This window comes from Diabrotica virgifera, chromosome 3 (genome assembly GCF_917563875.1).
Source record: "Diabrotica virgifera virgifera chromosome 3, PGI_DIABVI_V3a".
Lineage (NCBI taxonomy): Eukaryota > Metazoa > Arthropoda > Insecta > Coleoptera > Chrysomelidae > Diabrotica > Diabrotica virgifera.
Genome location: NC_065445.1, coordinates 91,284,349 through 91,428,527, shown reverse-complemented (window position 1 = coordinate 91,428,527; position 144,179 = coordinate 91,284,349). Strand labels below are relative to the sequence as shown.

Sequence of the window (144,179 nt, the reverse complement as noted above, 5' to 3'; positions counted from 1 at the left end):
GAAATACATTTTACTGTTGTCCGAAAACAGGAAAAAATGTTTATTTTATAAATAAATATTGTTTAAATTCAATATTAAAGCTGCCACCCACCTTCCTCTTAGCAGTTTGAACATTTAATTTAAGCGAAAAGCAATGCTTATTTTTCAAATTAACATTCTTTCTGTTTTCTGACAGCAGTAAAATGTATTTCGAATTAAATAAATTATATGCATTCTTCTTTTTGTCTCAATTAATTTAATTCAAAAAAATTTTGGGCATCCTGTATAAATAATTATGTTAATGTTTATATTAGTGAATAGAGAATTGTATAACCTTTCAAATGAGCTATTCTTATTTAAAAACACGACCCCTATTCTTATTTAAAAAAATCATCAATTGCGTCATCACGCCTAGATGGATGACGTCACTAGTATATGATATATAGGTACGTATGCCAAAAAATTATAATTTAAAAGTAAAAATCGACCTGATTCGTAATTTATCTCCAGAGTCGCCCATTCTCGAGAAAATGAATTTATTTCAAAAACGTCCTCACTGTACCTATAACTTCAGAGGCTTATATCTTAAAACCATGATTTTTTGGAGCAATGAGCCCATTGAGTCTTTTGTTCTACACATCAAGGACTACCAGAACCCAAAGTTTCCGAGCATTTGACAGATAGCCATTTCCCATAAGGTTTCTGCGGGGTCCTTTTTGAAGATGTAAGTAAAAGGCATGCAGAAAAATGACTCTACGCCAACATTAGTTATGCCACTTTGATTAAGAAATGCCGGATACTTTTGACCTGAAATCGACCTAATTCGTAATTTATCTCCAGAGTCGCCCATTCTCGAGAAAATGAATTTATTTCAACTCAAACGTCCTCACTGTACCTATAACTTCAGAGGCTTATATCTTAAAACCATGATTTTTTGGAGCCATGCGCCCATTGAGTCTTTTGTTCTACACATCAAGGACTACCAGAACCCAAAGTTTCAGAGCATTTGACAGATAGCCATTTCCCATAAAGTTTCTGCGGGGTCCTTTTTGAAGATGTAAAAGGCATGCAGAAAAATGACTACGCCAAATTAGTGTGACATTTTATAACATGTGATGCCATTTTGATTAAGAAATGCCGGATACTTTTTGGGAAATTTAGGTACATTTTTAATGTTTTTTGAGTCTCTTGAAAAATGTCAAAAAATGGATCTAGCAGGTTTTGATTCTAGAGGCCTCAAATCAGAAGAAGCAAGGTGACTGACGTCATCGAAAGGATACCCAGACTAAAATGGAAATAAGCTGGACACAGCCATAATGACAGATGGGCAATGTATCAGCTTTCGTTTGTGTGGGTATACCTTCCTTCCAGTCTTACCTCACATACATCTGCCAAAGGACATAGTACATAGCTTTTTTTGTGGTTTTCAGTAGGGGAGTACCATATACCCCTATGATCAAAATATACTCATGTATTTTGTTTCTTTGGCTCTTTTTATTAAGTTTCTCACCGGTGGTTTTAAGCCTTGTAATGATATCTTTTTTGTGAAGATGGCGCTTTCTGTTTTTTGAGCATTGACTATGGGTTTTTTTTACATCAGTTATCAAATAGTACTTTTCAACGCTTTCCATTTGTTTCGGACTTCTGTCCAAAGAGGCACCTTTCAGTGCGTCACAGTTTTTCGATTTCGTTCTAACGCATTAAGTTGGAAGTGACAAAAAACGTACATCCGTGATTACAGTCATTTATAACATTTATTCTAGCTGTTGATAGATGGCGCTATAATCAAACAAAAAATGATTTACGAATTATATTTAGGTACGACTATAATCTGTACAATTTATAAGAGTATACAAATCAAAGAAAATACCATTTTATAAATGCAATAAACACACCAAATTGCAAATAAAAGATACTGCAACACCCTTTTCATATTTGGCTGATTACGATTCTGATAACTGTCAGATTTAACTAAAATGTCATGTTATAAATGTTTATTATCACGGACTTACTTTTTTTCTCTCACTTGTGACGCACTGAAAAATGCCTCTGAAAAGGACCATACCTAATATTAATATATGACATATGACAGAAGCTCGAAACAAATGAGAAGCGTTGAAAAATCCTATTGCTTTCATTCTCCCAGACACCACCTGGGCAAATTTGCCTCTGATAACGATTGCAATATTGTCGGCGTATCCTAGACAGTAAAAGTCTCTTGTGGATCAATTTGATATACTAATTTTTATTATTTTTTATAAGTTTTCTGCGTAAATTCTGGACTGAGACAGGGAGATCTGTTGTCCCCATTGTTGTTTAACCTGGCCTTAGAATATTTCATGCGAAAAATTTATCCAAAAACCAAACCAGACATAACTGCTCGGGGAGCAAAAATCTTACTCACCTTTGCCGATGACGTAGATGTAGTGGCATAATCAACATTAGAAGTTAAGAATATTTTCTCAAGCTTTGAAGAAGCTGCATTAAACATCGGTCTAAAAATAAATGAGAACAAAACAAAATGCATGGTCGTTTCAAAACAAGAACGACGGCGAATAAGGCAAAACACTACGATAAGTATAAAAGATTATAACTTCGAAGTGGTTAAATAATTTAAATATCTAGGAGCAACAATCACAAATGACAACAAAATAGAGCGAGAAGTTGAAACGCGAATAATGACAGGAAACAGATCTTTCTTTGCAATGCAACATCTAATGAAGTCAAAACTTATTTCACGAGGTGTAAAAATCCAGATATATAAGACCATAATACGACAAGCAGTCGCGTATGGAAGCGAAACATGGACGCTAACAAAAAGAGAAATAAATAAATTGCTGGTGTGGGAACGTAAAATCTTTCGAATGATATATGGCCCTTGCAGAGACAGTATGACAAACGAATGGAGGCGCTGATACAATAAGGAGTTAGAGTCTGTATTCGGAAAGGAAAATCTAGTCAGATATATAAAGGCCAATAGACTCAGATGGGCAGGGCATGTGATACGCAGTAACGACAATCGCCTTATAAACAATGTGTTCTGGGAAAGGCCAGATGGAAAAAGGTCTGTAGGACGGCCTAGAAAAAGCTGGAAAGATGCAGTCAAAGAAGATCTGGAGAAAATGGGAGTGAGACAATGGGAATTAGTGGCACAGGACCGACAAACATTGAAGGCAATGGTGAACGCGGCAAAGACTCACGAAGAGTTGTAGCGCCATTGATGATGATGAGGATGTGTTTTTTGAGCATTGACTATCAGTCTCTCTTGTTTACAACCAGTTATCAACTACATTTACGGCTACTTGCATTCTCCCAGACACCACCTGGGCAAATTTGCTCCTGACGACGATTTCAATATTGTCAGCGTATCGTAGACAGTAAAAGTCTCTTCCTAGACAATTTGTTATTACATTAGTTAAAATTTATTTCTTCTGATTTAGCTAATTTTCAGTACAGCTTACCAAAACGACAAATAAATTCAGTGGAAAATTAAAAACGGTGTTTGTTTTGTGTACATAATTAGTAAAAAACCAATAAAACATTTGGGAAATATTTTAATAAAATCAAAAATATATTAAATTAAAAGACAAACATTAATTGCTTAATAAAGGCACAAAAGAGTATGTTTACATAGGTCTGAACCATTTTGGTAAAGTTCCTGTGGGTTCTGGTATTTTTCTTTCTGTGTATTCCTGAGTCATTCCCGCGCTAGTACTTGCGCCGTCGTTTACTCTTTCCGTGGCTGAACTCATCCCTGGACTTTCATCAAAATCTAAGTCATCGTTTAACTGTTGGGTACATTTTCTCATGTTTTCTCGTCTAAAACAAAAGCCAATGTATGAGGCAGACGGCCTTTAATAAAATTTCAAATTTATATTTAAGGGGATGGGTACGAAATTTCACCTTTAATGCTATTTAAATGGGATTCATTTTTTTCGAATCCTGAGAAAACTAATAAGTATTTTTTAAAAATTTAAACGTAGAATGAAAGATTACGTTATTACCGAGGGCCGAAAGTCCCTGAAAACTTCTATAATGTTTATTTTAATAAGTTACAGGGGTGAAAACTAAGAGAAAATTTAGTGTGATTTTTAATTTCAAATACATATCTCATTCAAAAGAGACTTTTTATTCATTCTAAGGGACTTTCGGCCCTCGGTAATAAAGTAATCTTTCATTCTGCGTTTAAATTTTTCAAAAATACTTATAGTATTGAATATATAACTAGACCCAATATCTAGACATCCAAAGTGAAAGTTATCCTCCAACACCAAATTGTTCTATATGGTCCACATAATGTTCAGAAAAAAGGCACACCATTTTGAGCGTCGGGTTTGGGGGGAGAGGGGGGAGAAATCGGTAAATTCGTAGTTTTTTACGTTTTTCGTCAATATTTCTAAAACTATGCGGTTTAGCATGAACAACCTTCTATACAAAAATGTTCTACATTAAATTTGAAATAAAAAAGGCCTCATACATAATCCTTCTAAAATGAACGGTTCCAAAGTTACGGAGATAGTATATTATAATTGGTCCAAAAAAAGGCCTAACCCAGACATCCAAAGTAAAAGTTTTCCTCCAACACAAAATTGTTCTATATAGTCCACATATTGTTCAGTAAAAAGTTACACCAATTTGAGCGTCCGGTTTGGGGGGGAGATGGAGGAGAAGTCGGTAAATTAGTAGTTGTTTTACGTTTTCGTCAATATTTCTAAAACTATGCTTTAGCGTACTTTATGTTCTATACACAAATTTTCTACATATAATTTAAACAAAAAAGGTCCAATACATAATTGCTATAAAATCAACGATTCCAGAGTTACGGAGGGTGAAAAGTGGAGGTTTTCGATACTTTTTATATTTTTTGGGCAATTTATAATATTATTACTGATGAAAGAAATTTTTTTGTAAATAAAATTTGCTATTTTAGTGGCCGATGGTATATTAGTGATAAGCCCTTGAAGAAACGTCAACCTCACCACCCAAAATCATCATCAATTGTTCAAATAATATAAAAAGTAACGAAAACCTCCACTTTTCACCCTCCGTAACTCTGGAACCGTTTATTTTATAACAATTATGTATCGGACCTTTTTTGTTTTAAATTTTATGTGGAACATTTTTGTATAGAACATTGTTGACGATAAAGCATAGTTTTAGAACTATTGACGAAAAACGTAAAAAAACTACTAATTTACCGACTTCTCCCCCATCTCCCCCCCCCCCCAAACCGGACGCTCAAAATGATGAACTTTTTACTGACCAATATGTGGACCATATAGAACAATTTGGTGTTGGAGAAAAACTTTTACTTTGGATGTCTGGGTTAGGCGTTTTTTTGGACCAATTACACTATACTACCTCCGTAACTTTGGAACCGTTCATTTTAGAAGGATTATGCATGGGGCCTTTTTTATTTCAAATTTATTGTAGAACATTTTTGTATAGAAGGTTGTTCATGCTAAACCGCATAGTTTTAGAAATATTGACGAAAAACGTAAAAAACTACGAATTTACCGATTTCTCCCCCCTTTCCCCCCAAACCCGACGCTCAAAATGGTATGACTTTTTTCTGAACATTATGTGGACCATATAGAACAATTTGGTGTTGGAGGATAACTTTCAATTTGAATGTCTGGGTTATGCCATTATTTGGATCAATGTTTTAATATAATAAAATAATTTTTTATCAATACTATTATCAGTTTTCTCAGGATTCGAAAAAAATGATTACATTTAAAATACATTGAAAATTTTGACAAGCGTCAAAATTTTGCATTTTGTTCCTTTCCCCTTAAAATACAACGTAAAAACTAGAAGAATTGAAGGTATAAAAATATTTTGCTCATATATCGCCGCCGCATTCGAAAAGTATAACTCCGGAAAATGCCGTTAAGAGTAGAACTTTCAATGAACGCCGCGAAGAATATTATTTTCGATTATATGAGTGTGAAAATTATAATCCCTAATAAAGTGTTAGCGAAACAATTTATTTTTTGAGGAGTATCGGCAAAAAACATCATTTCTGTTTGTGGGTCCACGAAAATTATGATTAGTAAAAAGTTCTCAGAAATAATTGTTTTCGTCGGCAAAAACAGAAACATTAATTAATCATTTGAATGAAAAGAAGGCACCAGGCACTGATCTCGTAACAGCAACAATGCTAAAACAACTTCCTAAAAAAGGTATAATGAAGTTATTGTACATATTAAATGCAATATTAAGACATAATTATTGGCCTAAATCACTAAAAATTGCCCAAGTGATGGTGATACCGAAACCTGGTAAAGCTTTAACGGATGTTTCATCATACCGCCCTATAAGTCTACTGCCCATAATGTCAAAACTTCTTGAAAAGCTATTACTTAAAAGAATTTTAAGCGACCTAGAATTCCAAAACTGGATCCCAGAACATCAATTTGGATTCCGACAAGCTCATTCTACAGTGCAACAATGCCATCGCATTGGGTACGTGTTTTCGGCTGCAATGCTATTCAAATGGGGATTCATTTTTTGCGAATCCTGAGAAAACTAATAAGTATTTTTGAAAAATTTAAACGCAGAATGAAAAATTCTGGTTTTTTCAGGATTCGAAAACAATGAACACGATGTTCGTGGTAATATTTCCAAATCTATCTTTGTCATACAACGCACTCAGTCGAATAGAATATTGTCAGCATACTGTCAGTCAGACAGTGACAATCAGTGACAATTTTAAATATTTGACATGGCATCGGGAATATTTTGAGTTGTTGATTAAATAATATTGATATATAGTGTACCTATTTGATAAATAATTAATTTAAGACGTGAACTTAATAAAAAGTTATTTATTGTGTATTATTTGTGGAAGGTCCAAGCAAAGAATACATCAGGATAATATATTCTGTGATCCAAGTATTTTGTTGTTAAAGATGTTCAAAATTGTAAGCGTTCCATAGTAGGTAACAATATATTATTAAAAAATCACTTGAACACTTTTCCTCTTGTCTCGATTGAGTATTAGTTTTTGTTGTACATATAAATTATTACAATCACTGAATACATTATATTTCTCATGTTGCTCTGGCCTTTTCAACTCTAGTCGTATTTCGGTTGTTTGATCCCATTTCGGGTTGACAACATTGAGTTCATTCAATGCTGTTTCAAAAGTTTGTTCGGAGTACATATTAAAAAGGAGAGGGGAGAGAATACATCCCTGTCGCACACCATAAATACACACATACTATACCTTATTTGCGCAGCTGCTAAACTTGCTACCGAGTTGCTAGTGAACTTGTCTTGAAGATCTCTTCTGAGAAAAGATTCTCCGCTGTTTTGGTCAGTGCCAAAATGAATTAAAGCTCCAGGTACAAATCCCAATTCTAAAAGATTTTGATCTTCAGCTAAGATACATTTTGGAGGCGTTGAATCTAAAATTAATGGTATAATTATTACAAAATATAATTGTAATTGAAAAAGAAGGCAATCGATAACAGTAGTCGCTCCGTGCATGACTGACGCGACACCTAGCGTAGTCGCCTGACATTTTTGGCGAACACAATTTGACGTTAAACATATGATACACATATGACATATTTGACGTTAATGTAATATTTATGTACCACTTTTGATACAATTTATTATACAAACAATAAGTTCGAGTGTCAAATCAAGGTCAAATTAAAAAACGCTGGACGGAAGGGCCGCCCGAGAACTTTATCGTACCGATCTATTATCGTTATGGTACTAGATACTGGAATTCTATAAAAATAACAAAGTTACTCGTTATTTTGATATTTTAGAAACACCTACTGTACTTAAAAGTATTTTATGGTTCTACGCATCATTAATTCCTGCATTTGAGAAAATGTTCGATGCCATATTTCGGGGACACACTATAGATGTGTAGATTATTGCATAAATCAATAGAATATTATAGTGATACTTTCATTTCAAATTAGTTCATTTTTCTGAGAAATTAATAGTTTACAATATTTGCATTTCATTCTATTTCGATTACGCCAGTCAATGCGCGAGATTAAGAACAAGATATTATCTCCAAATTCTATCCTACTGCATGGATTTTAATGAAATTTTGGGAGTAGCCCAATCTCCTAATTCAAAGTCTATCCTATATACTATGGCGCTTTTATCATGGGGGAAGTTCCCACCACTTCTCAGGGGTGAAATATTTTTATTTTCGAATTACATGGAGAAAAAGGAAGATTTTTAAGAAAATTTAAAAATTCATTCTATAATTTGATCACATTTTTTACAAAAACCATTCATTTTAAACCCGTTCAACATTTTGAAAGTAGAAATAACACTATATATATATATATATATTAAAAGGTATTGTAGAAGGAAAACAATGCATTTAAATTATGGTAGATGGGGAGTTAAATGTATATACTTTTCATTTTTCCTTAAAGTACATTAGTCATATATTTTTTTGCACCATATCTCGCTTAGTTTGTAAGTAACCGACATTTAACGGTGCTCGTTTTAAAGGCCTTTTCAAACACTACAAAAGGTGTTGGTAGCATTATACACCTAAAACCTACCGTTCCTGTGTTATTTCAAGTTGAATACACCAATTTGAGCATGCACCAAAAAACAAACTATTTTCACCTACCATATCTCTTTTTGTATTATAAATAGAACATTTACGAAGGAACGAATCTCTTTATTCTTTATAATCTAAAAAATGTTTTATATAGTGTTTTTAGTTCGATGCATAGTTTTTAAGGTATTCACAAAAAATCCGTCCTAAAAGGTGTCATTTTTCAATGAAAATGGCCAATTTTCAACTACGCATAACTCAAAAAGTATTGAGTTCCAAAAAAAAAGTATAGACCAGTTTTTGCTTAGAAATAGGTTCTTTAGCCACTTTCGTGCTTATTTTGACCAACAAATTTTCCACCCCCTTGAAGAAGTGGGAACCGCCCCTAGATAAAAGCGCCATAGTATATAGGGTAGATTTTGTTTCTTGAGCTATTCCCTACTTACTGTGAAAATATCAAGTACATCAATGTAGTAGGATGGAATTCGGAGGCAAATACCCTCATTGACTGCCCTACAATAATGCTCTGCTATGAACGCGTGAGAGAGGGCACACATAAGATTATAGCAAAATTTCTATTTACCGTAACTTTTCGAGTTTTTGAGCTACAGCAATGAATTTTATGTCATTGGAAAGGTAATTTTGCATTCTTTCAAAATATGTTAAAATATACAGGGCGTATCTATAAAAATTTAGATTTTTTATTAATTTCCGGTTTTTTATTAATTACCGGAAGCCATATTTTTGGTAAAATTTATTGTGATAATAGATAATAAAGTACCATATATGTTTGCAAAATTTCAAATTTTAGTTTCTATTAAGAAGTAAGTTACGGGCACTCGAATATTTTTTTATAAAAAATTCATAACTCCCCTCCTATGGGGAATTAAGATATATGACTAATGTCATTCAATTTACTGATAGGATATCAAAGATATATCAAAAAATAAAAAAATTCCTTGGAGCCATTTTTGAGAAAATCTAGTTCAAATTTATGTCAAAATGTGACCCCTTAAATATAGGCAACCCGTAACTTTTTCTGAAAAACGATAACATCCTTCTTATAGCCCCATCTTTAGACTATATAACGACTTTTTCAAATTAAACTTATCTTCAACAAGTTTTTAGATAGATAGGGAAATGTGTCGGGTGGGCGGTCGGCCATTTTGGCCGCCATTTTGAATTTGGAAATGTCAAATTCCGTATTTTTATTTACCTATCGATGAGCTTACTTTGAGTTGAATTTCATTCATTTCGGTCAAAATTTGCAAAAATGGGCCCAAAATAACCCCCCTATTTCGGCCCCCCTTTGAGAGGTTTTTTTTAAAAGCTTAGTTTCTCGACAAAATTCTCTTAAAACTTACTCATACCGAATTTCATCAAAATCGGTCCAGTAGTTTTTGCTGGGCGGTGGCGACATACGTATGTACGTACATACGTACGTACGTACATACTTCCGACATGTTTTTTTTATTTGCTTTTTAGACTCAGGGGGACTCATAACGTCGAAAAAAAGTGAAATCTGAAAAATTTTTTTTGCACGATCCTATAACTTTATCTATTATACTATACTACGTATATAGTACGATAAAGTAAAACGAATATTTGGAAGTTCTCTGAAGAAAATATCAATTTTAAGGGTTTTTCTTCACTTTTTCGTTATAGTTTAGTTGTCGGTGTTAACATTAATTAAGTGTACATCGAAAACAATTAGGCAAGTGATACTCAACCTGAGGCCCGCGGGCCGCACGCGGCCCTCTAGCGTTTTTCATGCGGCCCGAAGACTCACTAAAAGGCCTTGTAATCGATCAAATCATTTGTCAAATTTCACGTGTTTGCCAAATTATTTGATAATGTGCCATATATTTAAAAACAATCCATAATTATATACTACATTGGAATGACACTTACTTATTATATACATTAGCACTTCGAGCCAAGCAGGCTCATGGCTTGGTTTACAATCTTCCTCCATTCTTGCTTGTTCTTCGCTTTTTCTTTCCAATTGGTTGCATTGAGATACTTCAGGTCATCATTAACTTCATGGCTCCATCTGGTCCTAGGTCTTCCTTTTCTCTTTTTACCACCTATTGTAGCGCTTAACATGATTTTAGGCATTCTAACTTGGGCCATTCTTTGGACATGTCCTAACCATCTAAGTCTTTGTGATCTTACAACTGCAATTATATTAGGCTCCTTATACAATTCTTCTAATTCCTTGTTTGTTCTTCGTGTCCACTGATTGTTGATTATTTTTCCCCCAAATATCCTTCTAAGTATTTTTCTTTCCCATACTTGTAACATTGATTGCTCGGTTTTTGTCATAGTCCAAGTTTCTGAGGCATACGTAACTATTGGTCGTATCACAGTTTTATACGTTCTTAATTTAGCTGCTTTGGATATATTTTTGCTTCTGAGTATTCTATTGAGTGCATACATGCAACGATTCCCTGACATTAGTCTTTTGTGTATTTCATCCCGGATGTTTGGTTTACTAGAAAATAAGGTCCCTAAATATTCAAATCTGTCTACCTTTTCAAATTTATACATTGTTCCTTCATTCGTTGTTATCATTAAATATTGCCCTTGTTCAAATTTTTTGTCGGTCCATTCCATATACTTAGTTTTTGTTTCATTTATATAAAGTCCTTTTTCTCGAGCTGCCTTTTCTAGTCGTTCTACTACCTCTTTTAATTTTCCTTGCTTCTGGATAGAATTACTACATCATCCGCGAATGCCAAACATTGATGTTTTTTGTAATATATATGTCCTGATCTGTTAATATTAGCCTCTTTTATTATTATTTCCAATACTACATTAAATAGCAGTGATGACAACGGATCCCCTTGTCGTACTCCTTCTTGCACTTCGAAATTTTCTGTTAGTTTGTTATTTACTTTTACTTTATTTTCTGTTTTCGTAAGTGTAAGCTTTATCATTCTTATTATTTTTGGTGAAACTTCTAGATTTTTTAACGCTTTATATATTTCTTTTCTTTTTATTCTATCAAAAGCTTGCTTAAAATCTAAGAAGAGTGCCATTGTTGGTTTATTATATTCATAGCTCTCAGCTTGTATTTCTCTTAAAGTAAAGATGTTGTCTATAGTACTTCTTCCTTTTCTAAAGCCACACTGGTATTCACCTATGCTATTGTTAAGACTTCTTGCTAGCTTGTTTTTGATGTGGACTGCTAATATCTTATATATTACATTTAATAGTGCCACGCCCCTATAATTTTGACATTCTGCTTTGTCCCCCTTTTTATAAAGAGGACATATCACTGCTTGCTTCCACTCCATTGGTAGTTCTTCCTTTTCCCATATGTTTTTTAGTAATTTGTGTATTTTGTCTGTCAGCTGCGCTCCTCCATATTTTAACATTTCCGCTGTTATAGAATCACTTCCAGGACATTTATAGTTTTTTAGATTCTTAATAATAATTTCAACTTCATTTAGGGATGGTGCTATATCTTCCGTACTGTCTCTTTGCATATTCATTATTTCGTCTGTGTATCCTTCATTATCGTGATTTATGTGTTCTTCATTTCCATCATCTGTGTCTTCTTCATTGTGATTATTTGTGTACTCCCCGTTTAACAATTCATCAAAATATTGTTTCCATCGTTTTAATATTTCTTGGTCATCAAATATCATTTTTCCTTCTTTATCTTTGTAATAAATGGGCTGTGGTTTATATTCTCTTTTTTGATTTTTAATGCCTTGATATAAATTTCTAATAAGATTATTTTTGTAATTCTCTTCAATGTCTTTCAACTTATCTTCGTAAAATTTTCTCTTTTTATTTCTTAAAATTGCGCTGGTTTTTCTTCTTTGCTCTATGTAAAGTGTTTCCGCTGTTTTTGATTTCAGTCTTAGACTTTCTAATCGTAGCTTGTTCCGTTTCTCTATTTCTAGTTTGCATTCATCGTCGAACCATGCCTTTTGTTGTTTCTTGATTGACTTGTCAGTATCATCTGCTACGGCTTTTAAAGTATTTTTAATTAAGTCCCATGTTTGTTCTACATTGACATTTTCTGTAATAAGTTCCAGTTTCTTGTTAAGTGTCAACTGGTATACCTTTTTTTCTTCTTCTGTTTGTAACCTGACTAGCTTGTTCATCATGCGTTTTTCTCTGTTTCTGTTTCTATTTATAGGTATTATTTGGTTCATTTTTATTCCCACTAAAAAGTGGTCTGAATCTATATCTGGCCCTCTATATGTACGTATATGCATTATGCTTTTTTCTACATCCTTCTCTATTAAAACATGGTCTATTTGGTTTACCGTTTGACCGTCCGGCGATCTCCAAGTACCCTTGTGTATTTCCTTTCTCTGGAAGTAGGTACTTTTTATTAAAAGGTTTTTTTCTCTTGCAAAGTCGATGAGCATGTGTCCATTTTGATTCGTTGTTGGATGCAAGCTGTATTTTCCTATAGTAGGCTTAAATATGTCCTCTCTACCTATTTTGGCATTGGTATCTCCAAGGACTATTTTGAGATCATATTTGGGGATGCTTTCATATACTTGGTCCAGTAGGTTATAAAACTCTTCCTTTACCTCTATTTCTTTTTCTTCTGAAGGTGCATGAATATTTACAAATGAAATTTTTTGGAATTTTCCCTTTACTCTAAGAACACTAAGTCTATCGGATATTGCTCTGAATTCTACAATTGATGCTCTAAAGTTTTTATGTATTAAAAAGCCTGTACCCAGCATTCTATTTTGCCCTCCACTATTAAAGAATAAGTAAGACACTTACTTATCACAAGAAAAACCCAGGTTTGAATTAACAAAAAAATATAAAATAATTGTGACCTTGAAAAACACCCTGTATATTAAAATTGTCAAAATCCGTTTGCACATTTGAAAAGAGTACAAAAAACAAAGTTTAACTGACCGCTTCAATTTTTTGTGCAGACAATTTAATGACATTAATTTAGAAATTAAATCGAAATTTTTGTTGTGAGTTCTCAGAGTTCTTAAAAATTTCGAGTCATTAAATTGTCTGCGAACAAAATGAAAGTGAACTATTAAACTTAGTTTTTGTGGTCTTTTCAAATGTGCAAACGGGTTTTGAAAATTTCAATATACAGGGTGTTGTTTCAAGGTCATAATCACTTTATATTTTTTGTTAATCTGGACCTGTATTTTTGTTGTGATTAGTAGTAAGTGGGTCGTTCCAATGTAGTAACTAAGTATTGATTAGTGTTAAAATGAGAATGCATTCAATAATTTATTATTAAAAGTGCTCTAAAAACCTGCTTTGTAATCTCTGTTCTTAAAAATTTCAATATATTTCATTTCAAAATTAAAGTGATCAAATTTTCTGCGGAAAACATTAAAGCGAACCTATACACTCAGTTGTTTGTGCTCTTTTCAAATGTGCAAACGGGTTTTGAACATTTCAATATACATACAGGAGGTTGTTTCAAGGTCACAATGAATTTAAGTATAATTTTTTTAATCCGCATCTGGATTTTCCTTCTGATTAGTAGTTCTATGGTTTGGGTTCTAAATAAGACATACTTGTATTCAGACATATGGATCCAGACAAAAATGGGCAAAATCGATAAAAACAACCCGTAACTCGGTTATAAAAATCGGTGGGGCAATAAATGTAGAATATCTAGAATCGCCTCAGTGACCTCTATTCACCATTTAAGTATTTCCGTTTCTTAATGAAACGCCCTGTATACTACTCCACCTATGCGGCCCGCAAGCTGTGGCAATAGCTAGTACGTGGCCCAGGGAAAAACAAGGTTGAGTATCGCTGAATTAGGCAGTGTGAATTATAGTACCAGATTTTAACATTAGCTGGGTCTATTAAACTATTAATTTTGTGGTGACGAAAAATGGAAATAGATGACGATAGGAATAGGAATATACCACCAGATCGGGGAAGGAAAGAAAGTCAGTATGAAAATATAAATAATAAAAATAATAAGGTAAGCGAAATATTTATTTTAAAAAAATCAATCATTATTCGCCAAAGTTGTCATATTTCGCCGCTACGGGCGCTGGCATAGTTTCGTGTATCCCCACCATGGTCACGCACGGAGCGAATATCTTACTAAGAAAAAATTAAAGTAGAAATGATTATAATGAATTCTAACAAAATAATTTAACTAGAAAAAATAATTAAAAAAAATAACTTTTTATCTAGACGAAGAAAAACATTATGTTTTATTTATATACGGAATACCCGACGCAGTGTACAAAAATTGTCTGTCTTTCATGTCATCCTTATTATGTCATTTAATTTAAGATGTCCATTGGTTAAAACCACGTAAAACCTATCAGAAAAAAAGAAGTATTAAGTTGGAGAACATTCGAGATGTCATGGAACAACCCAGAAATGTCTAGTGACGTCTAGAACATTGATAGTTTATAGAACAGTTGTATTTGAAGTTTATAGTTCTCATTGTGTTAAATTATGGGCCGAATTATCCCATAAGCCTAAGGTACCCGTGTTTCTACCAGCGGGGCACTTACTGTATAACAGAAATATTAAATCATCATCATCAGTGGCGTTACAGCTCTTTATGAGCCAAAGCCTTTTTCAGAACAAACCTCCATTCGCCCCTGTCTCTGGCAACTCTTCTCCATGCTCTAATTCCAATAGATTTCAAATCATTTTCTAGGTTGTCTTGGTACCTAAGTCTAGGTCTTCCTCTTGTTCGTTGTACTATCGGCCGTCTTCGGTCAAAAACTTTTCTGACTCTAGCATCTTCCTCTCGTCTGATTACATGACCTATCCATCTAAGGCGTGCTACCTTAATGAATTTTACAACGTCTGGTTCTCCAAAACTTCTATACAACTCAAAGTTGTAACGCCTGCGCCACAAACCTTGTTCTTTTATGCCTCCATATATTCGTCTTAGTATTTTTCGCTCAAAACGTTTGAGCATTTCTTGGTCATTATGTGTAAGTGACTAAGCCATATGTTAGCACTGGTCATATTAGTGTTTTATATACAGTCAGTTTAAATTTTCTAGGCATTTTTGAGGCCATCTGTCTTCTTAAGCCATAGTAACACTTATTGGCGATCACTATTCTTCTTTTAATTTCTTCACTGACATTGTTATCTTTAGTTAGCAGCGAGCCTAAATATATGAAGGTGTCGACACCTTCCAGTTCTAGGTCATCAATTTTTATTCTTGTAGGTGTCGGGTTGCTTGACCTAGTGCAACACATATATTTGGTCTTTTGAACATTTATATTTAGTCTCATTCTCTGTGCAGATGCTCTTAATGACCGAAATGCTTCAGTCAGAGATTCTGTGGACCTACCTATGATGTCTATGTCATCTGCGTATCCGACAATACTACAATCTGCGTATACTGATTTGTTAAAGATAGTACCATTCGTAGTAATCTGGGACTCTCGAATTATTTTTTCTAATGCCAGGTTAAATAAGAGACACGATAGTCCATCACCATGTCTTAGTCCATTTTTGCAATGGAAGGGTCTTGAGAGATCGTTTTGGATTTTTACCATGCTCTCTGCACCTGTGAGTATAAGTTCAGTTAATTGGACAAGATGAAATGATATTCGAAATTCTACCATAGCAAGTAGAAGTTTATTTCTATTAACAGAGTCGTATGCGGCTTTGAAGTCAACGAATATGTGGTGGGTGTCGACGCCGAACTCTAGGGTTTTTCAAGGATCTGCCTCACGGTAAATATCTGGTCCGTTGTTAATTTATTAGGACAGAAACCGCACTGATATCCTCCCACTATTTGTTCGGCGTAGGGGAAGAGTATTTTGTACAATACGTTGGACAACACTTTATATGCCATATTGAGTAGAGTGATGCCTCTATAATTATCACACACCATCATGTCTCCCTTTTTGTGTAGAGGACACAGTACACCTAACTTCCAGTCTGTGGGTGTTTCTTTCTGTTACCAGATTGCAGTTATCAGTTTATGCATGGAAATATTAAATAGTATCATTGAAAATAATAAAACTTAAACAATCTAACATAATAAAAAAAATCGTTGATAAAATATACTCACACACATAGAAATTTAAAGATTTATCTTCCAAATATTCCCTAACGAATTGTATAACATCTTTTATGTTATCTGAAGTCGCAAAAGTTCCTTGCAGAACTACTCTATCAGGAAACTGTACTCTGATAATGGCTTTTTTGTAAATTGCTATATTTCTTAACTGCCTCTTTGACTCCTCTAACCTTCTGAGAGCTGAAGTTAGTAAAGGACCATTTTCTAAATCGTGACGTTTTCTTTTGACATCCCTAATTAGTTTTCTGGCATCGTCAATTGTTAAATCGAAGAAATCATCTGGTAGTTCATCACTTGGCACCGCTGAAGCAGTTTCTTGGGAAAACAACATAGCGTTCCTAGCTCCTAACTGTAAATACCATTTATTAATATAATTAAAAGTCATTCCCAATATATAAAATAATAGTCTGAGAGCTAGTGAACCCTCCGACTAACGGTCGTCCTGTAAGGCTAGAAATTTGTCTAGTGATAATTCATAGCACACCAAGGCTAAAAACCATGACCTGGAAGGCATCAGCCGTGCACGTGTATCTACCAGGTGAATCGAAAAGTGCAAATTTAGGGGTTAAAATAAACTTTCTCCTGTAAAGTTTAAATTTAAGTATGTGTTTGAGTAAGTCATTTAGAAGAAATGTGTACAATGACAGGCGATTCTGAAGAGCAGAAGACCTTGCCAGGCGAGGGAAAAGATTAGGGGTTTTTCCTAAAATTATCTTTCTTGCATCGAACAAAGTTTTTTTAGGTTTTTTGAATCATTCCAAACAGAAAAGGTCTTTAGTGATTTTTTTCTTAGGTTATTAGTTTTTGTTATATAAGCGATTAAAAATTTTGAAAATTGCGAAATCGGCCATTCTTAACCCTAAATCGGACATTTAACTAAAAATTTTAATGTTGCCAGGGTAGGTAGATATTCTTTAAACATTGATTGATGAAATTCCGAAGAGTTTTTTGCAATACAATATCGAAAACCCCTTTGTTTTTTAATTGCTAATCAAGCGGGCGCGACACTGTAGTATAAATGAGGACGTTTGAGTTTGCATAAATTCATTATCTCGAGAATGGGCAAATTTGAAGAGAAATCCTCAGACAGGTCGATTTTTATTTTTAAATTAGGACTTTTTGGCATATATATAATACTAGTGACGTCATCCATCTGGGCGTGATAACGTAATCGATGATTTTTTTAAATGAGAGTAGGGGTTGTGTGATTGCTCATTTGAAAGGTTATTTAATTCTCTATTCAGTAATATAAACCTTAACATAATTATTTATACAGGGTGTACACACAATTTTTTTTCTTCCTTTTGTCTAAATTAATTTAATAAAATTTTTTTTGTACACCCTGTATAAATAATTATGTTAATGTCTATATTACTGAATAGAAAATTAAATAACCTTTCAAATGAGCTATCAAACAACCCCTACTCTCATTTAAAAAAATCATCGATTACGTCATCACGCCTAGACGGATGACGTCACTAGTATTATATATATGCCAAAAAGGCCTAATTTAAAAATAAAAATCAACCTGTCTGAGGATTTCTCTTTAAATTTCCCCTTTCTCGAGATAATGAATTTATGCAAACTCAAACGTCCTCACTTATACTACAGTGTCGCGCCCGCTTGATTAGCAATTAAAAAACAAAGGGGTTTTCGATATTGTATTGCAAAAAACTCTTCGGGATTTCATCAATCAATGTTTAAAGAATATCTACCTACCTTGGCAACATTGAAATCTTTAGTTAAATGTCCGATGTAGGATTAAAAATTGCCGATTTCGCAATTTTCAAAATTTTTAATCGCTTATATAACAGAAACTATTAACTTAAGAGAAAAATCACCAAAGACCTTTTCTGTTTGGAATGATTCAAAAAACCTAAAAACTTTGTTCGACGCAAAGAAAAATAATTTTAGGAAAAACCCATAATCTTTCTACTCGCCTGGCAAGGTCTTATGCTCTTCAGAATCGCCTGTCATTGTACACATTTCTTCTAAATGACTTACTCAAACACATACTTAAATTTAAACTTTACAAGAGAAAGTTTATTTTACCCCCTAAATTTGCACTTTTCGATTCACCTGGTAGATACACGTGCACGGCTGATGCCTGCCAGGTCATGGTTTTTAGCCTTGATGTACTATGAATTATCACTAGACAAATTTCTAGCCTTACAGGACGACCGTTAGTCGGAGGGTTCACTAGCTCTTAGACTATAATAAGGATCTTTGCTTAAAAAATGTTACATTCAACACATTAGAAAAAAATAATCATCACCAAAAAGTTTTGTTATTATTTAACATTAAATTAGCAGTTTTACACCGATAAGTAAGTTTCCACTATTTAGTAGGCACACAGCGTCTTTTTTTATCAACAACTCTCTTGATGTCATGTTTACAAAGCTGCCTCTTCGCTGCAACCGTTGTATTCAATATGATTATCGTTATGTTTTGAATATTCCTCAAATATATTCAATTGGATTGAATAGACAATGATAAGGCAGAAGTCTTAATACATGTCTAAAATTTTGTTTTTTTTAATAGTTTGTATATTTTTCATTCTTCACTTCTGTCTACTGACACTTCCGGTTAGAACTTTTAAACCGCAAGTGATATAAAATCAAAAGTATACATTTCTTTTAGTACTTCTGGTTGCAACTCTGGAACCGGAAGTCCGAGGTCAAATTGATCCCCTCTAATACCATCTGTGGGTTATAAGCTCTCATTCGACACCTTATTTGCCATTATATCTATTTTAATAACAATGGGGAAGTTATATTCGCAGACAGAGAGACAGACAAGACAGGTATGAAGCTGGAAATATATATTAGTTCTTGTCTTGCTAAGGGGCGTCGAATAATTTATCGCTTGTATTATGTCGGCGACTTTAAAAGAGTACTTCCGGTTGCAACTCAGTACAACCGGAAGAGCGAGGTCAAATATCTCACCTCTAATTCCATCTTTGGGCTATAAGCTCTCATTCGACACATCAATTATCATTCTTCTTCTACGGCACTACAGCCCAAATTGAGCCTTGGCCTGCTTTATTTTTTGCTTCCACCCTTGCTTGTCTGTGGCTGCTCTTCTCCATACGCGGACTCCTAAAAGGGCTTGTGCGTCGCTGTTTACTGTGTCTTCCCAGCGCTATCTTGGCTTTCCAACCGGTCTCTTTCCCTGCATTCTAGCATTCAGTGCTCTTTTTGGTAGCCTATCCTCTCCCATTCTTATCACATGTCCGGCCCATTCCAATCTTTGTATTCTAATAAAGTCTGACAGGGGTGTTTCCTTATAAAGTTGATAAAGCTCGTTGTTGTATCGACTTCTGAAGATTCCGTTTTCCCTCACAGGTCCTAGTATTAATTCTCCTCAGTACTTTCCTTTTTTTGTTTGTTTTTGGATGTTTCATTATCATTCTATCTGCTTTAATTTTCTTCTTCATGTGTCATCCATCTCCTCTAAGAAGGTCGGCAACCATTATGGCAATTACATTCAATACAGCTGCTCTAAAGAGATTAGCAGAAGTGCAGTTAAACCAAGCTATCAAATTGTCTAACCAGGAGATGCGTCTTCTTCCATGACTCCTTCTGCCCTATATTATTCCTTGTATTCCCTATATTATTATATAGGGGCGAGTAACACTCGCCCCTCATGACATGTACCAGATATTGCAGTTTTCTAACTTCAATTATATTTAAATCCACTCTTTCTTTGCCCATTCTTCTCAACACCTCGACATTCGCGACTCTATCCACACAACTTATTCTTAATATCTTTCTGTAAGCCCATAACTTGAAGGCTTCTAATCTGTCCGAAACGTATTTCTTTAATGTCCAAGCCTCCAACCCATAAAATAATAGAAAAAAATGAAGTAAAAGTCAGACTTACTCTCAATCTTTATTATAACTTCCGACGACCGGTTTCGCTCTTTAAAATTTGTAGAGCATCTTCAGGTCAAAGGTAACAAGTTACAAAATGCTACAAATAAAAACCAGAATTAGGACATTGTCTGGTTGTAAAAGATGCTAAAGATCCATATGATCAAGCCAATGTTGAATAACATACATAAAAGTAGCGAAATAGCATACCAATGCACATGCAAGCATTCATGGGGGTGGTGGTACAAAACTTCCCTCAAACGCAACAACATGCGCAGAAGTATGCTATATATAATCATGCAATCATAACGTGTCGTACTTATATTCGGATACAAGGTGCTATCAACTCAGTTTTCATTATCATGATGTTTCTTTTAAAGTTATGTTAACGGGATATGGTGGAATAGACGGACGATGCAGCAAAGGTAAACAAATCTATGGGACTTAGGAGTTCTTGAGGGTGATGAGATAGTTGGTGTAAGTTAACCAGCAAATCTATGTCTGTTATTATGTTTGTGTAAATCAAATTAGTGAATGACTTATTTACAATTTTAATGTGTGTTGATTTTAAAGATTTTGTTTTTATTTTATTTAATTTTATTTATATTTATACATACCTATATTAAAGAATTCTATTTATTATTAATGTAAATTTATTAATAATAAATAGAATTCTTTAATATATATATAAATATAAATAAAATTAAATAAAATAAAAACAAAATCTTTAAAATCAACACACATTAAAATTGTAAATAAGTCATTCACTAATTTGATTTACACAAACATAATAACAGACATAGATTTGCTGGTTAACTTACACCAACTATCTCATCACCCTCAAGAACTCCTAAGTCCCATAGATTTGTTTACCTTTGCTGCATCGTCCGTCTATGCCACCATATCCCGTTAACATAACTTTAAAAGAAACATCATGATAATGAAAACTGAGTTGATAGCACCTTGTATCCGAATGTAAGTACGACACGTTATGATTGCATGATTATATATAGCATACTTCTGCGCATGTTGTTGCGTTTGAGGGAAGTTTTGTACCACCACCCCCATGAATGCTTGCATGTGCATTGGTATGCTATTTCGCTACTTTTATGTATGTTATTCAACATTGGCTTGATCATATGGATCTTTAGCATCTTTTACAACCAGACAATGTCCTAATTCTGGTTTTTATTTGTAGCATTTTGTAACTTGTTACCTTTGACCTGAAGATGCTCTACAAATTTTAAAGAGCGAAACCGGTCGTCGGAAGTTATAATAAAGATTGAGAGTAAGTCTGACTTTTACTTTATTTAAAATGAACTCTCACATGCAACCCATTCAAGATTTTAATAAAAAAAAAGGTAAAGTTTTCAATCCTAATAGCAACATTAATAATATTGAAAAATATTAAAAATATTACTAAAAGATTTTTAAATTGAAAACTTATGGGTCCATTTCCCTGGTAACATCTCCAAGGCTTCTAAAATTTGCAAGCCAGATGGATGCTGCAGTGAAGACAAAGGGAGGGAATTCTAAAAAGTTGCAATTCACAACCCCCGTCTGCAGCTTGGTAAATTTCCAACGGAAAATGGACCTAGTTACTCTATAGGAGTAATACTAATATAAATTTATTCCGTTAGAACTTTACCAAGCTGCAGACGAGGGTTGTGAATTGCAACTTTTTAGAATTCCCTCCCTTTGTCTTCGCTGCAGCATCCATCTGGCTTGCAAATTTTAGAACCTTGGAGGTGTTACCAGGGAAATGGACCAATAAGTTTTCAATTTAAAAATATTTTAGTAATATTTTTCAATATTATTAATGTTGCTATTAGGATTGAAAACTTTACCTTTCAATTGCCAGATGACGCTAGTCACCTAATCCATACACGTCAGTTGCAATGTGGGGATAAACTTTCATGGTTTGGTCACTTCGAGTAGAGAGCAGCAGGCCTACGCCTCTCCGATGATGACTCCAATAAAAGTCGAAAATCGTCGATTCAGAGTGCTGGACTGCGCTCCCTGTTCTAAGTAAAAAATAAGATTGTTTTGCCTTCGCATTGCAACTGAATAAAAATGGTATACATTTTTATTTTATTTTATATTAGTATTACTCCTATAGAGTAACTAGGTCCATTTCCCGTTGGAAATTTACCAAGCTGCAGACGGGGGTTGTGAATTGCAACTTTTTAGAATTCCCTCCCTTTGTCTTCACTGCAGCATCCATCTGGCTTGCATATTTTAGAAGCCTTGGAGGTGTTACCAAGAAAATGGACCAATAAGTTTTCAATTTAAAAATCTTTTAGTAATACAGTCGAACCCGCTTATTAGAGTACCGGTTATAGGAATATCCCGGTTTAAAGAATAGAAATTTGAGGTCCCGAAACGTTTCTATTTACTCCTTAATAAATTTATCCGCTTATAGGAATACGTTTTAATTAATTAATATCGCTTAATCGAATATTATTCAAGTGGACGAACAACTTTTTATTCTTATTTTCCAAAAAAATTAAAATTATGTCTGGGTTATTATATTTTTCAAACAATAAATACTTTATTACGCACCAGTTGGACCCTTTTACGAAATACAACAGGCCATAAAATACCTACTTTTACTTGTCTCACAAAACTTGTAAAAATTTCTATTGCGACCTACCTCGGTGCAGTTATAAATTTTATTGGTTAATGGTTTATTGACTTCGACAATACAATGGCAGACAAGAATAGAAATGTTCTCTTTTATTGATAACCGCCCTGTCCATAAACCCGACATGAGTTTGAATATTTTAACAATCCGTTTTTTGCCTGCCAATGTGCCAATTCATCAAAACACAGAATTCGACAAAATAAAGGACGAATATTTTTAAGAGTTGTTTCTTTTGACGATAATTTATCGGTTTTCGAAGATACTGAAGATTTAGAACAAAACAATGAAACCACCCAACTCAATATTAAAGCCAAAGATGAGGCAAAAGATGAAGATTTTTTCGATTTTGTGGATATTCCATCCAATTTGGCAAGTCCTAACCGTTTGTAATAGTATAAGAAGATTTATGGAGGGCCAATTCAATGTAATTTTTTCTAATTTGTATAACTTAAAGATTTTTCAAAAAAAAATGAGAAGTAATTTTGGCGTATGCATTTTAAATAAGATAATATATACATGTTTACATATTGCACACATTTCATGGTTATTAATGGATTTATGCACAGAAAATGTAATTTGGTTTTTTAATAAAATAAGTTACACTGCTGTATCATTGACATAAAAGGACCTAAAACCATATAAATATAATGTAAATGTAGGTACATACATATTATGTACTATTATTATGTAGGTCTATTCAGTAGGTACACTTATTTCTACCAGTCATCAATGATCGGGTATTAGAATATCCCGGTTATAGGAATATTTTGCTTAGCACGAAGGCTATTCCAATAAGCGGGTTCGACTGTATTTTTAATATTTTTAATATTATTAATGTTGCTATTAGGATTGAAAACTTTATCTTTCAATTGCCAGATGACGCTAGTCACCTAATCCATACACGTCAGTTGCAATGTGGGGATAAACTTTCAAGGTTTGGTCACTTCGAGCAGAGAGCAGCAGGCCTACGCCTCTCTGATGATGACTCCAATAAGAGTCGAAAATCGTCGATTCAGAATGCTGGACTGCGCTCCCTGTTCTAAGTGAAAAATAAGATTGTTTTGCCTTCGCATTGCAACTGAATAAAAATGGTATACATTTTTATTTTACCATAAAATAATACTGAGAACAGGTAGCATCTAAGAAGTTTTATCTTCAAAGAAATTTTAATATCCCTGCTACAGAATACTTTTTTCAGTTTGTTGAAAACATTTCTTTTAATAACGGAGGAATTATATTCGCAGACAGATAGATGGACGGACAGACAGGCATGAAACTGAAAGTATAAATTTGTTCTTGTCTTGCTGAGGTACAATGAATAATAATCACTTATACTATTTCTTGGACTTTAAAACAGTACTTCCGGTTGCAACTCCCTACAACCGGAAGACTGAGGTCAAATTTCTCACCTTTAAACTCCTTGGGTTACAAGCTTTCATTTGACACCTCATTTGTATTGTACCCTATAAGGTGTAATGACGGGGGAGTTGTGTTTACAAAGTCTCTGGGACAGACAGAAGGTTTTAACATTTTTTCAAAATGGGTGAAAACAATTATTAGATAACCAGTATTTTATTTTATGTCCTGTACAGGTGTTCTTTCATCCTGGGACGCAATACCATTGATTATAAACTACTCATAGATAGCTCACCTCGTGGTAACCGAAAGACGTATCAACAACTAGATGGCGCTACTCGAAAACCGTATCGAGATTTCTCATTCTCTTTCTGACTTGCGAGGAGGTAGGAGTAGTGTCAGGGCCGAACTTACCCTATAGGTGTGTGTTGTGACAAGTTATAGCGGAATTTTATTAAAAAAGACTCACATTTTAGATAAAATGGCCTCTGTAACGCATAAGTGTGTTTACGCGGGATGTTTTGAGAGAAACGATGGAACAAATAATAATATATCTTTCTTGATAAAATGTATTCTTGATAAAAATTTGCATGTCCTAAAACTCAAAATGAAAGAATCAGATGTCAAATATTATGAGTCGTATACCAAGTTTGTTAAAAAATATTAATTCTTCTCAAGAGTAATATACCTTCATTTTTAAAGCAGTTTCATATAAATATGAACGTAGTTTTTAATTGTTCTCGACTTTTAATAATAAAATGTTTCGATATTGTCAACAATGAAAAGAATTAACATTCAAATATACTTATTTACTTTGTTAAACGCTTTTCTTTACTTCAATAGTTTACATCAAATCTTTAGACGTTAATTTGACTGACTTTTCTTCAATGCAAATGAATGAAAATTTGCAGACATATGCATTCGCTGGAACAATACACGAATAGTCAATAAAAAAAATGTTTATGTTTATTAATTGTTTAAATAAAAAAAAAACGATTTTAATGGAAAATTCTCTTGTTTTTTACAATGTAGAAACTTAAAACTTTTACGGATTGTAGCTAATGATATGAACGATACATAATTTCCCTTTTTACGTTAATTGTTTACGTTATGCTTCAGAAATAAACAATAAAGTTTCAAATTTTGAACGCTCATATATTTGTTTATATATAAATCGGCATTTATTCGTGTCAAATTTCAATACGATACGAAACAAAACTTCAACCAAAACTCGAATTAAAAAAATTCGTGTTTTTATCGTAGTCTTAGAAAAACCCCCGGTAGAGACGTTCTGTGCTACAATTAACATTAGAATTCGTTTTGTCGTATTAATTAATTAAACGCTTTTCTTTAGTTCAATCGTTTGGGTCAAATCTTTGGACGTTAATTTGACTGCCTTTTATTCAATGCAAATGACTAAAAATTTGCAGATATATGCATTCGCGGGAACAATACACGAATAGTCAATAAAATTTTTTATTGTTTATTAATTGTTTAAATAAAAAAAAAACGATTTTAACGGAAAATGCTTAAATTCTCTTGTTTTTTACAATGAAGAAACTTGAAACTTTTACAGATTGTAGCTAATTATATGAACTATACATAATTTCACTTTTTACGTTAATTGTTTACGTTATACTTCATAAATAAACAATAAAGTTTCAAATTTTTTGCCGATTCCAACTACTTTTCATGTTTGTACATCATATGTTTTATACATATTTTAAAAAACATGACGATATATTTTAATGTTTGAAATGTGTAAGACTAAAAAGTAAAAAATAAAAAAATGTGAAAAAACTATTTTTAAGAAACGCTTTTCTTTAGTTACGAGTGACTAAAATTAAACATATTATAAAAAAATCAACTAAAAAGCAAAAAAATAGAAAGAATTGAAAAAATCTAACACATTCGTTAAAGGAAAGCGTGGTGCGAAAACCGTTTATTCGATGAAGACGCGCCACGCTTTTATTTGACGAATGTGTTAGATTTTTTCAATTTTTTTTATTTTTTGCTTTTTAGTTGATTTTTTTATAATATGTTTAATTTTAGTCACTCGTAACTAAAGAAAAGAGTTTCTTAAAAATATTTTTTTCACATTTTTTTATTTTTTTTTAAATATGATCTAATTAGTGATGTTTAAACTTTCTAATCCTGTCTGTTTAAATTCAGCTTTTACCGATTGTTCCTTCGACGGTAGCGCTCTCTCGCGGTTTGAAACTTGTACTTGTCTGATAAAATTGGTGTCTGTGAAATATACAAAACGAGAAAAATAGATATTTATCTAGAAAAACACAAATTATGAACTGAAATGTTATTGTAACCTGATTACTGAACGAATACACAGAATTAATAGTAAAAGTAATTATGTTTTTTTATTTTATTCATTATAACTTTAATATTTAATATATAAATTCGTGCGACTGGATGACTGCTTACGTAAGAGGCCAGATTTTTGCAATCTTGCAGTGTGCAAGAGAAAACAACCTGAGGGCATTCGAACTGCAGCGGGTTAACATATGCACAGATAGCCAAGCAGCCATTGGGGCTCTTATAAGCCCTAAGGTGAACTCTAGGCTGGTGTGGGAATGTCGACAAGAACTTGATAGACTGGCACAACATAACAGTGTTATACTGGTATGGGTTCCAGGTCATCGGGGCATATACGGCAATGAAAGAGCTGATGCACTTGCCAAGAGAGCATCAGCTACAAAATACCTGGGTCCAGAGCCGGCCGTGGGAGTGCCAAAAAGCACCGTCCGTGAACGAAAAAAAGCCTGGATTCGAAGCCAACACAACTCACACTGGGAGAGTGTACCCGGTCACACACATGGCAAGATGTATATCGGACGGACATGTGCTAGTAGAGCTGAGTTACTGCTGAAAACAAGCAGGAATCAGCTCAGAGTCATAACAGGTTTCCTCACTGGACATGCGCCAGTTAAGGGTCACCTGCATACAATGGGGCTGTTTCATGGAGACTTGAGCTGCAGACTCTGTAACAGAGAACCTGAAACAGTCAACCATATTTTGCATGACTGTGAGGCATTGGATCGGAGGCGGCAAACACTTTTCGGAGACATCGAAATGACTCCAAATTTATATGGCACCCACCCACTAGACCTGTACAAGCTGGTACAGGGTTCCAGAATTCTGGAATGGGTTTCATAAACGAATGGAAGATGTACAATAAGCCAAGTGGCTGCAGTACAACCGGTTCACAACAAACGGCTTCCAGGAGGAAAAAAAAAAAAAAAAAAAGAGGCCATTGAGAAAAAAAAGAAGTTTATGTGAAATTTAGAGGTTACCTCTGTTTTTATTGGCTGTGAGTTTCGTCGGTAGCGCTCTCTCGCGGTTTGAAACTTGTACTTTTCTGATAAAATTGTTCAAATTCAATGCACAAAACTGCCACTAACAGCGCTGGCAAAAACTATTAAATCCCCTCTACTCATCGGCTCACAGCGAATATGTTGGAAATTCCCTGTCATTTTATCAAGATATGTACATACTTACATTATTCATTTTTAACGTTGGGAATTTATGGTATTTTGTCAAAGAAAAATAATAATCGATTGTATTTGGTACTCACCATTACGTAATTCCAGAAAGTCCTCAAAAAATTTTTAAATGTAAAAAGTATGCGATCGAACAGTAGATCATATTGATTTTAGTTCACCTTATACAATTTCTTCTTTTGCACAGAATATAATTGACTTATATATTGCCATTTCTAGATAAATTGTCAATTTTTTGTAGTACGATGTTACTGTCAGAACAAAACTTATATCCTCTTCTTTTTGTCGAAGTTCCTTCTCCAATCGAAGGTTGGCCATCATCACAGCTATCCGTACCTTATTGGTGGCTGCTCTGAAAAGATCTACTGAGCTGCAACTATACCACTCTTAAGGTTTTCAGCTAGGAAATTCTTCTTCTACCTGGATCTTTTATAAGTACCTTGCACTATCAGCCTTAATATCTCATATTTCGCACCTCTGGTAATGTGGCCTAAATATTCCTGCTTTCTTGTTTTGATGTTCTTTATCACCTCCTTTCACCTGGATTTGGGATGCTAATTAGGGGGTGATTTTCACGAGTTTTTAACAAAAAAAAAATAGGGGCCAAATTTATTTTGATCTTGCTTACTTTTGATGCTAGAAACTCAATAAAAATAATTGATGGATTCGACCGTTACTTCAAACTAAATATCATTAGACAAATAGCAGTAAACAATGGCTATAACGAACAAACAGTTAACAACATTTTAAACCAAAAACTCCATAAGAAAGCCTTGAAATTAGTGTATCCACCACCACAGAAAGAACCCAGTACCTTCTGCTCTCTCACATATACTGGCAAAATAACAACAAAAATAGCCAGATACATAAAAAAGAAAGGAATAACACCAGCTTTCAGAACTAACAACAACTTAAGCAAACATATTAAAAACAATAAAAGCCGAAAGAGAAAGCAACTACAGAGTGGTGTGTACAAACTAACTTGTGGTGACTCTCCGAAAACTTACATCGGTCAAACTGGCAGAACTTTTGACAAACGGATAGCAGAACACAAAAGGGCTTTCAACAATAGAAAAACAGACACTTCTACATACGCACTTCACCTTCTAGATCATAATCATTCTTTCGATGAAGAGTTTCAAATTCTACATATTCAAAATAAAGGCCTTAAGCTATCACTTTTAGAATCAATGGAAATTAATAAATTGAAAAATACAGATATAATTCTGAATGACCAACTCGAGACAAACAGCTCCCCACTCCTCAACCTCTTCAGTTAAAGACTTAAAAAGGCAAACACATTGTAAAATATATCACTTGAGAAAGGCACTTTGCCGAAACAGCTGTAGTAATAACATAGTTGTAATAAATTTTGTGGAAGTATAGAAAACAAACGTTTTTCAGTGTTTTATTGTCAATAAAAATAATAAAAATAAACCTTTTTTAAACGCTTTAAAAAAGTTGTAATGAGTTTTCCCCGAAAAGTGCTTCATTTTTTTATTATTTCACGTTGAAATATTCAACATGGAATTTGACGAATAAGAACCTATTTTTCAATAATTCGAAAAGTATTGACTTAGTGAAAAAACTCTATAGAACAGAAGTTGCTTAGAATTAGTGATGTTAGGCACTTCTGAACTTATCTTGAACATGTATTTTTTCACTCCCGAGAAGGGGTGATACTGAACCATAGGGCAAAAGCACACATCGGTACATCATTTTTTTTTCTTTGACATCTTAGCTAGGCACACGCCAAATTTCATGTCAATCCAAGTGATTCTTTAAAATTAGGAGGTTTTGCAATGTTTTACAGTGAGTGAATGGACTAAATCCGGAAATAAATTCTGTATATTAGCTTGAAATATTGTAGTTTGCATCAATTCTGGAAATTAATTTGTTTGAAAAGTTACAAAAAAGTAATTTACATGACATGTAATTTATAACTGCTAATTTTGTATATTTGCTAATTCTGTATATTAGCTTGAAATATTTTAGTTTGCATCAATTCTGGAAATTAATTTGTTTGAAAAGTTACAAAAAAGTTATTTACATGTATTTTATATTTTGTTATTCTTTTGTAGTGTATTAATTATGTATTATGTATAAATAAATAATTTTTCGAAAACTTCTACTGTTTTCATTAATCAATTTTTAGCGTTTGTTCTGAAGTAAAATCGGAATTCCATAATAGAGATTATAAGCTCGTTAAAATTATTTGTGAAAATGCTGAATGTCACCCTTATATTGTCGTCTATTGCACTAGACAATGGCCGGAGCAGGCAACGCAAATTTATTTTTCAATCTTGGCAAAGATTTCAATTAATGTCGCCACCATACAGTCAGGTAGTACTTAGGATTGAGGGGCAAAGAGGTGTAAGTGGGCGGAGTTTAACACTGAATTCGTTTTTACCTTAGAGTGAGGTATCTATGGGTAGTTTATAATCAATGGCAATACATAATTCATGATAAAATTAAGCATTTTCTAGAAACTAATAATTAAATCAAATAAAATAAACAAAATAAACTTACAAATACAAAGTCCTCCTTTCGATCATCATCTTCTCTGTCACATTCTTCGAATTTAGGGGAGCACTCATCCACTTCCATTTTTTGTTGTTCACAAATGTAACCTTTGTTTTGAGTATTAGATACTTTTGATTGCTTTTCAGGAACATCTTTATGCCCCTCAAGTAATTTGGGAGGAAATTCATTACTCTTTCTTTTCTCTCTAGCCAATTGAATAAGATCGACATTCTGTTTTTTCTGAACTTTCTCTACATTGGTTGGTTGGCCATCTGTTTTATCTGAATTATCCTGATTATTTATAGAATCTACATTTGGTTCTGTAGGCTGGTATTTTCTTATATAAGGTTTTTCTTCTACAGGTTTTGAAGGTATAATGGATGAAACATTGGCTTGTTGTTTTAGGTCTTCAGGATCCTTATCAATAACTCTTATCATAGCTCTTCCTCCCGTTAATCCTAAACTTTTTAAAGTTACACTATTAAGTTCTTGGCCATACATTTCTCTTCTGGTGTAAATAACTACTGGACTTCTATTATCACCAAGACACTCTGGGCACATTTTGGTAAGTATGTTAATTAAAGTCTCACTAGGATTGAAATTACCAATTAACCTACTTCCATTTTCTAAGTTTACTGCCAAAGTGACTTCAGTGTCTAACCTTGCTTTAGTTGCACTAACAAGTTCTAGTTGAGCATTATTAGGCAATCCAGAAAATCTAAACGTTGATGTTGTATCTAATATTTTATTGTGGTGTTTTAAGTCATAGTCTTCTGGTTTTAAGTTTTGCTTCTTACACACCTCTTCCAAAATCTAAAATATAGCATAGGAAGAACCTTATTAATATAACATAAAAATGTGAAAAATTATAAAAAATTGCAAAATGCAGACAATAAACAAATGCTGAGGTCAAGCAGATGTATAGCCGATGTAGATGAAAGGAAAAACAGAAAAGTCCGAATTGTGTCAACCGCCATGTTTCGTTCAATCGGGAGTTCCAACCACTCCATCAACAACTTTCCACCCCCCTGTTACTGCTTCGTTCACATTCACACTTATAATAATTTATCTGGTACCAGCCACAATAATCCTTTTGTCATCTTCAGCCAGCTAACCACTTTTATCTATTCATAATTCCATACAAATTACTGATATCACAATCCACAGACATCCACATATACAAATTTTTATCTACACACAACCCACCATCATATTTCTACATATGGCTATGCTCACCGTACCTTTTCAATCTGTCATTACCAAAATATAACACTTACTCTTTAGTAAAACCAATTAAAGTCTAATTCTCTTTCTAGGTCTCGTTCATGTTCCTTTCCCACTAATTCCCTCACAGACATCTCATACCCCCAGCCCCTACTGTCATCATCCTATTACGGTTTTGGTTTTTGGACCCTTAGGGATCCGGGCAGCCTGCGAAGCCTTTAAGAATTAGTCGCCTAAGTTTGAGCTTGTGCTTTCTTAATGATTCATCCCCCAGATTATTTAAGACATTTTTACACCTTAGTCACCCCTATTGTGATCTCTTACACACTTACCCACATAAATTCCAACAGCTACCAATAAGTTAATTAAATTCGATAACTTTAATCAACACAAAATTGCTTTTTAAATCTTAGATCTCTCGATAATAAGGTTTTTTTACTGAATTTAGTTATTGAAGACGAAACTTTTGTGTAATGTGGTTTGCCTAACTGCACTTACAGTATACGAGAATACATTTTAATTATAACAACTAGCATAATGAATTCTAAATGATAATTTTCACAATGGAGTGTGTTGTTACATCATTTCTAATTTTAACATGCTGTACACCCTAGTCTTAAATATGACAGGTTAATTTTTAACTTCCTGTGGAACTGTCATTTCTGTCTTGTCATCGTTCAGAGGTCCTATCCATCTCATTGTCACTTGCCGTCATACATTCATCATGTAAACAAGTCAAATCCACATCTCAGATGTTACCTGGGGCAGATTAGCTTAATATTTTAAACATCCATACTTTATGTAGCTTTTTAAACCAATGTTTCCTAGACGGAATTCTTTTACTGGGCTTTGACCCTAATATTTTTGTTAAATACTATCTTGGTGGTTAGCATGTACATTGCACATGAGTATAACTGATAATTTTTTAGCCCTAGTTAAAGTTTCAATATCTTTGTATTATTTTATCAGGTTATATTCATTTTTAGTAAGCACTGATGATGACTGGTAAACCAGTCGAAAACTAGTTATGTGATTTTGATGTGGCCCTTTTGAGGGTTTTTAAATATACCTTTTATACAGGATTTTACTGTTTTTTTTAGATAATAATATATGGTCAGATTTAAGAACAATGGAGCTACCCACCGACACAACTATTATGGAAAAGCGTTCGACATGGAAGTGAGTTGTGCAGCCAAGACCCACCCTAGGTTGTAGTGCTACGAGAAGACAATAAATTAATAACTTCATTGTCTTTACAAAGAATCGCTTATTATATCCAAACGACTAGGGTACCTCAGGTGAGGTACCCTGATTTTGTAACTCACAATCCCTAAGTTATTATGCTCAGTATTTTGGTGCTCTTGCCATTAAGCCACCAAGTCATTTATGGGGAAGGTAGTGAAGGAGAATCTCACTCTATTAAATCATAAAATTGAGAGTTTCAAATCATAGCACATCTTAATTTTTAAGTTTTTCAAATTCAGAAAATTAGAGAAAAAAAACCCAAAACATATCAGAATGGAGAAAAATCTTAAAGCAGGCCAAGACCCCAAAAGGGTTGTCGAGCAAGTGATGATGATGATAATAATTATGAAAGGCAAGTTTATTGAAAACAATTTTGCTTTTATCCATTTTTGTTATAGATATGATACTTTTTGAGATATTCAAGATAAAAGATTAACACTTGCCTGCGTTACGAGACAAATAGACCTTGTATTACACTAACAGTTGGCTGCATCGACTATGTTGTAATGCACTGTGGCAAAGGTTCACTACAGGACATACAGTGAGCACCACCGTACTAGACACATGGGTATGTAGCTAATTGCTATGCTTATGGGCTAATCTGCTCCGTACTCAGATGTGACCTTCGTCCCTGTCATGTTACTGTCACGAAACTATTCCAAAAAATTGTTTTTCCATACAAAAAATACATTAATTAAGACCAAGAATATTACAATACTTTAAAACTTTCACAACTTTAACAAAATGACAACTATAAACGTCAAAATTAGATCAGCTGTATTTAATACAACTGATCGATTGTTTGTCAACTTTCTATATTAATGTTCAGTTTTTATACATTTTCTGACGTTCTAAACGTCACTAGACATAAAAATAAACATCGCAACAACTGAAGGGTCCAGGACTGTAATAGCTCAATGTTCCTATGTTTCTAGTGTGGTGGCGCTTACTGTATATGTACAATATGTACGGTTCACTACAACTAGACCTGGATCCCGCGTACCAAAAAAAATTTGATTAATAGCAAGCTGAAAATTTGTTAACAACTTAACAGTGTCTAGTCGGACAAACTTTGATGTATGGGAACACTGGAACAGGGGAAGTTTTAATTGTGGAACAGGTTAAAAATTTGGAACGTCAGACTACAAAAACGTTCCATGTATTTTGTCGGACAGAACTTCCAATTGATTTGTTACCATTTCATTAAACTCTCATGCAAAAATCAGACTGACGTTTATCACCAACTGGGCATTCTAATGAGTGGAACACGAAGAACATGTCAAATGACAGGAATCATGTTGGTTAGTAATAGCAGTCTGATTTTTGCATGAGAGTTTAATGAAAGGGTAACAAATCAATTGGATATTCTGTCCGACAAAATACATGGGACGTTTTTGGAATCTGACGTTCCAAATTTTTAAACTGTTCCACAATTAAAACTTCCCCTGTTCCAGTGTTCCCGTACATCAAAGTTTGTCCGACTAGACACCGTTAAGCTATTAACAAATTTTCAGCTTGCTATTAATCAACTTTTTTTTAGTACGTAGGATCCAGGTCTAAACGTAGGTTTTTAAATATCTCTAAATGCAGCCAAGGGCTTAAAAATAAGGGTCTGTAACATTGTTGTTCCCTTGTAAATTTTTTTCCTGATTTTTCCTAGAGTATATCGAAATTTTTTTTGGTTGACAATTTTTTCTGAATACTTTTCTACAAAAATCTAAGTTCCAATTCACTATGACAAACCTTAAATGGGCTCTGTCTATGCTACAACTCCTTAACAATAATTCTTGTTAAGGATTGAAAAGACATTTTTCTAAAGATACAAATAATTTTCAATTTACCAAATGTGAACTTCCGTAGCTCAGTGGCAAGATATTGGCAACATAAGCCAGAGCACACAAGTTTAAATCTCGGCACCAACAATATTTTCATTTCTAAAAATGATACAAGCCATTCACTGTGCTTCAAAGGGCACTTAAATCTGTCAATACCCCTGGGCTAGTCTACATCAATACTAGATACTTGAAACAGGTTTAAAGATGCAATATAAAAAAGCTGGGTCTAAATGAAGACTGGTCTTTATAAGACCATGCAGAAATCTGTACTCCTCTTGACGGCCAGATGTGTATGAAAATGTTTGGGAGATACTCCAGCTTACCAAGTCACCTAGGGCTGGAAAGAGTCCCACCAGAGCTCAATCCTTTTGATAGCGTAGGTAAATCTGCCATGGGAATACTAACAGATTTCTTTATTTTTCAAGATTACTAAATGTCGTCAGTGGCAATACATTTTCTGATTAAAATCCGGCCTTAAGAATATTAACATTTATTTGAAGGTTTCTAAAACTGAATTAGTTCTAGGAGGATTTTAAGAATATATTTAACAGGATGAACAAATGCTTGAGAAGCAAAGTAAAATCTAAAGAACTACACTAAATTGTGTTTTATCAAAAATGAAAAATCCACCAATTTGCCATATAAGCACTGTTTGAAATTTGATCACCCAATTCTTACCTGTAAAATTGTTGTATTTGGTGTACATTTTACTGTCTGTCTTCTTCCATTCAAGGCTAATACACAAACACTAGCCCCAGACATATTTTATATTTCGGAAATATTAATATGAGCTTAAAATGTATAAAAAAAGGGGATTGTTATTTCTATTTACAAATTAAACGTCAAATTTATACCTAACCTATATTCTGATGACAGTGATAGTGATGACACCTCTTTTTTCCTTGTCTAAGGATGACACACATAAAATTCTAGAGCTAGATAACACAAGGTAAAAAGACCAACGTTGCGAACTTGTGATTGTGAAGACAGTAGAAGAAAAATGTTTGATTATTAAATTAACCTCTAAAATAGGAAAAAAAACAATTTTAGTTTAAAAACAGGATTTAATATGTTTGGAAATACAATTAAATTAAATTTAATACGTAGTTTGCGAAGTTTTTCAGTGGTAGCTGAAGACTCTCTTGTTAATGCAACTGTTTTATCTACCAGTGCACCTGCCAATAAAAATAGTGAACTAACAAAAATTCAGAAAGCGAAACCAAGAATAGTGGATTTAGCAGAAGTTTCAAAAGTGTTACGACCAGGAGCATTATCGTCAATGTATATAAATAAATCCGAAATCTTACAACAGTTAGTGAAGTTAAAAGTAAAATTGTATGAAATAGAGAAAGATCCTGAAGCTACTAAGTTTATATTAAGTCAAAGGTTTGAAGATATAAAAGATAAGATTATATTCCTTAAAGAATTAGGATTAGAAATTGAAGATATTGGTAACACGATAACAAAGAATCCTCTGATTCTAAAGGAAAACATAGAAGACCTTCAAGTCAGGTTAAATTATTTACAGTATAAAAAATTTACAAGTGAAATGATCTTAAGGATAGTTAGTGCGAATCCTCATTGGTTGAGTCATAGGTAAAAGTTATAAGTTTAATTTTTGAAGTGCATACTTCTTATTGCTTGGTTTGGAATTTTGACGGGACTAAAATCATATTTGGTTCGTGACACAAGTGATAATCTTGTGATATATTGTAATATACATAATAGGTTTGTTCTAGCAAACAATCAAACTAGTCAGAAACCGTCAGCAAACAGTTGGTCAGTGAGAGAACATAATACAGTCACCAGTGCTATCCCCTCTACTCGCAGTGTTCCACTATTCGCTGATGGTTTCAAACTGTTTGAAACTGATGCTAGAACAAACCTTATATCTATACCTACTATTTTAACACCTTGGCTGCATTATGAGACAAATAGACCTAGGATTACACAAATGGTTGGCTCCTACAACTGTGTAGTAATGCACTGTGGCAGAAGTTCGCTACAGAGCAAATATGTCCCGTAACACACTCAGTGTAAGTTTATAAAAATCTCTAAATGCAGCCAAGGTGTTAACTCTTTTAGTAAACTAACTTCTGATCCTGAATTATCTATTGGTTGACTGGTTCTGAGGTGATTTCAAGTATAGATCCCGAATTTTAAATTAATGGCTTTCTTCGGGTGGTTTCAGCCATATAGGGGTGATTTGTTTAATTTTCTCAAAAAAAAAATAGTGTGATACATGTTTTGGGCATCATTAACTTGTAGGGTCCGAGAAGTTAGCTACAGATATAAGGATATGAAGGCATGACAGTGTTGCCATGTGTTCTTAGAATAAATCGGATGAAAGCATGTGATATATTTTTATTAATTTATTTATTAAGATGGAAAACATTAACTATGTAGATAAAATACCGAGAAAAATTTTTAAATTTCTCCAATTATGTCGAAATACCAAGATTTTAGTATCAATAATAAAGTTAAAAAGTGTAAAATAAGTAAAATTCTGCTGCTTTAAGATTTTACTATATACTTTGTGTAGTATTTATATTTTACTATATACTATATAGTTTATTATTATCCATATAAAAATACGATTTGTATAAATAATAAAGTTAAACAGTGAAAAACTTTCACGTGGTACAATAGTTAGGCATTTTAATATTTTAAAAAGGCACACAATAAAAGCAAAAATAACGTAAGTACTGATACTAAAAAGTTACTAAAAGTGAACACTTTTCAGTATTTAAATAAGAGCATATCAGTATCCAGATACATTCATTCCAAATAATAAAATAATAAAAAGAAAGTCATAAAATTTATATCTGCGGAACATCTGTGCAATCTGGCAAACGCAAATTTAAATGTTCTGATTCTATTGCCAAATCTATCCAGTAATATATCAGGGCAATTGCCACAAAAAAAATTTCTAATAACTAACTGCAATTAATTTCAAAACATATAACAAATATTTATTCGTTCGTGTTTAACATAAATTAAAAAATAGCAAAATCCATAAAATAATACAAAAAAGGTAGTTTTCAAAGCTTTCTCTGTATATTTGAAGCGTGCAACATATTTTTATTTATTTATTTATTTATTAACGGGGTACCACCCAATTTAATATATACACAAAATATTATAATTATCTAGTGATACAATAAATATAAAGATATAGTAAATATGTATGACAAAAATTGGCGATGTAGCTATATAGAAAAAACAAATATTAAAATAATACAAAGTAAATAACAAATATAAATCACATAAGATTACAAATTTTTTTTTAAACACTGTCTACAAACATTTTCCGAAGCGCACAGCAACAAATCCAGGTCTATTCTATTTCCATTTAGAATGATTCTACTCAGCGGAGAATGCCTACCAAAGTTGCAGCGATGAAATTTAATTGCAAAATTTTGGGATGTTCTAGTAACTCTAGAGGGAACATTAAAGTCAATTAGAGACAGTAAATCATTGCAATTAATTTTTGAATTCAGTATTTTATGAAGAAACAAAACATCAGCATACATCCGTCTGGAAGATAGCCTAGGAAGGTTTAATTTATTTCTAATTTCTGAGTAGGAATGGTCACTTAAAGGTTTGTGTAATTTAAAACTCAAGTACCTAATGAATTTACTTTGGACTTTTTCAAGCTTGGCTATATGGACTTCATAAGTGGGTGACCAAACAACTGAGCAATACTCAAGAACAGATCTAACTAGGGAAATGTAAATCAGTCTGATGGAACTAATGTTATGCAAACATCTAGAAGTTCTAATAATGAAGCCTAACATTTTAAATACCTGGTTATTCACATAATCAAAATGAGCTCAAAAATTTAGTTTAGAATTTAATTGAACACCTAGATCTCTTACAGTTGATACAGCCTTCAGTGGTTCTTCAGCTAATTTGTGATTATAAAAGAGGTTGTTAATTCTTCTACAGAAACTAATGAAGTGACATTTTCCAACATTAATGCTCATTTGGTTCCAATTGCACCATGCCATAATTTTGTTAATATCATCTTGAAGTTTTTCACAATCTAAGACGGATTCGATAATTCTATAGATTTTTAAATCATCAGCAAATAGCAGAAATTTAGAGTTAATTTGAGATTTAATGTCATTAACAAATATATTAAAAAGGAAAGGCCCTAAGTGGCTTCCTTGTGGAACACCAGATGTTACGGAAATTTCACTAGATTGAAAGTGTTTAATTTTAACAAGTTGTATTCTGCTAGTTAGGTAACTACATAACCAGTTATACAGATTGCCCGTAAATCCAATAGCTTTAAGCTTGTTACACAACAATTTATGATTCACAGTGTCAAAAGCTTTGGAGAAATCTGTATAAATAGCATCCACCTGTAGTCTCCTTTCCAAAGCATCAGATATGTATTGCGTGAAAAGTAAAAGATTTGTAGAAGTTGATCTACCTGAAAGAAAACCATGTTGCTCTTCAATTAGTACATTGCATATTATACATTGTAATCACATGGCACCACTGTCAAACTTAAATTCAATGTTTTGTGAAAATCTTATGTGGCCAACTTCTCGGACCCTCCAACTTAATGATGTCCCATGTTTTTATGGTGAAACTAAGTTTTTGGAATTAAACCGGAATTTGATATTACTCACTGCGTTGGGGGTGGTTTCAACCCTATAGAGCAGAGGTTTCCATGTGCCCTGTAGGCATGCCGCGGAATTTTACCGTCTTTTTTACTAGTATTTACTTTTTGAATTCATCGCGATAATAACTTTAACTGACTATTTTTCATTAAATAAATATTTTGCACACTATAATAGATAGAGATAGGTAGACCACATAGGTACTGTAGTAGTACCCATTAGTTCCATTTTATTGGAAGTGGATGTTTTGATTCCTGTTTTGTTAACTTTTAAGAATATTTAGTAGTGACTAAAAAATTAATCGAGAAACTGATCTACATTACTAAAGATTTTTTATGAATACTATTAATTTATTTTCTGAAGTACAGGCCATTACTTTGTTTACAAATTTGCATACTAACCTATGAAATGTTATTCCTGAAGATTTTTTATCAATATTGCTTCTGCTACTGCAACTATGTTGAGAACAAGAAACCATTTTCATACGTCTTTGGTTTGTAGTATTGGTATATACCAATAACGTACGATGTAGATATATTAATATTATGTGACACATGACAGAAGCTCGAAACAAATGACTGTGAATGAAAAGCCCTATTCACTGTCGTGAACATTATGCTGTACTTACTATATACCCAAGTGTGCCGTGGCTGAATGAGTTTGTAATTTAGTGTGCCTCAAACTAAAAAAGGTTGGGAACCACTGCTATAGATGTTGCTTTGTTCAGTTTTTGTACTGAAAATAAAGTGGCACATGTTTTTATTTATTTATTCAGTGTCACGTGTAAAAAGTGGGTTAAGTGCAAATTTGTGAATTTTGAGCTAAGGGCATCGACTTGGCATTAGACATTAGCCCATTAGACACAAAAAGAGAGAAAAAGTTAGCTTCCTGATGCCCTTAGTTCAAAATTCACAAATTTGCACTTAACACACTTTTCACAGGTGACACTGTATTTATAAGCACAACAGGCTGTTAAGACATAGGGCATTTTTATAAAACAATAATAAAATTAACTACCTAATCACAATTATTTTAAACAAAACTCAAACTTCAGTATATTCTTAAGCCCCACTTTTGTTACTTAAATAAAGGAGTTAAAATCATAATTTCTGAGATTTCTTTGTCTGTAATTAGGTTACGCAAATAGGTTTTCGTAAGATTTTTTCTTAGATTTGACATTGACAGATGAGACATATGTGTCCCATTGGTATTGTTAACTGGGACATATATCCCACTGGTAGCCTATGAAAAATAGATCCAAGTGTTGTTGTCTCTGTCTCATAGTTTTTGTTGCTGTTGTCATCAGTCTCAAAACGGTCCTGTTCACTTTCAATATCTGAAAGCTTATTGGCTAAAGATTGAACTTCCTTTTCAGAAAGCCCTCGTTTCGACATCATGCAAAAAAACAAAATGAGTTAACTTATGTCCCGCTTAAAAATACCACTGGGACATGATTGCCCCACTAGGGTTATTCCTAGAAAATCAGGAATATTTCTATCAAAATACTATACCATATTATTAGAATATAGTGTACCACTGATATAAATGCAGAAAAATATTCACTTACTGTTCAAAAATCTTGATGAAAATGGTGAAAAGCCAATATAAACGCATTAAATCGTCAAAAACTTATGAAAATAAATCTGTCTGACTTCTGAAGTCACCCAGTGTTGTCAATTCAGTTTTATTTTTTGCTTTTGCACTAATAATACCACTAAAGCAAAACTATGTTTAAATCAGGACGTATTTGAGCCAGTAAATATTTTTAATCTTATAGTGGGACATATGTATCCCGAGGGGGCCGAAAGGGTTAAAAAGTTCTTAACTACCATAATATGGTATTTCTCCATTCACTTCTATTTTGTGCTTTTATTTTCCAGTCCCTCACCTTCTCCTCACATGTTTAAGGTGTTCCTCCACTTTATTAAAATCCACCTCATTCAGGTCTACCTCTTCTTTTGGGACCAATTAATTTTCTGGTCATTACTAGTTTAGGCATTCTACATGTTTTTATACTAAAACTAAATACAGATTCCAAATTTTCAATTCATGACAGGTTTGTTAAGTTTTTCCGAAAAATATAGTGAGACATTTTTCTATGGTAAAATTAGATATTGATTCAGGATTGTCTATGATTGCCTAGGTTCGGGATGGTTTAAACTCTATAGGTGTTGATGAAATAAAAAATCAAATTATTAAAACTAAAAATGAATTAAATAAATAAATAAAAATAAATGTAATAATTTTAATTTACTTCTAATAAAGTAAAATTAATTAAATTACATAAAATTAAATAAAATGAATTAAGTTAAATAAAACTAAATACAATTAATTATTATTGAAATCCCGACACCAATAGGTAGAAGGGAATTTGATTATATATATATATATATATATATATATATATATATATATATATATATATATATATATATATATATATATATACAATTAATTAACCTTTAACTACCCGTGCATCTATTTATAACATAAGTACACGCGTGGCATACTTTATACACCACTTAAAAATAGCGGTTTTGTTTATTTTTTTTTAAACACTTTATTGTTTGTTATAAACCTTATTCAGCATCAGCAAATGCTTTGAGTTCCTTCACAGTACATAAGTCAATTGGGATTTCTAACTGGAATATGATCCCTTGAAAAATAAAATTACTAATAAAAATTTTTTTTAAATGTGATTTTTTACATAAAAAAGTATTGTTTATAAATAAACATATATATTGTGCCATAACAACTAAAAAACAATTGAAAAATGTACTTACATTACTTACTTATTTATTTATTTATTGTTAATAAACGGGGCAAGCCCATTGACAAAAAATATACAATTAAGCAACATTTATAAACATAACAAAAAAAACTAAATAAAATACAAAATCATAAAATCTGTCTCATGAGGCAACCGATTAGCATGAACAAGAAGTCTAACCAGACCTATATTCACAGAATAATTAGTACGGCGAAAAGGAATATGAAATAGTGTATTCTCACGAAGGACACAGGAAGGAATGTGGAAACAAACCAATTGAAGCAGTTCAGGTAAATGTACCATTCCGTTAATTAATTTAAAAATGAAGATGAGATCGAAATTAACTCGTCTAGTAGACAAAGGATCAAGTTCTAAGTATCTCATCATATCAGAATATGAATAAGGTATGTGTAATTTAAAGGCACAGTGCATAAAGAACCGTCTTTGCACTCTCTCCAACTTTTGAACAGAGGATTGGACAAAGGGAGACCAGATTATAGTGGAATTTTCAAGTTGAGATCGGACCAGAGAACAGTATAAAATTCTCAGCGAAGAAATGTTATGAAAATCCCTTGTATGCCTCTTAATTAACCCTTGCTGCCTAAAAGCCTTATTACAAATAAAATCAATATGCAAATTAAAGGATAAGTCTCTCTGAAAAATGACACCAAGATCCTTGACGCTAGTGACTCTCTCAATCAAAAAACCATCCAAATTGTAATCAAAATCTACCATTTCCACTGATTGATGAAACTGGATATCCAGACACTTGTCACGATTAATGACTAATCTGTTTTTATCACACCAATTCGCAAATAAGTCGAGAGATTTCTGTAGCCTAGCACAATCAGAGTAATCCCGAACAGAACAAAACAACTTTATGTCATCGGCATATGCCAACACTTCGCAGTCAGTCAATGATTTAATAGCATCGTCAATAAAAACTGCAAACAATAAAGGTCCCAAGTGGGACCCCTGAGGTACTCCTGAGAGTGGAAAATACTCATTAGAAGTGAAACCATTCAGTTTGACACATAAAGACCTGTCCCGCAAGTAAGTTTTCAACCAGCAAAGAAGTTTACCGCTCACACCAAAACATTCCAATTTATGCAATAAAAGGCAATGATCTACCTTATCGAACGCTTTGGACAGATCAGTATAAATGGAATCCACCTGTAGACCATCCACGAAAGCATTTACAATATGATCCGTGTAAAGAAGAAGGTTGGTCGAAATAGAACGGCCAGGCAGAAAACCATGTTGAGCAGTAGGGGAAGTATACCTGAGACGGCATACTGGCTGAGATGGCATATCACGCGTTTTTCGTAAACTATTCCAAATTTGGTGCATAGTGTGACAGTTTTCAGTTCCTCAAGTTAAAATTTGTCAACATTGTTGAATTTATGCATGTTAGTTTTATTTTGACAACAGTAGCCTTTGGAATGTTAATTAAGTAGGACAAAATATTTATTGACTTTTTTTGTATCACATTATAATTCGCGAGTCTTTACACCTGAGTTAAGTTTTTAAATTTTGTGATGTTCCTTTACCTTATGCCTATCACGCCTGTATCGATTTTTATCTTAAAAATGTGCTTAAGAAAAATTAGGTTAAAAAAACGGTATGATTGCAATGTTGCCTGAGATGGCATAGTAAGCAGTGGTGTCATGGTGTGGGAACGCGTGGGAACGCCGTTCCCACACTGGTTAAGAAAAGAAAAAAATATAAATAGAGAATTTAGGTTTTGTAAACAAAAATTAGCAGTGCGTTCCGGCACTGCTAATTTTGCCATGACACCACTGATAGTAAGCAGGTGGATAAGATGGCATAGGTATGCCATCTCACCCTTATGCGTTTTTACACTGCATTAATTTTGTTATATGATTGAAGTTTTTCGTTACAGTTATGGATCGTTTTAAGAGGAATTCGAACCGAAAAAATCGATTCCGTCGATATTGAGACAAGTGACGAGGAAGATGCTGCTTGCATTTTTTGCAGTGGCCTCTTTTCATTATCTCGTTCTCGAAAAACCTGACTAAGATGTGCCAAATGACTAACCTTGCCAAATTTGTGGCAAGTGGTCATATTCCGAATGTGCCGGTGTACCCAAGACTACAAAAAAAATTATTTGTGACTTATGAGTCGAGATTAGTGACTTTATTTCAAGGGTATGCCATCTTACCCACATGTATGTGGGTGAGATGGCACATGTAATACTTTACAATTTATTTTCTCAGAAAAAAACTATAATATGTACCTTGTTAAAAAATAATGTTATATTTATGTAAATGTTCCTAGCACTGACTTTGATTTTTATTACATGTCTAACTCTATCGATTATCGATTACAAAACATTTAAAAAAAAGTATGCCGTCTCAGGCATATCTCCCCTATGTAGTTGATTTTTCAAATTATTTGTCAAGAAATCAGTTACCAGGGCTTCAAAAATCTTAGGAATGGCAGAAAGAATTGTTATGGAACGATAATTACAAACAAATGACTTATCACCAGATTTGTGTATGGGTTTCACATAGGCTTTCTTAAACTGTGATGGAAATGGCTCTCTGCCAGGGATCTGTTAAAAATAAGCCATAATGGTCTACACAAAGAAAATGAAGAATTCCTTAAAAACAAGTTCGATATCATATCAGGGCCAGGGCCTTTACTAGTATCAAGATTATCCAAGCAGTCCAATACTTTAATTATTTTAACAGTAAAAGTGTGAATAAAGCAGCGATTGCTATCAGCAGGATCAACCGAGTCATCAGGGTAAGATGTGAAAGTATTATAGACAGTGCTGAAGAAGGTGGCGAAAGCATCAACAATTGACAACAATTACTACAATCGTGGCGTATTTTCTACACTACCGGAAACAACAAATAATAAACTGGTATAACGAAACTAAAGCTAATTGTAAAGCGCATTCCAGTGATAGGTTAGATAGATAAACAGGGTCAAAAATAAAATTTTTAAATATATTTGCAGTAAAATTATTATATCTGCTGTACAAAATACGCCAGCGCGTGTAGTTAAAGGTTAAAGGAAAAAAAATTAAATTAAATTAAATCAATTAAATTAAATAAAATTAATTAAATCAAATTAAATTAAATAATTCGAATCAAGTAGAAACGAATTGATTCGAATATAATCTACCCTGTAAGAAGTATTCACTTTTGTCGGCACTCCACAAGTGCCAGCCTCTTTTTTTGCATTTAGATTAAACTCTAATTTTTAGTACTCAAGATATTGACAACAAACTAGGATTTTTTCAAAGTAACTTTTCATTAACTGGAAATGAAGTTAGACTATTAGCAACCAAAAGTCCAAAGCTTATTACATATCCCCTGGAGAAGGTTAAGTTAGCTCATTTTGTTTTAAAGGAAGAAATGGGTTTTAAAGCTGCAGAAATTAAGAAAATGGTTCTCGATAGACCACAATTATTGAAGAGTGGTAAGCAATTTCAGTTTTAAAATTATTCCTATACTTTGTTTCACGTTAAGAATATAATGTTACGCTTACGGAGATCAGTGTTGAGTGTTGCCAAACCTCTCGCGCACGGGAGGATACTCGACTGCTGATATACGATTCTTTCTAGCCAGTACGGCGTGGCATCAGCGCGCTTCTATCGTCCATAAGAAATACATGTGACTTTCTCTGCAATGTTCTAATCTTAACGTGAAATGCTCTACAGTGATGTTCTGTCAAGCTGTTTTAAAAGCAGGAGATACCTTCGTCAAATGCATTCATTTTTTTCGAATCCTGAAAAAACTAATAAGTATTTTTAAAAACTTTAAACGCAGAATGAAAGATTACATTATTACCGAGGGCCGAAAGTCCCTGAAAACGTCTATTATGTTTATTTTAATGAGTTACAGGGGTGAAAAAAGAAGAGAAAATTTAGTGCGATTTTTAATTTCAAATAGTATATTCAAAAGAAACTTTTTGTTTATTTTAAGGGACTTTCGGCCCTCGGTAATAATGTAATCTTTCATTCTGCGTTTAAATTTTTCAAAAATATTGATTAGTTTTCTCAGGATTCGAAAAAATGAATGCATTTAAATAGCATTGGACCAGAATAATTCTGCGCCTACCCCCTTAAGTAAAATATAATTGCATTTAAATATTTTTTTCTAAAATCGGTAGATCCAAGGGGCATTTCAGTGGGTCGGTATCAAATTCTAATTCAAAAGATCTACGGAAAAATCGGTAAACAGAACATCACTAATAATTCCTGTTCATGGGCGCCCATACACATGGGCAGGGGGGGCCGTGGCCCCCCTGGCTTTTCGGGTGCTGTAAACTATATATGGTTATCCAAAATATACAAAATATAATGTGCAACATCTTCACGTCTGCCCCCCCCTGAAATTTTTTATATGGGCGCCCGTGTTCCTGTTACCAACATATACTTACTTTTTTACTGTTACAAGTTTTTTAGGTTGTACATGTATTGTTCTTTTGTTTTTAGCTCAAGATAAACTTCTTAGTACATTTGAATACCTACACAACACTATGAAAATACCTTTGGAAATTATAACAATATTTCCAGAAGTCCTTAATTGCAGGGTAAAGAGACTGAAGGAGAGACATCTATTTTTAGCTAGATTAAAGAGAGATCTGTATAATCCCAAGGAGCCAAACTACGTAGCATTAAAAACCTTAGTTTCTGGCACTGATAGTTATTTCTGTACTGAAGTTGCACAATCTTCAGTACAAGTTTATAATGAGTTTTTAAAAAGTTTGTAAATGAAAATACCAAATGTTAAATTTATTTGATTTTAATAAAATCTATTATTTTATCTCGGCTAGATTTAAAAATCATGATATTTCATATACAGAGTGGGTTTTATGTATGGAACGTCTCAATTATCTTTATAGGTTTTAGTTTGTAAGGGTCTTGTGATGACATTGTTAAAAATGTAATGAACTTTCTTATTTCAAATGGGACACTCTATATATTTTTTATGTTTTGAAGTCCCTAAGAAATACTGATTATTTTTCATGTACCCCTATACCTAAATGCCGTAATCTCTGAGTTATTGCTGCATTTATTTAGAAAAAATTGTTAAACAAATTATAAATATCAATTTTTTTGAAAATAGACCAAAAAAGGTCTTTGGTAATTTTTCTCTAAAGTAATAATAATAATATCGTATGGCATTTTTGCCGGGGAGATCCTTTCGGACAGTTCCGGCGCCATTTACATCTTTAACCCTGTTTTAAGCAACTAGTGCCGATGTACACTAGCCCAGGGGGACCGACGGTTGTACGTGCTCTCCGAGGCACGGTGAGACGGCTCGTGTCATTATTGGAAATGAAAATGGTTTGTCTTTGGCAGGGCTCGAACCCACTTGCACTGGCGTATGAGGTCAGCGATTATGCCGTTACTCCACGGCCGCTCACTTCTCTAAAGTTGATCGTTTTGACGTAAAAATGGCAATTTTCAAGGCTCAATTAACACAAATACCAAATATAATTTTTGAAATCACGAACTGCCTAAATTCAAGTTAAAACCTTGTTCTATCAGCTCCCTTTAAGCATTTTTGTCATTTTTATTCTAAAACATTGTTTTTTAATTGTAAATGAAGCGCCTATGAGACGATCGTGCTGCGTAAACAATTAAAAACCAATGTTTTAGAATAAAACATGCCAAAAACTCTTATGGAGAGCTGATAGAACAAGGTTTGAACTTTAATTTAGACACTTCGTAATTTCAAAATTTGTTTTTGTTACTTGTGTTAAGCCTTGAAAATCGTCATTTTTCGTTTTTATTCAGTTTTAAATTGTTTATAACTCGAAAAGGATCAACTTTAGAGAAAAATCACAAGAGACGTTTTTAAAATAATGTCTGCCAGGACCGAAAAAATTGATTTTTATAATTTGTTTTAAAATTTTTTTAAAAAGAAATCTGGCAATAACTCCGAAATTGGAGGAATTTAGATAAAAGGAATATTAGATGAAAAAATAATAAGTATTTTTTGGACTTCAAAACGCAAAAAATATACAGGGTATTTCATTTGAAATAAGAAAGTTTATTAGATTTCCAGAAAAACGGAAGATCTGACAACAATGTAGATACCACCATTATATCGGCCACATTAGAAGACCCTTATTAAGAAAATCTGTAAAAAGCGTGCAAGCTGTTTCCGAGATAATTGAGGCGTTCCATGCATAACATTCACTCTGTATAACACATCCATTTTTTTAAGCTACTTTTTGTTACTTTTTTACTATTTTGGAAAGTCATAACAATTTAAAAAATCTCATGTATTAACGTATAGTGCGTTCGGGGAAGGAGTGTCCAAAAGCATTTTTTTAAATTTCAATAATAAATCTTTTTTGATAAAAAAATTGCTTGGTCAAAAGCCGCATAAAATGAAATAAAATTAAGTTTTTCAAAACTTGCTTCATTTTATAGCTATGAAAATCAGGAATTTATGCTCAAGTTAGTAAATGTAGTAATAATTTGCGTCTGTCTAAAACTGATTACAGAGAAAGCATTAGAATACAATTCCTTTGTTTGATTGACTTGAAGAAGGCATTTGACAGTGAATGTCAGTGAAGGCTCAAAGAGATAATATATCTAATATGTACAATAAAGAGATAATGCATATCTTGTATAATAAAGATATATTATAAAAACAATTGAAAATATTTTGTAACGAGGTCGTTGCGTTGTTGCTCCAGTTAACTAAATCAGTCGAAGAAAAGAGTTCGCTTTTTAAGACATTTTTATTTGGAATCAAAACATACAAAAGATAAGATATTTAGCCTTAAGGGCACCCAAAGTCCAACAATAGAATTTTTTTAAGTTTTTTGGGTTATGATTGAAAATTATTCTCTGAAATCTTCTCTTTCCAACGGTATATAACACATTATAGTATAAAATTTCCATGGTTACAAAACTATTTGTTTTCTGAACGTCTGCACTAAACTTACCGTGTACCGGTAGCTTTATAGCCTATTAGAGTGTTTTACGTCTTTGCGATTTCGCGAATATGTACTAGGTTTTTAACTTTTGATGTCAAATATCTCTGGTTCCTTAGATGATCGAAGGTCCAAATTTTTACAGTAGTTGTAGATAGATAATATCTAGTCCCTCGTAAAGTTTTATTAAAAAATGTACAAAAACAAGTAAAACAAAAAATTAAATCTAAACTTTTTTGGGTTTTTTTTGTAAGAGTATTTTAAAAAAATTTAAAATAAATGTTTCTTTTACTCTATCTTTACAAAAATCTACGCGGGACTAAACAATACATGTAGTTTCAAAATAAAACAAAAATTAGGTCTCTAAGTGCTTTGGTTACAGAGCTATGTGACGTAATGTTAACATTGTCGTTAAATGGGACTTTGGGTGCCCTTAATTACTCGTTAATTTCGTTAATAAAATATATTACTCTGGGCTAATTAGCAAAATACAAGGAAAAGTTATTTACCAGCAATTTTATTGCTGGAATCGAATCTTATTATTGTATGTATTAATAATGTAGGTATGCAAAGTCCGTAGATAGTGTGCTACTTTTTTTATAAACAAAATGGCGCCCGAAAATCGTGTTTTTTTCAATTTTTGCTGTATAACTCCAAAGATTTTAACTTTACACCAAAAACACCCAAATAAAAATTCACCGCAATTAAATTCTGCATAGAGACGTGTTTTTCCCGATTCACTTCGACGAAAACTTTCCCCGTAAAAAGCGGTTTTTTCCAACAAAATCTTTAATGTTTAACTAAAATTTTAGATAAGTAATTGTTAATCAATAATTAAATAACTTGGTAATGTAAAAGCCCTTTTTGTATAGATTTTAATTCCAGAAGCCGATGGAAATTGAATGAACAGTTTAGCAACAATTGAATTGTTAATTAAAAATTTACGGTCGCTATAATAACGACAATAATTATGATGCATAAGAATAACTATGATTTTTTCATAAAAAGACACTATACCTATCTAATGTACTTTACAGAATTGAAATTGGACTATTTAAGCGGCCTCAGGAATATTTTAAAATTATAAACAATTTTTTGGCTTATAAACAAATAGAATATCTCGGGAAATATTAAACTAAATTAAATTGTAAAAACGGCATTCGAAAAACAGCGACAGGGAGCTTCTTTTAAAAGAAAAAATGTTTAATTATGATGAGCAGTTCCTGAGATACAACCGATCAAAGTTGACCAGAATTTACGGCAAAGATATAAACAATAGGATCATAATTTTCAAACCATCACCTTTTTATTTTTGTCCTCTTTCTCCACACCAATTTTTATATCCTTAAAATGCTCATAACATATATTATTATAATAGAAACTATCGATAGTACGTGTGAAAATTATCAAAATAGCAAAATTCCAATCAAAAATTAGGTTGGAGAAACTGTAGTTTCAAAGTTCAAAATCGGTATACGTTAAAAAAATGCATTTTATCGGCTTCCCATGGAGCAATTTCCTTCATTCTTTTTTTGTTACCAAGTAACTCGAGTAGGTCCATCGAACTAACGCATTATTAAATGTCAGACTTGCTTTTGTTTTGTTATAATAGATTAATTTATTTATAAGAACAGAAGACTACATATTTTTTCCAGTTGTAGGCTTTTTTTACATAAACTTACTACAAATGTACCTTTTAAAGTTAAAAACATAAATATTCTCATTTGAAAGCTGTATAATTATTTAAACAAATTAAAATTTTGTGTTATAATAAATAAATTAATTAATTATAACAAAACAAAAGCAAGTCTGACATTTAATAATGCGTTAGTTCGATGGCTCTACTCGAGTTACTTGGGAACAAAAAAAGAATGAAGGAAATTGCTCCATGGGAAGCCGAGAAAATGCATTTTTTTAACGTATACCGATTTTGAACTTTGAGGGTTACATTTTCTCCAACCTAATTTTTGATTGGAATTTTGCTATTTTTGGCAATTTTCACACGTATTATCGATAGTTTTTATTATAATAATATATGTTATGAGTATTTTAAGGATATGAAAATTGGTGTGGAGAGAAAGAGGAAAACAATAAAAAGGTGATGGTTTGAAAATTATGATCCTATTGTTTATATATTTGCCGTGAATTCCGGTCAACTTTGACCGGTTGTATCTCAGGAGCTATTCATCATAATTAAACATTTTTTCTTTTAAAAGAAGCTCCCTGTCGCTGTTTTTCGAATGCCGTTTTTACAATTTAATTTAGTTTAATATTTCCCGAGATATTCTATTTGTTTATAGGCCAAAAAATTGTTTATAATTTTAAAATATTCCTGAGGCCGCTTAAATAGTCCAATTTCAATTCTGTAAAGTACATTAGATAGGTATAGTGTCTTTTTATGAAAAAGTCATAGTTATTCTTATGCATCATAATTATTGTCGTTATTATAGCGACCGTAAATTTTTAATTAACAATTCAATCGTTGCTAAACTGTTCATTTAATTTCCATCGGATTCTGGAATTATAATCTATACACAAAGGGCTTTTACATTACCAAGTTATTTAATTATTGATTAACAATTACTTATCTAAAATTTTAGTTGAAAATTAAAGATTTTGTTGGAAAAACCCGCTTTTTACGGGGAAAGTTTTCGTCAAAGTGAATCGGGAAAAACACGTCTCTATGCAGAATTTAATTGCGAAGAATTTTTATTTGGGTGTTTTTGGTGTAAAGTTAAAATCTTTGGAGTTATAGAGCAAAAATTGAAAAAAACACGATTTTCGGGCGCCATTTTGTTTATAAAAAAAGTAGCACACTATCTGCGGACTTTGCATACCTATATTATTAATACATACAATAATAAGATTGCTATTCTCCGATAATCAGCCCAGACTATATTTATAATCTACGCATCGAGCTTTCTGCTCGGGCCGATGTGACGATATTTTGTACATGAATGAATGATTTTGACGATCGCGTGAAATAGGAATTGCTTTTATTAATACGACATGAATGTATAAGGAAAGGGAAGAATGGGGATCTCGCTCAGCTCGCCTGATGAAAAGAAATATTAGGGATATACGATCACCGCTCGTATAAGGATAGGTAAGAAAAAAACTGTCGGATTCGCTCAGCTCGCCAAAACGACAGCAGAAAATGGTCGGGAAATACTACCTACATAAACTCACCTCTTATACCTCGCTGTTGTTTATTATTCTTCGATCAACGCTCCAAGAATAATAATCAACTAGGCTTTTCGATCCGACTTTTATATCGTCCAAGACGGTACAAAAAACGGTTTTTCGAAAATTTGTTGTCTGGCAATAGACACAAGAGCCCGCAGGGCTCGAGTGGCTATTGCCCAATGACAACAAATTTGAGTAAAAATGATGCATTATTTTCTTATTTATTCTCACTGTCGTGTGATATTCGTAAGATTATTTTTTAATACGTATATTATGGATATTTTCTTAAATGTGACAGTTCGTCGGGTTAGTGCTTATTTGTTCCATACCACATTTTCTACTTTTTAGGGTTAGAAGCTGTAATGAAACATTGACAACATAATAATGTATGTAATTTGGCCCTGATAATTCTAACAGCCAAGACTTTTCTGTAATACCTTTGTAACTTTGTGCCATATGATTATTTTATGGGTTATTTCAGTGCTTAAGTGTTCCACATGCAAAGGCCAATAGGAAGCCAGTATTTCACACGCGCATTCGGTGCTTGTTTGTGCCATGTCAGTGTTATACAGTGAGTTGAGGTTAACGTGTCTTACTTTTTTCTTCACTTTACTTTTTTTTCCTGTTAAATCACATAAGTATAGAGAAATTTTTACAAGAGAATATACTTTTGGTTTTCTTCTACCAAAAAAGGATAGATGTGATACCCGCGAGAAATACAAATTAATTGAAAATAAAACTGAAAAAAATAAAAAACATTATGATTTTCACATAAAAAATAAAATCGAAGGAAAAATAGAAAGAGACTTTGATAGAAATGCCTACAAATTTGATCAGTCTACTATTACTGCTGTTTTATGCTTTGATATGCAAAATGTTTTTGCTCTAGCAAAAGCTGAGGTGTCAATTTTTTTTTATAAAAAAAGTTTTCAGTATATAATTTAACTGTTCATACTGCTCCACAGATAAAATTACCTACTGTGCTCTATGGCATGAAGCCATTTCAGGCCGTAATTGTAATCACATTGCCAGTGCTCTTGTAAAACTATTAAACAAAATTTCAGAAACAAATCCTAATGTAAATAAGTTTATATTATGGTCGGATTTTTGTGTCCCCAAAAACCGCAATTCACACATGGCCTTAGCTATAAAGTATTTCGTACGTATCATATCAATATTCGCGTTAATACAGTTTTTTCAGAACAAAAATTTGCAGAGCCCGGACATAGTTTAGTTCAAGAAATCGACTCTGTTCGCAGTAAAATAAAAAAGTATTTGAAACATAGGGAAATATACAGCCCTGTTTCACTCTTAAGACACCTCGTAAATATACCCTCCGATAAAGCACCTCTCAAGGTGCTGCAACTAAAAAAGAAGATTTTTTAAATTTTCAAAGAGTAAGCCAAACTCTAAATTTTAAAGATCTGCCTTTTACTAAAGTTAAACAAATTAACTATAAAAAAGATGACCCCTTGCATATTAGTTTTAAATGTGATTTTAATAAAAATAATGACAATGTTACTTGTATTAGACTTAATAAACATGAGACACGCGGCTCTGCTAAAAAACAGGGCAAAACGATCATAATAATATAATATATTATTATTAACTTTTCCATGGTAAAGGTTATTAGTTATTACCGAAAAACCTACAGTCGATGCTAAAAAAATAAAGCATATCGAGTCTATGTGTGCCTACATACCTGAGGTTGACAAAATATTGTAGAGAACAATATTTTCTTCACTAAATAAATAATTTTATTTCTTCAAACTGCAATTATTTGTTTCAATTGCGTTATGAGTAGGTACCTACCGCGAAAAATATTAAACTTATATTTACTGTTTGTTTCACATAAGTACACATGTTTTGATTATTAATACATTTTAAAAGCAAAAAGAAATTTCCTTTTTGATGTATTTACCCTTGTATGAAAAAAAAGGTGCAGTAATAATAATATAAGGTTCATTCTTTTAATTACAATAATTATTCATTTATTTCAGTTACATGACGTGTACCTACCGCGAAGAATGTAAAACTTTTACTTTTTGTTTCACATAAACATGTTTTAATTCTTAATAAATTTTGAAAACAGTTTTCTTTTTGATGTACCCTTGTATTTTTTTAAAGGTGCAGTAATATAAGATTAGAAATAATGTAATAAACTGTGATCTAACTGTAGAATGATACATAAGATATATAGAAACGCAAACTAAAATATATTTTACTTAAAACGTTATAAAATAATTCAGTTTTGTACTTCATTGCATATGGAACAAATGTACAAATTCCTGTACTAATTTTACTTTTTGTTCCATATGCAAAGGTTTTTATTTTTTTTTTCAAATTTAAAAAGAGTCAGTAAAAATTTGAAGTCATAATCCAGCACACCATTTTAAATATTTTTTTTAGAATTAACATCATTTTCAAATTTTCATGAGTTTTAAAATAAACGAGTAAATATTACCAAAATATTTAAATGTAAATATCTCAAAATGAGAATTTGGCATATGGAACAAATAAGTACTAGCCCGACGAGTTGTCAAAACTAGGAAACTGGTTGCCATTAAACAGAAACAATCTACTTAAAAAAATTCCATCGGTAATTTTCTACAGTAGATAATTCTCAGTATAATTTTAATCTGATTGGACAGAATTAAACACGTGATCAAATATCTTATACGATTGGAAGTTAAAATCATTAAAAAATAATCGTCACAATTTATCAGAACAATAAAATGGGGTCAGCAGAATAGATGGCCAACTTCGGAATCTATAGATACAGGCAATGTAATAAGATAGGGGGATTCACTAATGCCTGGTTGCACCAACAAATCTTAAGCTCCAGCTCAGCTTATAGATAGGGTTTGTCTATCTTAGAACATCTTAACTGATAAGTTTAAGATGCAATCCACGTGAAAATCCATTGTGGCAAGCTGAAAATTGATTTAAGACTCAATGGCTCAACACGTATGTTTCGTAAGCTGAGCTTAAGGCACGGCTTAAGCCTAAGATTTGTTGGTGCAACCAGGCATAAGTCCTATACAATGCTATACATTATATACAGGATGTTTCATAATAATCGTCCATATAGTAACTGGAGAAACCTTAGCACAAAATACGAAGATTGAACCCAAAACACTTATATAAAATGTGGTTCCTTACTGAGTTATAGGGTGTTTTATCTAAAAATTTCTCAAATTCTACGCCACTGGTGCAATTACTATTTTAGTGCCATTTTTAGATTCTCCAATACTTTCTACGTAAATAATATACTCCTCATTGGTAACGATAAAGTCATTAGTTTTCGAGATATTTGAAGTTAAATATGAAACGGCACAGTTATTTTGATTATTTTATGATATGATTCATATGATTAAAATTTAAAAATTATTTGTACCCAGTACTTTAAAACTATTTGGCGTATCCTTATCATACTTGGCAGAAAGTGTAGGTACTGTACACCCTACTAAATTAAGATAAATAAACGTTTCTAGCTACTACCAGAGGCGTACGACAGGGGAGAGTGGCTGGTTGACCCTTCCCAAATTCTACGCCACTGATGAAATTGCTATTTTAGTATAATTTTTTGATTTTTCAATACTTTTTATGTAAATAATATACTCTTCATTCGTAACGATAAAATGATTAGTTTTCGAGATATTTGAAACTAAAAATGAAGCGACACAATACATTAATCAAAATAACCGTGTCGTTTCATTTTTAACTTCAAAGATCTCGAAAACTAATGACTTTATCGTTACTAATGAAGAGTATATTATTTTCATAGAAAGTATTGGAGAATCCAAAAATTGAACTAAAATAGCAATTCCGCCAGTGGCATAGAATTTGGAAAGGGTGAACCATTCACTTTCTTCCGTCGTAAGCCTCTGGTAATAGACAGAAACGTTTGTTTAACATAATTTAGTAGTTTCTACAGTACCTATACTTCCTGCCAAATACGAAAAGGATACGTCGAATAGTTTTAAAATGCTGAGCAAAAATACTTTTTAAATTTTGAGATAAAACACTCTGTAACTCAGTAAGGAACCACATTTTATTTAAGTGTTTTAGGTTAAATCTTCGTATTTTGTGCTAAGGTTTCTCCAGTTACTATATGGACAATTATTAATGAAGCACCCTGTATAAATGCTATACAATATAATCATAGATGAAGTCCTAAAAAGCATCAATGAAGGAAGAGGGATACAGAATGGGGAAGAATGAAATTCTCTGTGACTTAGACGATGCAATATTGATAGCCAAAAATAAAGATGACATTCAAAGACTAGTTCACAGATTTAATATAAGAGCAAAAGAATATAACATGACGATTTCAACTCAGAAATCTAGAGCAATAGTAATCAGTAAATATCCAATAGGTAAGATGTAAACTGCTGCTTCTTCTTCATGTACCACGTCCTTTCAGAACCTTGGTTGCTATCATAGCTATCTTAAGTTTATTCCCTGCCAGTCCTGCCACCCTAAATAGTATGCTTGTATCAATACCATACCAATCTAGCAAGTTCTTCTTCGTCTTGAATTGCATTTGCCTGCTATTTTCCCTTGCATAATATTTTGTAGCAGTCTATATTTGGGACCTCTCATTACATGTCCAAAATACTCCAGCTTTCTCTTCTTATGCTTTTTATAATGTCAGTAGTCTTGCTGAGACATCTTAGTATTGTGGAGTTTCGAATCTTCTCCGCACAAGACACTTTTAAAATTCTTCTATAGCACCACATTTCGAAAGCCTCGAGGCGATTTAGATCGATTTTATTTACATTCCAAGACTACACCATAAAGTAAGACCGAAAATACGTTGCAGCGAAGTAGGCGGATCCTCAATGCAAATTTTAGGTCTCTTACATAATACCTTCGACACCCTTCTAAAAGGGGCTCTGGACTGCTCTGTTCTGGATCTAATTTCACCGTGCGTTACAATTTAACTGATATCCAAGATTAACAATTTGATTAACTTGCTCAAGTTTGGTATTATTTACATAAGTATACAGACCATTTTATATTCTGTTGTCTACTTATGCAGCTCTCAACGACACTATCAAGTGATGTTTGCAGATCTTCTTGAGTAGAAGCTAGGAGTACTGTGTTGTCCGCATATCGCAAAATTTTATTGATGACCTCACCGTTTACAATTATTCCTTCTTGTTTTTCGGAAAGTGTATCTCTGAAGATGTTTTCGGAGTAAACATTGAAAAGCAGTGGCGACACTGTTTTTCAGAAGTTATAGCCTTTTAAAAGGCATGCCTGTTGTATTCCTCTTTTCATAATAAGATCCTGTGATTCCAAATCGTCTACTAAAACTGATAGGTCTGGATCCCGCGCATGAAAAAAAAGTTGATTAATAGCAAGCTGAAAATTTGTTAATAGCTTAAGGGTGTCTAGTCGGAAAACTTTGATATTTGGGAACACTGGAACAGGGGAAGTTTTAATTGTGGAACAGGTTAAAAATTTGGAACGGTCAGACCACGAAAACGTCACATGTATTTTGTCCGACAGAACAGACTTAAACTCTCCGAACAGAGATTAAACTCTCATGCAAAAATCAGAATGCTATTTATCACCAAATGGACGTTTTAATGAGTGGAACATGTAGAATATGTCAAATGACAGGAACTATGACAGGTGATAAATAGCAGTCTGATTTTGGCATGAGAGTTTAATCTCTGTTCGGAGAGTTTAAGTCTGTTCTGTCGGACAAAATAAATGTGCCGTTTTCGTGGTCTGACCGTTCCAAATTTTTAACATGTTCCACAATTAAAACTGCCCCTGTTACAGTGTTCCCAGATATCGCAAAGTTTATCCGACTAGACAACCTTAAGCTATTAACAAATTTTCACCTTTGCTATTAATCAACTTTTTTTTCATACGCGGGATCCAGACCTATGATGTGGTTTACTTGCTCGCACACAATGAATGTTCATAACCAAAAGTCCTTATTTACAGTTGAGTCCGGGAATCTTTACCCGTGCGTCATCATTTAAAGTTTTAAAGCATACGAAATAAGTCGGAAATTGAAATTTACTAAACGCAACAGCAAGTGACAGTAAGTGACTTGCTGTTGCATTTAGTAAATTTCAATTTCCGACTTATTTCGTATGCTTTAAATGATGACGCACGGGTAAAGATTCCCGGACTCAACTGTACTTGACTAGGTACTCTTCAAACAATTCAGAATCGCTAAATTAGAAATGTTTGGAAATGAAATCGGATCGCTATATCGGTCAGAAAACTGAAGCTTAGGTAAAGCTGAAGAAAAAGATTGAACATTTCAAAAATTTAGTGAAAGAAAATTGCAAAATAAATAAGTAATGAAAAAAGTGTTGGTTTGGTGTATATTCTATATTTTGTGTATTTTACATTTTTAAACTTCACAAGCGAGTCCTGTACCAAGGAGGTACAAAAATAATAGAAGAGATAACAACATTATTCAAAAAAATTGTAAACAACATGGCAGTACCAGAGGAATGGAGAGAGAGTATAACAATACCCATCTACAAGAAAGGCGTAAAGACAGATCCTACGAACTACCGAGGAATTACACTACTCAATTCTACATCAAAACTATTGACAAAAATTCTATCCCAAAAAATATATAAGAAAGCCGGTGTATCGGAAGAACAACAGGGTTTTCGCCCAAACAGATCTACAATAGACGCTATTTTCATAATGCGACAATTAGTTGAGAAATCAATAGAATTCGACAAGCCCATGTTCACATGCTTTGTAGATCTGAAACAAGCATTCGACAGAGTACGATTAAAAGACGTGCTCACTATCCTTGAAAAGAAAAACATAGGTCAGAGGTATAGACACATAATCAAAGAGCTCAATAGATCCAACAAAACACGAATTAAAACCACACACGGGCTCACGGAAGAAATCAAAATCAATGCAGGCATTAGACAAGGGGACAGCCTCAGTCCATGCCTATTTAATTTAATAATGGATGAAGTTATAGGTAGTGTTAACATAATGAATCAGGGATACAAAATGGGTAACCGAACCATGAGAATACTTTGCTACGCAGATGATGCAATCTTAATAGCCGAAAACGAAGATGACTTACAACGCCTACTACAAAAATTCAAAATAACCGCCGAAAAGTATAACCTGACACTATCCAAAGAGAAAACCCAATCGATGGTAATATCCAGGAACCCAATTAGATGTAAGATGTAAGTTAGTAGTGGACGACCATATAATCGAACAGGTAATGGATTGCAGATACTTAGGTGTGGAAATATCTAGCGACAGGCATCTGTGGCAAGAATCAAAACAGCAGGCAATGGAAGCAGCGAGAATATCTGGTTTCCTGAGGGATATAATCTGGCGGAATAAATATATGAGCACCGAAAGCAAAGTCCGCATTTATAAGACATGTGTTAGACCCGTACTGACATACGCAGCTGAGACAAGGGCCGAGACAACGAAGACCAAACAGATAATGAGAACAACAGAGATGAAAACCCTAAGATCCATAAGAGGTATCACACTCAGAGATAGAGTACGAAACGAAGACACATTGAGAGAGCTAGGCGTTCAGGACGTAGTGAGATGGACAAGAGCGCGACGACGCATGTGGAGGGACCACGTAGATCGGATGGACCCTGAACGTATGGCGCATTGGGCGAAAACACAGAAGCCCAACACCAAGCGACCCATAGGAAGACCCAAAAAACGATGGTACGAGAGTTGGAGCTCCGGATCGCAGCAAAGACTGTAACAGAAGAAACAGGACATAGTCCTATTACAAGAAGAAGAAGAAGACAAGCGACTCCATAATTTGTTTTAACGTTTAGATTATTATTTAATTCCTGTTTTCCATTTTTTTTTATTTATTTACATTGAATATTAATGTTTTGTGGTATAATCCACTTCTGCAATAATTATGTGATATGTTATTTGATTTAAAAATGGATTCAGGATTTTTATTTTATCGTACTATATACGTATAGTACATATAGTATAATAGATAAAGTTATAGGATCGTGCAAAAAAAAATTTTCAGATTTCACTTTTTTTCAACATTTTGAGTCCCCCTGAGTCTAAAAAGCAAATAAAAAACATGTCGGAAGTTATACGTACGTACGTACGTATGTACGTGTACGTACGTATGTCGCCACCACCCAGCAAAAACTACCGGACCGATTTTGATGAAATTCGGTATGAGTAAGTTTAAGAGAATTTTGTCGAGAAACTAAGCTTTTAAAAAAACCTCTCAAAGGGGGGCCGAAATAGGGGGGTTATTTAGGGTCCATTTTTGCAAATTTTGACCGAAATGAATGAAATTCAACTCAAAGTAAGCTCATCGATAGGTAAATAAAAATACGAAATTTGACATTGCCAAATTCAAAATGGCGGCCAACATGGCCGACCGCCCACCCGACACATTTCCCTACCTATTCTCCTTTTCATGAACATTTTTCAGTGCGTCACAAATTATAGAAAAAAAGGTAAGTCCGTGATAATACACATTTATGACATTTATTCTAACGTGACATTTTAGTTAAATCTGACAGTTGTCAAATTTTATTTTCAATTGGGAATAAAACCAAATCAATTGTGTATATTGCATTTATAAAATGGTATTTTCTTTCATTTGTATAGTCTTATAAATTGTACAGATTATATTGATAATATTATTATTTTATTTAATAAATAATTCTTTTTTGATTATGGCGCCATCTATCGACAACTAGAATAGTCACCGAACTAGAATAATTACCAAAGTATTCACAGACCTGCCTTTTTTTCTGTCACATACAATTTATTGCGTTAGAGAGAAATCGAAAAACTGTGACGCACTGAAAGATGATCATGAGAAAAAGAATATCTAAAAACTTGTTTAAGATAAGTTTAATTTGAAAAAGTCGTTATATAGCCTAAAGATGGGGCTATAAGAAGAATATTATCGTTTTTCAGAAAATATTTAAGGGGTCAAAATTTGACATAAATTTGAACTAGATTTTCTCAAAAATGGCTCCAAGGAATTTTTTTATTTTTTGATATATTTTTGAAATCCTATCGGTAAATTGAATGACTTTGGTCAGATTTCTTAACTCCCCATAGAAGGGGAGTTATGACTTTTTTATAAAAAAATATTCGAGTGCCCGTAACTTCCTTCTTAATAGAAACTAAAATTTGAAATTTTGCAGACATATATGGTATAGTATTTTTACTACAAAACCGATATTACGTAGGTCAAAATTTTTGACGTAAGAGAACTGTCAAAACATTAGAATGTGACTTTTCATTACTGTCATGTTTATTATAAACATGGCAATAATGAAAAGTCACATTCTAATGTTTTGACAGTTCTCTTACGTCAAAAATTTTGACCTACGTAATATCGCTTTTGTAGTAAAAATACTATACTTTATTATCTATTATCACAATAAATTTCACCAAAAATATGGCTTCCGGTTGAACCGGAAATGAATAAAAAATCTTATTTTTTATACGCCCTGTATATTTTTACATATTTTGAAAGAATGCAAAAATTACCTTTCCAATGACATAAAATTCATTGTTGTAGCTCAAAAACTCGAAAAGTTACGGTAAATAGAAATTTTGCTATAATCTTATGTGTGTCCTCTCTCACGCGATCATAGCAGAGCATTATTGTAGGGCAGTCAATGAGGGTATTTGGCTTCGAATTCCATCCTACTACATTAATGTACTTGATATTTTCACAGTAAGTAGGGAATAGCTCAAGAAACAAAATCTACCCTATATACTATGGCGCTTTTATCTTGGGGCGGTTCCCACTTCTTCAAGGGGGTGGAAAATCTGTTGGTCAAAATAAGCACGGAAGTGGCTAAAGAACCTATTTCTAAACAAAAACTGGTCTATACTTTTTTTTGATAACTCAATACTTTGTGAGTTATGCGTAGTTGAAAATTGGCCATTTTCATTGAAAAATGACACCTTTTCGGACGGATTTTTTGTGAATACCTTAAAAACTATGCATCGAACTAAAAACACTATATAAAACATTTTTTAGATTATAAATAATAAAGAGATTCGTTCCTTCGTAAATGTTCTATTTATAATACAAAAAGAGATATGGTAGGTGAAAATAGTTTGTTTTTTGGTGCATGCTCAAATTGGTGTATTCAACTTGAAATGACAGAGGAACAGGAACGGTAGGTTTTAGGTGTATAATGCTACCAACACCTTTTGTAGTGTTTGAAAAGGTCTTTAGAACGAGCACCGTTAAATGTCGGTTACATACAAACTAAGCGAGATATGGTACAAAAAAAATATATGACTAATGTACTTTAAGGAAAAATTAAAAGTATATACATTTAACTGCCCATCCACCATAATTTAAATGCAATATTTTTCTTTTGCAATAGCTTTTAATATAGTGTTATTTCTACTTTCAAAAAGTTGAACGGGTTTAAAATGAATGGTTTTTGTAAAAAATGTGATCAAATTATAGAATGAATTTTTAAATTTTCTTAAAAATCTCCATGTAATTCGAAAATAAAATATTTCACCCCTGAGAAGTGGTGGGAACCGCCCCCATGATAAAAGCGCCATAGTATATGGGATAGACTTTGAGTTAGGAGATTGGGCTACTCCCAAAATTTCATTAAAATCCATGCAGTAGGATAGAATTTGGAGATAATATCTTGTTCTTAATCTCGCGCATTGACTGACGTAATCGAAATAGAATGAAATGCAAATATTGTAAACTATTAATTTCTCAGAAAATGAACTAATTTGAAATGAAAGTATGACTGTATATTCTATTGATTTATGCAATAATCTATACATCTATAGTGTGTCCCCGAAATATGGCATCGAACATTTTCTCAAATGCAGGAATTAATGATGCGTAGAACCATAAAATACTTTCAAGTATAGAAGGTGTTTCTAAAATATCAAAATAACGAGTAATTTTGTTATTTTTATAGAACGCCTAGTACCATAACGATAATAGATCGGTACGAGAAAGTTCTCGGGCGGCCCTTCCGTCCAGCGTTTTTTATACTTTAGCAACAATGTCAAATTAGATCTCTGACTCTGACGTGAAAATGACGTACAACGGTATTTATACTAGACGGACTGTATAAGTAAAATTTCGGTATTTGAAGGTGTTAGGCAACATACAAAACAGTTCAATAAACTTTATTGTCTAATCAAATAATAATTAATTGAAAAACTTTCTTTTGCTGTGTCTTGATTATTTGTACACTTTACACATTTTCAAATTAATTTAACGATTAAGTTCCATATTTTAATTACAAAATTGAACTTTTTGCAAATAGTCCTAAGTGTCAAACTGTCAATTGTGTCAATGCGCCATCTATGTTGAGTTTATTTATGCGCAGAGCCAGCCAAAAATTTTTTCTGTCTACGTGTAGAGTGTAGAAGATGTATTTGTTCCGGTGATTTCGGAAAATAAAAGTAATTCGTGGCTCGATCAGTTTTGGAAAATTTGATGAAAAACAGTAATAATTATGTATCTTCTTTGTAAAGTACTTGTGCTTTCGTTCGTAGTTGGGGCGTTCACCGACGAGCACAATCACATTGTAAGTAGCAACATTTTTTTTGACTAATCAGAAATAAACATAATGTATAATTGTGGCAGCAAATATTATACACGTTGATTATATTCGTACATAAATTTAATATGTCGATACCAAAATATGGATATAATTCTTTAGATAAACTTACAGAAACGATTATAGGTCGAGCTAGCAAGAGTTTATTTGTTGTTTAGTTTCACTTTCATTGCTTATTGAAAGACCTTACGTTTTATTTACTATGATTAGCTGTGTCTCCTCCAACGTCTCCTCTGCAATATATAAGGTTTATACAAAAATAGTTGGTCGAGAATACATTATATTATCTTAAATGTTCATTGCACAGCTGCTTTTAAAATTTGACAGATAACTAAGAGTGATACAAAAATATAACAATCAAAGCTTTGTTACCTATAACTAGATCTGTTACTTAAGTACATAGAACAATTTTTGGGGAAGAATAGATAATCCTAATAACATGTGGTTGGAATAGTACTGCTTATTTTTAGTATGTACTAACATACTGCAAAGATTAGTGATAAATCTAAAGTATATTCATATTTGCTATGTACTATCAATATTTGAATAATAACTGTTATATTTTAATAAATAAATGTTAAATACATACACAGTTGAAAATTATTTGTATAATAATATACAGTGATGAGCATGCTAATAATCGGCAAAATAGCTCAAAAGATGGAAAACAATACAATGTGAAACAAAAAGAGGTGAAACTAGTGGAGGTGGAAATTATCGTTATAAACGTATTAATTAACATTACATTACATAGTTTCCCACCTGTAGACGTCTGTGACAGGAGTATTTTATAAAATTCTACTGTCACACTGACAGTTGTCATACTCCTCTGATACGTCTAAAGGTGGGAAACTATGTAATTTAAGACTATGGGTACATAATTCGCAAATATTTTACGTGTATCCCTACTTTTTCTGTCTTTACACGGCAAATTACGTGTAGTAAAATTCACACTGGTATGGATATGTAAACATTACTAGAACGTCATTATACTTGAAAATGTCATCATTAATTTAAAGAGATGCGTTTTGAATGTTCTTGGATAACTGTTATTTTTATAATTGCAAATTATTAATTCAGTTAATAAATGTGATAATTTTTTCACTAACTATGTATTCAGTGATTGTAATAATTTATTTGTACAACAAAAACTAATACTCAATCGAGAAAAGAGGAAAAGTGTTAAAGTGATTTTTTAATAATATATTGTTATGGAACGCTTACAACTTTAAACATATTTAACAACAAAATACTTGGATCACAGAATATATTATCCTGATGTATTCTCTGCTTGGATCTTCCACAAATAATACACAATAAATACCTTTTTATTAAGTTCACGTCTTAAATCAATTATTTATCAAATACACTATATATCAATAATATTTAATCAATAACTTAAAATATTCCCGATGCAATGTCAAATATTTAAAATTGTCACTGATTGCAGTGTCTGACTGACAATATATGCTGAGAATATTATATTCGGCTGAGTGCGTTTTAAGACAAAGATAGATTTGGAAAATATTACCATGGCATTGTGTTCATTTTTTTCGAATCCTGAAAAAACCAATAAATATTTTTGAAAAATTTAAACGCAGAATGAAAGACTAAATTATTACCGAGGGCCGAAAGTCCCTTAGAATAAATAAAAAGTTTATTTTGAATGAGATATTTGAAATTAAAAATCACACTAAATTTTCTCTTAGTTTTTCACCCCTGTAACTTATTAAAATAAACATTATAGAAGTTCTCAGGGACTTTCGGTCCTCGCTAATAACGTAATCTTTCATTCTGCGTTTAAATTTTTCAAAAATACTTATTAGTTTTCTCAGCATTCGAAAAAAATGAATCCCCATTTGAATAGCATTGCAGCCAAAAATACGTTCCGATCCTCTTAATGTTATTTTAGGCGTTTATAACGATAATTTCCACCTCCTCTAGTTTCATCTCTTTTTGTTCCTCAATGTATTGTTTTCCATCTTTTGAGCTATTTTGCCGGTTATTAGCTCGTTCATCACTGTATAAATTCGTCATATACAGAATTCTAAATACACATATGAAATATTTATTATTGTCATGATGAATATTTCAGGAACTCTGAATATTTCTTTTGTAAAGTTCTGTAGTTCATAATAGAAGTCTGAGTTTATAAATTAACTATTGATGAATTAATTTCTTTCTTGCCTGAAAAAATTCTTTGAGAGATTGTAGTTATATGATTTATGTCTTTTGTATACTTTCTCTTTTGATAGTTGTATGAATTGGATATTTATTAAGCAATTATGGTGGTCTCAGACATACTTAAATAATAAGAACTTGTTTTTTGCCAAAATAAAGAGTACCTACACTGCAATTGATAGGTGTAAACAGTAAAGAAAGTGTATGTGACTAATATACGCCCATCAGCACAAAATTCTGCCACTAAAAATTTTTGATTAAGTTTGACAATTTATAACTTTATTATTGTATACTTTTTCCAATGTGAATTTCCAACTGTCGGCTTTTTAGTCTCTTTGATGACAATGTCGACCATTGGTGTGGAAATGAAGAAAAAGGGTCAGTTCAACAAACGCATATCGATACATTTTTGGCAAAGTAACGTAAGTGACATTTTGGGTGAATCATGTTTTTTCATTAAACTAACGCTATTATTATTTAGAAGGTACTGCCAAAGTGTAGTAAGTCTATACATATTATATTTGAAATAATTCTAGGCTTACTACACTTTGGCAGTACCTTCTAAACAATAATAGCTTTTAGGCCCGGTTTTACCGACAACAAATAAATCAATGAATAGTTATTCGTTGAATAAAATTTATTAGACGTATATATTTATATTTTGTTTCAATATAATTTTGATAATTTAAAGTTATACTAGCGAATTTACTTTCTTATAAATAGGTACTTACAGTAGTATTAACTTACTAATTTATTCGAAGAGTAAGTATTTATTTGATAAAAAAAGTAAAATAAGTCTTATTTGACGTTAGTAAAATGGAGGAATGTCAGTTTAGTGGTCGAATAACTTTATTCATAGAATAAACTACTATTTTGTCATTGGTGAAACCGGCCATAAGTAGTTTAATGGAAAAACATGATTTTGTTTTAAATTTAAAAAGAAACGGTTTCTGCATACCTGTATATTTTATATATCAATTAAACAATTTTTTTAAACAAATTCAAAAGATCACCCTTTTTGCTATGGAAAATATTTTTTAGGTTTTCTGGGTCATTCTAAACAAGAAAGTTATCTTGACATTTTTCTCAAAAGTTGATATTTTTCGAGATATAGGCGATTTAAAATCGGAAAAATGCAAAAATTGTTATTTTCAAGGGTTAAAAACTCATATTATTATTATTTTTAGGGTTGCCAAGTACTTGAATTGAAGTTTTAACATTCATTTTAACGATTCTGAAGAGTAGTCTGGTCTAACTACAATTTAGACCTGTTTTTTAATATTTTTTAACTTTTTTTGGGTGATTCTAAATAAAAAAGGTATCCTGTCATTTTTCTGAGCAGTTAATAGTTTTCGAGTTATAAGCATTTTAAAATCCTGAAAAATGTGATATACGCATTTTCGAGGCTTGAAAAATATCTAAATGATTATTTTTGAGATTCAAAAGTATCTAAACTGAAGTCTAAACATTGACTCTCAACTAAATTGTCTCCAGACTACAATGTTGCTGATATTCGAAAATTTCTTAAAGTATAAGTAATATATACAAAGTTCAAAGTGCTTTAATTCATTACTGAAGAGTCCATTGAAATATGTATTAAGTACCTAGTTAATTAATTTATAGATATATTTTTTAAGAATATTTTCATATTATTTTTTTAAGAGTGTGGTTGACTAGCAATTGAATACTAACGAATACAGAATAGAGAGAATAAGAGAATATTTTCATAATAATATATAAACTTAGGAATTTTAGGAAGTATATCTGATAACCTTGATTCGAAAGCCAGGGTCTCTGATACCAAAATGAGGCATGTTTATGTTGAAAAATTATGAGTGGTAGGACCATACTCCGATTTTCAAGATTCATGCATCAGTTTGTAGGTACATGTACATTATACGGGGCTGAATGGAAGCGTTGTATTTTCTCCTCATTTTAAAAAATTCTGAAAAATTGAAGAGCTGATTTTGTTTCATAGTTCTTTCATATTATCCGGAGGCATCACTAACAATTTTGTTTTTGGAATCATCCTAATATCTCTTTTCTTGTAAGAGCTGCACAATTTTTGTAAATAAAAATACTGGTTGACTCATAATATCTTAAATGAATCGTTTATTTCAGAAAGGGGTCAAGTCACAAAAACCTGCTTTTGAGAAAAACAAAAAAAACGTGTTTACATCCAACAAAATTTTTATTTATATAAAATAAAAATTCTCACTAATAACCTGTAGTGTTTGTCAAAAAATATCGTATTTTTCAAAAATTTATCTTGTTAATTCGTTTAAGAAAAAAATAAATAATTTGTTGCACTTGGCCCCTTTCTGAAACAAAGTTGGTGTTTACATTCAACAAAATTTTTATTTATTATATAAAATAAAAATTCTTACTAATAACCTCTGTTTGTCAAAAAGTATTATATTTTTCAAAAATTTATCTTGTTAATTTGTTTAAGAAAAAAATAAATAATTTTTTGCACTTGGCCCCTTTCTGAAATAAAGTTGGTGGTTACACAATTTTTAAGCAAGGAGTCATGCGTTGCGTTGTTGCATGGCTCCTTTCTGCACTAAACGCTAATTTCTCTGCGCTGCCAAGGCAACACCAATGGCAGCAATTGATTCCTTTCTGCAACAAAAGCTGTATTTACGTTTAAATTAAAAAATTCCACCAAAAACTCATTTTGTCAAAATTAGTCACTTGACCCCTTTCTGAAATAAATGATTCAAATAGAGGTTAGATTGATAAGATTAGAATGGCCCGCATGCATCCCAGATCTCAATCCTATCTAGCATTTTTGGGATGAATTGAAAATAGCTACAGTATTTCTCATGATCATCTTTCAGTGCGTCACAGTTTTTCGATTTCTTTCTAACGCATTAAATTGTATGTGACAGAAAAAAAGGCATGTCGGTAATTACATTTCGTCGGTGACATTTTTATAACATTTATTCTAGTTATTCTAGTTGTCGATAGATGGCGCCATAATAAAAAAAATATTTTTTTTAATTAGATAATAATATTACAAATATAATCTGTATAAATTATAAGACTATACAAATCAAAGAAAATACCCTTTTATAAATGCAAGAAACACATTTGATTTGTTTTTATTCCAAATTGAAAATAAAATGTGACAACTGTCAGATTTAACTAAAATGTCATGTTAGAATAAATGTCATAAATGTGTATTATCACGGACTTACCCTTTTTCCTATCATTTGTTATGCACTGAAAAATGATAATGAAAAGGACAATATTTGCCATCATCCTAGGCCTCCAGAAAATTTGGTAAAGTTATGGCCCTGGTAGAGGAATATCGGGCTATTCCCCGGCAAGGATAACAGATCTTATTTATTCAATGCTAAATATATTGCGAGCAGTCATTGCTGCGAGAGGTGGACATACCCGATATTTAATTGTTTTGTTGTTAATTTTGTTTTGTGTTGCTAAACCTTCAAAGCAGTGTTTTTGTTTACAGCTTTTCCAAGAAAATAGATATTCAGATAATTCAAAAAACAAAATCTTAGGAATGCCTCCGAGATCATATGAAAGGAGTACCTATATGCCATCTAAGCAAAAAAAGTTTTCAAAACATTATCAATACATGTACATACAAACTGAGCAAGAATCTTGAAAATCGGTGTACAATAAACTTATAAATTGTCAAACTTATTAAAACATTTTTAGTGGCAGAATTTTGTGCAAGTGAGTGTATAATAAAAAAAGAAAATTCAATACCTATTTCTCCATGAAATGGGTACATATTGGTAAATGTCAATATAAACAACACTCTTTTATGATGAATAATAGATTAGGAAGCAAGGAATTACAATAATGAAATGTAATTATAAGTTTGGATGAAGACAAAAAGTTTACAAAAATTACATTATGTTGGGGAACCATAAGCCCATGGGAAAATATATGGATGTTGATAAAATAATACCAATTACATTCGGAACCTTAGTAGTAGTGCTTCATACTCTTCATCCCACTGTATTTAGTACTACAAATCCCCTGTAGTCTTCATTGAAAAAAAAGTTATTCTCTTACATTAGCGAATATAACAAATATTGCTTTTTAAACCCCTAAAAGATCTATAATCCATTTGGGTTAGACAAATAATAGGCCTAACATTGCATGCCAAGCTACCCAGAATTCTAATATTTAGGGGGGGAGGGGGTCAGTAATAGTGTAAAGGCTAAATCTTGATTTTAAAGGAGAACCATTTTTGGTCAATATCTCTGACATTTTTCAACATTTTCACAAAAATTGTAAGGACTGATAAGTATTGTTGAAAATGCGATTTTCTATAATTATTTTTTGATTAGGTACCTTTTTAGACCAACTTAAACCAAAGCATTACATGCCTCATTCGAGCAAGGATCAAATACATCCACATGATGTATTATAATCTGAATACAACAACTTAATGTCACATTGATCATATTGTTAAATATATGTCATTATGATCAAATGTAATTGAAAGGTTTTCACACCTTCTACAGTAGCTAATTTCAAATACATGTACACTGAACATTCACACTGAAGATGGTCAGTTTAGCTCAGAAACGTTTTGTGTTTTTTTGTGATTATCTTTTGGATATATGTATTTTGAATAATTTTTAATAAATTCATATACCTACATACAACGGAAATGTTTACTTTATAATATACTACGTTTTTGTAAAAAACTTTTTACACACTGGAATTAATTCATGGTAAGCTAGTGGAAAGAAACATTTCTTACGAAATGTTCGTTCCTTTCTTTGGGAAGTTTTATGGACAAGTCTAGTCCTAATTAGTTTGACAGTTTTGTACAAAATAAAAATTTTTCTAGACTAGACTACTACTACTAGAGTCCAGTAATTTCTACAGAGGTTGTTTCAATAGTCATCAGACAACTTTTCAGTACACTTAAATTTAAATTTACTACAATTGATTGTTGTACCTTGGAAGCTCTGAGTTATTATTAATTATAAATATGGGCCCCATTCTAACCGCCGTTTTTTGTTTTCGTAATATTCAATTTCCAATTTACGCAATCTGTTATCGGGTTTTCGCAGGAAAAAAGTGGGCTGAAATTTAATAAACTATCCTAGTCTAAAATTCTTTATTGGATTTTCGCATGAATATATTTTGTCAAAATGAACAATTTTGTAATCTTCATCTCCGATAAAATTAATTATCAGTTTTTAACTTAGAAGTATTTCTAATAAAATTAGTAACTTTACACAGGAAAAAGAAAATAAATGATTCTACCGGATTCTCATATTATAAATATGTTTACAACAAAGTATATTTATCAGTAAAGTTATATAACGGATTGGTTTTATTTAAAAATAGGAGTTAACGGTTTTTACCATGTTTGGTTTTTAGTAGTTATTTAAATATCAAATAATAACATTTACCAGTGGTAGGAGACGTGTTTCTACTACACCAGAAATAAAAATACCGGATTTCATAATTTTGGTATTTATCGGGTTTTCGCTCGAACCCCTCGTTATATTCTACCTTAAATATTGCTTTTAGCAAAAAAAATGAGAGATACCAAAATTGTTTAAAATTCAATTCTCTCCATTTTTGTAGATTAGGTACTTTTTGTTGTAAAACTAGTAATAAATGAGATAAATCAATTATCATCATCTGTTACTATTTTCGCCCTTAGCATTCCCTTAGCTCGGAAAATATTAACCAGACGAAAAAAATTAATAATAAAAGAAATTATAAGAAAATCACATTTCAACAATTTCAGTCCTTCACAGTTTTACTTGAAATGTTGAAAATGGTTAACATATTAGGCAAAAACGGTTCTTCTTTAAAATCAAGATGGCGGTTGACACTACAGCGGAATTCAGTGACAATTTTAAATTTACACTATTATTGACCCTCCCCCTGTAAAATGCTATACCGACTGGAATAATACAGATCTTGATGCCAAAGACATTCTGACACGAACAAAGCTTATTACTGATTATCTTAACATTATAAAATCCATTAGTAGGTATTTAATTTTCATTATGAAAATAAAATATTTCTTTCTTATTTGATCGTATATTGCTATTGCCTTAGTCCACCCAACTTGTAAATTTTTTTTGGGGCAACATCCATCTTGAAATTTCATAATTTCCAAAATAGATTCACTTAAGGATTAAACAACAAAATTTAATGAACCAATTAACCTCATTTTTCTATAATTGCATGAAATGGACATTGGTACTTTTTTTAAAAGCCACAAATTTAACATTATATAAAAAATGCCTATATAAAAAAACTATACCATTTCCTTTTTTCTTAGTATGAAGATAATGAAGAGGTAGTGCTATGGATGAATACTGTTGGACCCTACCATAATAGGCAAGAGACATACGCATACTTCTCTCTACCATTTTGTATTGGATCCAAAGATACTATCAGCCATTACCATGAAACACTAAGCGAGGCACTCCAAGGGGTAGAACTTGAATTCAGTGGAATAGAAATTGAATTTAAAAGTAAGTTACTAATAGCCAGGGAGATAGTGTCAAATTTGACAGGAGGATTTTAGCATGGCTGTTTTTTTTTATTTAGTTAGGTGTTCCAAAGCTTATTAACAAATTATGATGTGTCAGCCTAAAAACCGGGGCTTTTGGGCAAAGAAAGATAAAATATGAAACTAGATGGAAAAACCCTACAACTTATAATATATGTCAAATATTTATCTCCATGACTTACATCCATAGATGGCCAAGAATATCTGGCTTTCACCCAGGCGAGCCGGGTTCGATTCCCGGCGTCGGAATTTTTTTTTGTTTTTAAAATTGACATGTTGATTTGAAAAATAATTATTTTTATAATACCACGTTTTTATTATTTATACGACACAATATAAAAAAGTCTGTATGTCCTTTATACAATCGGAAACTATGCATTTGATCATGTTATGAAAACCTTAAGCAAAGTTGTTGTACATGGTTGTACCTTCATCCCTGGAGGTTCCTGAGTTGGTACGACCAATCTAAGTGAAAAGGGGGTTGCCCCCTTCCCGACATTCTTTTTTATTTTTTTGGACAAACAGTTTTTTCTTAATTTTATATGATGTAGAACCAAAAGATACATAAAACCCTAAATTTTCACTTTTCTATCACCAAACCCCATTTTTTATTAGCAATCTAAATATTTCCCTGTTCTCTATAATATATAAAAATGAATGTTTGTCTGTATGTCCTTCATAGAATCGTAAACTATGCCTTTGATTTTGATCATATGATGACCTCAAGAAAAAGTTGTTGAACATGAACCCGGGAAGGTTTCTGCGTTAATACAACCAACATAAGTAATCATTATTTACGCAGACACCACAAAAAATATTGTTTTTTATTAGAAAAAAGGGTTGTTTAGGGTTGTATCTTTTGGTTCTACATCAAATAAAATTAGAAAAAGCAGTTTGTCCAAAAAATAAAAAAGAATGTCGGGTGGCAACACCCGGCATTGATTGGTCCTACCAACTCAGCAACCTTCAGGGGTTCATGTACAACAACTTTGCTTAAGGTCATCATAATATGATCAAATGCCTTGTTTACGATTCTATAAAGGACATACAGACTTTTTATATTGTTAGTCCTGTCGCCAGTGGGGGTACAACGGCGTCCTTAATTCAGATGGACTTACCCAAGTTCTTTTTATGTATTTTGACCCGTAGAACACGAATTTTTTGGGTAACAGTTGATCCGGATGTCGATAAGATTGTTATAAACAAAGAACTCGAGGAATCACATAACAGCGCTTTTTAGCAAAACAAAACATTTTTTTTGTATTTTTTGGGTCATTCTAAGCAAAACATGTTCTTATAAGTTTTTTCAAAGGATGCATAGTTTTCGACATAAACGCGGTTAAACTTTCAAAAAATCGAAAAATGGCAATTTTTGAACCCGAATAACTTTTGACTGAAAAATAAAATAGCAATTCTGCTTACCGCATTTGAAAGTTAAAGTCAAATTCTATCGGTTTTGATTATTTTCATTGCTAAAAATTAATTTTTTTTATTGTTAAACAAAGCTATAAACACATAGTGCTTGAATGATGTTTTCAATACATTTCTCATTATAAATCGAACGAGTAGGCGCGCATACAGACAATTTCTACGTAGATAACGTACATTAAAACGCATGCATTGGGCACGGGAAACACTATGTGTTTATAGCTTTGTTTAACAATAAAAAATTTAATTTTTAGCAATGCAAATAATCAAAACCGATAGAACTGGACTTGAACTTTCAAATGCAGTAAGCAGAATTGCTATTTTATTTTTTAATCAAAAGTTATTCGGGTTCAAAAATTGCACTTTTTCGATTTTTTGAAAGTTCAACCTCGTTTATCTCGAAAACTATGAATCCTACGGAAAAACTTGTAAGATCATTTTTTGCTGAGAATCACCCAAAATGTATAAAAAATGTTTTCTTTTGCGAAAAATCGCTGTTATGTAATTCCTCAAGTTCTTTGTTTATAACAATCTTATCGACATCCGGATCAACTGTTACCCAAAAAATCCGTGTTCTACGGGTCAAAATACATAAACACAACTTTGGTAGGTCCATCTGAATTAAGGAGGCCGTTGTACCCCCCCTGGCGACAGGACTATGTGTCGTATAAATAATAAAAATCTGATTATAAAAATAATTATTTTTCAAATCAAAATGTCAATTTTAAAAACAAAAAAAAATTCCGACGCCGGGAATCGAACTTGGCTCTCCTGGGTGAAAGCCAGGAGCCAGGTATTCTTGGCCATTATGGATGTAAGTCACGGAGATAAATATTTGACATATAAGTTGTAGGGTTTCTCCATCTAGTTTCATATTTTGTCTTTTCTTGCCTAAAAGACACGGTTTTGGGCCAGCTGACACATCATTTGTTAATAAGCTTTGGTACACCTAACTAAATAAAAAAAAAACAGCCATGCTAAAATGCTCCGGTCAAATTTGACACTACCTCCCCGGCTATAACACCTTTTTATTGAATCTATCTGAATACCTATTTCGTCTGTATTTTAGTTAATATGTCTAGAGGAGATTACTGTGCTGTACAACTTGATGAAGAAAAATACAAAGCGTTTGTATATGCAGTGAAGAACCATTATTGGTACCAAATGTACATCGACGACCTGCCCATATGGGGTGTAGTTGGAGAAATGAAGGACAACAGCTACTACATTTGGACTCACAAGAAGTTTGAAATTGGTTACAATGGCAAACAAATCATCGATGTTAATCTCACATCGGAAGAAAAAGTTGAGTTGAAACCTACTACCCAGTTAAAGTTTACGTATGAAGTTATTTGGAAGAAAACAAATATTAAGTTTGAGGATAGATTTGACAAGTACTTGGACCATAATTTCTTTCAACATAGGGTAAGTAATATAGTTTATTATTTGGTATAAATACTGGGTGTTTCACACATTAATGTTAGATTTTAAATCCAATAATTTTCACTTCTTTATAACCGTAACTAATTTATGTACATGTCTAAAATATTTGCAGCTCCATGTCACTTTAATTTTATACAGGGTGTCATGATTAGCTTTGATTATTGTAGGTTATTCAATTCTCTATACAGTAATACTTATATACAGTGATGAGCGCGCTAATAACCGGCAGAATAACGCAAAAGAAAGTTGTGAGATAAAAAGAAATGAAACTAGTGGAGGTGTCTGGCTAATTGGCTCGGCCAAGGCCATCAAATTCACTCAAAAAAAAACTAGTGGAGGTGGGAGATTTAGCGATAAAAACCGATACATTTACATTCTACTTATTGTTTCCGACCTTTAGACGTATCGGACGAGTTTAGCAACTGCCACTGTCACAGTGACAGTTTTGGTTGACATACTCCTCTGATACGTCTAAAGGTGGGAAACAATAAATATAATGCAATCGTGTAAGTTTTTATAGCTAAATCTCCCACCTCCACTATTTTCATTTCTTTTTATCTCACAACTTAATATATTTTCCATCTTTTGCGTTATTTTGCCGGTTATTAGCGAGCTCATCAATGTATAACATATAATATATCTTATATATTATAATATAATATATACACACTGTCCCAAAAAAGTGTTTGAATTAAATTAATTAAATTAACAATTAACATTGCTTTTTACTTAAATTAAATGTTCAAACTGCCAAGAGGAAATTGGGTGGCAGCTTGAACATTAAATTTAAGCGAAAAATAATGTTTATTTGTCAGATAAATATTTTTTTTCTGTTTCCTGACAACGGTAAAATGTATTTTGAATTAAATAAATTACGTACATTCTTCTTTTTTGTTAAATTTAGACACCGTCCAAAAATAATTTTTAATAATAATTTTCTCTATTACTCAATAGAGAATTGAATAACCTTTCAAATGAGCTAACACACGACACCTATTCTCGTTTAAAAAAAATATTGATTACGTCATCGCGCATATGGATGAAGTCACTAGTAGGGTATGTATGACAAAAAATCATAATTTAAAAATTATAATCGACCATTTTCGGGATTTTACGCTTTTGAAATAACTAATACGCCGGCTTAGAATAAATTTATTCCTTTCATTTGCATCCTACTGTATAAGATTTCGGTTTAGCGTTTTTTAATGTTGCTCTTGTTGAATTTTTCATTTTTTATTGTTTTTGAAAGAACTTCATTTGCATTTTTCCAATACCATTAACAATAAACTATTAAACGTAAATATTAGAAAATAAAAAATGATATTTCTAATAATCAAAACGCCTTCCCGTATATTTTATTACTTGTTTTTATTATATTATTAATATAAGTGTGTTAAAACCAATAAATTATAAATAAAGGTAGGAGGTCGTTAAATTTAATATTTATTTAGATAAATATTAGTGAAAGTAAGGATAGTATAAAGAGCTGGATTGCATATTGATTTGTTATAACAATGGCATGTGCATAACCATTACATTAAAAGAGAACCATTGTTAAGTAATATATTTTATTTTGTTCATAGCAACTATTGCGCAATGTGACAAATATTATAAAACTAAGTTTTATCTTAACGTGAAAATTTAGGTTTTCAATATATTGGTATTCTTTTAGCCAATCCTCGTATTCTCTTTTTTCCTTTTTATAATCAGCCGTTAAAACCATATTTTCCTCTTCGTGTGTGGCCCAAATATATGATTTTATGATTTTTAATAGATTATATTAGCTCCTTGATGTCATTTGATCTATTAAGTATGCTACAGTCCATATCATTATCCACGAAAGATAATAATAGCTTCAAGTTTGTGTAACAAGATATTATTTGGAATTATCCAGAAACAGAAAAAAACTAAAAGATGAAAGTAAAAAAACAAAAAAAAAAATATGAATTGAAAATAATCACATGAAACAGAAGAACGATGTTGGCCCAGGAAAAATGTTGGAATAGGCAAAGAACTGAAAAAGTGTAAAATAGATATTGCAACATTGCAAAATTTCGTTTGGAGGGTCACATTGATATACAGGACTTTACTGTGTTATACTCAGGAGGAAAGAACCAAAAGCAAAAAGGGAGGGACTCATGATATTAGGACACCCTTAGAGAGAAAATCATAAACTTCAAACACATTTATGAAATAATTGGGTATGTAAGAATAATAAACCATTTAATATATCAGTGTTAAACCTATACGCTCCTACAGATACAAACCCCCCTCTGTGGCTCAGTGGTAAGAGCGCCTACCTTTGGATCAAAAGGTCCGAATGGTCGTGAGTTCGAATCTCACCAAGGTCAGAATTTTTTTCTTTTATTATAAATTAATAAATGAAAATAGTTTCTGTCCCTGTGTAATCGGTACTCACCGGAGGGACCGCAGACGTTCGGATACAATTAGCGTCACTTTGCAAAGACAATGACGTCGACTTTGCAAAGTAACAAGACACTTACTCAACACACACACACACACACACACACACACACACACACACACACACACACACACACACACACACACACACACACACACACACACACACACACACACACACACACACACACACACACACACACACACACACACACACACACACACACACACACACACACACACACACACACACACACACACACACACACACACACACACACACACACACACACACACACACACACACACACACACACACACACACACACACACACACACACACACACACACACACACACACACACACACACACACACACACACACACACACACACACACACACACACACACACACACACACACACACACACACACACACACACACACACACACACACACACACACACACACACACACACACACACACACACACACACACACACACACACACACACACACACACACACACACACACACACACACACACACACACACACACACACACACACACACACACACACACACACACACACACACACACACACACACACACACACCACACACACACACACACACACACACACACACACACACACACACACACACACACACACACACACACACACACACACACACACACACACACACACACACACACACACACACACACACACACACACACACACACACACACACACACACCCACCCACCCACCCACCCACACACACACACACACACACACACACACACACACACCCACAACACACACACACACACACACACACACACACACACACACACACACACACACACACACACACACACACACACACACACACACACACACACACACACACACACACACACACACACACACACACACACACACACACACACACACACACACACACACACACACACACACACACACACACACACACACACACACACACACACACACACACACACACACACACACACACACACACACACACACACACACACACACACACACACACACACACACACACACACACACACACACACACACACACACACACACACACACACACACACACACACACACACACACACACACACACACACACACACACACACACACACACACACACACACACACACACACACACACACACACACACACACACACACACACACACACACACACACACACACACACACACACACACACACACACACACACACACACACACACACACACACACACACACACACACACACACACACACACACACACACACACACACACACACACACACACACACACACACACACACACACACACACACACACACACACACACACACACACACACACACACACACACACACACACACACACACACACACACACACACACACACACACACACACACACACACACACACACACACACACACACACACACACACACACACACACACACACACACACACACACACACACACACACACACACACACACACACACACACACACACACACACACACACACACACACACACACACACACACACACACACACACACACACACACACACACACACACACACACACACACACACACACACACACACACACACACACACACACACACACACACACACACACACACACACACACACACACACACACACACACACACACACACACACACACACACACACACACACACACACACACACACACACACACACACACACACACACACACACACACACACACACACACACACACACACACACACACACACACCACACACACACACCACACACACACCACACCCACCACACCCACCCCACATTACCTGAGTTAGTGATAAGTTATTGTCTAATATAGATTTTCACTTCGGCAAAAAATCAAACAAGATAGAACTTTTTGTAATTTCATTAAGAAATGTTTAATAAACAACAGATCAAAAAGTTCTACTCGAGAAGTGGGTGCTTCATTTTTTATTAAACAAATGAACTGCGAAATTAGGTATTTTTTTAAATAACTCCGAAAATATAAATTTTAGAAAAAAACTGACTAGACCATTGAAAAATTCAGAAAATTTTACCAAAAAAACCTTATATAAAGATTTTTCTAAAATTAAATCTGTAGCTTCTATAATTTTTTATTTATAACGCTAAAGTCACCCTTCTCACAAACATTGGCGCACTGTAAACTAGCGTACGGCGAAGTGCACGGTTGAGTTATTTTAATGTAATTCTTTAACTAATCGATCAAATAAAATTTTACAAATTGAACATGAAAGAAGAATAATCAAGCTATCTTAGACTTATAATAAAAAGAAACAAAATGTATGGGTATAAGTACGGTGTGGGCTGAAAGTGAGACTTACATGAATTTTCTTAAAAATGATTTAAAAATGTGTAACTGAAGTTTTACTAGTGCAGTGACATAAAATACCAAGAACAGCAACTGTGAGTAAATTTTTAATATTAACTGCATCCAGACGATTTTTGTTAGGCTGATTGAAGTTAGATATCAGATACACAATACTGAAAAGTAATTAGCTAGTAAAAACTCGCCTAGCGAAATAAAGAATTTTTAACAACAAAAGGCAGGGTCGGCCTGGGAAAAATGTTTTGGACAATAATTATATTTAACAAAATAACTTAGCAAATTTGAATATTTTAAATAAAATGTCACAACCAACATTTACAAATCAATCTTCATCCACCAACACTCACCCAGATAATAATTTAAATAATATGAATACCTCCACACATCTTATGCAAGCACTGTCTCAAAAAATATCTACAAGTATCCTAACAAAGACCAGGCACTTATCTTCGGCTCCATTCAGGGAGCAAAACTTCAAGATTATCTTCTCCAATTGGGACCTCTGGTAAAACCAATAAACATAATTTTCTGTAGCAGAATTTCACACAACAGAATATGTGTTTATCTAACCAATAAATCACTGGTTGATGAGTTTTTAACTAATCATGGTCAAATTGTTGTCAATAATGAAGTCATCAAAGCAAGACGTCTAATTTCACCAGCAGACAGACTAGTATTATCGAATGTAAGCCCAACGATCCCACACGAAACTCTTGTAACCTTACTGGAAAATATTGGATTAAAATTAGTTTCTCCAATAAACTTTCTTAGAATAGGTGCATCAAATCCAGAATACCAACACATACTCAGCTTCAGAAGACAGGTGTATATCGCTCCTTCCCCAGATATTACCATACCCGAATTCTTAGAAATAACACATGATAATCTATCATATCATATCTTTTTAGCCCTAGACAGTCAACGCTGCTTCACCTGCAAATTATCGGGTCATGTTGCATCCCAATGCCCTTCGGGCAATATTAACCCACATTCCCAACAATCATCACAACCCACACATAATGTTCCAATCTCGTCAATATCTCAACCGGATGAAACATCTCCTAATGACTTAAATTCCCACTCAATAAATAATATTCTACCCGAAAGTTCCTCAGTAGTAGAAAATTGTGCAAACGTCGCCAATACTGCTTTGATCACATCCAATCTGGTAACAAATCCAGATCACACTGCTCAATCTGAAAATATCCCAACCTCGGACAAAACTACTAAGTCAACAACTTCATCCGCAACAAAGCGAACAGCTGAAGATATGACCCCAGCCACTCCAGAAGAACAAATGCCACCCAATACTTCTACCTTCTCTCTTCCCCAAACAGTCGTTCAGAAAAACAAAAAACCCAAATCTAATACATCAGATCCAGAAATAGAACTTACTGAATCTATTATAAACTATATCGACTCTCATTCTCCTCACTTCATAATCAACAGCCATCAGCTTAAACAGCTCCTAGAAAATACATACGGATCGAGGGATGTTCTTAGCATTGCGGAAGACTTCACAGAAGATATTCCAAAACTAATAGATATGTTAGAAGAACTACATCCTCACGCAAACACTAAGAAACTAAAAACTCGTGTCACAAGGCTAAAAAAGAAATTACTAAAGCAATCCCAAGATTTAAGTGATACCCAATCTGATATCTCAAATACATCTCAAGATACCCAATAAATACATTCGAGTCATTACTCCAGTGGAACTTAAATGGGTACTATACCCGTTTAAATATGCTACAGCATATCATAGCCCTCCATTCTCTGGACATATTGTGTCTACAAGAAACTCACTTCCGAGACGAAAATGTCCACAAAATGAGGGGATACAATGAATTCGTTAAAAACCGAAATGTACAAGTTGCGAGTGGCGGCGTAGCCATTTACGTCTCAAAGAATCTACAAGCAACACAAATTAGAATAAATACAAACCTAGAAGCGATAGCCGTAAAAATTAAAGCACAACTAAATTACACCATCTGCAACATATACATTCCTCCTGACCATTATTTAATTGAGGATGAACTGGAGTCTCTAGTTAATCAACTTCCAACTCCTTTCATTCTTCTAGGAGATTTTAATGCCCACAATTACTCCTGGGGTTCTCAAAAAACAGACAGAAGGGGACGAATTCTATCAAACATATTCAACACCATGAACATAAGTTTACTGAATGATGGCAGCAATACTAGATTCAATATAGCTACTGGCAATTCTTCTTGCATCGATCTTTCATTATGTAGCCCAACTATTAGTCCTTACCTTGAATGGAGAGTTATTGATGACTTACTAGGCAGTGACCACTTTCCTATAAAATTAACGAATTCAATTATAAAAGACAAAATATCAAACGGAGATAGTATCCATCAGAAATGGAAAATAAAGAAAGCCGACTGGAGCTCTTTCTCAAAAACCATTGAGAATAACATATACAAAATTAATGAGTGGAAGGACGCAAATACAGCAGTAACTCAACTTAACGAAATAATCATAAAAGCCGCTGAATTTTCAATAGGAAAAACAAAACATATCAAGAAATTTAAACCTGTGCCTTGGTGGAATGACGAATGTGCCGAAGCAATACAAAACAGCAAATCTGCTCTAAATAGATGTAGGAGGGAGAAAACCGCAACAAGTATAATTGAATACAAAAAACATAGGGCAAAAGCAAGATATATTACCAACAAAAGTAAAAAAGAGTCATGGAAGAAGTTCGTAGGAAGCATAAACAGAAACACTACAATATCATCGGCATGGAGGAAGATACAAGGTATTTATGGAAACAAAACTTACCATGTCATTAAAGCATTAGATTATGACGGCAAACGAATAAACCAAACAAAAGAAATATGTGAAGCATTCGCAGACTATTATCATAAGCTTTCCATAAACAGAAATATAACTAATGATAACATTGCCCTCCCTACGGAATTCAAAGAGCTGGCAAACCTTAATTCTCTAAACAAGCCACTGACAAAAGAAGAAATGGAGGAATCTCTCTCATCACTAAAAGACAGTTCTTCTGGTCCCGATGACATCCCTCCAGTTTTTCTAAAAAATCTCCCAGAAACGGCGAAACAAATCCTGCTTAATATCTTTAATCACATGTGGAATAATAGTGACTTCCCCTTAATCTGGAAGAAAGCAACAATCATCCCCATACTTAAATCTAACAAATCTTCACTCTTGCCTGAATCTTACAGGCCAATCTCCCTAACCTGCTCCATGAGTAAATTGCTAGAAAAAATAATCAACAAGAGACTAATATGGTTCTTGGAAACTCACAAATTATTAATTCCCGAACAATCCGGATTTCGACCATCTAGAAGCACACTTGATAACATTATTGACCTAGAAAGTCATATTCACGAAGCATTTGCTACTAAAGATAAATGTCTAGCAATTTATTTTGACATTAATAAAGCCTTTGATTCTACATGCCATAAAATCATCCTAAATAAACTACATCACTGGGGATTGAAAGGCAATATAATAAATTTCATACGCAATTTTTTATCTCAAAGAGAATTCCAAGTCCGAATTTCTGGAACAATATCATCAACCAAGAGACAATTAAACGGCACACCACAAGGATCAATTCTCAGCCCAACTTTATTTTTAATTGCTATGAATGATGTCTTAAAAGATTTAAAGAAACCAGTTGTAGCCAGACTTTACGCAGATGACATGATCGTGTTTATCAAGGGAAGATGTCTTAGCACCATGGCTCAAAGCCTTCAGCAATGCATAACATCCTTCGAACGTTGGTCTATAATGTCTGGGTACAATTTCTCCCCAAACAAAACAAATTGCATATTATTCTCAAAAAGAAACATACCAGAGCAGCATCGACCATCAATATTCCTATACAACCAGAAACTAAGCTATACTCCACACATAAATTTTCTGGGCATGATATTCGACGAACGTCTGTCGTGGAAAAATCATATTAAAACACTAACTCTTTCTGGTCAAAAGGGCTTAAATTTATTAAGATGCTTAGCAAACAAGTCTTGGGGATCTGATGGTCTAATGCTGCTAAAAATATACAGAAGCCTTATTCGATCGAAAATTGATTATGGATGTATTGCATACACATCTGCTCGTCCTTCAATATTAAAATGCTTAGATACTATACACAACACCGCAATAAGAATAATTCTAGGGGCTTACAGGACAACGCCTGTAGAAAGCCTATACTGCGAACTGGGCGAACCAGCTCTATCTTTCAGACGACAAATTCTTAGTTTATCCTATGCCTCCAGAATAGCATCAATACCATCAATTCCTGCTCACAAAAACACGTTCTGTAATCGTTTCAAATCAACTTTTCAACATAGCACCTCTCCACCACCCTTTTATATTAGAATTCACCGGTATATATCAACGTTAAATCTCCAAAATTTCCCCAGAACGTGGTTAATGAATGAACACAGCATTCCTCCATGGATTATCAGAACCCCACATGTAAACACCCAATTGACGAAATATAATAAATACGATACCAATCCACGTCTTATATATCAAAATTATAAACAAATAGTCGCAAAATATAAAAATTATACCCACTTATTCACTGATTCGTCTAAGTCTTCCCAAGGTGTAGGAGCAGCAGTATACATAAACAATGAAACCAAATATTTATTTAAGCTTCCCAGCTCCTACAGCATCTTAAATGGTGAACTTTATGCCATATTACAAGCGTTGAAGCACATTTCCAATGCACAAACCAAACACTCCTTAATAATATCTGACTCACTCAATTCACTGAGACTCATACAACAAACCTTTACGAAAAATCCAATAGTCATATTAATCAAAGAAATATTACACAGTCTGCATCAAACAGACTCAAAAATAGTTTTTCTATGGGTTCCCTCTCATTCTGGAATCGAGGGAAATGAAAACGCTGATCGTTGGGCTTACACAGCTGCGCAATTACCAACATTGGCAGAACAATCAATTCCAGCCGCAGATACAAAACAATTACTAAAATCAATGACTCTCAATTTATGGAGTGAAAAATGGAAAACATCCACGAGCAAGTTAAGAGACGTTAAAGAAGATACTGGTCCATGGAATCCACATACAACCAACAGATCGAACCAAGTCATCTTATCTCGTCTTCGGTTAGGACACTGTAAACTTACTCATGAGCATCTCATTACCCATACCGAAGCACCAAAATGCAGAAGATGTAATATACCAGTATCAGTAAAACATGTGCTAACAGAATGTGATGAATTCGCCGCTTACAAACAATCTATATCTGGTTATTCAAACAATATGAAAGACATTCTTAACCTGCAAACCGACTGTAAACCTCTTTTCCAATTCCTTAATAAATGTAACCTAGTAAGTAAGATTTAATTGTACACAATTTCATACTTTTGTAAACTTATTAATTGTATTCTCGTTACCCCGCTGATGACCTTCGTGGTTAATGCGGTTATTTCTAAATAAAAAAAAAAAAAAAAATGTGTAACTAATACAATTTTTCTTATAAAACTCTGAATTTTGCACAACATACCTTTCAATCATCTTACTAAACGATGTTTCATTTAAAAAAAAAATCTTAAAAATTTAATTCAAATGATACGACGACGTCTCAAAAAATGTAATTTTTGAAAACTTCATAGTTTTATGCCCGGTTGCACCAACAGATCTTACGCTTAAGTCGAGAATATCATCAGAATTAATATAATATAATTATAATATATTAAAATAAGAATACCATAATATAATAATAGATATAATTGATAATAAGGTAAGAATCTAAAATTATGGTGCAACGTAAGTTATACTCAAGGAGACCCTATCTATAAGTAGAGCTTAGCTAAGCTGGAGCTTAAGATCTGTTGGTGCAACCAGGCATTAGAGAATTAACACCACTTTAAGACGGTATTACTTAATTTTCAAGAGATCTTTTACAGTTTTATAGGTGTTTTTTTAAGCTCATGATGTAGTCTTTAAAATACACTAAATTATTGTACTTTAGAAATAAAATAAGCTATTTCTTTTTGATAAAATTAAGAAAAATAGCAAAATGTAATACAAATACCGAAAATTACCAGCTAAAAAAATGTTTATACAAAGCGATCAAAACTTTTTTCTGTAAAACTTATCTAAAATACATTTAATAATAAGCTTCAACAATAATAAATGTTCAACAAAAAAATTTTTTTTTGCTCATGATGTAGTCTTTAAAATACACTAAATTATTGTACTTTAGAAATAAAATAAGCTATTTCTTTTTGATAAAATTAAGAAAAATAGCAAAATGTAATACAAATACCGAAAATTACCAGCTAAAAAAATGTTTATACAAAGCGATCAAAACTTTTTTCTGTAAAACTTATCTAAAATACATTTAATAATAAGCTTCAACAATAATAAATGTTCAACAAAAAAATTTTGTTTTTGCTCTTATACAGTATGTCTGCGTAACTTGGAACCTATTGATAACTTTTTTATTATCAGTCTTACGAAAAAAAGTTATTTATAAAATACTCTGCATCGTATATAATGTAAGATGCAACCATCAAATAGAAGATTTTATTAATTTTATACGAGGTATGTCAAAAAATATGAATTTCACTCAAGAGTAAAGTACCTTTATATTTCACAATATCGAAAATTATTATAAAAAAAAAGGTGTTTGGAATTAAAAAATATGTTTCAGTATTCAACTACGTCCCTCTAATTCAAATATTGTGAATAATAAAGGCGCTTGACTCTTAAGAAAAATTCATATTTTTTACATACTTTGTATAAAACTGAAAAAATTTGATATCTGATGATTGTATCATAGATTTTAGACCAGGTAGAGCATTTTATGAACAATATCTTTTTTTCGTAAAATTGATAATAAAATAGTTACAATAATTGTAATAAAATGATGATGAGTATCCGTAATTTGAGAAAAAATTGAAAATTTTATTTCGATTAGAATAATGTAATTGTATATTAAAACATAGTTTTTTTTTCTCTGATTCTGGCCTTGGTTTAGAACTAGAACCTTTAGCCACGTAATTGTATATCTTATCACTAACTCAGGTGTAATGTGTAGTGTGTGTGTTGAGTGTCTTGTTACTTTGCAAAGTCGACGTCATTGTCTTTGCAAAGAGACGCTAAAACATAGTTTTTAATTTCAAACAACTTTTCATAATAGCATTTTTTGATATTCTGGAATAAAAAGGTACTTTACTCTTTAACCCGCCATTACACGCGCTATGAGGGAATCCCTCACCATATGTGTTTATAACCAATGAAATTGTGTAAACTAATACGATAACCTTAAGCACCCAGGAATGCCTTTAGCATGGTTCATGAGAGGGTATGAAAAAGTTATAGAATATTTCTGGCGGTCAGTGTGCTGTGTGATAGTTGAAAGAAGAGACATCCCTCTTCAAGTGAGGGAATTCCTCACTGCGCGTGCAATCACGGTGAAATCACGTTTCTGTGATCTCAAAGAAACTTTTAGGTTTTTATTTAATATTTAGGTAGGTTTAATTAAAATATTATTGTTTGGATTAGGTTAGGAACAGTGGCACACCGAGCGGGAGGTTTAGGGGTTAAAATCCCACCCAGAGCATATAGAAATATATATAAAAGAAAGTAGGAAAATGTAACTTGTCTTTCACAAATAATACAAAAAACTTTCGGTGCCCAAGCTAACCCATCCTCCCCCCCCCCCAGAGGAAAATTCTAGGTGTGCCACTGGTTAAGAACCCATTTTTAAATTTACCTATTCTAATTGGGAAATAAGCCACAATTTAACTTGAAAAATTGATTTTATTGACGTTTCGAATTCCACCTCGGACGTCTTTATCAAAATACAAAATATTAATAGTTAATTACATAAATATCTACCACAAAGAAATAGCTTCAGAACAGTTGTTAATTTTAATTTGTATTTTTAGTAAAATGAATTCGCGTAAAAAACGTTAATTTCTTCAGCGGCTTGCTGAAATTGAAAATTAAGAAAACTTGCTTTTGATCTATGTATATTATTTTTACTTTTGTTTTGTTAAATTAATAAAAAAAATTGGTATACGAGACTTTCTATAATATGTGAGTACAACCCATTTTATATTTATACATGTTGACATTCATTCTTCCTCGAAATAAGTCGAACTTATGTAGGTGAGGGCGACGCTCATACGCGTGCAACCACGTCCGAATAGAAGACGCGTGTAACGGCGGGTTAAAGAAATTCATATTTTTGACATAACTCGTATAAAATTGATAAAATTTGATATCTAGTGGTTGAGTATTAGATTTTTGACTATCCAGAGTATTTTATAAAGAATAACTTTTTTTCGTAAAGTTGATAATACAAAAGTTTTCCATGTGGTTCCTAGCTACGAAAACATACTGTATAAGAGCTTCTGTATAAGAATTTTCAAATTGTAATGTCATATTCGGATTCAGCATAACCAAAAACAAAATAGAAACATATGTGTTCAAAGTAAAATGATGAATTCAACGATATTTTTAAAATTATTTATACAAAACAATTGTTATTGTTTAAACAATTAATAAACAATTAGCGGCCAAATCTTCGAGTAGAACTTTTTACTTTAACATGTATATAAACTAACAAAAAAAGTTTTAAAAAAATATAAGCTTGTTTGAATTATTCCAAAACAATGCATGTTTTCGTTCTAATTGCACTCCCCTATAAAAAATCATTATGAAATTGACTGGCCAGTTGATTGTGAAAACCAGTGCCAATAAAACACAAAACACACACACCTACAGATACAAGCAAAGCAGACGAAAAAGAAACTTTTTATGATAAAGTAGAAGAGCCTTGTATGAAAAGGAAGGTAGTGACTTCCTTGGACTGTTACACATGTTACAAAATCGAAATTAGCCAAATTGGCTCAGTCATTCTGGAGCTGTTATAAAAAAGATATGACAAAATAATAAAAGGGTCTTTATTAAACTACATTTAATATGTACTACATTGTACATATCGATAAATGTTCCAGACAGAGTGCACGACGTGTCGCATTAGGCTTTTATAAGATTAGATTACGAAATTATATTTCTGATGTACGTATATCTTCACAAAATAACAATAAATCTTCCTCAACAATAAATAGGTGGCGGTCCAATAGATTTATTAAAATATGAAAGTCTAATTTTTTTACAAATTGAAGAGTCTCAAATGCAGAATTCACCACTCAATAAAATTAAAATGGTAAATAGTTATTTAAATCTGAGACTCTTCGTGTTGAAAGTTCTTTCTGGCACATCCTTAATCTGCGACTTTTACAATTTATAAGACCGCAGACGACGAATATAGAAAACAAAAAGGACTCCTTGCAATCACATTCTGTTTTCATTCGTCTAGGAAAAGGACAGAATATGAACTTTCTAATTTATTTATTTACTTTTCTAATTTTTTTATTTATTTTCAGATTCATTGGTTCAGTATATTTAACAGCTTCATGATGGTAATATTCTTAGTCGGTTTGGTATCAATGATCCTTATGAGAACACTTAGGAAAGATTATGCTAGATACAGCAAGGATGAAGACATAGATGACATGGTAAGTATTATATTAGGGAATTGAAGTTTGTGGTTCAAAATATTAAGTTAAGTTTTTATGATTTATGAAAAGTGGTATTTTTCATAGATGTCTGTCAAATCATAAATAGTTTTTTGTACGACACTGACAGACAGCTATGTTGTATAGGGCTTTTCATTCACAGTCATTTGTTTCGAGCTTCTGTCATGTGTCACATAATATTAATATATCTACGTCATACGTTATTGATATAACCAATGATACAAACCAAAGACGTATGACGTAGATATATTAATATTATGTGTCACATGACAGAAGCTCGAAACAAATGACAATCGATGAAAAGCCCTATAGAGGAAACACTTCACATAAATTTCATACCGGACAAGGAATGTATATTGCAGAAATAACATTGCTTAGGTGACTGAATGGTGTGGCAAAACATGTGTTTTGGGAGCTATGGAGAAACAAACATAAGCGTCAACCTAATAGGCAGTTCACACAGTTTTCCAGTAAATAAAGAGTAGCCCACCACGGTTGCAATTAGTCGCCGGTCCCCGCTATTAGTAGCATCCACAAGTCGCGTGAACCTTTTCAGACGGGCCACGTTTGTAGCTGTTACCGTTTTTTACGAAACTTTACACGGTTAGCACGTAGAATGTGTTTTAATTCCTAAAGGTTTTTGATCGAAATTTAAAATAGACAGGCTATATGGGATACAAGAACCCAGGACTACAGCTCATATTCAGTAATTCTACCTTGCCCCGTTGCGGAGAAAGCCCCCTTGATGGATGTCTGCAAAAGAAAAATATAATTATATTTATTATTATCGAAAGAAAATATCCTTACACTTCACTATAGTGTAAGGCACAAACAGTCACGCAATAAAAATATTAATAATTATACGGGCATCCATACGACTGATCGGAGCTGTCGGTAGCTGTTCACGGCTACTGTTCAATTACGAGCGGCGAATCTCTTCAATACGGAGTTTCACTACTCAGGTCGGCCTGCCTGTTCAATCCACTGGCTGGCCAGGGACCCTAGAGCTGGTCGCTGAAAGCCTGCTCATTCTCCGTTCGGTAGTCTCATTAAGTGCGCTCTCGGTTGACCTACTTCGAATGCTTGGGAGAAGTGGAAATGAGTGGGGTATCGCGTTGCGCGGATGTTGGAGCGCCAACGCTTCTCTCGTTGTCTGCTGTCGATGTCGTGCTGAAGGCATATTGTTACAACTTCAAGCCCTTCCAGACGAGCCACTTCGCAGCGTTAGTCGTCGGCGCTACAAAATCTAAGCCACTTTGGCTATAATGTCTAAGTCACTTTGTGGCGCCACTCAGTAGCGCTGCAGAGTGGCTCGTGTCTTTGTACACTTAAACTTGTTTAACGATTTAAATTTTTTTAACGTAACTTTTTTTATATATTTGCTTACAGGAACGTGATTTGGGAGACGAATATGGTTGGAAACAAGTACACGGGGATGTTTTCCGTCCAGCGTCACATTCTCTCTTCTTTTCCGCTTTGATTGGTGCAGGTCATCAATTGACAACTGTTGTATTTAGCGTTATTGTATTCGCCATAATGGGAGAACTGTACACAGAGTAAGTAAATATGTGTAAACTATCATTTGGTCATATCTTGGATCGAAATAATAATACATAACATACATACATACATAATCGAAAACCTCTTATACCCGTAGGTGTCGAGGCGAAATAATAATACGAAAATAAAATTTCGATTCTATAGATGTTTGTCTGTCCGTTCATGGCGTCCATCTGTCTGTACAGTTTCAGATTGAAAAAAATAGATAGAGAAAAACTGACATATTCCGATTCAGCATTTAAAATTGTTGCAGCAAAAATTGTCAAAACGAAAATACTCACTTCCGGTTTTAAGAAAATTAATAGAGAGTTTTTAAGCCCCTTATTTCAGTAACGTTAAACGTTATACGTTATTCTGCTCATGCTCATTAACAGAAAAATAACGTATTACTTTATTAACGGATAAGGTATCCCCTTATTTAGGTAGAAGGTTCACGTTATTAAGGGATTACGTGTTTGTAAGATTGCCAAATGCCATATATCTAAATCATAAAAAACGAAAAAAGAGTCATATGAGCTGAACCAAAGACTACTAGAATAAAAAATATAGTATGGATCTATAAAATTGTAATCAAAATTTATTTTTTTTAAACTATCAGGTAATAAACATATAATTACAATCTGCTTGGCAACCCTGGTAGCCCAGTTCTAAATTACACCATTTCTGGAGAAATCTGACACTTGACTGAATTGTCTTGTTAAACTTGGTATGAATGTTTTGTGTTCTTAAAGTTGTACATTATATTTGGTGAACGTCTTAATATATTTTCAATGTTTTCTTCCATTATGGGAAATAATTCAATAAAATAGGTTATAGCACACAACTGCCGTTTTATAGGTTATGTTTGCCAAATGCCAATTAACGTTAATCTGTGTGCGTAGTTTCTGATAGGATTCAAAAACTATTTTAAGTAAACACGTTATCCCTTATTCATCACTCAATGCGCATGACAAGTATAACGTTTTACGTTTAACGTACGTCAAAAAGTAGAGGGCCTAAAAACTCTCTAATAACAACTGTATAACTCACAAACCACGATATACTTACTTTGACAATGGATTCGTGATCAGCGTGCAAAAATACCCTTAAAAATGTCTTGGTTTAACCTCTCGTCATAAAAATTTTCCACTTCCGGTGAAAATTTTTGTTGACTTCCGGTTTATTTTTGATCTTTTTAGATACATATAGATATTTTGGAACATGCAAAAGTTGTTAAAAATCAAGATTTATCTTTATCTAGAAAGATTCCTTATTGGATCGAAATAAGTTTGATTCACAACTTTGCTTGCAAAATAAGAATTCGCAGAGAAAAATTGTCATAATGTACTTCATTTGTCAGACTTCTTCATTGTATTCCTTAGTATTGTCAAAAACGGTCCTTTTTATTATTAAACAATATCGTATAAACTTTTCTTCGTATATATTACAATACAACGTAAGTTTGATGACTATGTGCTCTATCTATTAAAGAAACGCGATTTTTTAACTACTAAAATCGTTTTATTTTTTTATATCTTACTATACAGGCCAAGTTTCATTATGTAGTTCTTACATTATATCTTTGCACATGCATGAAATTATTCAGGCCTCTTTTACTCACAGAAACTAGTATCACAAAATTAAACTGCTTGTCCATATAAACCACAAAAGTTAAACAAGGGTAAACAATACGTCATGTCTTTGATACTTTGTTTACTATTAATTTTGACGTCTATCATTTTCAGTGACAGTGAAATTAGCGCATTTGTTTGTTTATTGGAATTTATAATTTATATTGTGTTTATTTTATAAAGTTATTAAATATTATAACATAATTAAATATAAATGTACAATATGACTTTATAAAATACCGATAATAGCCATTTCCTAATGACATTGACAGTATATATCAATGATATTACATATCGACCTACGTTTCACTTAATGTTTTGATTTGACTTGTTTGCAAATAAATCATGACGTTTGTGCAAAGATATAATGGAACAGCTATGAAATAACTAAACCACATTCAAATAGCAAATTCCCAACTAAACTCCTGGACAAAATTAACGCACCACTTTAATTAATCTAAATATTTACAATATGAACACAAAATAAAACTAAGTTACACTGAAATAATAATAAACACCTACAAATAAGTCCAACATGACTTTATCATGACCTTAATTTGCCTTATGTTTCTTTAAAAATTTGTTTTTGCCGGAAATGCGTAAATAAGCTAGCATAACTCTAAATTGCAAAAAGAAAAAAATCAGTAAAGTAATACAATAAATTGCATCTGGGTCAACACTAATACCGTGTAGGCCCACCTACACGGAGACTGCATTTATGCGTCAAAGCATGCTTGATATCAAATGTTCAACAAAAGCTTGCGGAATATTCTCCCATTCTTCAATAACGGCCTCAATGAGTTGGTTGTGATTGACAATAGGGGGTCTACAACTTCTAATCTTTTTTTGAGATAGTCCGATAGATGCTCTATAGATTGATGTCGGGACTGTTAGGTGGCCACTCTAATAATAGAATATCAACATCATGTAGGTAACCAATAACCTGTCGAGCCACATGAGGACGAGCGTTGTCTTGCATGAATAAAAAATTAGGTCCAAAAAACGGAGCAAAAAGCATTACATTTTCGACAATAATGTTGTCTAAGTAATAATGGGCATTCATAGACCTCGTACGTATGGGGACCAACTCCATACGAGCTTCAAAACAAATTCCCCCCAAAACATTTTAGAGCCACCACCAAAGGTACTTTAGGAGAGATATTGCAGCTGGCAAACCTTTCTCCTCGCCTTCGCCAGACTTCGCCAGCTTTTAGGCGTACTCTAGTCTCATCGGAGAAAAGAACTCGTGTCCAATCATCGATGGTCCAATTTTGATGCAATCTTGCAAAATTCAATCTCTGAACCCTGTAAGCAAGGGTTCAATCTGGTAAGCAAGGGTTTTTTGGCCGGTTTCCTGTTGCTCAATTCTGCTTCATGTAAACGTCTTCTAACTGTTCGAGACGATATCGCGACATTTCGAACATCTGCTAGTTCATTTTTTAGCAAATTGCTGGTGACTCTCGTATCTCTGAGAGCACATTGTCTCAAAAAACGATCATCAATTTGATTAGTGCAACGTTTTCGCCCTTGCCCTGGTCTTTGATGGTACGACCCTGTTTCATTATATCGCCTCACCTTGCGACTGATGCTAGAATGATGTCTTCCTAACAAACCTGCAACGTATCGCATTGAATATCCTTCATCTAGGAGAGTCGATGCTCGCACTGCCTCCTCCATCGACAAATTTCTTTGGCGGTTCATTTTTTTATTTGATTTTTATGCAAATGAACTTCCAAACATGCATGTGATGAAAAATATCACAATAAAAAGCTTGTTTCTCACAAGCACTTTGCTTTAATCGGCACTTTTTATGAAAAGTTTAACTCACTTTTAGTCTAAAACGAAGTTTAATACAAATTATTGTTAAAACAAGACTATTATTAGCTTACATAACAACTGTCACTGTCAAACAAGGTCCATAGGCAACTTGTTGTACACTAAATTATCAATAAATAAAGATTATTGAGAAAAATATGAGTGGTGCGTTAATTTTGTCCAGGAGTTTATAAACAAACGCACGTGTTACTATTCGCCGTCTCATTCGTCAAGAGGCTGTTAAATGTAATTTATTGCCCTAAACGAGGCGGATTCTCATTTTACAGGTCCAAACCAGTCAGTCTGCAAATTCAAATTGTAGGTAGTGTGTTGGTTTTTAAGATACACTTCAGGACGACCCTGTTTAGCTTCCATGCGCGTTTGTTTACAGTTGGGAATATGTAAAATGAATGGACTTTAAGAGGTTTATTTTTCTGATTGATGACTCAAATATTGAAAATGTTCGACGCTGATTCATCTGAATATTGCATAAACAATTTCCGATTGTATTATGGAGAAACACTTCAGCCATATTTACTTTATAGTATCATCTTTGAAAACGTTTGTAAGATACGAGGGCGGTCCGATAAGTACTTGCCTTCAAAAGAAAAACGAAAATTTTGGAAAAGTGGCGATTTATTTCTGAGCGTAGTCTCCTTTTAGCTCGATACATTTAACCCAGCGATGCTCCACCTTCTTTAACCCTTCTGAAGAATACCTTTTCTCGAGGTCTGCATCTGTGATGAACTCATTCGACTTAAATTTCTGCCGGCGAGTGTATTTTTAACTTTGGAAACAAAAAGAAGTCGTACAGGCCCAAATCTGGAGAATGCGTTGGTTAGAACAGCAGTTTGTAGCCCAATTCGACCTATTTGGCCATTGCGGAGGTATTAGTCGGAGCGTTGTCTTGGTGGAAGAGTATTTTTTCTTCCAGAATTTGGGATGTTTTTTGAAGTTATACTGCTTTAGGCGCGATTGAGAGTTAAATTTCATAATACTGCGCGCATGCGCACACAGACTATGGCGTTTAGTTGCTAAATCTTTCTAGTTATGTATAAATATATCAGTGCAAGAAAAGGTGTGAAAAGAATATATTAGTGTTTTTAGTAAATATATTTATTATAATTGAAGACCTATTTACAAAAACAACATAACTGTATTTTTAAGATTTCTGTAATTTGTTAGTTTAAAACCTAATTTCTATGAAAAAATTTGGAAATTTTAATGACATTATTTATAAGTATTATAGATATAATATCTATAAATAATATCATTAAAATTTCCAATTCTTTCATAGAAATTGTATTTTTACACTAAAAAATTACAGAAATCTTAAAAATACAGTTATGTTGTTTTTGTAAATAGGTCTTCAATTGTTGTGTCTTATTATTAAAACATTTTATTGTATATTTATTATACATCACCTTGTCTGTTTGTTACCGTGAATTGTCATTAGGTACGTTCGAACCGATACAGACACAGTCGTCGTAGCCTATTTGGAATAGCATTCGGCCAGAGATCGAAAGGTCTTGAGTTCGAATCCAGTGCAATCCTATACTTTTTTTTTATTTTTTTTTAAAGCGGTAAGCACAAAATTAGTTTGGTGTTTAAAAAAAATTAAAACAAACTGTTTAAAGTATATTTATTTTTAAGAAATCATATAATAGAAGTATAACTTCTTACGTGTGTACAAAGTACACACACATTCTTTTTTTTTTTGTATTCAGTTTATTTTTGAATTTCTACAGTAATTAAATTCAGTAAATTTTTGAAATATGAGGGAGGATCTAATTATTTACAGCTGACATTTCATCACATTCTTTTTTCTGACATTCGGCGTCGAATCGAGGTAATAATGCGGTATAGTAAAGCCCCGTGATCGTTATGCCCTTTTTCAGGAAGTGGATATACCAGGAAGTGGATATAGATCACACCTTGTGAATCCCAAAAAATGGTGGCCATCACCTTTCCGGCCGATTAAACAGTCTTCGCCCTCCTTGGAGCAAGTTCGCGGGGTGACGTCCACTGTATCCACTGTTCCTTGGTCTCTGGTGTATACCAGTGGAACCATGTTTTATCGACGGTTACGAAACAACGTAGAAACTCATTTGGATTACTCTTAAACAGCATCAGACACTGCTCTGAAGTGGTCTTATGATTGCGTTTATTGTTCGGAGTTCGAAAATGCGGCAGCCATCGCGCGGACAGCTTTTTTATGTCCAAAATTTCATGCAGGATATGAACCATGATATCTTTTGAGGTGCCTACTATCTCAGCTATCTCACGCAACTTCAGTCCGTGGTCTACCAATTTACCAATACAAGGTCGTAGACTTCTTTCACATTATCCTCAGTGGTAGCCATTTTTGGGGCAACTGGAAGTGACTTATCAAAAACCGACGTGCCACCACGTTGAAAGTCGTTAAACCAATTTTGGACGGTTTCCATCGAAGGAGAATAGTCACCGTTTACAGAATTGAAGCGCTTTTTGATTTCGCTGCGGAATTTCCGTTATGAAAACAAGAGTCGAGTCACCGACTGATATTGCTCTTTTTTCATTTTTTTTAATCCCCAAACACGCCAGCTTACACACGCGTTCAAAACAAAACTATGAATCCGATTTGGCTGATATTTTGACATAGTTCGTCTAAAAGAATGTATTACACGATCGTAGATTTCTCTTGCGACAGTGGCGCCATCGGGCGGAGAGGCTAAGTACTTATCGGACCACCCACGTATCTCTCCCAAATCTCATTTTGTTTTTCTGGATAGGGCTCTATTTTGTTTTTGAAGTTATACTTCTTTACAATTGAGAGTGAAATTTTAGAATCCCGGGCGCATGCGCACACAGACAGTATGTAGTTCGTTGCTAATCTTTCAAGATATGTATCATAGATAAGGATGTATGTTAGGGTGGAGCGAAATTTTTTTTTCATAATTCCCTAAAGCCTACGTGTGGAAAAGTTGCCTTTTACTACCAGTATTCACCAAAAAAAACTCAGGTCAATCAACTTAAAACTTCTACTGCCCAAACCGCTTTGAAAATTGGAATTTTCCCTATATTTAAAAATATATATGTTACAGTTCAAGTTGATTATCCAGTTGGAGTTGACTCCAACTAGTTGGAGTCAACTCTAACGGCTGGTTTCAGTAAAAGTTGATTATAAATATAAAATGAAGATTTATATTCAACATTTACTAGTAAAAGTAGACTCCAACTAGGAAAAGTATACTCTTCCCAATGCCATTTAGTAAAAGTTGATTCTGATTCACACAAACAGCCGATGCTAGAAATTAAATTAATGTTACTGAATATGTTCAAATTAGTCTAGCCTGTATCGTCGTCCCCGTTAGTGAAATTACTCCGATTCGAATTTTTTGCACAAACTTACTCAAAAAGAGGTCCTTATAACAAATCTACTGGGTGCCAGGCAGTACCTTGATCGATAAATTGTTTAAACAATTTTTTTTAGACAAATTCACAAAATTAATTTTTTCACTTCGAACAATTTTTTTTAGATCATTTGAGTTATTCTGAACAAAAAAAGGTATTTTGTGATTTTTCTCTAAAATTGATTGTTGTCGAGTTATACGCTGATTTTAAAATTTGAAAAATGCAAAAATAGCCATTTTCAAGGTTTAATCTCGGTTAAAATCCATTATTATGAAAGTTAGAAAGTGACCAAATCAAAGTTTATAGCCCCCTGTACAAGATCCAGCAGAAATTTTTGTCACTATTTTATTACTAAGCTTTATCTTTAATTATTAACAATGAACGCTAAGTGCGTATTAGGCGGCCGTCAATGGTGAGTGCTAAAGAGATGCACCATTTGGGCCGTCCAATGGTGAATCTCACTCGCACTCACATTGACGGCCGCCTCAATACGCGCTTAGCGCTCATTGTTGATAATTAGAAATAATATCTTATTAATGAAATAATGACAAAAATTTCTTCAGGATCTTATAGAGGTAGCTTTATTCTTTAGCTTTTTTAGTTTCTGACTTTCATAATATACAGTGAGCACGTAAAGGTTGGAATAAATTCATTTTCTCGAGAATGGACGATTTTAGAAAGAAATCCCGAAACAAGTCAATTTTTATTTTTAAATTACGACTTTTTGGCATATATACCATACTAGTGACGTCACCCATCTGGGCGTGATGACGTCATCGATGATTTTTTTAAATGGGAATAGGGGTCTTGTGATAGCTCATTTGAAAGGTAATTCAATTCTCTATCCAATAATATAACTAATAACATAATTTTTTATACAGGGTGCCCAAATTTTTTTATTTTTTTGATTCAATTTACTGACATAAAAAGAAGAATGCAAGTAATTTATTTAATTCAAAATACATTTTACTGCTCTCATAAAACAGAATAAAATGTTTATTTGAAAAATTTTCATTGCTTTTCGCTTAAATTAAATGTTCAAACTGTCAAGAGGAAGGTGGGTGGCTGCTTTAATACTGAATTTAAGTAAAAAACAATATTTTTATTTGTCAAATACACATTATTTCCTGTTTTCTGATAGGAGTAAAATGTATTATGAGTTAAATAAATTACACACATTCTTCTTTTTGTCAAAAAATTTAATTAAAAAAAATATTTTTTGGACATCCTGTATAAATAATAATGTTAATGTTTATATTACTGAATAGAAAATTGAATTACCTTTCAAATGAGCTATCACATGACCCCTATTCTCATTTAAAAAAACGTAGATGACGTCATCACGCCCAGACGGGTGACGTCACTAGTATGATATATATATATATATATGCCAAAAAGGCGCAGTATAAAAATAAAAACTGACCTGTTTCGGGATTTTTTCCAAAATCGTCAATTTTCGAGAAAATGAATTTATTCCAACCTTTACGTGCTCACTGTCTAATATCGTATGGCATTTTTGCCTTTCGGACAGTTCCGGCGCCAATTACATCTTTAACCCTGTTTCAAGTAACTAATGTCGATGTACACTAGCCCAGGGGGCCCGACGGCTTAATGTGCTCTCCGAGGCACGGTGAGTGGGCTCGTGCAATTATTGGAAATGAAAATGGTTTGTCTTTGGCAGGGCTCGAACCCACGTGGACTGGCGTATGAGGCCAGCGATTATGCCGTTACTCCACGGCCGCTCGCTCGACTTTCACAATAATTATCTTTAACCGAGTTATTAAACCTTGAAAATGGTTATTTTGGCGTTTTTCAAATTTTAAGTCGCTAATAACTCGACAGCAGTCAATTTTAGAAAAAAAGGGCCCAAAGGATCTAAAAAAATTTGTACAAAGTGAAAAAATTATTTTTGCGAATTTGTTTAAAATCATTGTTTATCGCCAAACGTCACTAAAAGCATTCATTATCGTACTCATTTGCCCTCATTTTCGGCAGTAAAGTAACACTTTGTTGTATTGAAAGAAGAATGTTACTTTACATGCCGCGATTATTAATCAAATTAACCGAGATTGAATGTAAGTGGTCAATGGCAGCAATCGATTATTTATTCTAGTGAAATTAAAATTTATTTACTTTAATTATTAAAAATATTGTACAAAATTTATCTTATTATTAATAAAATTTATGTCAAAAAGTAAAATTTTGTAGTGTTTCGCAATTAGGTATATTCATACAAAATAAATCAAAACTTTACAGATTTAGTAATTAGGTAGGTATGCAATATTGATAACTATCGATTAAACATCAAAACCGGCCATCATGCAAAAGTCATCTGTCATTACTGTCATACGAATTTTTTTATTTCGTCTAAAATTAAAAAAATGTCCTCAAAGTTGTAAGTAAGTGTTAATGTTTTTTATGATTGACGATACAATTTTGTACGCACCACCTCAATACTCTTTATCGAACGCGTCTGTTGCTCGCTTCGCTTCCTCTGCTCGTAATATCAGACTCGTTCGATAAAGAGTCACTTTGGTGACTTGGTACATAAATGCCCGTAGTCATACAACTCAAAAGAAAAAAAAACTATTAAACAATTTTTCGACCGCGGTACCGTGTGACACCCTGTGTATTTGTTATAAGGATTGTTATACGGATGTATTTCTTTGAGTATGTTTGTGCAAAAAATCGAATCAGAATAATTAACCTAACGGGGACGACGTTACAGACTCTACTAATAAGTAGTTAAAACGGTCAAGACAAAGAAACGCACACTCATCAAAAATGCACTTGAGATTCTCGTATAATCAACATTTACTGAATCGATCCAGGAAGAGTCAACTCCAACTAGTACAAGTTGATTTAAATTTTTAAAATCAACTTTTACTGCTCGTTTCAGTTGGAGTTGACTCCAACTAGTTGGAGTCGACTCTAACTGAGAATCAACTTGAACTGTAACATATATATAGAATATCTTATTATTGTCACTAATATCTTATGAATAATTATTACTGGATAATTACGTCAAGAAGGTATAACAAAACATTCCTAGAACCAAATAGCAACTCAATATAATGACCTTGAAACAATACTACATGCTCTTTGACACCGCATTGCGCCGGCTTAGCGCCAACGAGGCTAACAGGATTCCACGAACTCCGTCGCAATAAATCGGTTGTGGTCGTAGACCTACGTATCGTCTGCCCCCGCTGATTTATGTTGTTGAAATATTTTAGTTGTTTGGCAGCATTAGAGCAGTTAACGTATGTAAAAAATGTCTTTTACGCGACGTGATTCATTGTGCCCTGTGTTTGGTGTACCAAAACCATTTAAGAACAATGTGTTGCCGACCTACGCGGATATTATTAAATGTTACTTATATCGTCGACAAGAAATTGTTGTACAAACAAAGTAAACAAAGACCTAGTTTCGCTGATGATGTCTGTTCCCGTTTAATAAAAGACTTGAAAAACTTGTGGCAGAAAAGTTCCATTTGTGTTGTATCAGACCAACAAATATTACATAAAATTCGAGAATACCACGGTAAATATCGTAACATAATGAAACGGCTAAAAAAGGACGGTAAACTTAATAATTCAAAACAGGTTGTTTTATTTAGAGAATTGGCCGAAAAGAAACTCTTTGATATATCTTTATGCAAATGTAAAGACTTTTAAGAAGGTGAATTTCTAACCGACCAAAGAACTTCGTGTAAAATGGTAATCGGTAGAGTTGATCAAAAAACTACAAAAGTACTCGAAAAGAGATGGAAGCGTAAAAGTAAAACCGAGGAAAGGAGAATCAGGCATGATGAATATGATGATCAATACAAAGAATCTTTAATTGGCAGAGCATACCAGTCAGTGTCATCTAATCTAGAAGAAGAGACTTCAAACAACAGTTCATCAGAAGAAAATGTCATTAAATTAGAGACAGGGTCGATACTCCTTCAACTTCTCAGATGAGAATAAAACTACCAAGTGTAACACAGGCATGTGACAAAACGGGTGTTTCTGATAGGACGGCAGCAATTATTCTTGTTAGTGCAGCGTTAAAAGATATAGGAATAATTACTACAGAAGATTCATCAAAAATTGTCGACCGCAGCAAAATTCGTAGAGAAAGGGCAAAAGCTCGATTTGAGCTCAAGAGAAAAGATAAAGAAGACGGTTCTGAATTGGTATATGGAATATATTTTGATGGAAGAAAAGACCAAACGTTAGTTCAAACTAGTGAAGAAGGAAGTTTGTCCAAGAAAACGAAGATTGAGGAGCATATAGTCCTAGCTTCAGAACCAGGATCCAAATATATTGGTCATTTGACTCCTGCATCTGGCAATTCGCAAAGTATAAAGAAGAGCATTCTAGAATTTTTGGAGCATAATTTTGACGTTTCAAATTTGCAGGCTATAGGTTTTGATGGTACAGCAGTAAATACTGGTAATAAGAATGAAATTATTAGACAGCTTGAGCTTTCGCTGAACGGTGAACAGCCGTTCGCTGTTCAGCCGAAAACAGTGAGAGAATTAGGCCTCAGAAGATTATTGAAGTGTAGGAAAACAGCAAACCAACAAGAAATACGGGAATTCAAATTGCCATCTTTAAATTTTTATGCTGAAGACTACATCGATATGATTGACTGGCAGTCGACAACAATAACAGAACCTCCCCTGACAAAATGTATTTCCAATGAAGAACTAGAAGAAATGATTTTAGATGTTCCAGCTGAAATTGAAATTCTAAAATATCCATGCCACACGCAAGCAGTGGAAAGGTGCATCAAATTAGTAACAGAAGCGTCAGTTGCTGTATGTGGAAATACAGCAAGGGATGGATTTAAGGGCACGAATTGCTTCTAGAGCTAGTTTGCCAGTATTCGAGACAAAAAGCCAATATCTTCAAGTTTTTAATGAACATTAATCACAAAAGTACAAAAAAGGGGTGGGAGGGCGGTGGAACTCGATATGCAGCTACCTCCACGCAGTGAGTTTTGGGTTATTTTTATCAAAAATTACGAATTTTTTATGGAAATAAGCGAAGAGCTGCATCACGGCTTTAAAAAATATTTATCTTTAATTTTTTACATTTCACGGTCAAATGGGCAGTAGAAGATGGCAATATTTTAAGCCACTTTTTTTTTCTAGAATAGACCATTATATTGGGCAACTTTTCCACATATAGGTCAATTGATTTAAGGATATTTTTTTTTCGAGCCAGTTTTCACTCCACCCTAATGTATGTATCAGCGCTGTCAGCGCAAATAAGTCATTAAAAGGATATATTAGTGTTTTTAGTAAATGTATTATTTATTATAATTTTTGTGTCTTTGGATTTGTCTTCCTCGGAAGTAAGATAATAAAATATCTATTATAACATTTTTATACATACTTCACTTGATCTATTTGTCACCGTGATGTGTAATTATATCCGAGGCGTCACTTACAAGGGGCTTGATAGCTTGGTTGGTAGAGCATTGGACCAGAGATCGAGAGGTCCCGGGTTCAAATCCCGGATGATTCATATTCTTTTTTTTTTAATTTTTGGTATCGTTTTAATAAAAAAAATTTAAAAGTGGTAAGTGAGAAAGTTAGTTTAATATTTAAGTAAAATACAAATAACCTATTAAGTACATTATTTATTTCGTTGAAATTATATAATAGAAGTATAACTTCTTACGTGCGTACAAATTACACACACATTCTTTTTATTGACATTGTATCTTGACATACATGTGCGTAGTTTTGCCGCACTGGGTGTTGCGGTTATTTCTTCTCATAATTTTCTGAAGCTGGCCCTTTTAGTTTTCCTGGCCTGCTTGTTGTATATGGTGAGTTTACCGATGTAGCTCTGCCCAGTTTCTGTTACACTTACCTCTGTAAAGAATTTTCATGGTTTGTATCTGAGATTCGACAGATTATGCCATCATGTTGCATTACACCTTTTGTTTGTTAATGGACCAATTTTGCTCGTAAGCATTGTGTATTAATAAGTATTAATATCCTGCTCCGTTCCAAGATGGTGCATGCTCTTTGCTTTCTAGAGTTGTTTTATATTTTTCTCAGTCTGTTTTAACAACATTAACTAACAACAACATGAGCAATGCCTTCATAATCAAATTCATTGAGAGGAGCGAATATCTCGGAATTGAATGTGATAACCTCTTACTTTTAACATTTTTTTCTTGTTTGCAAACAAATTAATGTTACTCATTGTGAACGACTTTGTTTTCCAATGATACCCACAAGTCCAATCTTGTTTTAATCGAAAGAGTAATATTATGATGTTACAACATTACAGTAAACAGTTTACCCAAAGTTTACCACGGGAACCTGCCTATTATTGTTTTATTCGTTCTCTGGATTAACTCTTTATAGAAGTTAAGACTAATTTTAATAGTTTTATTTTAATTAAAATACAAATGTATTGTTACAAACTTATCCGTCATTCAAAACTTCTTCTTCTTCTTCTTTTTTGTTTTTGGTTTCGCTGCAAGGCGATTACCAGCACGATTTATTAGCGATCTTGACGTAGTCTGGTTCTAAGCCATACCAAAATCGCTGACTATGTTCTTGTAAGGAAGCTTTTGATGAGGTGTGATGATTATAATTAAATGAGATTAATTGGGTCATGTTAAGTATGATTAAAAATTAAAACATAAATTAAATGACAAATAGCAACATAATATAACACGGATACATATAAACAGTTGAGCCTTGCAATTTGTAAGCTTATTTTGTTAATTGCTAGAAAACGCATTGCAGTTTATAAGCTTATTTGGTTAATTGCAAGAAAACGCATAATTACATTGACTGATTCTTCCGTTAAGGAACTTAGAATATTGTATATAGAGAGCGGTGTTTTGAAGTTCATGGAAATAAATTTTGTGTATATATCAAAATTAGGAATCACATTAATCGGGCATTCAAAAAAGATGTGGTTTAGATCCTCGAGACGACCACATTCACAAAAAGGATTATCTTTTATATTCATTTTATACAGATGTTGTTTTGTTAAACAATGGCCTGTGCGCATTCTAATGATGGTGGTAGTGTGTCTTCTATTTCTATATGGAAAATTTGAATACCAAGGTTTTGTAGGAAAGAAGTCTTGAATTGTTTTGTATTGCGAAGTCTTCTTCTGGACTAAAGATTTCCATTTTTCTTGGTACTCTTTTGTAATTTTTCCTCTGATGACTGATAGGGCATCCTGGGAATTCAGTTGTACTTCCATGGGTACATTCAGGTCTCTTCCTATTTTTGCCAGTATATCAGCCTGGGTGTTACCAAATATATTAGAGTCTCCAGGTATCCAGGAAAGGAGAATTTTGGTACCATTCTCATTGGCTGAAGATATAAGTTTCTTTGTTTTTAGGGCCCTTATATCTGCTGAAGCAGATATGTTACATGTTTTAATATTGGTTATTGCATTGAGCGAATCAGAAAATATTATAGCTTTCTTTAGATGTTTTGTAGTTGCGACTTCCACCGCTTGATGTATTGCTATACTCTCTGCTTTGCTTATGCTTAGAGCTCCAGGAAGTCTTGAGGAGAAATTATATTCAATACTCGGGATGCATATCCCAAAACCTACCCTTTCTTTGTTTTTTGAGGCATCAGTATATATAAAGGTATGGTCTTTTCCATATTGTTCAGTAGTCATAAAGAATTTTTCTTTAATCATCGGGTCATATTTTTTGATATTACAATTTAGAATTGGAAGTGGATTCATTAGTGTATCATAGTCTAATTCATAGCATGGAAAATTTGGGCTTTTGTATATTTTTTTAAAATATGGAAAAAAATATTCTAATGCCGAAACCAAGTATGGTACATTATGCCTTGTATAAAAATTAGGTTTGTTTATAAGTCTTTTACGTATTTCAATTAGGAGTAATATTATGGGATGATTCTCAATAATGATGATTTTACTTAAAAATTTAGAGGCTAACAATAATCTTCTATGTTCTAGGTCCATTTGGGCAGACTCTGCCAAGATTGCCAAATTTGGTGTAGACTTCATGCACCCCAAACATATCTTAAGTCCCTCAAAAAATACTGCATTGAGTTTGTTGTTGCATTTTTGTGATATTGGGTTGAATAGGAAGGAACCATAATCGAGATGAGATCTGATCAAGGCATTAAAAACCATTAGGAGTGTTCGTGGGTCAGCTCCCCACCAGACTCTACATATTGCACGTAGGATGTTAATATTTTTCTTTGCCTTGAGTATAATATTGTCAACATGTAAGTCCCATGATAGATGCTTATGAAAAATTATGCCTAGAAATTTCACTTCATTTTTTAGAGGAATGGCTGTGTTGTTGATTTTGATTTCTGTTAGATTATCTCTTCGCCTACCCTTTGTGAACCATACAGCTTCACATTTGTCTTTGAATAAGGACAAGTCATGTTCTGCAAGCCAGTGTAATGTGTTTTCCAATTCTTTGTTTATTTTACTTACCATGCTTTGGATATCATATCCCTTAATATACAAAACCAAGTCGTCTGCATATCCACATATTTTAACTTCATTATTGCTAATACAAAACAATTCTGCTATATAAATATTAAACAAAATGGTACTTAAGGGAGAACCTTGAGGTAGCCCCTTAGTTGCCATGAAAGGTCCCAAAAAGTCACCATCATTAGATCTTGAATATAAAAGTCTGTTCTGTAAAATTTTGAACACAATATTATTTATTGCAGATGGAATATTTCGAAGTTTTAGTTTACTATAAAGTTTGTATATATTGACATTATCATATGCTGCTTTGATATCAAGAAAGATGGCCAAAACCGATTGGGAGGATTCAAAGGCTTCCACAATTGTGGAATGAAGGAGGGTCAAGTTGTCAGCAGTGCCTCTTCCTTTTCTAAAACCTGTCTGATGGTTGGTGAATGAACAGTTATGTTCTAAGGACCAATCTAGGCGATTCTTGATTAATATTTCTAATGTTTTAAGCACACAAGAGGATAAAACTATTGGTCTGAAACTACTGGCCAAGAGTGGATTTTTGTGTGGCTTTAAGATATTTATAACATTATGGTTTTTCCAATCTTCAGGAAGGTTGTCACCATTTAGACAATTATTGTAGATATTCAACAGAAAATGTTTAGCTTGTAGTGGTAGATGTTTTATCATAAGGTAAGGAATGTCGTCCATACCTGGTGCCGAATTTTTTTTATTATTTACAGCATTGTTAAGTTCCCAGATTGTAAAAGGGGAAACTTGCTCGTTTATATCGTCAAGCTCAAAATTTGGATCAATAAAAACTGCAGACATGTTCTGTAGAATTTCTGTTTTAATGTTATCTGCTGGGTTATGAAATGTCTGGCCGTAATTTTTGTTATTTGAGAATTTTTTAACTTTATTCCAGACATAGGTAGTGTTAGATTCCTTATTTAATGATTCACAGAAGTTTATGAATTTATTTCTTTTTTTAATTCTGAGGTTTCGTTTAGTTTGGGCGATTATACGTTTAGCGTTTATATAGTTCTCTAAGGAAACAGATTGTTTAAAGTTTTGAATTGCCTGTTTGCGGCTTTTAATCCAAAGTGAACATTCTTCATCCCACCACGGATTTGAAGGTTTACCCTGTGTTCTACAGTTTTTATAGGGAATTGAGTTATCTGCTACTTGATTAACTACCTCCAAAAACTCATTGTAATTAGAGTTTACCGGTAAATCAAGCATTCCTGTTATCATCCCAGTGTGGAATGTATACCAGTCTGCTCTTTTAATATTTCTCATTTTGTATGTTTGTGTATAGATGCTATCATTTTTGTTAAACTCACAGTTGTTTATTATGACAAAGGTGGGGAAATGGTTGCTATTTCCACAATCTTGTATGACACCCCAAGTAGAACATAGAGCCATATTATTACTTGCTATGGCTAGATCTACAGCGCTACGATTATTATTAGAAGGTTGAAACAATGTTGCTGACCCATCATTTAGGATAATTAATTCTTTATCAAAAATAAAATCATAAATATTTTTTCCTCCCTTATTGGTAGGACATTTATCCCATAGGGGATGGTGAGAGTTTAGATCACCTAGTATAATTAAGTTTTCTGTAGGTATGTTTTCTATTGTTGAGCTCAAGAAAGGAAGAGTTATGGCATTATTTGTATTGGAGTAAATGTTTATTATGTATAAGTTACCAATTTTTGTTGTTATGTATTGGATTTGGTCTGAGTTGTATTTCTGAATTGTAGAAAAAATAATAGATTTCTTGATACAAGTAGCTACTCCACCATATCCGTCATCTCTGTCCTGTCTGACAACATTATAATACTTCAAAGAAAAATTAAAATCTTGTTTAAGCCAAGTTTCATTAATAGCAATTATGTCAGGGTCTTCTTTGAAAATTAAGTTCGTTATGTTTTCCCTGTTTGATTTAATACTTCTAATATTCCACTGAATAATTTTTAATTTCTTTTTTGAATTCATGATTATGTGATTTGATATATGTTTAATTAATTAAAATCAGAATCAGATTTATCCTCTTGGTCCATATAGGACTCTACGTTTAATCGGGAAAATAAATGGTTTTTAAGTAAATTTAAGTTTTCTGATGATGTATTACTAATAAAATTTAGGCATGAGTTTAAAAAGTCATTTGAAGAAAAGGTATCAATATTTTGAAAGTTTTGCGATGCACTGGATTGCCAGGCTTGATTGGAGTTTTGTGATAAATTAGCTGAGGTTCTTGATTTGAAAGGTTCTGAACGAGAAAATGAGCTAGTGGGGGAAGAGGTTGGCTTTTCTGGTCTTAATTGCTGTGTATATATACTCTTTTCATTTGGTTGCTTATCTTGACGTTTTTGCACGACTCTCCGTTTGTTGTCGGAATTCAGAACCACCTGTTGAAAGGAACGTTTTACTGTAGATGATCTAAAATTGTTTGTTCTTCGTTGCGATGGTTCTATGGTGTTAGAATTATTTGTACTGGTACTTGGAGTATTTTCTAATGGCCTGCTGTTATTTTTAAAATTTGGAAAATCTCTCGGGTTATAAATAAATTTATTATTTGAGATGTATGATTTTGGAATAGCTTCACTTGCCTCAAAAAATGTCAAATTTTCATACGCCATCAGTTCTTTAATATTCTTTTGTCTTGTATATTCTGGGCAGCTCTTGTCAATAGATTTGTGAGAGTCCTTGCAGTAAAAACATTTTGTCATGCATACGTCTTCATGTTTGTTTTCCCCGCAATTAAAACATCTTTCTTTCCCTTTACAGTTTGTTTTTGTGTGGCCAAATCTAAGACAGTTATAGCACTGTGTCACTGGGGCAATATATGTGTCCACTAGTCTTGGTATGCCATAAAAAAACACAGTTTTGGGCATAAGAACGCCTCGAAATGTAAATAGTGTCGTACCTGTGGGTTCATAAGAAGTTACTCCATCTTTAATTACTCTTCTATTTAATCTTTTTATATGTAAAATTTCAATGTCATTTCCTGTATCGCAACACCGAAGAAGTTCTTTTTCATCAATATCTGTATCAATCTGTCTGACGATACCTTTGCAGGTTACGAAGTTAAAAGGTATATATATCTTGTATCCCTGATTTAGAAGTTGAGTGTTCTTAAGTAGCATGTTAGCCGAGTGAAAATTGGCAAATTCAACTGAAACTCTATTGAGCCCTTTACTATCTATTTTTTTAACGTCATTAAGTTTGAGGTTGAATATATCTCGAGCTATTTTAATTGTATTGAATGTGCCAATTTTTATATTCGGTATATTTGTAGATTCAAGATATACTACAAAAGGTCCATGATCTTTTTCGGAGTATGTATTAACCTTTTTTTCTTCCTGAGAATTATTGTCGGAAGTCTGATTTTGATTTTTTTCGGAATTATTAGTCATTGCAATTTTAGCCGGAGAAGAAGTATCAGGATAAGGGGGGACTGAGCCCCCCTTTTCCTCACTCATTGTAAGAAAAAACCAGTCAATGAAGTATTAATAACTAGAAAGCAAAAAGAAATAAAAAGAGCAAGCAAAATAGCATAAAAGAAAGCCGCTTGAAAAAAAAATATAAGCAAAAATGCTCAACTTACCTATATGCAAACACTTAAGCAACAACACCGGCGGTAGTTAGCTAGGTTAAGACCCTAAACTAGTGGCAAACTTTAACTGTTGCAAAACAGAAACTGTTCACACCTCGCAAGCGTAATGTCTAGTTTAGAAATATTAAATTTTTGGAAAATATTTCTTAAATTTAAAATACGCGGTCTGACGTTTCGTATGGAATAAAATCTGAATAAAGCAATTGAATTCAAAACTTAATAACATCTTATCAAAGTCAATAGTCAAAAGGAACTCTTCTTCTTTTTTATAATCTTGTTTAAGGTAGGTAATACAACATCCCCTCTCAAGATGATACATCTTCAACATAACTACTGACTAATCTTCACGATAGCGTAAAGGTCTGACAACCGCTCTCCCAGAGCGCGTTGTATTCTTACTCTGCTCAATATTAAATGGTCCATCAGTTTTCTTTGGCGTTGGAAGTCGTACAGGCGTTTTGGGTTGAGTTGGGTGACTTTCCACTTCCTGACTACCTTTCTCAATGTTTGTTGGTCTTTGGGATGTTAGTTGTTGAGTAGTCGATGTAGTTTCTGGAGTCGAATTTGTTTGTTGAATCCCTGGCAGTTGTTTCAATACTCCATCGGGGATACTGCTTAGATATGGAGCAGGGATCAGATGAAAACGGTTTCTCCTTATGGTGCTTATGGCGGTCTTAACTATGTATGATCTTGGATTAACTTCGTTAATGATTTCACCATGTCGTTTCAGGTCTGTGGTCCATACAAAATCACCAATTTGAAGTCGACTCAAATTCTTCGGTCCATGTTTTCCATCATATAATTTTTTATATTTCGAGCGGTACTTCCTCTCCGCGCTTACTAGCTTTTTTGATGATTTAAATTCAGCTAATGCGATTGATGGTAGATTATCTCTCAATTTTCTTCCAAACATCATTTCGGATGGACTGAATCCGTTCTCTAGTGGTGTGTTTCGATAGGACAGAAGTGCTATCTCTATGTTGTTCTTATTCTTCTTTATTAAGGTTTTTGCGACTTTTACAGCAGCTTCTGCTGCGCCATTTGCTTGGTGGAATTGTGGGCTACTTCTCGATGTAGAGAACCCCCATTCTCTTGCGAACTGTTGGAACTCTGATGTTTCAACAGCATGAAATTGTGTTCCAGTGTCGGAACAAACCAACTGTGGTATACCATATCTTGCAAATATTGTTTTGCAGATGTTTATTACTTCCTGTGATCTCATGTTCTGAACAGGAAGTACTTCAAAAAATCTGGAATAGTTATCAGTTACGACGATATACCATTTTCCTTCAGTTTTAAAAAGGTCCATTGATATCACTTGCCATGGATAATCTGGAAATTTAGCTGGCAATAAAGGTTCATGATGGTTTGTCGAGTTTTGAATACAGATAGGACAAGATCTTACTTTGGCTTCTATCTCTTGAGAAATTCCTGGCCACCACATCGTTCCCAGAGCACGACGACGAGTTTTAGTTATTCCAAAGTGGCCAGCGTGCAATTTTTCCAACATCATTGCCCTGAGCTCACATGGAATGATCATACGGTTTCCTCTAAGAAGGATACCATCCACAACTGATAGTTCATGACGTACTGGGTAGTATGGTTTAACATCACCTGATAATGCAGACTTGTGAGGCCAGTCTCCCATTATGTAGTTCTTCAGTTGATTACAGGTTTGATCATTGCTTTGTGAGTTAGCAACTCGTGTTACATTCTCGTCAGATGTGTGAATACCTGCAAGAGTGACTCCATGAATGAAGGCATCGATTTCTTCTTCTAATTCTTTGTCATCTTCTGAAGGTATGGGTTTACGAGATAAAGTATCAGCAATATATAAATTTTTCCCTGGGGTATATACAATATTGTAGTCATAACGCATCATGCGCATTCTAAACCTTTGAAGTCTTGGGGACAGATCATCGAGATGCTTAGTTTTAAATATTTGTATAAGTGGCTTGTGATCGGTCTCTATGGTATATTGTTTTCCTATCAGAAAACTCTTTAGTCGATCGCTTGCCCAGGTCAGAGCTAGTGCTTCTCTTTCTATGTTTGCATAATTTTGTTCAGCTGGAGTCAAAGTCCTCGAGATGTATGCTACAGGTTTCTTATGACCACCTTCAACTTGAAGTAATACAGCTCCCAGTCCTTTGGTAGAAGCGTCACTGGATTGGATTGTAGGTTTATTTGCATCATACATTGTTAAACAAGGTGCTGATATAAGCAATTTTTTTATTTTTTGGAACGCCTCTTTTTGTGCTGGGCCCCATAGAAATGCATTGCTTGGACTAACTAAACTTATAATTGGTTGCATAATCTCACTCCTATTAGGGATAAATTTCGCTAGGAATGTTACAGTACCCATAAGGCGTTGAACTTCCTTGACATTTTTTGGTGCTTCCATGTCTACAATTGCTTTCACCTTGCCTGGATCTGGTGCTACCCCATCCTTCGACAACACAAATCCCAAGAAATCGATTTTCTGCTTACAGAATTCAGTTTTGCCCTTATTCAAGGTTATACGTGCTTTTTTTATTCTCTCGAGCACTTCTCTTAGGCGGTCCTTTTGTGTTTCCCCAAACCAGCACATCATCCATATGGACTAGAGTATTTTTTGCTCCTTCAAGGACTCGTGACATTCTTTTCTGGAATTCCTCTGGTGCCGATGTAATGCCGAAAGGTAATTTCTGGAATTTAAATCTTCCAAATGGGGTTAAAAAGGTTGTGTAGTCTCTTGATTCTTCGGCCAAATTAAGTTGCCAGAATCCATGATTTGCATCAAGTTTGCTAAAGTATTTAGCCCCTCTAATCTCTGCAAGTTGTAGCTCTACTACGGGAATTGGGTGAAACTGACGTTTGACACTTTTATTTAATCTTGACAGATCGACACAGATACGGTCCCCTTTTCCTCCTTTCTTTATGTTTACTACCATTGGGGCACACCATTCCGTCGCATGATCTACAGGAACAATGACACCATTTCTCTGCATTTCTTACAAAGCTTCCTTTACTTGGTCTCTCAATGGAACTGGAACAGTTCTTGGTACAGAAATAGCATATGGTTCAGCATTTTCCTTTATTTCAATTTTGTATTCACCCTCCATATTGCCTAGTCCTTGGAATAATGAGGAGTATTCTGCGACCCAATTTGTCTCAGTGCTTATAGAATAAATTCTTTTTACTAAATATAAGCCTTGGCATGCTTTCCTACTCAACAATGGGACATCAATCTCTTCAGAGATAAATACATTTTCTGTAATTTCCCTATTTTTATATTTTAGTTTTAATTTTACTGTACCTAGTATTTTGAATCTTTCTTGCTTTTTTGCACTAAATACTTTATTCGAAGATTCATTTAGAGGTAGTTCATTTATTACATTACTCAGCACTTGGACAGGTACCATTGTTACATCAGCAGCAGTATCCAGTTTGAATGTGATAGGTTCAAGCATTCTCTCTTTGCAGCTTACTTGTAGTTTTTGTGTCCACACATTCCTGTCATCATTCGCTTTAATTTCATGTACATAAGAGTTTTCGTCACTATCAGGCTCTGAATCTTGCTGAATGGCATGTACATTTTTGTTTTTGGACTTTTTATTTTTATAACACATCTTGCTGTAGTGTCCTTCATTTTTGCATGTACCACATTTAGCATTTTTTGCATGTACCACATTTAGCATTTTTTGCAGGACAGTTTGCTAATTTATCATGCCAATCATATCCACATCTAGGGCATTTTTTCGTTTTCTCACCTTTACTTGACTGTTGGCAATTTTGGGGCTTCTGTGTTTTTTTGTAAGTTGATTGTTCTCTTATAGCAGAAACATTTGATTCATTTAGGTTTTGTTTTTGACGGATCAGCTCTTCATGTTGTCTTAGACAGGTTACAGCTTTTTCGAGAGTAAGTGCAGCATCAAGTTGCAGTTTGTCACGTATGCTTGTATCTCTCATTCCGATAATCAACACTAATAAAACCATATCATTGTTTAAAGTCCCCCAATCACATGTTTTTGATAGACTATGTAAGTCAGTAATAAATTTCTCTGCAGTATCACTCCCTTGCTTATGATTTAGGAATTTGGCCCTTTCATAGATAAGATTTCTACGGGGTATAAAATAATCTTCAAATTGTTTTAATGTCTCATCATATGTAGTTGGAACTGGTGAAAATGATGAGAATATTTCTTCAGCTCTTACCCCCATATTATAAATTAACACATCAATTTGTTTTCCATCAGATGCTTTATCAAGGCCACACCCTCGTCTAAAACGTTGAAAACGGTTTTTCCATTGTGCCCAATCACTTGGATGGAAATTAAATGATTCGGGAGGTGATAAAGTGAGGTTTATCGACGGTAATTTTTGAACTGGAGCGTTATCAGGCCTTTTTTTTTCAATTGATGCTTAACTGTGCTGTTTTCGTACTTTGTATTTTTGTACTAACCAACCTCTAAATTTTTCGAGTTTTCTCATCCGTATTTTTACAAATCAGCTGCCACCATGTTTTATTTGTTCTCTGGATTAACTCTTTATAGAAGTTAAGACTAATTTTAATAGTTTTATTTTAATTAAAATACAAATGTATTGTTACAAACTTATCCGTCATTCAAAACTTATCAAAGTCAATAGTCAAAAGGAACTCTTCTTCTTTTTTATAATCTTGTTTAAGGTAGGTAATACAACATTATAAACGAAATAATTCGTTTCAAATAAAAAATGTCTTTGTTATTTATTGAAAAATTGTTGTGAGCACAGTCTCGTGGTAAACTTTTTACTGTAATGTTGTAGCATCATATTCTTTCGATTAGAACAAGGTTCAGCTTGTGGAAATAATAGTAGGAAATAATCAATGTGTTTGAAAGTTTAAAGTTTAGACGTTCGTCAATATTTAGAAGCGCAACGGTATATAAATTTTTTTATGGATTTTTTAAACTGACTTATGCCATATTACATTAAAATGGAATTGCACATTTTGAAACTACTTGACTTAGAGGCAACATCAGCGCGCGGATAACGCGTTCCAAGATTGCAGCTGTAATTTGAATATTTTGTCGAGATATTTAGCACACACATTCGTAAAGAATGGCGGTACAAAGCCCAATTTTAATAAATATGTTAGTATGTGGAAATTACTTTATAATTAAATAATTTATTACAAAAACGAGTATGTACCGCTAGTAAGAAGAACAAAAAAAAAAGAATGTGTGTGTACTTTGTACGCACGTAAGAAGTTATATTTCTATTATATGATTTCAACGAAATTAGTATACTTTAAACAGTTTATTTATATTTTATTTAAATATTAAACTAATTTTAATACTTTTCAAAAAAATTTATTAAAAAAATACCAAAAATTAAAAAAGTAAAAGAATAAAACACACACAAACACATTGAAAAATGCCACAAATGATTTCTGAACAATAATTGTCGGAAAAATTTTTAACTAAATACGTATTTTTGAAAAAAAAATTATATAATAAATATACTTACAATCATAAAATATATAAAAAAAAAAACAAAAAAATAAAAGTTTCTATTGGGATTCGAACCCGCTTATGTTTGCGCAGTTAGTATTGGAATTCATTCATCTTACTCTTCCATCCACGGAGACACCTACATCATATGGGAAGATCGACGAACTAAACGGTTTAAACTTTTGACAGTTCTGAATTTAACAAAATTATTTTGATTTTTGTAGAATATTGAAATAGGTATTAAAATACAACAAAACATACAGTAAGAAAACAATATATTAGGTGAATATTGACAGAAATTTTGATGGTAATCAAATTATCTAAATCAAAGCATTACATGCTATTTTGATAGGTCCATTTTAAATTTTCCAAATAGGTAGGTACCTATGTAATTTTTATTAGGATACTGAAACATTTACAATTATTACGTACCTGTCGCTTTTAAAAACTATTTAAAAAGTCTCTACAATTATAAAGATTTTTTTCTCTGCCATCACAACAATAAAAACTAATATACACAACATTTGTTGATCCATAATCTCCAACAATTATTGACAGATGATTTTAGCACCCAATACGATCCCGTATAACGTTTGAGCGACTAAATGTACTGTCATATATAAGGATAATTGACTAATATACTGTCGGTGTGCGCATGCGTCAGGGAATGTAAAAATTCACCCTTGTGCCTAAAGAAGTATAACTTCAAAAAATACACTTTCTTCAAATAAACTTTTTTATCCCATGCTAGATTTTATGTCACATTAGAACTACTAAAATTGAGTATTTATAACAAAAAATCGAACTTGACTGATTTGGCAACATTTAACGCTCCTATGAGTATAATAATTATTATTATCACAATACTGAGCCTTCATTTCTGATAGAAGACAGTGTCACGCACTGCCGACGCACTGTTGCCGCACTGTTGTTTCGAAAGTTCGAAAAAAAAATAATGATGACGCGCTGATGTAGTCTCTTCAGTTGCCATCTAATATTTTTTTTTAATTCGATATCCACTTATTGAAAAATTGCCTCGAAGAGGCTGAAATTGGCTTTTTCTGAATTTTTCGCTTAGTCAGCATTTTATAAAAGCATGATATAAATAACTTTCGTCTTAAAATAACCAAATTATCAAAAAAGTGGTTTAGAAACAAAAAACAATTTTTATTTCTTATATATTATTATCAATGTACAAACATGTCTCAGTTTCATATGGTTTATTATGAAATATTGTATAGCATAATTATTATCCAGAGGAAAAGAAGCTATATTATTATCGATAACATTAAAATACGGCGGTTATCTTAATCTATGTTAACACATGTATCTCATAACATATATAAACAATTAACATTTCTAGTGAACCTTTCATTTCAGGAAGGGATTTTTCCTCAAATTCTAAATACTGCTTTAGTTGTGCCTATACATAAAAAAGGTGACAAATCAAAATTTGATAACTATCGAGGCCTATCACTTTTATCTGTGTTTTCAAAAATATATGAGAAGGCATTTCATACACGTCTCCTCTCGTATATTAACAAGCACAACATTATAGAAAAGTCTCAATTTGGTTTCCGTGAAGGTATTTAGTCCAGGGCGCATCTGTTTTGAGATGGACGTTGAGAGGTGACTCAAATTTTTTTGAAGAAATTGCTTGAAAATACATCAAATAATAATATTTGAGTTATCCTCCCTAAAAATATTTGAGTTAAATTTTAAATAGGCTTAGATAATAAAATTAAAAATTGTAAAAATATCACACAAAATTGAAAAATGTATCCATTAATATATTATAACACCCTGTAAATTTAGATAATAAGTAGGCTTAGATATTAACTTAAAATTGTTATTGTAATACCATACAAAAAAAAAAACAAATAGTCTGGCTAATTGGCTATGTCAAAGCCATTAATAAAAAAAATAATGCCCTAATCTTAAATGGATCAAAGACCAATATGGTAACCTTTTCACCTTCTACTATGCAGATGAGTCCATTAGTAAAACTTGACAATGGGTCAGTGGTAAATAGCCACTCCACTAAGTTGTTAGGTGTTTACCTGGATTCTAATTTGTCTTGGAGCTCTCACGTTGATTATGTAGTGGGAAGATTGTCTGTGCACTGTTATGTTATATGGCAACTTAGATATTTTGTCTCCCTAGATATCTTAAAACTTTACTATTTTGCTCATGTACAGTCAATTTTGCAATATTGCTTAGTTTGTTGGGGAAATTGCTCGCGAATGAATGAGGTGCTTGTTCTTCAAAAAAAAAAATTATTCGTACCATGACGTTTAGAAGGCGCTTGGATTCCTGTAGACCAGTTTTTAAACAATTAAATATTTTAACTGTAATTTCGCTGTATATTTTCAGTTGTGTTGTTTATGTAAAGTCACATAGAGGCAATTTCATTTGCAGAAATGATGTTTCCTTAATGAGTGGCTACAATTTTCGTTACAGAAATGATTTGGTGACCCCTGTTCGCCACTTGACCGTTGTGGGCAAGGGTCCTTATCCAACATGCGTTCGTTTGTATAATAAATTACCTACCTAATTATGTTAAAGAGTCAAATATTTATATATTTAAGAGAACAGTTAAGGACTTACTTCTGGTAAACACTTTCTATTCGTTAGAGGAATACTTGCAGGCATCTTTTTAACAATTTGTATGTTTTTGTGTATATTTTATATGTTTTTATGTTAACTGTTTTTATGATACTTATAGTTTTTACTCATAGATTATATTTGACGCATTTCATGTACTTGTAAAAGTCAGATGAAATAAAGAATATTGATTGATTGATTGATTAATTTATGCTTATAATTATATAACGGTTTTTAGGCGAGGATCTTTATTATCAACGTCGATCTTTGTATATGCCGTTACATCGCCAATAAATGGATATTTTGGTGGATCTCTATATGCTAGGATGGGCGGAAAAGTATGGATTAGACAAATGATCGTCTCAGCTTTCATGCTACCAGCTTTCGTATGCGGTACTGCCTTCTTCATCAACTTCATCGCCATTTATTATCACGCTTCTAGAGCCATACCGTTTGGTACGATGGTAAGTAAGAGAATATTTTTTTATAATTCGTGAGTTACTACTTCATAACGCACCACCTTTTGCGGACAACAGCCCTAGTTCTAGAGTCCCCTGCAGACTGTTATCATATTTAACATGCCCATCACTTCACGCGTTTTACCGATAAGTGTTAAGTCGTGCCCCATAACCCGTGTATTTATTTATACACTAATCACAAAAAATATCACATAATTTTTGAAAAAAAAAAGTTTAAAAATGCTTTTTAATATTTAGCAGAATTTTATAATACTCGTCTATCGTCTCCTTTGGGTGTCTACAAACCCATAACATTTCAAATTGAAGCGTGTTTTTGCAGAAAAAAAAAGAATGTGTGTGTACTTTGTACGCACGTAAGAAGTTATACTTCTGTTATATGATTTCAACGAAATCAATATACTTTAAACAGTTTATTTATATTTTATTTAAATATTAAACTAACTTTAATACTTACTACTTTCCAAAAATTTTTATTAAAACAATACCAAAAATAAAAAAAAATAAAGAATAAAACACACGCAAACACATTGAAAAATGAAACAAAGAAATGTTTCTGAACAATAATAATTGTTGACAAAAATTTTAACTAAATACGTATTTTCTGAAAAAAAAATAAATATACTTAAAATCATAAAAAGTATAAAACAAAATAAAAAAATAAAAATTTGCATTGGGGATTGAACCTGCGTCTATCAGGTTCTGTTAGATTTTGAACTCACCCCACGCAGAATTTAGCTAGCGAGACATATGAATGATGTGGGAAGATATAGCAACTAATCCTTTTAAACTTTTTTGACAGTTGCTTATTCTCTTAGTTTAATCAAATAAGTTTGATTCTTGTGGAATTAAAATATTAAAATACAACAAAATATAGAATAAAAAAGAATGTGTGTGTACTTTGTACACACGTAAGAAGTTATACTTCTATTATTATGATTTCAACGAAATTAATATACTTAACAGGTTATTTGTATATTATTTAAATATTAAACTAACTTTCTTTACCTACCACTTTTAAAAAAAATTTTATTAAAACGATACCAAAAATATAAAAAAAAATAATCGTCCGGGATTTGAACCCGGGACCTCTTGATCTCCGGTCACACGCTCTACCACTGAGCTATATCCCTTCTGCTTTGACAGGTTACAAGATTTCTCATACATACTGACCAAGTGAAGTATACAAAAATACTTTAAATATACTTACTATTATTATAAATCTTATTCCCGAGGAAAACAAACCCAAAGACACAAAAATTATAATAAATAATACATTTACTTAACACTAATATATCCTTTTATATGATATAATATGACTTATTTGCGCTGACAGCGCTGATACATACATCTTGAAAGATTAGCAACGAAATACATACTGTCTGTGTGCGCATGCGCCCGGCATGTGATAAAATTTCACCCTCGATCGTAAAGAAGTATAACTTCAAAAAGCAATATAGTAGATGACTATTGGTACAAATTTTGTTGGCAATTAAATTATGTAAATCCAAGCATTACCTACTAATAGCTAGGTACATTTTCCAAATAAGTATGTAATTTTTTATTACAATACTGAAACATTTACAATTAGGTACGTACCTGTTGCTTTTAAAAACTATTTAAAAAGACTACAATTATAAACTTGCTTTTTGTCTCTGTTCTCACAACAATAAAAACTAATACATATACACACAATTTGTTTACCCATAACCATTGACGCATTAATAAAATAACCGACACATTGAACAATTGTTGACAGGTCATTGTAATTACCCAATCAGAGGACGTAGAACGTTTAAGCTGCGCCCAGGACCAACACTTTTGATGAATTCGCGCACATATAAATGTACTCCCAACGCGCCTAAAGAAATATAACTTCAAAAACAGTAAACAAAACGTTGTTAAATGAGAATATTTATTTTGGAGATTTGTGTTCGAGAATTTGATCTGTGCACTATGTCTGCTTGAGTTTTCAATGAGGAGGTGCGTTCTTACAAAAAATGAGTAATATAACGTCAGAACAAGCAGCCCAAATTGTAACTTTAATTGGAAATGGAAGATTGCAGCAATATCTTGCTGATGTGGCAATCCACCAATTCAGCGTTTCAAGTGCTTTAAGAAGGTATATAGAAAGTGGAGGATACACAAGAAGACCAGTTCCAGGACTTCCCAGGTGCACGAACCCCGAAGATGAACGTTATTTACATCTGCAGCCTTTGCATACACATGTTACAGCTAGACGACTGCAAAATGATCTTTCCACAGCCCGTGGCCCGTAATTTTCGGTTCGTAAAGTGGCAATTCAGGCACAAGGAAATTTGGAATCAGAGCCAGAATGCCTGTACTGTTCCACTGTTAACGAGTGCACACCTTATAGTACATTTAAGTTTTGCACCAGAACATGTCGATTTGGATAATTACGACTGGGCTAATGTTATTTTTATTGACGAGTTACGATTAGCACTTTGTGGATCCGACAGACAGTTTGCACTATAACAGGCATTCTGGCTCTGATTCCAAATTCCCTTAATCTGTTTCTAACCGAATTGGTACTTATTTGAACATTACGGGCTGTGGAAAGATCATTTCGCAATTGTCTAGCTGTAACATGATGTGTACACAAAGTCTGTAGATGTAACTAACGTTCATCAGCGGGGTTCGTACACCTGGACGTCCTGGAACTGGTTTTCTTGTGTATCCTCCACTTTCTCTATACGTTCTTAACCCGGGAGTAGTCGCGCTCACTTCTGTAACGTGAACAGTCGCGTCTTAGATTTCATCTCACAATACGAATTTACAACAAATTTTTATTTTATAGCATTTTTATTTACTTGTTATGTTAGAAATATTATTTCTAAAAATTATTAAAGCTAATTGGCTCTCCCCAAAGCCATAAATTCCACAAAAAGAAGAAGAAAAACAATCCTACGCATTACTACACCTTTCCTCGAGGCACTTACGAAGTTTTTTCAAAATTGCAAAATTTTTCATTAAGTTATCGCGAAAAAGGATAAAATGTGAGATTCTATCTAACGGCGCGACTACTCGCGGGTTAAAGCTCTTGAAACGCTGAATTGGTGGATTCCCATAACATCAGCAAGATATTGCTGCGATCGTCCATCTCCAATTAAACCTACAATTTGGGTTGCTTGTTCTGACGTTATATTACTCATTTTTTTGTAAGAAAGCACTCCCTCATTGAAAACTCAAGCAGACATAGTGCACAGATCAAAGTCCCGAACACAAATAAATGTCCAAAATAAATATTTTCCTTTAACAACGTTTTGTTTACCGTTTGTTTTTTCGGTAAAAACACGCTTTAACTTGAAATGTTATGGATTTTTAGGCACCTAAAGGAGACGATAGACGAGTATTATAACATTCTGTTAAAAATTATTTTTAATTCTTTTTTTCTGTTTTGTGATTAGTGTAGTTGCTTTATAATTTTATTATTATCTGACATTTTTATTCGATAAGACTAAGTAAGCATCATACAGGGTGTCCAGAAACTCTACCGACAAACGAAGACAGGAGATTCTTCAGATAATTTTAAGACAATTTAGCTCAATTCGCCGAGTCCGAAAATGCTTCCTACTAGAGCTCTTTAAAGATGGCTTCTTGTCATCTTTAAAGAACGCTTCAATTTAGAAAAACGAAAATCGGTACGTATATCTATCTTTCAGAGATAAATCGATTCCATCCATTGCCAATTTCTAGTACCGATCATAGGCGTCCGTTTTGGGTAGGACAACGGTTATTTTATCATATAACTTTTTTGTCTTTAACTTTTAAGCATTTTTGACACTGAATTATTAAATTGGGAGGTATTCTAGTACTAAAAGGTACTCTTGGATTAAGTCCGTAGGACACACGGTTTTCTAGAAAAATCGAATTGAAAATTTTTCGTTTTTTGAATTTGAATAAAAATTGAACAAAAATTTCAAAAAAACGGTGTATTTTATCAACTTAAAGCAAGAGTAACTTTTAGTACTAGAATACCTCATAACTTAATAATCTAGAGTCCAAAATGCTTAAAAATGAAAGACAAAAATGTTATGCGATAAAATAACCGTTGACCTAACCAAAACGGACGCATGTGACCCGTACTAGAAATTCGCACTTAATGAAATCGATTCATCTCTGAAATATAAATAAACGTACCAGTTTTCACATTTCTAAATAGTTTTTTTTTTTAATTTTTTTTTTTTTGGAAATTAAAAAAAAAAATTTCAAATTGATTTTTCTAGAAAACGGTGTATTCTATCGACCTAAAACAAGAGTACCTTTTAGTTGTAGAATATCTCACAATTTAATAATCCAGAGTCAAAAATGCTTAAAATTAAAGATAAAAAAGTTATGCGATAAAATAATTGTTGCCCTACCCAAAACGGACGCCTATGACCGGTACTAGAAATACGCAATGCATGGAGTCGATTTATCTCTGGAAGATAAATATGTGTACCAATTTTCGTTTTTCTCAATAGAAGCGTTCTAAAGTTATTTAAGAAAAACTACTTACAAGGCGCCATCTTCAAAGAGCTCTAGCTCCTTTAGGAAGCATTTTCGGACTAGGTGAATTGGGTTAAAATATCTTAAAATTATCTGAGAAATCTCCTGTCTTCGTTTGTCGGTAGAGTTTCTGGACACCCTGTATAGTACAAAAAATCTTAATCTGTCACAATAAGAATACAGAAAATATCATGATTTATGGCGATATTTAATAAATAAGGTGTTAAGAGGCAGCAGTAGCGATCAACAGGTAGCAACAAACGCGGTCCAAGATTGCGGCTGTAATTTTGAATATTTTGTCGTGATATTTGGCACATATATTCGTAATATAATAAAGAATGGTGGTACAGAGCCCAATTTGAGAATTATGTTAGTATGTGGAAATTACTGTATAACTAAATAAAATATTGCAAAAAGGAGCCTGTACCGCCATTAAGATGAACAAAAAAATAAACTTTTTTATCCCATGTCTAGATTTTGTGTCATATTGGACCTAGTAAAATTTTTTTCTCTAACAAGAAATCTAACATATAACTAAATAACTGATTAGTCAACATAGAAAAAGTGTCACTGTCATTTTGACAAACCTGCGTCAGATTTCTGTTCCGTTATCTCCACTCGATACGATTCGTATCGAGTGTTCATAATCCCTATGCAGATAACAGAACAGAAATCTGACGCAGGTTTATCAAAATACCCGTGTTGAGCTGACCCCCCCCCCCCCCCACTTGGAAAAATTAAAAATCAAATAGCCCTGATTTATGAGCTATTTATGAGCTTTCATATTCCGCAAACTAAAAATTTTGAGCTCGTTCCATTGAGCAGGAATTTAATACTTAGTAGTGGGGGGCTGAGTCAGCCCCCCCCCCCACTACTTAAAAATAAATTGCAATTTATTTTGTATAGTGCAGTCACTGAAGGTAAAAATCAACGATTACCTTCATACCGTATAGCTTATATTTTAAGAATAAACTCTTAAATCACGCGCCTTTCGATTATAGAGCTACAACCCATTCGCAAGAAAACCATCCCATATTCCCGGCTCAAGAGAGAATTGTACTTAAAATAATTTAAATTAATTATTTGGCGACTACATATCGTTTAATAATTTATGAGCTCGCAAAATATACGCATCTCAATTATTGAATTGCCATTTTCTTTCTATAGTGAAATTTCTATTTTCTTCACTGAAGGTAAAAATCAACTATGACCTTCGATTTCGGTAAATCTCCATTCATTTTCACGAATTGACAATAACAACTTGCGATTTTAGCCTGGGGTATATGTCACCCCTTCTCGGGGGTGAAAATTACTTTATTAAAAATAACCCCACAAATCGAGAGAGGGACAAATTCTAAGCAAAATTTTTTGTTATATAATGTTATTAAAATAAATAATCAATACTTTTTGAGTTATTAAAGATCAAATATTTTAATTTTTGTGAAAGATGATTTTTCATAAATAACTCAAAAACTGTAAGTTTTTACATAAAAGTCTTCATCACTAAAATTAAAGCTAATAAAAAATATAATAAATTGCTTACTTGAAAAACCCTTTAATGTTAATTTAAAGTAAGTTATTGGTAATTAAATGTATATTTTTTTCTGCGACTGTTCAAATCTAAGGATTCAAGCTTAAATGACGGGAAAGAGATGCATTTTATAACACTTAGGTACTAAATACTTGTCAAAGTACTTAGAAATACCTATCAAAAATGAGCTCCAGAAAAAGTTGATAACATCAAAATTTATACTTATAAAGTATAGAGCTATAAAACTGTATTACATTTAATCTTTCAAATACTTTATTTTTTTAGATCATATTTAAAATAATAATTCCAACAATACTCGATTGACGTAAAAAATGATAGATAACGAAATTTGAGTTTTTTTATTAGCAAAGATTTTACTTGTCTTTTGATTTATGTATGAATCAAAATAACGAAGATAGAAACGTTTAAGCTTAAATTTTACTACGAGAACAATGTAACTGGAGCGCTTTAACCTATTATCCTAAAAAATAAAGTATTTGAAAGATTAAGCCGGTACTTTATGTCTCGGTTGACAGCCGGTTAGTTAACCGGAGTTTAATCGGGACCTCTTTAGGGTCTCTTGCGTTGTAATAAATGCAATTACAAGTATTATTATGATTATAAATAAGAATAATAATAATACTTATAATTGCATTTATTACAACGCAAGAGACCCTAAAGAGGTCACGATTAATTCCCGGTGAACTAACCGGCTGTTAATCGAGACATAAAGTATCGGGCCTAAATGTAATACATTTTTATAGTTCTTGAAATTACCTTTCAAATAGTTGGATGTGCCTGATATAAAAATTAACAGTGATTCAAAAAAACATTCATTTTTTGTAAAAATTTTTGGAGTATAAATTTTGATGCTATCAACTTTTTCTGGAGCTCATTTGATAGGTATTTCTAAGTACTTTGACAGGTATTTAGTAAGTGTTATAAAATTCATCTCTTTCCCGTTATTTAAGCTTGAATTCTTAGATTTGAATAGTCGCAGAAAAAACTATACATTTAATTAATTACCTATAACTTACTTTAAATTTACATTAAAGGGTTTTTCAAGTCAGCAATTTATTATATTTTTTATTAGCTTCAATTTTAGTGATGAAAACTTTTTTGTAAAAACTTACAGTTTTTAAGTTATTTATGAAAAATCGCTTTAAAGCATGCATTTTCTTTCACAAAAATTAAAATATTTGATCTTTAATAACTCAAAAAGTATTGATTTATTTTAATAACATTATATAACAAATTTTGCTTAGAATTTGTCCCTCTCTTGATTTGTGGGGTTATTTTTAATAAAGTAATTTTCACCCCCCAAGAAGGGGTGACATATACCCCCGGCTAAGTTGTTATTGTTAATTTTGTTTCTTGAAGTATCCTCTATCCGCTCACCAATTTTCGTGAAAATGAATGGAGATTTACCGAAATCGAAGGTCATAGTTGATTTTTACCTTCAGTGACTGCACTATAGAAAGAAAATGGCAATTCAATAATTGAGATGAGTATATTTTGCAAGCTCATAAATTATTAAACGATATGTAGTCGCCAAATAATTAATTTAAATTATTTTAAGTACAACTCTCTCTTAAGCCGGGAATATGGGATGGTTTTCTTGCGAAGGGGTTGTAGCTCAATAATCGAAAGGCGCGTGATTTAAGAGTTTATTCTTAGAATATAAGCTATACGAATTCAACTACCATTAACTTTTTTGTAAAAACTTACAGTTTTTCAGTGATTTACGAAAAACCGCTTCAAAACATGCATTTTTTTCACGAATAATTAAAATCTTTGATCATTAATAACTTAAAAAGTATTGACTTATTTTAATAACTTTATATAATAAATTTTGCTTATAATTTGTTCTTTTATAGATTTGTGCAGTTATTTTTTATAAAATAATTTTCAGCCCCGAGAAGGGGCGGTATCCACCCTCAGGGTAATGCCGAAAGGTGGTACCATATCACCTTTGTTTCTTGAGGTATCCTCTAACCACTGACCAATTTTCGTGAAAATTGATGAAGGTTCACCGAAATTGAAGGTAATCGTTGATTTTTACCTTCAGTGACTGCACTATACAAAATAAATTGCAATTTACTAATCTAAATGCGCGTAATTTGGGAGCTTATAAATTATTAAATAATATGTAGTCGCAATAATTAATTTAATGCATTTTAAGTACAACTTTCTCTGAGCCGGGAACATAGGGTGGTTTTCTTGCGAAGGGGTTGTAGCTCAATAATCGAAATGCACGTGATTTAATAGTTTATTCTTAGAGTATATAAGCTATAGGAATTATATCCGCAATACGATATATTTTAAGTTTTCTCAGCATTTTTCTCTTAAGTTAAATCAATTAAAGGGTTGTTTGGGGGTGAAGGGGATGAGGTCAAAAATCGAAACTATATAATTTCAAGAGCTCTCGTAATTCTGCCGCAAAAACCGATTCAATATTCCTATTTTTAACTCAGCCCCCCCCCCCCCCCACTAAAGTATTAAATTCCTGCTCAGTGGAACGAGCTCAAAATTTTTAGTTTGCAGAATATGAAAGCTCATAAATCAGGGCTATTTGTTTTTTAATTTTTGCAAGTGGGGGGGGGGGGGGGCAGCTCAACACGGCTTATCAAAATGACAGTGACACTTTCTCTATGTTGACTAATCAGTTATTTAGTTATAATATGTTAGATTTCTTGTTAGAGATAAAAAATTTTACTAGCTCCAATATGACACAAAACTAGGCTTGGGATAAAAAAGTTTATTTGAAGAAAGTTTATTTTTTTGTTCTTCTTAATGGCGGTACAGGCTCCTTTTTGCAATATTTTATTTAGTTATAGAGTAATTTCCACATACTAACACTAACATATTTCTCAAATTGGGCTCTGCACCGCCATTCTTTATTATATTACGAATATGTGTGCCAAACATGTCGACAAAATATTCAAAATTAGAGCCGCAATCTTGGACCGCGTTTGTTGCTACCTGTTGATCGCTACTGTTGCCTCTTAACAATTCTGTTATCATTTAATATTTCATTGTTATGTATCTATTATTCCGGTGACAATTATCCGTGTCAAACTTAAATTATACAGAATATCATTAAAAAATTACAATCATAAAATGTTAAATTCAACTTTCAATATTCATTAAGAACACAATTATAAATAACTGTGTTATCATATACCAAGAGACATATTGGGGTCATTTTAAAATCAGCCAAAAGGTCTAAGTAGTTCATGAAAAATCAAGTTTAAAAAAAAATGTTGAAATTTAACAACCTACTTAGAAGAGCAAAACGATTACTCTACAGAGTTTTAAACAGTCTTCACATCGACTCTAGCTCAAACTTCTTCCTTTTTAAAGCCATTTTTTCTGTTCATTGGCTAATTTATACCTCTATGGAAGGTTGTCACTCCAACTTTTGCGCGGTCGGCCCATACTTCTACCAATTGGTGATTTATCTCTTGTTATCTTAAACACACGGTTCTCCCGCCTTCTGCTTATGTGTTTATTCCATTCTTGTTTTTTTTTTCTATTTAGTGTCAATTCGTTCATACACTGTACGTTACATTTTCTTCTAATGTCTTCACTCCTCTATCGGTCTCTTAGCGTACTCCCTATAATTTTTCTCAGGACTCTCATATCTGCCGTTTCCTATAGTATTTGTGTTGTAGCTGTGTCAGGTATTGTTTCTGATGCATATGTCACTATTGGTCTTACATTGACCATATACATTCTTGACTTCATCTCAGTGTTAATATGTCGATTTCGCCATATGGTGTTATTTAGAATACTGGCTGCAAATAGACTGGCCATATGGCCAATCCTTATACTCGATTTCTCACTTCTTTGTCAAGGTCTCCGTACCTGGACAATGTAATTCCAAGGTATTTTATCTCCATTACTTGTTCAATACTGCTGCCATCAGTTTCTATTTTACTTCTGACTTGTTCTTTGCTGATTCCTATTGTTTTATTACATACCAACAGATATCTCAATTACAAATCAAATCACAACATCAACGTTAAAAAGGGAATCATTAAATCCTTATATGATAGAGCCAACCTTACTTGTTCTAACGAAAATTCATTCTTAGCCCGGCCGCACATCAAAGAAACATGAAACGTAAATTACGTTTCATGGAAATAAACCACTGCTAAACAAATATATATTCGGCCATTTATGAGACTCTCCGAAAATAAAAATGTGTCATGAGCATGAATCACACTCGTTTTATTAGTAGGCGGACTTTGAGATTTTTTAGCAGTGTTTTCTTTTCATGAAACATGTTTTTCGTTTCATGTTTCATGTTTTTCGTTTCATGTTTCTTTGGTGTGCGGCTTGGCTTAGAAGAAAAACAATTGTTAACATCTGTTTTATTAAAAAATGATTATCCTTTATCGTTTATAAATAAGGAATTGTCAAGATTGGATCGAATGGAACAGAACAACTTAGAACGGGATCCTATAGCATTCACAAGAAATAATACGAGGAAAATATCAATACCATATTATATTAAAGGACTATCCGAGAAACTTAAAACAATAGGAAATAAATTCAACATTTTAACAACATTCAAAACAACAAACACTACAACAATAAGTGAACACTACAAAACATCAGTCTTATATTTAAAATAGAGAATTTGAAAAATCTCAAATATGACAACACGCATGGGATAATGAACATAGAGTTCAGTGGAGAGATTCAAGTATAGTCCTGAAAGAAACAGATAGTAAAAAAAGAAAAATCAAAGAAGCGGCTTTAATTAGGCTAAATGAAACCAATTTTGTCGCAAATTCCTCGGTATAATGCAGTAGGATGTGGTTACCAATACTAAAAGAGGAAGTCAATAGAAAGAAAATACCAGGATTAGTAAGTCAATAACATATCGAGTTAGTACATATTTTATATTTTAGTATTGTTTATATATCTATGTATTATTAATATTATTTATAATTTAAAATAACATATGTACATATTAACCCTTAAACGCCCAACCTTTTTTAGGTTCCATGTACGCCCAAGGGTGGGTAAAAAATGTCCACCTCGAAAATAGCTAATATATTTATTGAGAGTTGTGAAAAATGGATTAAACTTAAGAATCTTATGCTTAATAAACACAGCAGCTTCTAAAATATTAATATAAACAATTTACAAACCTTACAACAAAATTACAATGTACATCAAAATTAATATACCAGTAATTCAGATTTGTCGATTTTCTCCATATTCTTTCTTTCAGCCTCCTCATTGGCGGATAATTATGTAGATTATGTAATTATACATCGATAATTATATGGATTATCTTCCTATCAACGAGAAATTATATAGAAACCTTTAGTAACAAGTTTTGCCAAGGGTGTACTTTTTATGCCCATCCATATTTAACTCAAGATGCTGCTTTTATTTTCAAAAATATTGGTAGAACCAAATTAACATTCGATAATGGGCTGTCTTTTTAACAATAAAAAAAATTTAAACACGTAATAAATATGTTACAAAGGAATACGCATTAGGTGGACATTTTTTACCCACCCTTGGGCGTTTAAGGGTTAAGGTCAGAATTTGGTATTAGTAAGTAAGAGAGTAAACTAAAGTAAGACTTAATACTTACGATGTCGGGATAGTATCACGAGATTTTTTCCTGGTTTTCCCTCGTGATTTACTATGGAATCTCTAGCGCGAAAATTTTACTGTTAACATTGCATGTGGTTGTCTTTTTAAAGACAGATCACATGTTATGATTTTTTTGTGACGGATATTCTTGAGTTGAGGTTGATTTCATGTAATCGAATGAACTATCTTTCAATAAAGTCGTCCCAGGAACACAACTCATAAATATTGGCAATATCATTTTAAAGTCTTCTACTTTAAAATGTATAATATATGTCTGAATTGCCGATATAAATGAGTCAGATTAAATAAATTATTAGAAGAATTTTTTTTACTAAGCAACAATATTTTTGTTTAATTCATTAATATTTTTTGTATTTTGACAACGACACCCGATTTGGGCGTCGAAACGTTAATAAAATCATTTTTTAGTAAAATTGTGGCTTATTTCCCATCTAAACTAGTTATTGCAAAAATGCCACAAGAAAATAGCTTCAGAACAAAACTATTGTTTTAGTTTTCTGAGATGAGATTGTCATATTGAATTATTTTGCTCTTATGTTAAATCTGTGCACTAATCTTTACAGACTTGAAACAAAAATAAAAAAATATGAAAAAAAAAAAATTTTAAGAAACGCTTTTCTTTAGTTACGAAAAAATATTATAAAAAAATCAACTAAAACGTAAAAAATAAAAAAAAATTGAAAAATCTAACACATCCGTCCAAGAAAAGCGTGGCGCGTGTTCATCGAATAAACGGTTCTTGCCCCACGCTTTTCTTTAACGAATGTGTTAGATTTTTTCAATTTTTTTTTATTTTTTACGTTTTAGTTGATTTTTTATATTTTTAATTTTAGTCACTCGTAACTAAAGAAAAGCGTTTCTTAAAAATTTTTTTTCATATTTTTTATTTTTTACTTTTTAGTCTTACACTTTTCAAACATTAAAATATATCGTCATGTTTATTAAAATATGTATAAAACATATGATGTACTAACATCAAAAGTAGTCGTAATCGGCAAAAAATTTGAAACTTTATTGTTTATTAATGAAGCATAACGTAAACAATTAACGTAAAAAGTGAAATTATGAATTGTTCATATCATTAGCTATACAATCCGTAAAAGTTTTAAGTTTTTACATTGTAAAAACAAGAGAATTTAAGCGTTTTCCATTAAAATCGTTTTTTTTTATTTAAACAATTAATAAACATGAAAAAAAATTTTTATTGACTATTAGTGTATTGTTCCCGCGAATGCATATGTCTGCAAATTTTCATTCATTTGCATTGAAGAAAAGGCAGTCAAATTAACGTCTAAAGATTTGACGCAAAGTATTGAACTAAATAAAAGCGTTTAATAAGAAGAATTTCTGTTGGAGTGAATGTAAAGAGAGGGATAAACTCCAACAGAAGTAAGGAGAAAGAAACTAATTAGTGGAACAAAAATGTAGAAAGAGTGAGGTGGCTTCTACGTTGAGAAGCCGAAGTAGGAAAATACTACTTTTCAGTAGTATTAGTCGAGGAAGATGCAAATATGAAGAAGAAAGGGGGATAAAAGGGGATAGAAGTAGAAGTATGAAGGGACAGAGGCAAACTGAATAGAGTTGGCTAGCAAGAGATGCAAGAGAACAACTTGACACTCAAGGATGGGTACGGCTCGTTTGCATGCCTGTCGAAGAACAGTAGCTCAAAGCACATAATGATGACTAGAAAGTAAATACTAAAATAAGAATAATGTACTGAAATTAGATAAAGAAAAATAATTGGTAAAGAAGAACAAATTAAATAACACTAACAAATCATGGGCGCCAAGAAAATGATCTTCGATCACTCTCCCAGGTATCTTACACTGCTGTCAAATATTAAATATTATATAAGTAAATGAAAATGTAAAGGAAATAAGAATAAATGATATACAAAATAAGTAAATATTTATTAAAAATAACTACCTAGATTTTTGACAATCTTTGAGTTAAACAATGTATGTAATGTGACTCTAACATGACAAAAGTTGTCGTTAAATATGATATACAATATAACTACAGTCCTGTTATATGTATGTACAAAAATATATACCTCTTACTTATATATTATAGGGTACAACTCATATGAGACTTCTACCAAATGGTTATAGTACGCTTGCTACGTACCACTAAATTGAAACCGACAAAGATGAAAATAATACAAATAAATAGGCACAAGCCTGACTAAGAGAAAATACTAAATGAATTAAGCAAAATTAATGAATAAAAGTTATAGAAATGAAGTTAAGATAAATACCGAAACGACGAATTAACCGAACAAATGAAGTAAAGCGAATAAATAATAAAATATTTGGAAAACAAGCAAGTAATATTACACAATAAATATCAAACCAATAATATAGTATATTAAGTATGGAGAACGGTAAGGGTTTTATACCGATCGAAGACAATTGTTTGGAGGAGGAGCTCGGTTCCCCTTACGGAGGATCCGAGATCGGTTACCCTTAACGTTCGACATGCTTATAACGTTTTTTGCACGATTTTATAACGATACCATTATAAATTATAAAATTAAACATTTTCGTCATATTGACTAGTTTCATTCATTTTATCAAGATAGATCTTTGGTTGTTAGGTAGTAACTAGGGTGCATAACAACAATGGAGAATTGAGTTTTTATTTAGTTGTCAATAATTTTAAGTACAATTTTGATTATTATAAATTAAAATATGAGCGAAAGTGAATTTGAAGAAATTGAACGGGCTTGGGAAGAAGGGTGTTCCGCAATTATTCCCGAAAAATCCAAAATCCGTTATCAAAATACCTACCAAAGTTTTAAAAAATGGTGCGAAGGCAAGAATTTAAGAATCGAAGAAAAGACTCTATTGGCATATTTCGTTCAAAGACATATGCAGTTGAAAGCTCCTGGAAGCCTCTGGGCAGAATATTCAATGATTAAATCCACCGTTTTTCTTTATGATGGCATTGATATTTCCAAGTTTTCAACTTTGATCGCGTATTTGAAGAGAAAAAATGTTGGCTATAGGCCTAAGAAGTTTCAATATTAATAAATAATTCGTTAGTTTTCTTTATTCTAGTTTAAGTGAATTACTTACCGTCGAGTTGGAGTACTTACCGTCGAGTTGGAGTACTTACCGTCGAGTTGGATTACTTACCGTCGAGTTGCTAGTAAATGTCACCTACTGACGTAAAATCTGTCACGGTAAACAGTCAAAAATGATCAATCGTGCAAAAAAGTATAAAACCTAATTTCTCTAGGCTTATTCCTGTGCACAAGAACTTACCGTAGATCGTAAATAAGTTGGGAACCTAATACATTAATATACAAATATGTCATATAAAAAAAACAAAAGTAAGCTAAATCTGGAAAAAAATTAATTAACACAGTGCATTAAACCGAGAGTCTGAAATATAAAAACCAATAGTTACTTAAAGCACACCAAACTGAGTGTTCCCAAACAATCCCATTCCTCAAATGAAAAACCAAAAGGTTCCCAGAAAATGAGCACTAGGATAGTGCCAAACCGTGCTTCCTGTAAGCACAGGTGTAGAGACCGAAAATGAAGCTGGAACGCTTCGCTTGCTCCCAGGTGACTGACTATGTAGCCGGAATAGGTTCCTCTCAGGTGGGTGAGGGTCTATGATTTCTCATGTTCGTTTTATATTACTTTCCCAAAAGGCTAAAACAAATATTTACCCAGTCTTAGTTTCTATGTAAAAGTGTCCGAAAAAAAAGGCAAAGGAGAAAAAGAGAACTAAAGAAGTGTTTTTAGGATAGATGATAATGTAAAAAGGCTATACAAAAAAAATCTCATTATTACTGAACTACTGACCTTGACAAGAACAGACACATGAGTGTGGAATTTAAATACAGAATAGATATGACATCTTTAAAATAATTATAGGATATTTATGATGTTAGAAGACTTCAAGAGAAATTTTTGACTTAATTATAACCAAAAATGAAGACTATTAGAATTTTCTCTGAATAAATTATTATCTATAGATATTGGATGTGCAAATTGGATTATTTCCAACATTAATTTAGAAATTCATATGTTTGGTTATGTTAAAAAAATATTAGAAAAGAATATAGAATTTTCCTGGACGGAATCTTAAATAAACATCGATTAATCTATATAAAATCCACATTGATTTGAATCCAACAATGAGAATCCTATATTTCACAAAAACGATATAAGCGGTCATATAAAAACCTGACTATATAAAAAGTAAATAATTACCGGGAATAAACTCCTAGTGGACTGCCATTTTCCCTGGTTCAAGACACAGCTGGATACTATAATATTATTTTAAAGACAAACTGGGAACTGTAGACACAAATGCTTAATTAATTTATGGAGATATTCTCGGCCATTTTGGGTACTGGTACTTCACTATTCCGGCTCACGAGTCAAGTGACGAGCGAAATGTGTTTCTCCGCCAAGGTAAACGTCAAACTCTCAGAACGCGAGGTCATATTCGCCACCAGAGGCGTAGAGTATGTTCCGTACATAAAAATGTGACGTCACGTAAATATTTAATTACGACAAAATTAGAGAATTTAATTAAGCGAGCAAAGAAAATAATTATAAAATATTTAAAGAGCTAATTTCGTAACGTGAACCGTTACAGACTATCATCATCTTGAGCTAGACCTATTGCGTCGTCTGCGTAATAGAGTATTTTTACTTCTTTGTTTCCCATTCTGTATCCTCTTCCTTTGTTGACGTTTTTATTGATTTCATCTATGACGAAGAGACTAGGGCTCATTGAGTCCCCTGGCTTATTCCGCTGTCTAGGTCTACATTTTTTTTTCGTTTGGGTGAAATGTTTGTTTTAGAAATTTAGAATATTAGGTATAAATGACTTTATATTGGTCATTTAAATCAGTAAACATAATTATTATTGCGGAATTATTCTGTATCTGTTCATCTAAATTTAATTTTAAATAAAACCAACCACATTACACTTCTTATTAACCATATTACTAAAAATAATACAATCTTTTTAAATTTGAATCTAATTATGATGAAATTAAACTAATATTGATATTTTCTAGGTGGCCGTGACATGTATCTGCTTGTTCGTCATTCTACCACTTACACTTGTTGGTACAGTTTTGGGAAGAAATTTGGCTGGCCAACCAGACTACCCTTGTCGTATTAACGCTGTACCGAGACCCATTCCGGAAAAGAAGTGGTTTATGGAACCAGGCGTTATCATTCTACTGGGAGGAGTACTGCCGTTTGCCAGTATCTTCATAGAAATGTAAGCTGTGACACTAAAAAGAAAAATATGTTGTATAAAGTGCATTATTTTTAGGTACTTCATCTTCACGTCTTTCTGGGCCTACAAAATATACTATGTATATGGTTTTATGCTGTTAGTTTTCATTATATTAATGATTGTAACAGTTTGTGTGACCATTGTTTGCACTTACTTCCTTCTTAATGCTGAAGACTATCGCTGGCAATGGACTTCTTTCCTGGCTGCTGCTTCTACGTCCGCTTATGTATACGTATACGCCATATACTACTTCTTCTTCAAAACTAAGTAAGTAAAACTCTATTAGTGAATTAAAATTGTTATTAATATTATATGGCATTAACCAAATTATTTATCGTTGCCTTTTTTCTCTCTAACAGTGTAAGACAACTTGAAATACATTTCAAAAAGATACCTCACGCATGTCGAAATGAAGAACTTTCAAGCAGTAACTATTATTTCGATTATTAAATATTATAAAAACCGGATTGAACACAGTTAAAATTGGAGTTGAACTCAAAAAAAAAATGTAGTTGTCAAACTCAGGAGTAACATGGAATATGTTATAATTTATGAAACAAAAAATCATCGAGGGAGAAAGAAAACAGACAACAACGACGAAATAAATTTTGAAATTTACAAAAATTGGTTGGTAGAGAGTTAAATCCTGATTCCTAACTCCGAAATACGTATTTGTGATTAATAACATCCCTTCTCATAATCAAAACAATGAAGTATCAACCAAGTACAAAAACTGTAATATCAACTTTTCATCTCAACAGACTGGCAAACATGATTAAGAGTGTATTTTAATAACAAAGTATTGAAACTCAGTAAATACCCGAAATACCTTGGTGTTACCCTAGGTCTAGACAGAATGCTTACATTCAGAGAACACCTGACAAAACAGCAGCAAAAATAAAAACACTTAACAATATAATACAGAAACTCTGTGGCACTACATGGGGGTCCACAGCATCAACTTTAAAATTCTCCGCTCTTGGTCTGATATATACTGTGTACCAGTGTGGTTGAGTAGCAGGCATATCCACCTGGTCGAGGAATGATAAAGTAAGACAGATCTGCATTACCATAGTTTGCTGGACATCACCGACAAACCTGACGGATTTGAACGTCCCTGTAAGATTTGGGCTGCCCTTTATTGAATCAGAACAAACTGCGGGAGATGCGTCGACTCCCTCTAAAAATGGGGTAAACTTCCCTCGCCTTCTTGTGATTGCAGCCCTGAAAAACAGAGTTAATAGAAAGTAAAAAAACTAAACATCTGTTTGTAATGTGCGAGGGTTGCCTTTTTAGTTTTGCACATATAGCCTTAAAGACAAAATATATATATAGAAACAGACTGTTTGACTTGTACACACTTCTATGTAAATCAAAACGGGAACTGGTGTATATTTTCAAAGACTGATAGTGTGTAAATAAATTTATTAAAATTAGCTAAGTACTTTCAGCATTTTTAATGCCATCATCAGAGCTATCGTCTTATAATTGAAGACACGAGTGGATGAAGGTGCTATGTAACATTTTTCTAAAAACGGTTTTTTTGTATGGATGAAGGTGTTATGTACCTGTTTATCACGTGGCCACATTAGAATTCTAAGATTCGTAACAGAAGTCTAGGTTTTTTAAAGGATGAAGGAGTTATGTTACATTATTTTCCAGTGAATAATGGAAGAAGGTGTTATAGGCACAAAATACCTTCATCCACATTCATGTAATATTTTGTATACCTTCGTCATATGAATGATGGTGTTAAGTGACACACATAACCCCTTCATCCACTCACTGGCCATTTTGTTTTACTTGGTGAGTTGGTATTGCGCGCACGTGTTCTGTGTCATTGTTACAGTTTTTTGCAGTAATATCATAATATTAATGCTAGTTAACATTTATAATGAGTTCCAGAGGTAAACAAATGTTAAAACTAGTGCAGGAACAAATAAACTGTGAACAAAATTTGCCAAATGATGAAAATGAATTCACAGCAAGTTCTAACCTCAACATTGAAATTTCAAATGTAACAGGTAAGTGCAATCCTGTTGTTATGAAATAATTAAGTTTTATTATATTTTGGGCAATAGGTATTTAGATAATAATATTTATATAAAAGTGTAAATGAGCTGGTTGAAATACATAACCCAACTATCATCTGTTATAAATATTTACACTTGATTGCTCCGGGGATTCCCCTATCTTTTCAAAAGTAATTTTTAAACAATAATAATTAGGAAGAATTAAAATATAAGTATAAGTAAATAGCTGTTTTTATTTTCAGATTTGGAGGGGACCCAACCATTCTTGTCAGACAGCAGTGGTGATGCTGAATACTTTCCGAGTAATGAAGGAAGCAGTTCTTCAGGAACTAGTGTCACGGAGGACGAAGAAAGAGCGGACCACAGTCATGTAAAAAACCTTGTTGGAGGTACATTCATTTCTGGAGACAAAGAAGGAGCTGTAAGAAGTAAATAGCTGTTTTTATTTTCAGATTTGGAGGGGACCCAACCATTCTTGTCAGACAGCAGTGGTGATGCTGAATACTTTCCGAGTAATGAAGGAAGCAGTTCTTCAGGAACTAGTGTCACGGAGGACGAAGAAAGAGCGGACCACAGTCATGTAAAAAACCTTGTTGGAGGTACATTCATTTCTGGAGACAAAGAAGGAAGCGGGATTATTCAAAAGCCTATAATTAATCCTTCTAACGGGTCTAACGAGGTTGACCAAGAAAATGAAAAACAAAGAAAGCAAAAGATTTTTTCAACGACAGCAAAAGTTTCCAAAAAACGAAAACGAGATCCAAATACGTGGAAGAAACACAAAGCAGCTTTAGATAGAGCAAAAGGTGAAGAATATTTGTCTTACAAAAACATTCTCGTTCCAAGAAAGGAGCCAGAAAAAGGTATTCTTTGTAGACAAGGCTGTAGATTTTCTTGTAGCACTAAATTTTCAGCAGATGACAGGAAGGCATTTTTGGATGAATTTTATAGACTTGATATTAATGCAAAAAATGCTTTACTATTTAAATCAATCATTAAAAAACCAGTGTTGAGGGAAAGAAAAGATGCTGTTAAACATAAAACTGCGTCATATACGTATAACGTTACAAAAAATGGATTTACCGTAAAGGTGTGCAAAGAAGCGTTATGCGCTCTATACCAAATAGGCAGAAAAAAACTTGATGTTATAAAGAATCGTATAAATAGTAGTGTAGCAGCACCTCCTCCAGATCGCAGAGGTAAGCACTCCAATAGGCCACACAAAATAGGCCAAGATGTTAGGGATTTTGTGATAGAGCACATAAATAAATTTCCTGTCGAAGAGTCGCACTATTCCAGAAATAGAAATCCTCATAAAAAATATCTTTCTCCCCTACTAAATGTGAGCAAAATGTATGAGTTCTATCTTGAGGAATGTAATCTGGCACAACTTCCTGGAAAATTTAGAATTAAAAAATGTTCATATTCCAACATTTTTTCGCGAGAGTTTAATTTATCATTTGGGTATCCGAAAAGTGATACGTGTAGTATCTGTGATGGAGGTGAATCTAACGATGGACATAAAGAAAACTACACAGCATCAACTAAAGCGCTCAAAGTTGACAAGGAAAAAGCAAAAGATTCAGACAACTTGGTCTATATTACAATCGATATGCAACAAACAATGCCACTGCCAAAAATAACAACGTCCAAAGCATTTTACCTTAGGCAAATGTGGTTTTATAATTTTGGGGTGCATATTACTACAAAAGGCCTAGACAAAGCATGTTTTTGTACCTGGACCGAAGATCTTGCAAACAGAGGAAGTGCAGAAATATGCAGTTCTCTACTCAGATATATTGAAGTCGACGAAAGCATCACCAAAAAGGATTATCTGATCATCTGGTCCGATTCATGTGCGGGCCAGAACAAGAACTTCCACATGATTTGCCTTTATCAGTATCTTATTTTGAAGGGATACTTCCGTTGTATTGACCACAAGTTTCCTGAGGTTGGCCATACTTACTTAGATTGTGACAGAGACTTCGGAAGAATCGAGAAGGTTTTACGAAAACACGACACGGTATATGTACCAGATACGTACCGGGAAATAATTTCAAAGGCTAGCCGAAAAAATCAAGTCATCGACATGGCTCAACACTTTAGAAGGATTGCTGATCTACCGCAAAAACTTCATCTTACTAACAGAAAAAAGGACGAACTAAATGAAACAGTCAGATTTAGAGACGGTATTAAATGGATAAGAGTGGAAGAGTATGGTTCCTATTTGTATAAAGAATCATATGACGAAACAGTTCCTTTTAGAAAAGTAAATATTCTTCAAAATAAGAATAGAACAGCAGCGCCAGAGAATATTGAAATCGAAAGAATTCGGGAGAAATATGGAACTATCTCTGAAGAAAAAAGAAAAAATCTCCAAGAACAGCTTAAGTTTGTAAAACCAGAATATCGATATTTCTATGAACCAATCTTAGAAAAAAAATAATGTATTACGTTATATTACTGTTATTACCTTATATTAAGCAATAACATCTTGTTAGCTGATTAGATAAGTTTTTCTTTAATACATGATTCTTCCATAAAACAGTAGTTGTTTTAATTTCTTTAGAATTATACAGTGGATGAAGGTGTTATGTACTGTTTTTTTCAAATTTTGGTAAGACACATTTTTTTTTTGTTGATATTTTTTTCCGTGAATAACATATTCCATATGCTAGTAACGACATAGAAAAGTTTTTACCTAATAAAAGTGAATGTGAGAAAAGTTTACAATGAAAAACTTTAACCTTAATTTTCTCAAAATCTAAATTTTGTAACATAGCACCTTCATCCACTCGTGTCTTCAATTGTATCTACCTCAAATGAAGAGAAAACTTTGAACAAACACATTCTAATGTTAAAATTAACCCAGGGATCTAACCACTGGTCAGGGTAAAAACCCTTAAATGCATAAAATAATCACATTTAATGTGTTTTTAAAAAATGGCTACCATTTTTACAATCAACAGCTGTTTCCGTCCGCGCATCCTGTCGTCTTTGCATATTGTCAGTAACAGCTGTTGATTGTAAAAATTGTAGCCATTTTTTAAAAACACATTAAATGTGATTACAGTAAAACCTGCCATATCCGGATCAATGTGGCGACAGACCGATCCGGATATGAAAAAATCCGAATATCAACCAAGACCACTTCTTTTATAGTCTCTAAAACGTTTTCTCCTTCATACATTCCAGTAATCGACGCCGTCAATAACCTTCGTCGATAGACCCGTTTTACAGATTCTATAATACATTATTTCGCCATCTTTTAGTTCTTTTGTGTCGAGATGAGACGGTGCGTTGTCCAACAGCAGGACTGCTTTTCTCGGTATATTTCGGTAGATGCGGACGGCAGAACCGTCCGGATATGGGGAGGTCCGGATATGACAGGTCCGGATATGGCAGGTTGTACTGTATTTTATGCATTTAAGGGTTTTTACCCTGACCAGTGGTTAGATCCCTGAGTTAATTTTAATATTAGAATGTGTTTGTTCAAAGTTTTCTCTTCATTTGAGGTAGGTACAATTATAAGACGATAGCTCTGATGATGGCATTAAAAATGCTGAAAGTACTTAGCTGATTTTAATAAATTTATTTACACACTATCAGTCTTTGAAAACATACACCAGTTGCCGTTTTGATTTAAAAAATATAAAGTACTTTATAGCTTTTCAAAATATGTCCCACCGAGTTCGATACACTTTTGCATACGTTCAAACCAATTGGTAAAACAGTTATTCCAGTCTAGTTGACTCCTGTAAAATCGCCGATGTAGGATGAATCGTCGTTGTGTATTGCTTTGTCGGAGTTTCACGATAACTTCTGGTAAACAAACGGTTACATATTATACATACCAATCAGAAGTAACCGTTCTTCGATCTCCAAAAGCAATTGTTACCACATGACCAGATTTTGACACAAAAGTTGCGACCGTTTTCTTTGACACACTTCGAGAATGGATCACTTTTGTTGGTTTTTCCTCATCGTGAAACACCCACACAGCTTATTGTCGTTTATTTTTCGGGTTATAAGAGTAACTGCAAGATTCACCGACACTAACAATACTACCAACGTTTTTTTGAGCTTCCTTTGTTGATCCGTTCCAATGTTTCTCGACACCAATTGACGCGAACCGCTTTATGCTCTTCTGTGAGCAAATGAGGATCCAACGGGAAACCAACTTCCTAACACTCAGTGCTTCATGTAGGATTTTTTCGATCGAGGTCATTGAATTGTCCAAAGATGCCTCTATCTCCCGGTATGTTATACGGCGGTCATTCGTAATTAGCTGACGAACTGCATCAATGTTTTGCTGTGTGACTGCTGTTTTGGGAGGACCTGCCTGGATTCGTCGCTGAAACTGGAGCGACCAGTACTCTACGAAAATTGTAAACTATTCTTGCTTGAAAATTTTCTCGACTAAGATCCATTTTTCGACCGACTTGTTTTCAAAAATTCACTGTATCTACACGACTTGTTGTATTGCAATGAAACTATGGATTTATGTCAACAAAAGATTGAGGTTACAGTTGTGTCGGAAGGTTTTATTGGTGGCGCTCTCTAAGCGGCTATATGCAAAACTAAAAAGACAAACCTCATATTATCATGTCATGCATAAAAACAATTTCTAAAATCAAACTATGCATGTGTTCTGGTTTTCTATCGTTTTGCGCCATTCCGGTAGGGATTATAGAATAAGCATCACCGAACCATGTGACTCTATTTATCATCCATCAGCCGACTCGATTGAATTACGTATTCCAATGAAAAGCCACAGATCAAATGTTGGTTTTATACTATGACGTTTGAAATATTTTCTGGTTAGATTGTAGCTTGAACCAAGTACGCAATATACTGATCATACTGAAATTCCGCTATCGAGTAGTTCCTACCTTTTTCTCAAATTTGCCGTAAATACATATGAGAATAATTTTTACAAATTATTTTGCTTCTTATCTGATCATATCACTACCTTTTTGTTTGTTTTTTATATATATTTAAAAAAATAAATAATAATACTAATAAATTGTTACAGGATGTATGGACTGTTCCAGACAACCTTTTACTTTGGTTACATGGCTCTCTTCAGTGGAGCTCTGGGCATTATGTGTGGTACTGTAGGATACATTGGAACGAGTATATTTGTAAGGAAAATATACTCTATTGTTAAAATTGACTGATGTTGTTGTGACCATTTTTGTAAATAGGTGCATTTTTCGTTATTTAACTGTTCACAATGTCTTTCACATTAAACGATGTTTTTACTTTTATTTGATAATAAAGTTCCTATAAATGGTTAACGTGTAGTTCAGTGTATGATAGGTTAAGTTTCTTATCGAATATAAAACTGTGTAGAGTATCAGTAAATATTGTGTTAAATGTAAACTCTGACCTGTATATAGTCCATCAGATACCATACGAAAACGAGTAAGTAGAGGCTAGTGATTTTCTGAGCATTTGGGGGAACTTTGTATCCATAATTTTCATATCTTTTTTTATTGTGAAAGACATTCACTTACAGCGAGTATGCTATCCAAAAATAATTTGTGACAGTAGGGATCTGTCATTTCTTATGTCATTGAATAATTTAATTTAACTGTCATTAATAAAACAGTATGAATGATATTGTAAATTAATAATACCAGTTTAATGTCAGATTTATGTATTTTAATCTCATATTTTACACATCTACTAAAGGGGATCCATAATATAAATGTGGAAATGATTATGGACTGCGGTAAAAAACTGCCCAGAGCAGGTGAAGTGAAAAATTCACAATAAATGTATTAAAAGGTTTTTTGGCAAAATCATTTGTAATTTAACCATAATCATGTTAGTATGACGAGGCATTTTTAGAAAGAAAGTGGCGTCAATGATTATTCTGCTGGAAATGATGAACTAATCGGGGAGAGAAATATATCTATATGGGTGAAAACACATTACCGTTTTTAAGTATGTAAATCTCCTCGGCAGAATTGTCTTGTCAACCAGCAAAAATCAGAGTTCAGCTAACAGTTATGTTCTAAAAATTCCAATTTAAAAATATTCAATGCAGAATGACATCTCAAGTATATTACAAAATGCTGCATAAGACTTTTTGGTAATACATACATACAAACCAAAGAATACATACAAACTGAAGACTACACACCGAGAGAAAGAACATCAAATGCATTGAACAGAACAGTTACGTCGTTTAGTTGAAAGTTAGCTGGTAAGACAAATAGCAAACGAAAAGCAGATATTAATAGTGCAATATACATAATAGTATCACCCTA

General features: G+C 33.0%; 3 protein-coding genes across 3 annotated transcripts; 2 read left to right on the top strand and 1 right to left on the bottom strand.

The window, feature by feature from the left end:
- Positions 1-3,515: 3,515 nt before the first annotated feature.
- LOC114329979 (tether containing UBX domain for GLUT4) lies at positions 3,516-35,631 on the bottom strand. The gene is made up of 5 exons (XM_028279273.2): positions 35,443-35,631; positions 30,467-31,273; positions 16,542-16,899; positions 7,211-7,391; positions 3,516-3,798 (listed from the first exon to the last, which is right to left on the bottom strand). Exons 1-5 carry the CDS (start codon positions 35,524-35,526, stop codon positions 3,606-3,608), a joined length of 1,623 nt encoding a protein of 540 aa, XP_028135074.2. The 5' UTR covers positions 35,527-35,631; the 3' UTR covers positions 3,516-3,605.
- An 85-nt stretch (positions 35,632-35,716) lies between these two features.
- On the top strand, positions 35,717-46,964 carry LOC114329980 (transcription termination factor 3, mitochondrial). Its single transcript, XM_028279274.2, has 3 exons — positions 35,717-36,360; positions 45,401-45,615; positions 46,634-46,964. Exons 1-3 carry the CDS (start codon positions 35,834-35,836, stop codon positions 46,909-46,911), a joined length of 1,020 nt encoding a protein of 339 aa, XP_028135075.2. The 5' UTR covers positions 35,717-35,833; the 3' UTR covers positions 46,912-46,964.
- A 16,662-nt stretch (positions 46,965-63,626) lies between these two features.
- On the top strand, positions 63,627-143,524 carry LOC114329977 (transmembrane 9 superfamily member 3). Its single transcript, XM_028279272.2, has 9 exons — positions 63,627-63,839; positions 72,346-72,541; positions 75,077-75,432; positions 89,764-89,895; positions 91,306-91,472; positions 118,680-118,905; positions 135,642-135,850; positions 135,905-136,135; positions 142,937-143,524. The coding sequence occupies exons 1-9, from the start codon at positions 63,768-63,770 to the stop codon at positions 143,079-143,081; spliced, it is 1,734 nt and encodes a 577-aa protein (XP_028135073.2). The 5' UTR covers positions 63,627-63,767; the 3' UTR covers positions 143,082-143,524.
- The last annotated feature ends 655 nt before the right edge of the window (positions 143,525-144,179 follow it).

Excerpts from the sequence above, each read along its gene's own strand:
- LOC114329977 (XM_028279272.2), top strand. The coding sequence starts at position 63,768 with ATGTATCTTCTTTGTAAAGTACTTGTGCTTTCGTTCGTAGTTGGGGCG. Across the intron at positions 72,542-75,076 it reads AATAGAAATTGAATTTAAAA|TTAATATGTCTAGAGGAGAT; the intron begins GTAAGTTACTAA and ends TCTGTATTTTAG. Across the intron at positions 89,896-91,305 it reads ATGAAGACATAGATGACATG|GAACGTGATTTGGGAGACGA; the intron begins GTAAGTATTATA and ends ATTTGCTTACAG.
- LOC114329980 (XM_028279274.2), top strand. The coding sequence starts at position 35,834 with ATGTTTGGAAATACAATTAAATTAAATTTAATACGTAGTTTGCGAAGT. Across the intron at positions 36,361-45,400 it reads CCTCATTGGTTGAGTCATAG|TACTCAAGATATTGACAACA; the intron begins GTAAAAGTTATA and ends TCTAATTTTTAG. Across the intron at positions 45,616-46,633 it reads ACCACAATTATTGAAGAGTG|CTCAAGATAAACTTCTTAGT; the intron begins GTAAGCAATTTC and ends TTTTGTTTTTAG.
- LOC114329979 (XM_028279273.2), bottom strand. The coding sequence starts at position 35,526 with ATGTCTGGGGCTAGTGTTTGTGTATTAGCCTTGAATGGAAGAAGACAG. Across the intron at positions 7,392-16,541 it reads ATCTTTAAATTTCTATGTGT|ATTCAACGCCTCCAAAATGT; the intron begins GTGAGTATATTT and ends CATTAATTTTAG. Across the intron at positions 3,799-7,210 it reads TTAGCAGCTGCGCAAATAAG|ACGAGAAAACATGAGAAAAT; the intron begins GTATAGTATGTG and ends CTTTTGTTTTAG.